This window comes from Coniosporium apollinis (assembly GCF_000281105.1).
Source record: "Coniosporium apollinis CBS 100218 chromosome Unknown supercont1.53, whole genome shotgun sequence".
In the NCBI taxonomy this organism is placed as follows: Eukaryota; Fungi; Ascomycota; class Dothideomycetes; genus Coniosporium; species Coniosporium apollinis.
Genome location: NW_006913315.1, coordinates 44,471 through 167,002, shown reverse-complemented (window position 1 = coordinate 167,002; position 122,532 = coordinate 44,471). Strand labels below are relative to the sequence as shown.

Below are 122,532 nucleotides of genomic sequence, written 5' to 3'. Positions count from 1 at the left end.
GAGCTATTAAGCTACTAAGCTACTTAAACTACTAAGCTATATAGAACTTTAAGTCTAAGCTTTATCTATCTAACTCTATCTATCTAGCTCTATCTATCTAGCTCTATCTATCTAGTTTTAACTACTACTATATATAGAAATAATTTAGCTATATACCTATAGAACTTATAAAAAAATAAGTTTAAATCGCTTAATTTTTAAAAACGTGAATATTCTATCTCTACTAGCTAGGGGGTGAAAATTAAGCGAGAAACTAAACTCTAAGACTTTTTAGAATTAAACTACTTATTAAGCAACTTAGTAGCTCTAAGTATCCTGTAAATTCTAAGAATTCTAAGAAGCTTAAGAACACTAAGTATATAAGGTATCTAGAGCTATCTCTAAGCTAGATATAGCTAAATCTAATCTAGCTTAGAGATAGCTCTAAAGACCTACTAGTAAAGTCTAATAGCTTAGAGCTAACTCTAAGTAATTAGAGTTACCCAAACTATATGCTAGTAGCTTAAAGCTTATTAAGCTATAGAATGAAACACTAATAAAGTATAATAGCTATGATATAGTCTAAAGTATCTATTTCTACTATTACTAGCTTATTCTAGTTGAAGTACTATAGAATTAGTATAGTAGTAAAAGCGTGGTTTAACTTATAGAGAATATACTTATAATTAGAACCCTAAAAGAATAACCGGTTCTTTTATATAAAGCTAGTAAAAGAGACAATAATCTTAGTGAAATTATAAATAAAGTAATAGTAGAAGTTTATAAAACCTAGAAAGCTTTAGATATATTTTAGGTTTTAAGACTAGAGCTAGTCTTATATAATAGAGACCCTTATTCAGTCTATCTTAGTACTCTTAGTGAAAATAATCAGTTCTAAGTATTTAATCTTCTAGATATAAAACATATATTTCTTAATATTAACTTATAGACCGGCTTCTCTTAAACGGAGTAGTATCTTCTAGATATACTCTTTATACTTACTTAGAATATTACTATAGACTAGTATATTATTAATATAGGCGGTATAAAACTAGTCTAGATACTTTTAGAGAATAGTATTATTAAAGAGAAGAGATTAGATAGACTAAGAATACTAGTAGATATAACTTTGTTTCTTAGAATAGCACAAGCTATTACTCTCTAAGACAAGCTAGAGTAGAGTGCTTTGTTCTATATTCGCTAAGCTCTCTCTAGACTATTCTAATCTAATTAACTGCGGCCTATTCTATATAACTTATATAGAAGATTTAACTACTATATTCTAATTACATTATATTATAGTCTAATCGCTTATAAGCTAATTGGTAGAGGTTTATAATAGTTATTTATATAGTATTAAAAGTATAAAAGTATATTAAATAGACTAAAGAGTATTATAAGATATTTATAGAGGCTATATGTCATGACTCGGCTAGAGGAGAGCCTTAGCATAGTATTAAGCCATATTGCATCTAGCTTGTTACTAAGCTGAATGTTATAACCCCGCCTTCTTAGCATTCTTCCTATATCTATAGATACCCACCGTCTAATAGACGGTAGGCTTTAGTCTTTGCACATACTACAAGATACTATTTCTTAACTACCGTAGAATATATCTTACTACTAGTAATTGCCTAGCTTGATGCCATCGAGCTACTAGCTACTTACGTGAATATATTAACCTACTAGCCTGTAGATCCTGCTAAGAGAATTCAGGTTATTGACACTATAGTAGGTGTAAAAAACTATTAGCTATATACTATTCTTTATAATATAGAGCTTATTAAAAGAAATAATAAAATTAAGCTTAGTAAAATGCTTTACTACTGATAATTGCGAGTAGAGATCTTCTAGATAAAAGAAATTAGGTACTTATTTTTAGCTATAATTATATTAAGTCTATAATAGTCTATATAGAACTAGAAGCTTATATCTAGTTTTTAGATAAAGAGAATAGAAAAAGTAGCTAGATTATAACTAAATTAGATAAAGCTCTTAGTAAGATAATTCTCTAGATGCTTCTTTAAGATAAGAAGCTTCTTCTAGAATATTCTATAGAAAGACCTAGTAGGAGGCTCTATTGCTAGTTATAGTTGAATATAGTATTTATAGAAATAATAGAATAATAGTTAGTTTAAAGAATATTTTAAAAAATATCTAGGAATTTATAAAACTATAGAGATAGAATAGTAGTAGAGTCTAAAATTTTTCTAGAGGCAAAAGCCTTTTTAATATCTTTTATTATAATAGTAGAGAGTTAATAGCTAGTTTTTTTAGTACTTACTAGATAAGCAAAGAGTATAGTACTAATTATATAGATATCTAGAGCCTTTTATAGAGGTAAATTAAGATTAAGTAGCTCTATAGCTCTCTTCTAAGGGATAATAATAGAATCTAGATAGATATAGAGAATAGTGTTTCTATTAGAGAGTACTAATAGTTATTAGTTAGTATTGAGTATAGTATAGTAAGCTAGTAGCTAGAATTATTTATGAATTACTAAAAAGTAACTAAAATAAATAATAAAGAGAGTAGAAATCTATTCAAATAACTCTACTAAGAACTTAACTTAGATAAAATAGGTAATATTACTAGTAATAGAGCATCTATTAATAACTTTAAGAGCAATACGGAAACTAATAGAAAGGAAATAAATGCTGAGGTTTTTTATATAAGTTTAGTTAATAAAAGTAGTACTAGATACTCTAGTATTAATAAGAGCGATAGACTTATATTTATTAAAACTAGTAACTAAGATATAGTTAATTATAAAATATTTATCTTTATTAAAGTCTTACTAAAGTCTTACTAAAGTAACTAGGAGATTATAAGAAAGAGAATCTCAATTCTATAAATAACTTATAGTAGAAACTAAATTCTCTAAATAAACTAGATTATTAGATAGAGTAGTAGAAGATAGGATACTAGAGATAGAACTAAAGTTAATAGTATATATAGATATATAAGATTTCTTTAGATAGTTATAAACTATATAGTTACTACTATAATAGAGGCACTTATTATTATTAAAACGCTATTGTTTTATTCTAGATACAAAGAAGTTTTACTAGATGCAATTTACTATAAGATCTATAGAATTGCTATAAGTATAAGATATAGAAGTAGATTATAGTATAATTAGTATAGTATAAGAAGTAAGTAAAGTAGTAGAGAGAGTAGCAGCTAAATAAAAGATACTAATTATAGAGAGTAGAGCTAGAGAGATACGCTTTTAGAAGAATAAAGTACTAGTAAAAGCTCTAGCTATAGCGTATAGGCCTCTATTAATATACTAGTAGATTTAAAAGAGGTAAAGTACCTTATACTCTTAGTTTCTTAGCTTATAAGGGCGTTCTAAATCTTAATTAACACGCTTAAGTAAAGCATAGACTTCTTTCTATTATTATTATACCTAGTATTATTAATATAATATTAGAACTTAGTAGCAAAGAAGATAAAGTCGCAGTTCTTTTAGTAAAGTTTAGTAATTTTAGCTTAAGCTATTACTTTTAGGTTTAGATTGCTAAAGAATAGTTTAAGTTACTTAATTAACTATGTAATAAATCTAAACTTAAGTATACTATCTAAATAGAAATATAGAAGAAAAAGTACTTATATAGTATCTTTAAGATAATAAGATAGATATAAGATTTAGGTAGTTTTAGTAAAGTATTAATTAGTATTAGTATAGAGTTTTATATAGATATTTATACTAAATAAACAGAGAGTAGTATAGTTAGAATTAAAAAATAGCTTAGAGTTAGAAAGCATCTCTAACTTCTTAGATATAGTAATATTTAGATAAATAGCTTAGATAGTAAATTAAGAGATATACTAGATTACTTTAGAGTATATAATAATTGTAGTATTAAGCTATTATGTAAAGTCTTTAACTTGTTCTTTAAAGGTACTACTATATATATATATTCTATTAAATAAGTTTAAGAGATAATAGATGAAGTTATACTAGAAATTAGAGTGCTTTAAGATTACTTTAGTAAGTATAATAGATATTTAGATATTTAAAAGAAGTTATAGAGAGTTAGAAACACTATCTATAGGCGTAGATATATTAGTAGAAGTAGAGAAAATTATAGTAGACTATAGTAAAGGTGATAATAAGAGATAATTAGTAGATATAACGTAATATTATAATATAGAAAGACTTAATATAGAGACTTAATTAATTAAATTAACATATAAGATATTATATAAGATTTAGAAGATACGGTAAGCTTAATGAAAAGAAAATCCTTTATATAGAGTATATAAATCTAGAATAATAGATAGTTGAGTAGAAAACTAAATTCTACTAAACTTCTATTATATAGATGTAATAGCTATATACTCTCGCTTAGCTAGTATATTACTAGTAGAAAGCCAGAATAAGCCTAGAACTCTCTTTGTATCTTATAGTTAAAGTATATAAATTATATATAGTTTATGTATAGATTATATTACGTAGATATATTATTAATTTAACTTTATAGATAGACTTAGCTCTAGTAAGCTTAGGTATAAGTAGTGCTAAGTACTTACTTGTGGGTAGCCGGAGCTTTTTTCTAGGTGCTTCGAGCTGTACCCTGAATTGCGCTTACGCGTTATTAATCGAGCCGCGTACACCGAGACATGCCGGGTAAACTTCGTATCTCTTATCGTCATACGGATCTTTCTGTTGTCGCAATACGACGATCCTAAAATAGCAATTCAATACCTTCATCAACACCACATCACCGCTATCTACCTGCTTATTCATCTCAGCTCTTACTGTTTGGGCGCACCGATCTCACGGCGCAGCACATTCTAAGCGGGCCCCAGCCTCCAGAGCTGTTAATATTCCAACATTCGTCTCTTCATAGCCACTGCGCCTGCCGACCGCAACCATGACCTAGTAGAGATTCGCGACCGCATGCCCTATCTTATATTAAATCACATCTGCTCCTTAATCGGCCACCGTGTTAGCTTTTACTATCTAGCTTACGATTCCACACGTCTAATCGAGCTCTCCGCATTTAACAGACCCAGCGGCGGCCTTTATAGTAGAACGGCGCTTCTGGTTTGCGGAATCATCGCTGGGAATATTTGGAATGGATAGCTCATAGAAGGGAGGCGGGGGAACAAAGTGTATTTAGATAAGGAGGCCCTGCTAAGGGGTAGAGACTACTTCTTCTATATGCCATAGCCGATACATATCCTAGAGGAGGAACGCTCACGCGGAGCCTACAGATATCCTATTGTCCCCTCCTTCTAGCACTGGTCTTTCCCGCATGACAGCCCTCCGCTAGGATGGAGCTTCAATCCCAACCTCACTGCGAATATCGCCTCCCTTTTTCCAGTCCCTTCGATCTCTAGCGTCTCCTAAGCCGTCCGCGATCGCGACAGAAGCTACCGCCTTAGTAGCTATCAGGACGGGATCGAGCGCGCTTACCTCTGTCCACGTTCTAAGGTATAATGGTTTACATAGCAGGAGATGGACAGGTATAATATCAGCGGATCTCTTATTGGCTTAGGCTTGGTAGATGACACGGTAAATGCCTTAGCGCTTAGGTCGGATATTTACCCTTCGTTCGATGCCGGTAAATTCGTCTTCACGCGTAAGCGGGATTAGTGGGTGTCGCATTTCCTTACACCGACCTCTAATCTAGGCCCCGAGTATCATAACACGGCCGTCGAGATACCGTCTTCCGTTAATCCCGCTTTCCTCCTTGCGCGACTCGCCTGGGCCATCTTTCTAGGCATCCGGAACTTTCTTATTAGAGGGGAGAAGAGACTTGTCACATTAAGGCAGGAGACGGGAAGAGCTTGGGATGTGAAGGAACTCGACCGTGAACATCTATGTTGCGTTCTTGGAATACAGCCGCGCGGACGGAGCAACAGCCCAACAAAGAGACAAAGGGAGGCGGACACTACTAGAGGCGCTACCGATGTCTCAGCGACGGCTTCGAGGAGAGCACGTTTACACCTTGCCGAGTCTCCTCAACCCGCCGAACCGCTTGCACGCACGCAGAGCCCGCCAGCGACCACTCCGGAACTTTGCAATGCAGACGCCGGTCCAACGCCATCGCCCTCCCTACCTTCTGAGCCACCGGCACTCCACGCCAACGGCGAAACCGACGAACGCAGGCGCATCGACGCTCTCCGCCAGAGCGCTCTTAAGGCCCAGCGACCCATTAATCTAGGCCTCCTCTGCTGCGACTACAACGCGGTAGAGGTTGCGAATGCGGCTGGTCTTGAGGGCCCAAGGACATTTGGTGGAGCACATCTTTGTATGGAGTGCTTAGGTGTGGAATACAGAGACGAGGGGGGCTGCGCTCCAACGCCAATTCCTACCATGCGAGACGGTGGATTTGACTTCCCAGCCCCGGATTAAGGCTGCATCGACAGTACGGCAACTCAAGCCCCCTCCGCCGCCGACAGCATGGTCTTTTCCATGGCCACGGACAGCACCCACGTCATCTGGCACGTCCACTTCCGCCGCACCGACGAGGAAGGCTACAACCCCTACAAGATGCGCCAATTCTGGAGCGTCATTCTCTCGACTCTAGACACCTCACGATCTGCACCGCGTCATCTACAACATCCTCAAATGGGGTCGAGAGGTCCGCCTCCCGGCTGTCAAGCACTGCATTGATGAAATCCCACCGTTTGCGTACAGACACCAACAATCCAGACGCTACGGAGGGGCGATGCTTCATTTGGAAATCATTATAGTAAGTGTTAAGGCGAGACTTGTTCATATCTGGCTATGCATGCTAAGCTTGGGTTAGCGTGGCAAGCTGGGTCATATGCAAGCTAAGTACTTTAGCATGTTCAAGAGTTTAGCGGGTTGGTTGGAGTGGAGTGGGATATCGCTGGAACTCCACGAACTATATTCTGGAGTCCCTAGCATCTTTTGATGACCGGGGCGTGAAGTGGGATAGAGTCTTGACATGTGCAATTTGATGTATAAATCTTTAGTCTCAAAATATTACCCGCATCATTTTTTCGACTATCGAATTGATTGATGCTTTTTGAAGCTATAGCTAATACTTCTCTAGATGAAGGAGGCTTTATCGATGAAACAACCTTTAAACGCATATTTCATAAAATCTATCATCTTGTTCTATATATCGATTATCAACCCCAGCATATCTCATCTCGCCACGGAAATGCTCTCCTACTTAATGAATCCCACCAAAGCGTCTACCTAATGCAATGTGTAGCGTTTAGCAGTTCACCACACCAGCCTCAGTCAGCAATTTAGAGCCTGATCACAACCTTGCTCTCCTCGCGTCGGTTGAAGCGAGCATAGTATTCAGGAGCCTCCTCGATGTCTATGATGCTGCTGATAATGAAGCTTGGGTGCGCCCGACCAGAGGTAATCAAAGGCACCAATTCCGACACAACCTGTAGAGGAAGAACGATGCCGCCGTTGGCCGATATTGTCTTCTCGTATGCCTGGCCAATGTTGAAATCCGTCAAAGTAGAGTTGAAGAGACCGACAATGCCCATTCCGCCGCCAGGAGCCGTAACGTTGACCATCTCGCGCAAAGTGAGGGATGAATCGATGGTACCATTGACGGCTTCCGCCTCGAAGCCGACGGCCTCAACGCTTCGCCTCACGCCATTCGGCTCCCTTTCCAAGATCTGCTGGACAGGGTTCCTTTCGTGGTAGTTGATGGGAATGGCACCGATGGAGGCAGCGAGGTCTAGACGATTCTGCACATGATCGACGGAGTAGACACGAGAAGCGCCACGAAGAACAGCAGAGTAAGCAGCAAGTAGACCAACTGGGCCAGCACCGAAGCTAGCAACAGTGTCTCCTGGTTTGAACCCAGAGAAGGTTACACCAGACCAAGCAGTGGAGAAAATGCCGGAAACGAAGAGGTAGTCGAGCAGCGTTTCGAAAGTGGTAGTTTCGTTGACGGGCACGGGAATCAAAGAGTTATCGGCAAAAGGAATCCTAGCGTATTCGGCTAGAAGAAAGGGCATAGTTAGTAACCAAGATCTAGTTTCATATCAGATGCGTAAGCATCACTTACTCTGCAGACCGGGGAGCGGGCCTCCTCCCTGAAGACCACCGAAGCCCAAGGGCACGACATAGGTGTCCGGCTCAAAAGTATAGCGACCGTTGTCGAGGTTGTCCGGAATGACAACATAGTCGCCGACATTCAAGAACTGTACCGCATCGCCAACCTCAGTCACATAGCCAATGGCTTCGTGACCGTACAGGAATGGCTGATCCTGTGATCCAGACTGAACGTGGTAACTGTGGAGGTCGCTGCCGCAAATCGCTGTGGCGTTCAGGCGGACGATGACGTCCGTTGCATTCTGGATGGTCGGAATAGGTAGGTCGATGACCGAAACATTCAATGCCTGACCCAACTGGGCGACAGCACGCATTATACCAGCCATACTTGAGATGATTGTTGTTCTGAACAGAGAGCGCTTGAAGGAAGTGTGGCTGCTGTTCAAAACCGGACTGGTCTCTCTCTTAAATTATTGTTACTCTTGGCATTGAGTAGAGATTGGTAAGTTGCGTCGTCATATCGCAAAGGTGTCGACACGCAAGTTGATGACATCGTGAATTTGGCGGACCAAGGATAGAGTCTATGTGGAGTCAAGATAACTGTGAAGAGAAGGGTAGGTCGCTGAGGAAGGTTCACCGTTGAATAGGCATGTTTCCGCATTCGGTGATAGCTCCAAACTGCACGCCTTCCGGTTCCGATGCAAATCTTCGGGAATATCCCGGTATCCTCACTTACAGTTCCTGTATGGTCCTCTTCTACATTGGGTGGCCACTTTTTGCTACAAGTTCTTTTGCTACGGATAGCGTCCGACGTGAATACCACCGAGGCTAACAGTGTGGCAGCAAATCACCCGCGACTATCGGAAGATTTTGGCTTACATGAATGAGCGTGATTGGGTCTAGAATGGACACAGCCAAGCCCTCGTCGCAGTGATAGCGATCAGCTAAGTGGATAGGATGCTGTCATTGTATGCAAGCTGCTGACACTCACGTGACACTCTACGTCGCCCCGTTGAAGTAGGGTTGCTCAGTGGCGCGGGATGTGCTTGTTAGCGCCCGCAGTGGACTCGAGTAACCAGCGTTACGGAACGAATGTCGCAAGCAGAGCCAAAAACGCTCTACGCAAACACTGTGCCACGCTTCATGACCTATATAAACCCTGCGTTAGCGCGTTTCAGGCTGTCAGCAGCTTGCATGAACCGCAATGGACGCACAATCACATTGTTTCCTTCTATGGAATACAAAGAGCACGGTTGCTCCGCCCTTGCTATGGCACGATCGGGATCAAGTTTTGCCATTATCGAAATCTAAACATCCTTTTTGCTCTGCAACTTCCATAAAATGCCAGGATCTACGCCAGAGACTCCCATTAACTGTGACGTGGACTTCGACTCTAGCAACGTCGCGGGAAAGACTGCTGTTGTTACAGGAGGTAAGCTACTGCCCACTGGTGCAATCTATGAAGACTTCGCGAGATGGAGTAACCTTCTGCGACCGGGCTCTGACTTGGCGACAGGTGCCAATGGACTTGGAGAAGCTTATGTTCGGGCACTTCATGCCGCAAAGTAAGCACGACCGCAAACCTAGATTAATGATAGGTACACTATAACAGGATGGACAGGGCCAATGTCTTCATTGGCGACATGAACCAGGAAGATGGAGGGAAGCTCGCATCAGAACTGACAGGGTAAGCCACTGTAGTTACACACCATTTGAAGCCTCGCTAACATCGACAAAGCACTCAATTCATCAAATGCGACGTTACCAAATGGGAAGATCAATTGCGCCTCTTCCAGGAAGCAGAAGCAAAAGCAGGCAAGATCCACTACGTCGTCGCAAATGCTGGAATCGCCAGCAACGACGATGTTTTCTCGTTCGACGGTAAGCCTCTCTTTCGTTCATAACGTGTGGCATGAGCTGACTCAGCACCAGGTCCAGACTCAACGCCGACAGAACCCAGGTTAAACATAATCGACGTTAACATGCGCGGTGTTCTTTATACGGTCAAGCTCGCCATGCACTATTTCATTAAGCTCAACGGCAAGACCCCGTCACCGAGCCAGGTAGATACATGTCTCATCTTGATCGGCTCCGGAGCCGCATTTCTTGATGTTCCCCGCGGACCTCAATACTCGGGTACGAAATGGGGTATACGCGGAGTCATGCATTCCTTGCGAAGGACAGCACATTTCTACGGCAGCCGTGTAAACATGCTATCACCATGGTACGGTACCCTCACCCCCTCTCTCACGCCGCATGATCCTAACTGGTCGAGGTATGTCCGCACCAAAATCCTCACCGAAGCGAGCTTCGATCACGTCGAGAACTGCGGCGTACAAATGGCTACAACACAAGATGCAGGACAGGCTCTTCTACGCTTGCTCAGCGACACTAGCATCAATGGTCGGTCGCTGTTTATTTCTCCACGGAAGTGGGCACCGAGAGGGTATCTTGACCTGAATGTTGATGAGTACCCTGGAAACGATTTGGTGGAAGAGATTCAGGCGGATCAACTTCGATCTGCGCCTGTTGATCTGAGACTGTTTATCGAGAAAGGATCGAAGTATACTATGCAAAGGTAGAGGAGCACGCGGGTGACAAGAATGCGCGGACTCCATAAACAGGAAACCTAGAAGCTGCTGCAAAATGAAATCGATAACTAGGTTAAATCAATCCTATGTAGCGTGCGCACGTTCTTAGATATAAAATACTAAGACAAGAAGCTATAATAGCCCCTAGTTAATATATTGAAAGCTATGTAACTAATTATCTTTATTATAGTTTACTACTTTCTAGTTATAGAGTCCGCGGATTCTTGTTACTCGCGTAAGAAGGTAAAGATAATTCGAACTATAAATACTATAGCGAGGGAACTTTGATTATCTAAAGGAATCTAAATAATTAAGAGAGTCCAACTAGTTAATATAAGAAAGAAACTACTTAGAAAAAGAATGTAAGTAATATAAGAGATAATATAGTTTATTACTTAAGCTAGCTCTATATCTAGCAACTAAATCCTCTCTATTAATACTCTTATAAAAGATATTAATATTACGAACTCAAGTTGCAGAATAGATTAAGAAAAATAATTAATACTAAGTATTAAGTAACTATTAATTGTAAAACACTACTAAGAATAGAGTAATTAGTAGAATTAGAGTAATTAGCTTAATTATACTAATCTAAGAGACTATAGTAGAAAGTTACTAGTATAAAAGTAGTACTATACTTATTAATTAGAATAGTATACTTAATATAAATAAGAGTTTAGTATTCTTTATAATAGAGACTAATTCTACTTATAATCTTGATTTTTTATCTTATTATCTATATTTAAGTACTATTTGCTTTCTTTTTAATTGAAATTCTAACTTAAACTAGTTGAAATTAAAGTAGTAGATAGATATAGTAGAGAAAAAAATAAACATAATTTGTATTTACTTTAATAGAATAGTATAAGCTTATTTAAAGAAAAGATATAATAAGTATTAGTTTAATATATACTATCGCAATGCAAGAGGACTTTATACTAGAACTTAATTAATTAGATAGTATATAAAATATTATATATAGTTTAGAGGGTTAGTAAGCTTAATAGAATAAAAACTCTTTAGAAAGAGTATATTATCTTAGAATAATAAAAGATCTAAACTATTTTTACTCTTTAGATAGTATATTTAGCTTAAATAAAATCCTAGTATTCTTTATAGCCGATCTAATCTCACTTATAATATTATTTCTTACCTTTATTAACTATATCTTAGCATTATTCTCTTTCTTCTTAATTAGAATTCTATCTTTATAATAGCTACATTACATTTTATATCTTTATTATACAAATTTTAAAAAAAGTTATAGTTTTTACACAGACTCACTTCGATGTATAGAGTATAGAAATTATACTTTATATAAATATAACTAATTTGCGGTAAAACTATATCCACTAATTTCTATAATTATTCTTATATAGAATATAGAAAGCATTTATACTAATTAATATACTTAATAATCTTAGAAATAAGTATAAGTATATATGATAATAAGCTACTAATCACTTCTAATACTTACTTTTATAGGTATTATCCTAAGCTTCACTTATTCTTAATAAATGTTATACTACTCTCTTTAAGATATTATAGATATAAATAGCTCTAGGTCTGTTTCTAGATAGTATTGTTAGCTAATATCTATACAAGATGAATGATATAAAATAACTTACCCCCGTCCCGGGCTCAGAAGAACGTGCTGCAGGTTTGATTATTACAGTTACGGCGGAAAGCGACCGGATTTAGTTGACCTAATATCTGCGCCTAACAGCAGCGTCAAGAGCGATAAGTGCGGAGCTTTAAGGTATCTTGTCGGTCAATAGGAGAGTCCTTGTAGTAAAGACCCTATTCGCACGTGAGTAGCTTAGACGCCAGGCAGTACGACATAAAAGCGCCTCCAGTAAAGCACTGCAGTGATCGGTACAGGTACTAAGCCCAGGAAGCTGTACGACGCGCGCAATCGGCTACCGTCGTTGAAAAGATGCGCTGAAATGCGGGGTTGGCGATAATGCACTGGCTGAGAACAAAGGGCTTATGCTTTTGTCATTATGCGTGGTGCGCGAATAACTTGTAATCCAAGAAGATTTTCCTTGACCGTAAGAACAAAGACTCCAAGGTCGTTAGGGTGTTAACCTGCATTTAGCCGAGGCCTATCAACCGCGCGCGATTAAATACAGTTATCCTGCGGTTCCAAACCCCTAATAACACCGAAAAGTATCATCATCAGCTCGTCAGACTGTAGACGGTACGCTAAACCGTCCCGTGTCTGATCTTACAGTGCTTTGACTATTCCGGCAATCAAAGTTCAGCTCTGATACCAGGCCCGAGCAAAGACGCGCCATTCCCACCAACAGCAACCGTCAGCAACCTTGGACTCCCATGGTTCACCGCACCAGACTGATCCCTGCCGCCCGTCGGAGTGACATCATCGTACGGGAACGCGTATCCCCTGCCGTCCAGATTCGCGTCGTGCACAATTCGCGCGTAGTGGTTCGTGATTGGATGCTGGAAGTAAGTCGGAGGTGTATCAGGTATCGTGTCGTCAACCAAGATGGTAGAGCGGTTCAAAGCCGCGCTGAGTCTAGCGATCAGATTCCCTCGCTCAGCAGACCCCCTCTCCTCGAACGGACCCGTGCTGCAGCTGAAGATATCTCGGGTAGAGGGTTTGCTAAATGCGTGGGCGCCTAGGATAAGCTCGGGTTGAATGACCTGGCCGTTTATCACGCCGCTTGATGTCTGCGTGTTGACTGAGAGAGGTTTAGTGACATATTTATGCCAGACTTGGTCAACGTAAGGCTCAAAATAGCCTTTGAATAGGAGCGGGTCTACCACGATGCCGATGTTTGGGCTCAGGGCGCGCAGGTTCCTCCCGTGCCGCCGCACGACCAGCGAGCTCCACCCGGCATTATCCCGAGCATCTTGGTCTCTGAGCCCAGCGCAGACGATGTCGAGGCCGTTGGCTGGCATGCCCGTAACATGTTGGGTGGCGCCGGTGGTGCTCGTGAGGGTGAGCGAGATCGGCACTGACACAAAGTCCACGTAGGTGATGTTGGCGTACAGCTGGAGATTATTATAGGTGAACTCAGCAAACCCCCAATTAGTATCGATGTTCGGGTCAGAGCGGTTAGAAACTGAGGGTTCGACAAGAGCGGGGCCGCGGTTCAATTTGAATGTCAGCTTTCCGTCCACCGAAAACCATATTCGTGCACTATCGAGGTGGGGAGTAGTGACTGTGGTGGTCGTGTCTGGAGCACCGAGGCGAATTGCACAGTCCTGCTCTAGAGAAGTGCCATCCTCCGGCGGCGAGGTTGGGTAGTACGGCGTTATACCGTCCCGCTGAAGAATGAATAAAGCATTGTTGTGATCAGGCGCCCGGCCTGTGATGTAGGCGTAGACTGTATTTGAGTTCGTCCTATTTTGAAGCGCGATGTTTAGTGTCGACGGTGTCGGCATGATGAGACCCTGAACATGAAGATGTCTGTTAGCTCCACCTTAGTCTGAGTAAGATATATTCGGTATAATAAGTGATGTGCAAAGCGTTACTCTTGTAGACGAAAGAGGGTCTAGGATACTACGCGAATTCCAGTATATAGAAGACGCTAAACGCACTTTGGCACAACACAGTAGCTTAATACAGTGGCTTCGTTCACCTGGACGACCTAGTTCCGGCTAGAACTTGTCGAATCAACAGTGACAATTTAGGGAAGTGCTTGACCTACTAAATCTAAGAGATGCGAAGTGAGTGCACTTCAAAGAGCGGAATGAGGTCGGAGCGATACGTCAATGTAGCACTAGAATTCTGAAATTTGAGGACACGAACGTAAAGGGATTAAGGCGAATATATAAGTACATTCTTATGAGACAATATCCACGAAGGCAATCGGAACAGATCTTGTGACGTAATAGAAAAGGAAAGAGCTGGATCTGACATGGAGTCGAGGAGAGGCGCGATTAGGGGAGGCCTGAGCTGAACCTCGACTGCAATCATCGGTTGCTTTGGCTGGCTCACACACGCTGGATGCGGCAAATGCACCGTTTCTCTACCCTGGTAGGGCTGGTCCCCTAGATGTGAATCGAGACTTTGGCGACATCACGCGGCTGCACGAGGGTGTGCGCCATCTCGCGGCTGATGATCATTTTGGTTGCATCGGCGTCCCAACAGACTTAAAGCTATACGGGGACCATAACCCCACAGCCTGACGCCAAGGCGCTAGGTCCCCTCATTTACCCACTCAGGCTATCCAGTGAGACCTACGATTGATCGTCCACGGCGTAAGTTTTAAAAGGTCACCACCCTCTCGGATTATTTGGACCCTTTGCTGACCATCAGCTGCATCAGCTTGAGGACCGGAAGCTATTCATAGCCGCTCCCGCTTGCCATTACACTTCGACTGCCTACTCGGCGCCGTTTAGAGACGGATGCAACCAATCATGTTGTGTTGAGACATTCTTTGGAGAGGTAGGCTTTGAAATTATAGAATTATCGCGGCTGTAGGGCCCCTATCGTGTTGCCTTTTTGCAGCTTGTTACCTGACAAAATCTGCCTCCATTCGCCTGGGCCACTCTGGATGTTTGAACTCCGGGGGAAGTTCAAACCAATTGCATTATCCCTGCACAGCTGTATTGGTCGAGCACATCGGGATCGGATGAGCCTATAGAACACGTGAACAATTGCCTGCTTTATGCATTGTGTGCATATGAGTTGGCTTTTGCAGGACGGGATGATGCATTTGGTCGCAACTATGGCGCCAGAATTCAGCTGCGCCGGTCACGCCATTCAGGATGTATAGTTGAAACCGAGCTGCTGAAGCTGTACGCCGCGTCTACAACTCAAAAAGCCCAGCCTCATCGGTAGCGTTGCCCTTCGATCTTCAACGTTATTGAGGAGGTGCACGCTCTATATCTTCATCTACTCTGTGAGGCCTTGTTATTCCCTGCTCCTCTTGGGACGTCAGCGATGTCCTGAGCGGACTTCAGAGCCAATAATGTGCGGAACGAACGCGCCCCGCTGGAACTAGCAAGGTGACGGTCCCATCACGAGAGCGCTCTCAACCACCGCCTATCCATTGGCGTGAAGAGGTTATCTATTTTTCGCTCCCTGACCGCTTCAGTAATGGGCAAGAGAGCAGTCATACACCTCTTGATGGGGATGATGTTCTGTTTCCCGCCGGCGAGCCGAGCCTTGTACCCGGGATCGCTGGGCCGAGTCTGGAGGAGCTCGCTGGCAAGGCGGTACCCTCGAAGGACTGAGATCAAGAAATCCACGCTGAGTTCCGGCGGACAGACTTTTGACGGCTTAATAAGGAACTTTAGCTTCGACCGAGAAGCTACGCTAATGGACCTCGCCGCGTGTTATAAATACTAGATCACGCTTACCGAGTGCCACAGCTTCCGCCTGAATACGCTAAAGCATGTTGATACTGATGTGGTGCTAAGAGTTGATGTCTCACGAAGGTTCGGAAACGGCTATCAATCTGTGGAACCGCAAATACGAACCGCCAAGCACTCGGTGAGAACCGCGCGCTGACATCTACTTTCCCCCTAGCTCCGTCTTAGAGTGGTGTGCGCGATTTGCTGAGCGCGTTGTCCCCTGTATCATCCGGCATGAAGTCGCGCCGGCGCGGCAGCGCCTGACGTCAGCGGAGGGTAGGCGGAGCTGCCTACTCTTGTGACGCGAGATGCGATGCTCGCTCGGCTTTGCTAACTGGCCGACGAAGTTCAGCTTCGGCTTGCTCGATGGAAACCGCGGCGCCTCCGTTAGCGTTATCAATAGCGTTTAGTTGGTGTGCTCCCTTAGTTATGATGTAACTATTCAGAATGTCGGCAGTCACGAGGGGTTGGCGGACGGGAGGTCACTGTTGCTGGCGGCGGAGATATGCTGAGGCAATTTCCATAGGTGGCACAGACTCCGAAGGGAGAATCTTTGACGAATTCACCGCCGCTTAATGTCTGACGCCTTGCGCGGCCAGTTGACAGAATGCAAACTTTTCGCTTTGGTGGACGGTGCCTCAGGCAGAAGGGAGGCTTGAGGGGGCAGACTGATGCTCGAAGATTGAGATTGGAGTGGGTAGAGAGTGAGGGTGTCCGAAGGTCAAGATTGAAGCTCGAGGACAAGAACCAGAAGCTGGAGACCAAATTCAGGGGTCGAAGCTGATGGCAGCGCGCGGTGCTTGATAGCTATGAGGCTTGTCGGGCCAGTTGTTACCCGAAAAGTGAATGTGAAGGTCACGTATAGATGATGCAAGCCGAAAGACGGCAGTGACGGCCGGTGACCAAATCGCGCAGTATCGTGCTCGAGATGAAGTGGCTTCCGTTGTGCGGAGAAGGACGGCGGACGCGGAAGGCGGACTAGCACGAAGGCTGAACTCGGAGGCTGAGCACGCAGGCTGAGCCGGACGCTTGAGAGCTCGGATGACGGGAGGCTCTAGGAAGGTCGTTACTGCTCTGGACGAAGACTGGGCGTTGAGACTAAGCGCGGAGGGTGATACTGAGCATGCATGAAGGTTGAAATCAGGTCTCCGCTACTGCTGGGATACTGAGACTGAGGGCGGCTGCTTGGATCAAGGGCAGATATTGCTAGGAAGGAGGCCTGCGGCCGTCGGGAACAAGTGCTGCTGTCGTTGGGAACGAGGATTACTAAGGACCGACGCTGCTGAAGCCTGATGTAGGGTAGGCGCGACGCTTGGAGGTAACCAGCGCTGATATCCGAATCACTCCTCACTATGGCCGTCGCATGGCAGAATAAAGATGAATTCGACATGCTCGTCCTAATTTGGCAAGGAGATTTGAATCATTACATTTGACTGAGCAACCGAGTTGTGGGTCCTTTGGACGAGTTCTCAAAAGTTCCCCTCTTCGACCACTGTGCTCCTCTGGCGCAGTCTTTTCGACGGGTTTCCCTTCAGACATACCCTCTCGACTATTGTACCGTCTGTTGAGGTGTCTTGAAGCATGGTGATCCCCACCCTTTCGGCGATTTCCCATCACTTCAACTGCCGTGTCTTTCTCGTCCTAGCGTCCTCTGGTGTGATGACAACGCCGAACGGCAGAACACATTGGACATCAGCGAGGCCGCCGAGTCGTTGTTCCTTTCGACCCTCTCCCTTCCAGAACCATCACTCACCCGTCGTCGACTCGGCGAGCCGGCTTAGCTAATCTTCCGACTTAGAGTCGGCGTTTTGCGACTCTACAGTCGTCCGCTCTGTTCCGCCGAGGCATCCTGCCCTAGTTTCTCCTCTTCCTCAAGCTCCTTTCAAAGGCTCGCAACCAATACGGACTCCTGCTTTAGCTTGGTTCTAACCAGCCTTCCCTTAACGAGCTCGGACTTCCTCATTAGCGACACGCATTCCCTCTTCCGTATCCTCGGCTCGTCTTAACGACTCTCAAATGTCGGCTCTGGTCTTAAGCTACTCCTTTCGCTCACTGGAGCTCGTCTGAGATCCGTTTTAGGCCTTTCCTTGATACTTCTCCCTCGGTCTCAAGGATCCGAGCTGCTTCCCGACATGCTTCTTGTGCGTCGTCTCATCCACGAGTCAGAGTCAGGACTTCCGGTTGATCTGTGTATGCGCTTCTCCCTCAAGCTGAACCCGGAGGCTCTATGGAGCGCCTTAATGGCGTGATCGCTACCGCTGCTCGGAGAGACGGAGGGTGGTAGCGGCCTAGAGTGAGGGCGGGTCGGGGCGCATTTAGATCTGTTGCATTCGCTCGTCCAGGCCGTCTTCACCACCTAACGCAGCATTCACTGTCTATCGACGGTACATAAACAGGCTCGTCCAGCGGTCGGTCCCCTTCGAGAGGCGGAGTGATTGGCGGCGTGAAGACTGCATCGTGCCTCTTTTAGAGGGTACTCTCAAGCGCGAGCCGTAGCGGGTCATCATTGTAGGGTGTCGTCTTGCTTGTAGTCTTCTGTTGTGGGTGTTAGCGGGTGATCGTCCCACTTCGAGGGGATGTAGCGGTGCCTTACAGAGGCGCAACACAACTCCTTCAGCGAGACGTCAGTGTGACTGCGAAGAGCGGAAAGGAAGACGATGGGCAGACTACCGTGTATATACCTGGTTGTCGTTGTGGAGGAGCTGGAAATGTATGGCGCGGGAAGTATATGGCGCAGGGGTTAGGGGAAGCGCAAGAAGAGCTTTAGTTATGTTGTGATAAGTTGTGCCATTAGAAGTTGTGTTATAATAAGTTGTATTATAATAGGTTATGCTACCGTAGGTTGTGTTGTGATTAGTTGTGCTATAATAGGCTGTGTTATAAAAGGTTGTGTTATTAGAAGCTGTGTTATAAGGAGTTATGTTGAGATTAGTTGTGTTGAGATAAGCTGTAATGAGGTAAGTTGTGTTGTGATAAGCTATGCTATAATAAGAAGCTGTGTCGTGGTAAGAAGCCGCGCCGCGGACCTGTATTTCAGGTTCCAACTCGTCACGTGCGTGATTGCAAAAGTCCATACAACCTTGCGCCATACAACCCCGCGCCTCATAAATTCCCGCGCTATAGAAATTCTACTTTATACAACGCCGACACCGTATGTTCTGGCAGTCGCCGCACATACACCACTGCCATGCAAATCTAGTCATTGTTTACTCACTCCACTCGCCTTGCAAACTCTAACCGATCAGTACCATCCAACGGTATCATGTTACGACTAAGGCTCCACCTAAGATGCTGCTCTACAGTTCCAGAGTGACAGGCGTAACGCGCTAACGTAGTGGTCGGGCACGCAACACTTAATAGACGCTGACCGAGAAGAGGTTGATTTGGCCGTCGCGATAGCGAAAACACGGGGGCGGAAGCGCCAATGCGAAGGTCAGAGTGGTTGACATGCCCGAAGCGCAACAGACTGAATGTGCTACCGAATATGGCGACTGAGGACGCGGAGCATCTCTTTCACGCGAATTATCAATCTTTTAGCTAGTGTTTATACGTAAAAGCCGTTCATCAGGTGTATAAAGTTTCCCGTCGTCTCATATGCCTTAGTCACAAACTCCGCGGATTGTCGACACAAGAGACCACAAGGGAAAACTGAAAGCAACGATGACAGACTATAGGCACCGTCTCTTTGTACGCCTGATTCTGACTCCATTGTAGCCTGACGCGCTTGAGGACCTCTTTGGTACCGAGTTCGAAGTTCTTAACCGCGAGATCGCGGTCGATTCCGCTTTGCTGCGTGGAAGACTCGAGATGCTACACACGCAGGCCAGAACAAGCACGATGAGCTGGAAGCGGCAACAGCGCCGCTCAAAGGTCGATACCAAAATTCGCAGGAAAGACTGTAGCAGCTCCGATCGCAGTGGCAAGGTAGCGGCCAGTCTCAGCGGAGGCAATCGACGATAGAAACGCAGGTGAGCCAAATCCACGATCAAACGCGACTCATGCTAGCAAAGGGTCGCCTTCAAGTAGACGAACAGAGAGCCGAACACAGACTCGCATACCGATGCCCCCCCGAGCCGATGCAGTTCACCGCGCAAAGAGAGCCCAGACCTGTGGAGACGCACGATATGGCGGCTGTGGGGGGCAAGTGAGCCGGCGACGTTCGGTCACTCTAGCCCGCTGCCCAAGCAAGAAGCGGCTTCACCGAGAGAGATCAACCACTCAGCTGTGTTTCCGCATGAGAGGCTCGAAACGTTGTGGGCGCAGGCCCGAGACGAGCATGATCAGACACCGCTTGATTCAAGAAGTCTAGGGAAGATTCGCGGAAGCAACTGATGAAGATGCGATGGCAGAGGATCCAACCTGGAACCAGGCACAAGTGACGCGGACTCAGGTGAGCCTCTCGCGATATAACGCTCGCGGGCGGAGCAACTCTCTGAAATTGGATCGATGCTGACGAAGGGGTACCCGCCAAACAGGTCATCAGAGAGCCAGAAAAGGCCTTGCGCCCCGACGACGCGCCAAACCCACGGCGTTCCGCCACGCACAGACTCGAGCTCGATGTAGCAGCAGAACACTATGGATTCGTAAGCCACCTACAGACTAGCAGGGTATCTATCGGACACGAGAAGATGGCGTATATTGAGCGCAGCGGGACCCTCCGGCAGCTGTGCGGGTCGCCATCTGGCGTAATGGAATGTAGCCACCCTCACATCCAACGTCTGTCCACGGTGGCGGCGACGGGGAGACCGAAAGTGGTTCACGAGCTTCTCACGCGATTGCGGCGTCGCACCGTGGTTCTTGCCGAACGTGTTCGTGGCGTTGTGACGATCCGTGGCGCATGCATTACAGCAGGTGATGTTGAACAGCTCGTGATCGCTATCTCTGGGGAGAGCCTTGATTATTTCTTCAGCTGTGTGGATGAGGGGAGCGGCTCATTAAAGAGTGCTGTGTTGCCTTCAGCAGCTGAGAAGCTGCCATCGAGCCAGATGAGTCTTGGGCCGAAAGATAGAGTACCTACGAAAGGCGTGGGCCACCCACTAGCTGCTGGAGGACCCTTATACTTATCGGGCATGCCGAATTCCTCATCCCAAGGCGGCTGCATTATCCGATCGGTTGCGAGATCGTGTGGAGGCTCTCGGGCTCTAGTCATCTCCCCTTTTGCTGGCAAAGCGCTGCTCAAGAATATTAGTGGCGCGCAATTAGCTGAGGCAAGGCAACGTCGCGATGGGGTAGGGGCACGTGTATCGTAGAGATGAGCATAAGGATATTTAGCAATCACGCGGGACGATCACGCATAGATGTACATTCCGAACAGGAGCGCGTTGAGTGATTTGCACTTTATGTACAGCCCTATCATTTCTGTTGATAGCTTGAACATTCATACACGAAAACCCTGTTCCGTCAAGCCCGCGCCTCCATCTGCCCTCCACCGACAGCGCGTAGCACCCGGGTCGCTGGCTTCTTGGGCGATCTCCCCTTTAGGACCAACTCGTCAACCATGTGCTGCTCGTTGTTGAAGACAACGGTTGAGCCAGAAGCAGAAAACCACCGGACACCAGTAAGACCCCCGAGCCAATAGCTCTTTCGATGATTTCCCTTTAAGAATCTCCTCTTTAATGTTCGTGCCGTTGTGTCATCTGTCGAAGTATTTTCAAGCATAACTATCCCAGATTTGTCCATGAGAACCGAAACTGCATTCCATGTTACTCACCCTCTTGACTAATTCAAGCCCAGTCACAACATCGTATTCCGCGTCCTTTCGTCCGAAAGAAAATCCCAAAAACAGGTTGACAGTCTGAATGGATAATCAAACCACGAAATCCTGCCCTCTTTCTCCTCTGGATTCCGGTCACGATGTTGCGTTGTGCCGGGTTTTGTCTAAGGGGAGTCTCAAGGGCGGAAATCTGAAGCGCGAGATCTTGCGCTTTTGCGTAACCTGCTCCAGTCCCCAAAGGAGACGTCGCATTGTGCTGGGTTTCGTCCGGAGGAGGGTCCCGTTTCTAGAGGAGTAGTCTGAGGGCAGGTCCGAAGCGTGAGATCCTGCGCCTTCTACGCCTCTTTCTCCGGACTCCGGTCACAATGTCGCACTGCGCTGGGTTTTGTCTGAAGAAGAATCTCGCCGGACAAGCTGGGGGAAAATTTGAAGTGCGAGAGCTTGCGTCTTTTAGACCTTGCCCGGATCAGTAATAAAGGTCTCTTCATCCTCTGCGCGATCGAAGCTCACCATCTCATTGTTTTAAAGGTCTCTTCATCATCTGGACCCTCCTCTGCGTAATTAAAGCTCACTGGCCCATTGTTTTGAAGTACGTGTTGAGGAGAGAGTCCTGCAGATGGCAGCCAAGGAGTATGGATGAAGTATGCAGAGATACTGTACTCGCTTGAGTTAGAACCGTTCCTTCCTAAGCGTCGAGTCAAGGATCTGCTGTGTTAGCGGCCACGCAACTATCCAGCTTGACGGCCAGGGATAGAATTGGAGCGCGAGATCTTGCGCTTTCTGCACCCTGCCAGCATCAACGGCGGAGCTGTTTTGCCGTCCCGATCCTCCTATCGGGTGCGGCTAGGTTTTTTGCAAGCGCGGAAGTCGGGAATCCAAGAAGTCGCTACATCAATACAAACAATCTCTCAGCTCCCGGCGGCACCGGATCTTTCACCGTAATTCGGATGCGGCATCCCAAAATAATGACACAAATACTCTTCCGAGACTCAGGCACGGCTTTTTTCGGCGCATCCCGTCACACCGAAAAGACCGTGAGCGCCTAGACGCAAGGAACACTGAGCGCGGCGCCGAATCAAAGCGGAACGCCTCCGGGTGAGAATTCGAGAGGGTAGCGGTTGCCGACGGTGACAACCGAAAACAGTACTGTAAACTGTCCGGTAAGAGGCGGGTTGGTCGAGGAGGCAGGCGATGTCGATGCTCTGACAAGAGGTAGGTTAGGCCAAAGTGTGGATTGATCAAGGTATGGGTGTTGTCGCAGTGGCGAGGGCTGCTGAACTATGCGGAGGGGAGGCTGTAAAGTTGATGTCCAGTTTTGGAGGACAGGTGGGAGGGGGCGCGGGGCAAGCGTGGGCGATTCGGTCGTGTTGGACGGGATGGCGGATGCGGCGGGACAGGGTTAGGGGGTGCGTAGCGGATGGGACTGTTGCACGCCTTCAGAATTGCGCATAAGAGGTGGATTGGTTAAAGTCAATGTCCTAGTGAGTGGTCGATGATCGAAGACGCAGGCGACTCCGCAGCGACAGGGATCGCAGGAGCGGGCGGAGGACGCTAGGAGGGGGCAAGGGAAGGCTGCAATATCGATTTCCTGATAAGAGGTGGATTGGTTAGAAGAAGGGCGATGGCGCAGCTTACACCGGCGAGGATTACTGGAGTCGGCGAGGCCGCAAATTTGATTTCCTGATAGAGGTGGATTGGTAGGAGGCCATAGTGGATAAAGATTGGGATAGAGGGAGCAAAGAGAAGCTCAACCAGCAGAGAGGGTTGAGAGAGGACCCCGAGAAGACTCCAAAACTCGACGCTGCTACCAAAGGGTCAAACGCGCCGATGAGCGTAGCGGCAGCCGAGAAAGGCGTGGCTATCGACCTAAAACAACACCGGAGGGTGGAGTATCTCGAGCCGACGCGAACACAGCCTGTGAACTGGTGATTGCAGCTTGAGCTAGATTCCCATGGACAGGTACGGCGGGTTGTAAGCGCGTCAGCAAGACTGAATGCAAGCGGCCATCTTGTTGTAAGAAGGGGGTGACCGATCGCCTCACAGGAGAGGGATAGACGGCAGCTGCGTAGTCTTGCTGCCAATAGATCAGGACCAGTCCCGAAATGTAATCAAGCATCAACATGCTAGATTGGCGGTCAGCGAAGATGATCACTCAGCATACCCGGTTGCACACGCATCTCTTGTCTCCATGGGCTTCTTCTTGAAGCAGGGATCGCGCCGGCGACGCAAAAAGGGCCATTATGTCTTCTAGATACCCGGACGCTGTCTGGCCGCGGGACACGCACTCTCTATCTGTCAAGATGACACTTTTACAGGCCGGTAGCGCGTGGTGGCACGTCCTCGTAATAATTATTGGGGCGGCATTTCTTCCAGATGCCTAGACGCCCTTCTGAACATAAGACATGCAGTCTTTCTGTCCGTCGAGAGGATCCAGGTACTGAGACTCTTTCAACCCCCGGCAGGAGGCGGCAAGACATCCCCGCCGCAATCGCTGAGGCGGCACTTCTTTCGAATGCCTTCATACTCGAGAAGTTTGCGAAAGCCTCGGTCGACACTCTTTGAGGCGGAGAGAACTCACAGGTCGCAATAGGTGATTTGACACCGTGCAGAGGCCTATCAAAAGCCCCTAAACGCCGTCGGCAAGGACTCCGCCATACTCCGGCCATGTGATGAGCCCGTAGGCCGTGGAAGTTGGGCATGTGATTAGGGAGGCGGGCATATGGGCGCTGATGGCGGTGGTGGGAAAGGCGAAGGCGAAGGCGGCACACGACTCGCAGTAAACGGGAACCCGATGAAGACTGCGAACGAGAAGCAGATAGAGACTCGCCGACGGGAACTAGACAAAGACCACGATCGCGCCAGTCGAGGTATGGGAGAAGAACCCGAAATGTCTCAAGCAGGACCTCACGGCGCAGAATGGAGACGGGCAAGTCCGGCGGAGCTGAACTGGTGTGTTTATGAACCACGGTTGGATTGGCAGAGACGCAGTCCGCCGTCTTCTTGCGGGAGTCATTCCAAGGTCGTTGCTCGCGGCTCTAAGCAGATCATGGGCGGGCTCGTGTGCTTGGGTAGGCTGACCAGATCCGGCCCTGTTTGCAAAGGGATTAGGCTAGGTCTTCTGTGGAGCTGGTTGGAAGCTGAAGCGAGTTCTGGAACGAGCTCATCGCAAGCTCCTCCTCTTCCACCGGATTCCGGCCTCGGATACAAGCGGATCAGGCCGGGCCCTCTATGGATCGGTAGCTCGGCGTCAGATGGGACACCGGGTTCGAGGATCTTGCCGCTTGTCTCTTCCACGCATCTGGCGTGGTGAGAGCTCATCACCGAGGATCAGTGACCCGGTGCCAGACGAGCCGCCCGGGTCGGGAAGCTCGACAGAGTCGATCGATGGCTCGGCGGATCGGACTTTGTGTTCGAGGAACCCGTCATCTGCTCTTCTACGCATCTGGTGCGGCGAGAGGCCGTCCCAGAGCATCAGTGGCTCGGCTTCAGGTGGGACGCCTGGTTCGAGGAGCCTGTCCTCTGTCTCTGGCGCGGCGAGAGCTCGGCTGGCAAGGGCTCGGATCGGTCGCTCGTCGACAGATGGAACGCCTGGCTCGAGAAGCCCGTCATCTGTCTCTTCTGCGCACCTGTTGTGGTGAGAGCTCGGCCGGTATAGGCTTCGATCGGCGGCCAGGCGTCCCATGTGGCGCCTGGCTCGAGGGGCTAGTCACAGAGGGGCGGTGGCTCTAAAACGCGTGGTTCGAAGAGCTCGCCATCAGTCTCTTCACACATCGGGTGCAGTGAGAGTTCGGCTCGGTTGGGTGGCCGGCACGCGCAATTTTGTACTGCCATACTGAAACGATCGGAAGAAGTAGGAGTTTCGGCGCGGACACCCGGGTCGTCTTGTCAGCACGGTCAGTGCGTGGACTAAGATCTGACACGCAAACCTTCTATCAAGCCGAAAGGAGTGGACGGAGCGAACAGAACATGAAGCGTGGAGGCGGCGGAGAAATAGGCCCGCAGAAGACTCCGAAGCGCAGCGATAGAAGGGCATGTAAAGTTAATAATTTAATGTCTGTTCTCCTCGTAGCACGACGCGAAGGGGGAGGATCTTGCTTTCTTTTAGAAAGTCCTCCAGTGCTTCTGTATACTCTAGCTCGCCTGGCAGGGAGATGGGGAGGCGCAGCCAGGTGGCGGACTCTTCTCGGTGAAGGCGGCGGATTGATGCCATTGCTCCAGAACACCCTGATGAGATGCGAGGCTTGTGCACCAAAAGGCAGTATCATTCATCGAAATACATAAATTCCAGTGCTCGTAACGTTGTAGACGAGCCCAGACGGTGCCTGACACTAATCGATGCGCCATAATATTTGAGTTTGGAGACGCAACTAGTAGAATGTCTTCCGGAGCGCTAAGTCGATATCGGGAGGTCCAAGGCTTAAACTCCTTCCCAACGCTGTCCAAAGGGCGTCTTAAAGCTGGGAATCTCTCGGGGTGATTGTCTGGCGGATATGTTCAATCTATAACTCTGGACTGGTTGCGTCTTGGGTAGGGTTGGGTATACCAGGACTGTGATGTCAAAACAGCTACCCAACACTGTCAAGCTGCGATTTAGTGTCGAAAGGCTGCATTAAAGTCTGCAGCAGCTGTCAGAGCCACTGCGTGTGGGACAACCAGACAGTCTCTTGCAAACAGTTACCTAGGTACACATTCGGGAAACGAGCTCCTGAGAGGATTCAATGTTCTACAGACTTCGCGTTTACTATGTATTCTCTATACCACCTTCATTTCGCGAGCCTGCGCTGCAGAATTCGCCTCACTGGCCGGTGGCGAAAGTCCGACTAAACATGGAAAGCTACCGTGGTGTCGTAGACCGAATCTTTAACCGATTGCGAATATGGAGTTCTGACGGCATCGTGAAATCTCTACCAGTCAGGTTGGGTAAGTCATACCAAAAGAGATGTTTTGAGAACATGCGGAGACAACTCGACAGTCTGAGATGCTGACTTTGATCTAAAGGAACTTCTAGCAGTGACCAGCAATGAGATACAGGCTTGACCACGGCAGCTAAGAAAGCGATGGAAGTTGCACCCCTCAGTAGACGCCTATATGCAAGTGGAATGCTTGCCACGGATTTCCGCCGCACGCGCACTTCCAGACGAGCATGGAAATAGTTCTGCCGGCCTATCTGTCCGGTCCATATTTTGACGCAAAGATCCCCCTATGCAACCAACCCTCACGATGCTCAACGGCATCCAAGTATGAGCTGCAGGCCAACGCCATCTATAGCGCGCTTCCTGTTGTCCCCAATCCGCAGCGAGGGCGGCGCCACAACCTCCTCCGACAGCGTTTATAAAGTTGCCGTCTGGCAGTCTCGGGTCTCGCGCGGTGGAGTCATCAACAGGGCGGAGGAGAGCGTTCCTGTCTGCCAGCGAGGAGGTGTGCGGTGTCTCTATTACGATCAGCGCTCTACGCTGCTGCCAATAACTCCCACAATCATGTTAAACTCGGTGGGTATGCGCAGTGAAATAGGGGCGGAGCCACTGCTGCTTGCTACTCTTCGGCTGTATGACGGCAGCGCAACGAGATAGTGCCGGCGGATCCTCTAGAGACGGTTCGCTAGGTGCTTGTGGGCGGAAAGCCGGCAGAGTATATGCCCGTAGTCGGAGAGAAACGGCATCGAGCGTGGCAACGTAGCAGACACTGAGCTCAGAAAGGATTGCTCTAGAACCGATTCGAAGATGATCTGGGACGAGGAATGATTGAAAGGTGGGCGGGGGAATTCTCTATAAACAAGTCTCTAGCCAAAAGAAAACCGAGTTATGAAAGACCCTGCCACTCTAAGGAGGCTTCAATTTGCGAATCACGTAGGCACCTACCGTCCGTTACTCCTGTTGAGTTTGCGAGAAGTCGCAAAGTGGTATGGCGGTTGTTTATAGATGCTTCGTGTCACGTGACATCGACGTCACCGAAAACCGTATTCCACATCAACTAGCCTTCAAGGTAGCTACCCGGTATACGTTGGTTCGAGTTTAATTCTTCCCGCATATACCCGCCGCAAGACTGCATTTGGACCCGCTACAGTCTCAAATTACGCTCAAGTCCTTGCAATGACAAGCATGCGCGTCAGCACGAGTCTCTTCGTGTCATTCAAGTGGATACCGTCCACTCGCGGGGCCTTCTGACATTCCTTATTCTTCTGGCTTCCTTCCTTTTCGCTAGCAGCTTTGGTCACATGCTTATTCTGGCCTCGGATTCGAGGAGATTGCATCCTCAATCGCAACTCTATTGGGTATTATAAGTAAGCGAGTTTCTTCCGTCTAATTGTAACAGACTTTATGTTAACTGCGAAAAGTGTACGCCTTCTACAGCATCCTCTCTAGGTCCAGTTCCCTACCACGCTTCTGGGTTTTCATATATAGAGTCAATCCGTTCACCGTGTCCAGCCTTTCCACCACTCTTAGGGGTGCCCCTATTCACTGTGCCGAGAACGAGTTTCAGAGCTTTTCCGCACCAGAGAATGAAACCTACGGCGAGTATCTACAGGAGTATATTTCACTCGCCAGCGGGTACGTGAGCAATTCAGGAGCCTCAGGCGACGAACCTTACCACTATTGCCGCATGCCGAGTACAGATTAATTCTTAACTAGCGTCAGTATAAGCTGCGAGAATCGCTGGAGAGACTAGGCGCTCCTATGCGTGTACGTCGCTTTCAATATCACTACTACGGTGATTTTGTACTGGTTCATAAGAGTGCCAAAGGGCAAGAAGAAGGCGAAAAAGGAGTAGAAAGCGGTTCACGGTAGCTGTTATGTCTACGAAGATGTTACGCAAAGAACAATACTCTTGCTTTCAACCCTTCACAATTTTATATCGAGAAGTTGTATCTAACTTTGCTTTAGACTATTTAGACCGTTCAAGATACAGTTACTAAAAAGAAGAGCGCAATTGTTCTCGTTCCCTTCTCATGTTTCACTTTAGCGCACAGTTGCGATCAGTCGTCATAGCTGCAATGCCGATAACCCAATATAGCTGAGTACCTTGTTCTCTTGCATCTTCGCCGCATGGACCTTTCGCGCACCTAATCTCAATACCCGCTTGCCTTCGCTTGTAATTATAGGGGTGTTAAGTATCAAAGGCTTCTGTTTCTACATCGACTACACACTTCACCTGCTGTCAGAGAGATAAGCAATGCATTCAATGCAATATCCTACACTATTAAATTCGAGGATACAGGTTCACAGTCCGTTTCTCTACCGAGTTACCAACTTGCGCTGCTGCTTCGCAGACCCCTTCTTAACCGTACTCGAGAATAACTCAAAAGCTACTTGTGCCGCTGCAAGGAATGTCACCTCGCCAGCATCGTCACGACTTGGGCTCACTTCGACGATGTCAGCCCCAACGAGGTTCAAGCCCTCAATGCTATGCAGTATCTAGGTGAGTTTCCGTTTAGTCCGGCCGTCAGGGTCCGGCATACCAGTATCCACAGATACATAGCCATGACGTTCAGTACCGGCCCGATTTATTATGCCCTTGATTATCTCCTTGCTTCGGGTGATTTCAGTTTCAAGCTACTAGTACCGAAAGTACAGCCAAACCTATTGTAGAGGAACTGCAGGTTTGCACCTCACAGCACCGTTTAGACTGCTGTTCTGCTGGAGGGGCTTCTACGCAGGCTCAAACGAGATATTGTGGTTGCAGTCAACACGATGGACAGCCACAGCCAGGCTCTGTTGTTCCTCGTGGCCAAACAAGGGTATGATGAGATAATGAAGCTGCTGCTTGGTAAGAGCGCCGACGTTAATGCGTAGGATGGAGATTACGGTAACGCACTCTAGGCAGCTTTAGCTAGAGGCCGTGAGGAGACAATAAGGTGTCTAGTCGATCCTCGATCTCGGAAATCTTTCACCTTATGCTCAATAACATCGTCACTCAATTCCTATCAAAACATCAACCAATCTCCTTCAAAGCTTGCCCATCGCTAAGTTTTCCAGCATCTCGCGACCAGTGACCCAAGTCGTCCTCCAAAGCGTGGGGAAATCCAATGTACTCGAAAACGCTGTATTTTGTCAGCACTCTCCCACAAGCACATACTCCCGGAACCACAGATGACTTACTATCAGCGTATCCAAAGATCAGCATAGGCGGAATCCAACCCCTCGCGTACTCTAATGCAAAACACCCGCTCTCCATCTTATACTGCTTAACATCACCCCTCTTTAGATGATGCACAGTGCCCTGCGGATACCTCTCCGGCTCGTAGACGCCCTTTCCCGGTGCATACGCCAGTTGCTCGCCGCGCAGGATATGGAAATAGTCGTCCGCCGTGTGCCTTCCCGTATGGCCCTCAGTCCCGATCGCGGTGCCGAAAATGATTAAATATTCGGTCACGGAAGCGTGGATGATGTACATAGCACCCATAGCACCGCCCGCGTTGTTAAAAATCCATTCTTCCTCCAAGTTCACGTGATGCAGGTACTTGGCGGAGAGGTTGGAGACGATGTATTGGACGACGGAGGTAGTGTCGTTGCCATGAGCTTCGACGGCAGCTTGAGCCAAAGACTGAAGCTCGGAGGGCGTGAAGATGTAGAACTTATCTAGATGTGAGTCCAGGAGGTACATTATGGAGGAAAGTGCACCTATCAAGGCACCGAGAAGGGTTAGGAAGCGCATCTTTAGTAAATTGGTGCCGCTTCGTCCGCGGCTAGTAAATGAAGAGTTTAAAAAAGGGAAACGCCAAGGGAGGAACTGGAAAACAACTGAATGCAAGCTCCAGAAGTAGAGAGATAGCGGCGTTGTTATAAGATGAAGGTTTTTGAAGTTTGATAAGGACGAAGAGATGAAGCCGCACATGCCAGTCGGGGTAAGGAGGCTCCCGGGACCCGGACTCTCAGCCCATATGCTTAGCAACACCTTTCCAAGGGAACTTGCCTAGACGTGCGCTCGCATTCCGTAGTATCCGGTATACCAACAACGCCGCTCCGTCTTTGTCACTCAAGAATGCCTTCGTTAATACCGGCTTCTCATCCCAGCTTTCTTATTTATATATAGATTTTAGGGAATTAGGTGTCAACTCGGTTATAAAGCTTTTTTATAAGGATTAAAACCTATAGCTCTTAGTAGTATAATTTAGCTTTACTTAGAGTCTAGACGATTAAGTTTTCTACTAAGATGAGTTAGATAATACTATTAATTTAACCTCTTAAAGTAATCTCTAGGGTTATTTCTTTAACTTAATTTAATTCCGGCTATATAAGCTAGGATACTCCTCTAGTACTACTATATAAGTAGTTTTATAAATACTAAAACCTTAATTTATTAAGCTATTCTCTAGAATCTATCTTTTTTTAGCTATAAGTTCTAGCTTTAAGACTACTTATTATAGTTCTCTATATTTCTAAGCTATATATAGCTACCAAGTTAGTTAGTACTACTAGTGTTAGGAGAAGTAGTAGGATAGCCTATATATTAGGCCTTATTACTTCTTCTAGCGCGTTTTTTATTCTAAGTTTAATTCTAACTAAGACCGTTTTCTTTTTTTCTTTTTTTAGATTAACTACTATAGTAAAATATACTTATTTTAGTATACTTATTTTAGTATACTTGTCCGCTTTCAGCCGCTTAGAATCTTAATATTAACCCTATTAACTTAGTTATCTACCCCATCTCTTTTTAGTCTTTCTTACCCTAAGTTACTCTAATATATTACTATATTCGGCCTAGCTTAGATCTAATATAATTAACTATACCTATTCTACTATATCTAACTGCTTATAGCCGCTTGGATTCTTAGTATAGTACCTACAACCCTAGATATCTACCCTAGTTCTATTAACTCTAAGTTCACTCTAACTTATATCTATATTGAGTCTAGCGTGAAACTAGTGTGGTAAACTATATTTCTTTTAGTGTATTTATCCGCTTACAGCCGCTTAGATTTCTAATATAAGACTTACTACCTTAGTTATCTACTCTATCTCTCTCGGAGTTAAGTTACCCTAAACTACTCTGAACCACCGCTATATTGGGCCTAGCGTGAGGCTAATGTAGTAAACTACACTTATTTTAGCGTGTTTCTCCGCTTGGAGCCGCTTGGATTTCTTATAGCACCCCTATTTAGTCCCTAAACCCCGCTCGGTACAACCGGCCCGAAAAGCATTGGTACAACCGCGGTTTTCCGAGTCCGGTGCTATTAGAGTTTATTTAGAGCTAGTAAAACTACTAAAACTATTACTATTATCTATATTATCCCTAATAATAGAGAATTATAGAAATAATAGAGATTACTAGTACTACTATCTATATTATTCCTAATAGAAGTAGATAATAGGGATAATAGAAATTATAGGTATAGTCTAAGTATATAGATAGCTAATTCTATACTATACTATAGCTTAGAAATATACTTAACTTAATATAAGAATCTTATATTCTTATAATATATTTAATTATTACCTAGTAATATGAATTTATTATTGTATCTTATCTTATCCTCTAATTTCTTAATTGAAATTATACTACTTTATAGTAGTAGCTATTATTATCTAGAGATAGTATCTATGATATAAAGTTATTCTTAGCTAGTTAGCTATTATAAGTTTTACTCTTAGAATACAAATTTCTATAGCTACAATAATATCTATATATTATAGACTAGCTTTACTAGAAACTATACTAGTTTATACTTACTTTATTCTACTATTAGCTTTTAAGAATATAACTACTTTATATATATTATAATTATATAATAGAATCTAACTCTTCTCTTTAGTTATTTAAATACTATAGTAAGTTTAATATCTAATAAATTTACTCTAGAATTATAATATTAAAGTCTACACAGACTATTAAACAATTATACTATCTAAGTATAAGAAAATATAACTTAAAAAGAAAGAGTAGCTCTCTATATTCGAACTCGTTAATATTAGGCTAGATAAAGACTTAAATAGAAATAAGAATATATATATCTAGACGTTGTAGTGGTGTAGGAGATTTATTATATAGGAGCTAGTATAGGGTGCGCGTACTAGGGTTTAAGGTTCTTTATTAATTAATTAGATAAGTTAGCTAACTAAAATAGTCAAGCATTAGTTGTATTATAGTATTAAGTAATACTATACTCGTTCTATATATTATTCAGCCTTATCTAACTTATCACCGTGATTCTATCACTACCTTAATAGTTCTACCTTAATATCTCACCTCTATAGATACGTATAACCTACTCACCTAAGTTCTATACTCAAATCCCTTATTGTCACGAACCGCGATAGATGATACGGAATAAAAAGTGATTAGTACTAAGCGTCACGTGAGGGACTAATTACCTAAGATACTAAGATAGGCCTAATTTGTGTAATTAGTATAATTAGGAATAGATTACACTAATTAAGGGGATTACTATATAAGGCATTATAGTATATAGGTAGCACTATTCTCGTTTATTAGAATAGTGTGCTTAACTTAAATAAGAATCTAGTATTCTTTATAACTTAATCTAATCTCACTACGTGACATTAATCCTTACTTTATTAACTATATCTTAGCACTATTCCCTATCTCCTTAATTAGGACCCTAACTATTATAGTAAACTTTGTTATCGTGTAATAGCACCTTATTACACTTATCTATAATAGTACGAGTATACTAGAATACCGAATATCTTTACTCTTCTAGGGTATTTAATAGCTAGGAGTAAGTGCGCTTTATATAGAGTATATATTCTAATTTAGTAAGAGTCTAGTAGAAATTAGTAGTCTTAATAGATAATTTAATTATTCTCTTTATAGACTTTAGATAGTAGGAAGCTCTTAAGTGTATAGATACCTTATTATAGGTAGATTAGAATCTCTTAAGCTTATTTATTTAAAGTATAGATAGAGCTAATATTTTAGTTTAGTATAGTTTTAGGAATTTTATCTAGTACTTTAATTATATCTAGCTAGATTACTAGTAGGTCTTCCTTATTTTTAGTGCCTCGCAGAGGGTTAGTAGAAGTAGTAGAGACTTTAGTAGAAGCTAAATAAATCTTATTAGTAGCTAGAGGAGCGCGCTTTAGTTAAGAATTAAGATTATACTACTTTAATACTATTTAAAACTAGTTTTTTTAAGAATTACTCCCCCTTTTAGTAGGGAAATCTCTAGACTAATATGTTAGAGCATCTACAGTTATATTTAGGCTACCCTTATAGTAAGTAATCTTAAAGTTAAAATATAAGAGAAACTCGCTCTAGTAGACCTAATAATAGTTAACTGACTTTATAGATATAAAGTATTTAATATTCTTATAATTTAAGATAATATTAACTAGTTCTTTTATTTTTTTTTATCTTAGAGTACTAGGCTTTAAAAGCCTTAATAATAGCTAGTAGTTCCTTATTATAAATCTTATAGTTATATTCTATAATAGATATTTTAGTTAAGAAGTAAGCTATAGGCTAGAGTTAGCCCTTTATATTTAGCTAGTATAGTATACTAGCTATAATATAGTCTAAGGCGTCTATTTCTACTATAATTAACTTATTCTAGTTAAAGTACTAAAGAATTAGTGTAGTAGTAAAGGTGTACTTTAGCTTCTTAAAAGTATACTTATAATCTAGAGTCTATAGGAAGAGCTAGTCCTTACGTGTAAGGCTAGTAAGAGGGGTAATAATCTTAAAGAAATTATAAATAAAATAATAGTAGAAGCTTATAAAACTAAGAAAGCCTTAAATGTCTTTTAGGTTCTATAGTTATAACTTTCTAGATATAAAATTTACACTTCTTAATATTAACTTACAGGCCTGCTTCTTATAGTTAGAGAAGCATCTTATAGACGTGCTCTTAGTATTCACTTAAGATATTACTATAGATTAAAATATCATTAATATAGGCGGTATAGAACTAGTCTAAATACTTCTAAAGAATATTATTAATATAGTATTAGAAGGATAAGGGTATATTAAATAGGCTAAAAGGTATTACTAGATACTTATAGAGGCTATAATAAGTGTAAAAAGCTATTAGCTATTTATTACCCTTAGTAACACGGAGCTTATTAAAAGCTGTAATAATATTAAGCTTAGTAAAGTATTTCGCTAATAATAGTTAAGTAAGAATCTTCTAGATAAAAGGGATTAGGTACTTATTCTTAACTATAATTACGTTAAGGCCCTAATAGTCTATATAGAACTAGAGGCCTCCTTCTAGTTTCTAGATAAAAAGAATAGAGAAGGCTATAGAACTACTACTAGAACGAATAAAACCCTCTATAAGATAGTCCTCTAGGTACTTTTTTAGAATAAGTAGCTTCTTTTTAGATATTCTATAAAGGGGGCTAGCAGGTGGCTTAGTCCCTAGCTATAGTTAAATATAGTAGTTATAGGTATAATATAGTAGTAGCTAGTCTAAAAGGTACTTTAAGAAAATATCTAGGAATTTATAGTACTTTAGAGGTAGAATAGTAGTAGAATCTATAATTTTCTTAGAGGTAAGGGCCTTTTTAATATCTCTTATTATAATAGTAAAGAGCTAGTAGCCTATTTTCTTAGTATTTACTAGGTAGATAAAGAGCGCGGCGCTAATTATATAGATACTTAGAACCTTTTATAGAAGTAAAGTGTAATTAAGCGGCTCTTTAGCCCTCTTCTAGAGAATAAATATAGAATCTAGATAGATATAGGGGATAGTATTTCTACTAGAGAGTACTAATAGTTATTAGTTAGTATTAAGTGTAGTGTAGTAGGCTAGTAGCTAAGAGTATTTAAGAATTACTAGAAAGTAACTAAAGTAAGTAATAAAGAGTGTAAGAATCTATTTAAATAAGTCTACTAGAAACTTAACTTAAATAAAGTAGGTAATATTACTAGTAGTAGTAGAGCGTCTATTAATAACTTTAAGAGTAATAGGAGAACTCTAACGAGGTGCTATCACAAGATAATAAAGGTTACTGTGATGGTTGGGGTCCTAATTAAGGAGATAGGGAATAGTGCCAAGATATGGTTAATAAGGTGAGGATTGATATCACGTAGTGAGATTAGATTAATGTTATAAAGAATGCTGGATTCTTATTTGAGTTAAGCACACCGTTTTAATAAATGAGAACGGTGTCTTCTATATACTACCTAGTGCCCTCGGTGGCTAGTAGTGGCTAGTAGTGCTAGCACTACTATTCTCTGCTAGTATTACTACCTATCCCTAATCACGTGGTCCTTTCTACTAGCACTAGCTAGCAGTCACGTGGTGGCTAGCTGGTGCTAGCTACTATTCGGCCTTATACCGGTGACGCCGGTCTTATTCTATAAGGTCGTAACACTAGCCCCTCCCTTTAAGGCACTTTGTCCTTAAAGGCCTCGGGCCGGATAATATAAGCTGCGGCGCGCTAGTGTTGAGATGTTATCTCTTCGCCATACCCCCCGTTTGTAAAACTCCTTCTACGAATCGTAAGACTACCTCCACGGAGCGAGCCAACACTCTTGCTACTATTCTTCGCATTACCGGTCCCACTATACCTACTTCATGTTCTCGTTGTCGAACTAACAAGGTGGCCTGTAAGGTCAACCTTACCACGGGCCGTTATACTAAGTGCATTGCGAAAGGTCGAAAATGCGACCTAGTAGTGACCTAAGCCGAGTGTCTGTTGTTTCCTTCGTGATTACTTGCTTACTTACTTACTTGCTTATTAGGGGCGCAGCTGCTTAATGAGCGAGAACGCCTTTGTAAAGAGCGTGAGGAGGCTGAAAGTGCTTTATCGGCCGCTATTTCCCGGAAACTTTAGGCTGAAGCCGAATAGAGGCGTTATAAAGAGAAAGAGTCTGAAATGGTCCATCGGGAGCTCGCCTCCCTTGATAAGGTTCGTGAGCTAGAGAGTAGGTAGTAACAACTTGAATAAGAGTCTAGTGCCTTCGATCTTTCCTTAATCCCTAGCGACCTCTCTTTATCGCCCGCTACTTGAGTGGAGTTGGACCTCGGCTTTCCGTCTACCGACTTTAGTTATACCTCTTAATTTCCTCTTCGCTCCCGTCGAGATTAGTACATGGTTTCTATGTATTCTTTGAGTCTAGGTAGCCTTTCTATTTTACGAGGTATTATTGTATACTATCGTCGAAATTGGTGCTATCGTCTAGGATCCTTTGTACTTCGTATTGTCCTTCTTATTCCATTAGGTAGTTGTTGGGTACCCTTACTAACACTAGTACTTCTGAAGGTGCCGGTTCTAATAATGATATATAGAACACTAGGTGTATTCTCATTCCTTTTAGTAATTCTAGCTTGTAGCTTATGTTCTTAATGTTTCTGACAATTCTAAAAGGTCCTATCCTGACGTGGTCCAATTTTTTGCTTGGCCTTGTTGTTTTAATATTTTTCCGGAGGAGGTAGACTTTATCCCCCTCTTTAAGTATAGGTCCCCTAGATCTATGTTTGTTATAGTGAAATACTAATCTTTACGATAGAAACTCGATGTCTTTTCGTAATTCTTAGTATATTTATTGTATTTCTTCCATCGTTAATCTAGTTGCTTCTACTAGGGTCCGGAATCCTTAGGGTTCGTGGAACATCTAGGCGTGATATCTATAATTCGCGTAGAATAGCGTTTATCCCGTTATCTCGTTTACGCTTATATTATATACTAGCTATGTAAGTGGTAATAGTAATACCTAGTTCGTTTGTCTATAGTCTATATAACCTCTTAAGTACTGTTCCAGCACTTAGTTCATTCGCTTGGTTTATCCGTCTGTTTGCGGATGGTAAGCTATCAAAAGCTTATAGGTTAATTCTAACTATACCGTGAGCGATGTCTAGAAGTTCGATATAAATAGCTTATCTCTATCTAAGATAATTTCTTTAGGTAGGCCCTATGTTGCTGTCACATTTCGGAGGAAGGTGTATGCTAGTTCTTTAGCGTTGGACGATTCTTTATACGGTATAAAGCGTACTTCTTTTGTTAATTAATCTATAATAGTAAGCACGGAGTCGTATTTTACCTTTATTAAAGGTTCTTCGGAAAGAGGTAGTTTGACGATAAAATCTATAGCTATTAAAGCCTATAGCTATATTGGTATTGCTGCTAATTTTATTAACCTATATAGTTTATGCCGGGTTGGCTTCATCTTATAGTATAGATCGTATGCGGCGATATATTCCTCCACCTTCTTTCTAAGTCTTAGGAAGAAGTAGGTGCGGCTAATTGCTTTAACTATTTTATAGATCCCGCGATGTCCTTTAGTTGGACCGTTATAGTATTATCGAATAACCTCCATCCGCTATCCTAGTGGTACATACATTAGGCCTTTAAATAATAGTAGACCTTTATCTATTTATTTAAATCCTTCGAGGTTTTCGGAAAGAGCTCTTTAAGCGTGTGCGTCCTGCGTATATGCTTTCTATAGGCGGTCTTCGAGGTTGTTATTCGCAATCGCTATAGTGGCCGCTAGTATTTCTTAATTATAAGTGATTTTCCTATCTAGATACTATTCTAGAATCGAGCTGACTATCTAGGGTTTTTTCCCTATGTAATCTAGTCTTTTACTAAAAGCGTCAGCTTTCGCATTCTCGGAGCCTTTCTAGTAGTGAATTTCGAAATTAAATATCGATAATTTCTCGGACCATTATACTTATCTGCGATTTAACACCTTAGTGGTGGTAAAGTATACTAAATTCTTATAATCCGTGAACACTTAAATTAAATACTTTACTCCTTCTAAATATACTCTCTATTACTTAAAAGCTTTAATAATAGCTAGTAGCTCTTTATCGTGGATTTTATAGTTTAGTTCTAGTCCACTAAACTTTCGGGAGTGAAATGCCACTAGATACTAATGTCCCTTATTATCTTATTAATTCAGACATGCTTCTATAGCTAGGTCTAAAGCATCCGTCTTAATGATGATAGCTCTTAATAGGTCGAACATTATTAGAACTAGTTCTATACTAAACCGTTCCTTTAGTGTGTAAAAGGCGCTATCGGCCTCCTTACTCTACTAGAACCCTTAATCCTTTTTCGTAAGATCTATTAGGGGCGCTATAATCTGGGAGTAGCCTTATATGAATTTCCTATAGAAATTCGCTAGTTCTAGGAACGACTACACGTCTTTTACTAACTTTAGTGTAGGCTATTTAAGTACTACCTACACCTTAGTTTTGTCTATCCGGATACCTTTATCTATGATAATATACCCTAAGAACTCAATCTCTTGTTAATGGAATTGGCTCTTTTTTAGTACTATTTATAAGCTCGCTTGCTGGAGCGCTTTTAAGACTTACCTAATATGTCGTATATACTCTTCCTTAGTCCTTAAATATACTAGTATATTGTTGAGGTAGACGACTATAAACACGTCTAAGTGTTCTCTTAAGACATTATTAATATATGCCTAGAACGTGGCGGGGGTATTAGTGAGCCCGAATGGTATAACTAAATACTTATAGAGTCCGAATCGCGTTCGCATCGCAGTCTTCCACTCTTCGCCTTTTTTAATTTGAATCCGGTTATATACTCCTAGGATGTCGAATTTTGTGAACCACTTAGCTCCTTAGAGTCGATCCTATAACTCCGAAATTAAAGGTAACGGGTAACTATTCTTAATAGTTATATTATTTAGTCTTTAGTAGTTAACGTATAGTCGTAGCTTACTATCCTTTTTAGGTATAAATAGGATGGGATATCCCGCGGGCGACTGGGATTCTTATATGAATCCTTTCTTTAGATTCTTATCTAGGTACGCTTATAGCGCCTCTAGCTTCTCTAGTGATAGTGGGTAAATCGCTGACTTCCCTAGTGTCTTGCCTTCTTTAATGGGTATTATGTGATCCTATAGCTAATATGCTGGTAGGGCTTTATTTGGAGCCTTATCTATAAATAACCTCGCGTAGTCCTTATATTTGTCTGGAATGGATAACGGAGCTATAGTAGATGCGAGCTCTTATCGCTTACTCTATAGGATCTATACTTACTTAGGGTTTTTCTAAACTTCCTTTATAAGTTCTTCCACCGAGATTGCGCATATCTCGAGGCCGTCTTCTAGCGTGTCTTCGCTCATTCGGACTAGTTTCCTCTAGGAAAAGTCTAATATCTAGCGGATCTAATTGATCTTTAGATTCGCGTTCTTAAGCTATAGTAACCCTAGCACTACGTCGTAGGTTCCTGTTACCGTAATATCGAACTACATGTTCTTAACATGGGGTCTAATCTTTAACCTAACCGTCTTGGTTTTTTAGTCTACTAATCCCTAATTATAGCCTAAAGGTTAGCCGTCTACTATAGTTACTAGGTAGGCGTCGAGCTTGTGTTATAGCTGCAACCTAGCTTTCTAGGTAAACTGTAGTGACATGAAGTTTACTATAGCGCCTAAATCGATTAGTGCCTTAGCCTATAATTAGCTAATCTTAACCCACACTCGTAGGTTCCCGGTATATTTTATTACCGCGAGGGTATACTTGCGGTATCCTACTCTAGGTACCCAGGTGCTCTTACACTTATTCGAAAGTCTTTTAGTAGGCGCTTCTATCGACCCTCTAGCCGGAAGGCCTCCTAGTTTTTTAAATTAGAGTCTTCCGAGTCGGGGCTCCCGGAGCTCTCGTCCTTAGCTAGAGTCTCTATTCCATTATACCGGAATTTACTTTAATCAACCTAGCGTTCCGGATTCACTCTTAGATCCCTAGCTACAAATTCCTAGTGGAGTGCCGTGACTTTCTATCGCAGTTCCCTAGGAATATAGCCTCCCTTAGGGGTAATGTATCCTCCATCCCTAGTGAATCTTACTTCTATAGGTGGGTGTTCTCGCACTATATCGTAGTATTCGTGTCCTGGGTGGGGCATACTATTTAGTATCTGCCCTAGCTAGCGTATACGTTCCGTGACTGCAACTAGTTATCCTAAGATAAGGTTGTAGACTTCTCTATATAGCTCGCTGAAACTAACAGCGGATCTCTACTATACTTTATATGCGGTTAGGCGGACTTTAATCTTCTAGAGTTTCTCTTTAAACTCTAATTATCCCACTTATTCTTCTATAAGATCGTATACGTCGTAGTAGGCCTAATGCTATATCTTAGGTGGGTATCCTCCCGTGATAGGGTTCTATTCTAGTACCCTTTCTTCTAGTTCCTTATCTAGGACTAGGTTCAAGATATCGGAGCTAAATTCCTCCTCTAACAACTCTTCTTCTAATAATACAGCCTCTTCCTTAGAGAGTATACTTAGTACTATAGTGGGCGCGACTAGGCCTTCTATCCGTGAACCTTAGTGACTAGACTCCGCTTGGACCCTTTCCCTAATCGAGAGAGGTCGTGGTTCCTCCTTGCGTGTAGGGGTCCTCTAGCTAGGTTTCTTCTTAGTGACCTGTAATGCTTGTCCGGTCCTAGGGGGTTTCGGAAACCAACCCGATCCGTTTTTGTTACTTAGGTGTATCTGACACCTATCGTTATAGTATGTAGTCTAGGACATAGCGTTATGGTGAGTTATAGTGGCAGCCAACTTGTCTTACCTCCTTAGGCCGTTAGTTTTAGCTAATGCCTAGGCCTTTTTTAGTTGCCTATAATCCCGAGCGATGTGTCCTATGCGATCGCAGTTGAAGCACTTTCCTATAAAAGGCTTCCTTTATCCTAAGGACAATTCTTATCCCTATAAGGGCGTCCCGCGTCCTCCCTACGACCTTCTCCTTAGGAGACGTCCCGGACGTCTTTCCGTTACGTTAAGTTCTATAGGCCTAAGCCTATACGGGTCTTAGTTATACTAAGTAGGGTGGCTCTATTTCCGTCCTACCACTACTAGCGCGTTATAGTCTTTCTTTTCTAATCTTCGTTCGTATAGTCGATTGTCAATCCTAATTAACGTGGAAATTATTTTTTGTAAATAATCTAGTCGGTCGCCTCTAACTAAGTCGTTCTTGACGTTCTCTTTTAATCCTTAGTAGTACTACGCGGTTAAAGCTGTCTTATTCTATAAGGTGTTTAACGCTACTAATTAGAACTAGGTAGCATAATTAGCTGCTAATCCCTTCTAGATTAAGTTTATTAGTTCTCTTTCTATAGTACGTGCCGCGTTGATGTCTCTAAATACTCGTTGTATCTTTACTTTAAATAAGAGTATATTGGTAAATAGTTCTGTTGTTTCCTGGGACTAGTTACGTTTATTATTCTTAAGGAAATCCTTGAGATGAGGCTAGATCCATTTAAATGCTCGTCCCCTTAGATAGGTGATAATAAATATAACTTCGTTTTCTTCTTAAAAACGTTCCTGGTTGTGCTAAATATATAGGTTATATTAGAGTAGCTATGAATCGAGTTTATTACGCTCTCCACTATACTCGTCCGGTACCTTGACCTTAATTAGTTTTAGTGCTAGAGGTGGCGGTGGTGCCTGTCCCCTTAATAGCCTGGTGGTTGATTCTATAGTAGATATATCGGCGTGTTAATCTTAGGTGTTCCACGAAAGTGGTGCTTAAAGTGTAACGAGGTGCTATTATAAGATAATAAAGATTACTATGATGGTTGGGGTCCTAATTAAGGAGATAGGGAATAGTGCTAAGATATAGTTAATAAGGTGAGGATTGATATCACGTAGTGAGATCAGATTAATATTATAAAGAATGCTAGATTCTTATTTAAGTTAAGTACACCGTTCTAATAAACGAGAACGGTGTCTCCTATATACTGCCTGGTGCCCTTAGTGGCTAGTAGTGGCTAGTAGTGCTAGCACTACTATCCTCTACTAGTATTACTATCTATTTCTAATCACGTGGTCCTTTTTGCTAGCACTAGCTAGTAGTCACGTGGTGGCTAGCTGGTGCTAGCCACTATTCGGCCTTATACCGGTGACGCCGGTCTTGTCCTATAAGGTCGTAACAAGAACTAAGAGAAAGAAAATAAAGGCTAAGGTTTTATATATAAGCTTAGTTAATAAAGATAGTACTAGAGGCTCTAGTATTAAGAAGAGCAGTAGACTTATATTTATATAAACTAGTAACTAAAGTATAGTTAATTATAAGGTATTTATTTTTATTAAAGTCTTACTAAGGTGACTAGGAGATTATAGAAAAGAAAATCTTAACTATTCTAGATATAGGTTCCTATAAGTAACTTTTAGTAGAAACTACTTATTTTCTAAATAAGTTAAGTCTCTAGATAGAGTAGTAGGGTTTAGAGTATTAGGAGTAGAGCTAAAGTTAATTACGTGTATAGTAGTATAAGACTTCTTTAGGTAGTTATAGACTATATAGTTACTACTATAGTATAGGCACTTATTATTGTTAAAGCGCTATTACTTTATCTTAAGTATAATTAGGTCCTACTAGACGCGACTAACTATAAAGTCTATAGGGTTACTATAGTTATAAGCTATAAGTATAGACTAGGGTGTAATTAGTATAGGATGAGAAGCTAGTAAGAAGGTAGTTATAGTAGTTATTATATAGAAAGTGCTAGTAGTAGGAAGTAGAGCTAGAAAGAAGTACTTTTAGAAGAATAACATGCTAGTAGCTATACTAGTAGTAGTATATAGGCGCCTATTAATACGCTAGTAGAGGTAGAAGTACTTAAGATAGCTTATTTTCTTAGTATTCTAGCTTACTAGAGCGCTTTAAATCTTATTTAATAGACTTATAAAGAGTATAGACTTCTTTTTATTATTATTATACCTAGTATTATGAATATAGTGTTAGAGATTAGTAGTAAAGATAATAAAGTTATAATTCTTTTAATAGATTTCTATAATTTTAGCTTAAGTAGTTACTTTAGGGTTTAAGTTATTAAAGAATAGCTTAAGGTGCTTAATTATTTCCTTAATTAATCTAAACTTAAGTATACTATCTATATAAATATACGGAAGAAAGAGCGCTTAAGTAGTACTCTTAAGGTAACTATATAAGTATAAGGTTTAAGCGGCTTTAGTAGGGTATTAGTTAGCATTAATATAGAGCTTTATATAGATATTTATAATAAAGGAGTGGAGGGTGGTATAATTAGAACTAAAGAATAGTTTTAGGTTAGAAAGCTTTTTTAACTTTTTAGTTAAATTAGCGTTTAATTAGGTGGCTTAGGCTATAAGTTAAGTAATACGCTTAGTCGCTTTAGTGTATATAATAACTATAGTATTATACTATCGTGTAAGATTCTTAAGTTACTTTTTAAAGGTGCCGCTATAAGTATATATCTTATTAAACTAGTTTAAAAGATTAATAAAGAACTAGTACTAGGTATTAAGATTCTTTAGAACTTTTATAGTAAGTATTATAGAAGAGTTAATAGCTATAGGAGCTTATAGCGCGTTAGAGGTATTATCTATAGATATAGGCGCTTTAGCGGAAGTAGGAGAATATATAATAGGCTATAGCTAAGCTATAATAAGAGATAATTAGTAGATATAATATAATATTATAATATAGAGAGGCTTAATACTAAAACTTAATTTATTAGAGTAATATATAAGATATTATATGCGGTTAGAAGGTATAGTAAGGAAAATAGGAAGATAATTCTATAAGTAGAGTATATAACCTAATTACGTGACTCTAGAATAACTAAAGATTCGAACACTAAGGAATACTAAGTCTAAACCGTAATACTTTTAATAATTCTAGTTACTTAAAGCTAGCTCTAAGCTATTAGATTTTACTACTAGATTCTTAAGGCTATCTCTAAAACCTTAGAGCTTTAAAGCTACTAAGCTACTTGAGCTACCTAAGCTATTTAAGCTACTTTTTAGAGTTCTATTCTTACTTAATTTTTCATCCCCTAGCTAGTAGAAACAAAATAACTACTATTTAAAAATTAAGTAGTTTTAACTTTTTTTTTCAAAAGTTTTATAAGTATATACTATAGCTAGTTCTATATACTATAGTATAAATAGCTAGATAGAGCTAGATAGATAAAACTAGAGAGATAGAGCTTTATATAGTAGCTTAGTAGCTTAGTAGCTTAGTAGCTTAGTAGCTTAGTAGCTTAGTAGCTTAGGTAGCTTAGATAGTTTAAGTAGCTCTAAGTATTCTAAGTATTCTAATAAACTTAATAAACTCGAGAAGCTTAAGAAGCTTAAGAAGCCTAAAAAGCCTAAAAAGCCTAAAAAGCTTAATTTAGCTAAGTATATAGACTTTCTTATAAGTAACTCTTAAGATAGATATAAGCTTAGTAGCTTTAAGATCTTAGAGATAGCTCTAAGATCTTAGAAGTAATAAATATTTTTATTAATATAGTATTAATAGTATAGTTAGTAGTTAAATTAATACAAATAGACGCGTTTAGATAATTAAAATAATAAGGTTTAATACCTACTAAGACTCGTGATATTTTTAGAAACCTTACTACAAGTAGCTAGTAGGGTGGCACGTGATAAGTGTAGAGTAATCTAGCGTCGAGCTAAATAGATTAATCTAGAGTCAGATCGAGTCTAATCGAACTTTCAATATCACTACGTCAGATTCGAAAAGAGACTATCGGAATCTTCTACCATAAGAACAGGTTCACATGCGATGTAACAAACAACGACCCCACCGCTCAACGTCTATAGCTGGCCAAAATCGGCGACGAGAAGAGGAGAATGCTAACTCTAGGCCCGGACGGCTTTGGATGGCTTTTCTCTTGGAGCAAAGATCCTAAGGAAACAAAACTCTGCTGGAAGAACCTCCCAATATGGCTCGAGTACCAATATCATGGAAAACTGATGGTGCCGGGAAAGAGCGACCCCACTTGGCCGCGCACATAGCCGATCAAGATCGTTCACGAGTTTTTCAATACAGCCTATCGTCTCCAACACGCCGACGTCCCCTGGGCGCTAGCTAAACAAGTGCTATGCTCAATGGCCGAGGTCGTAGAGTGCGCACCACATGGTTGGAAGGCCCTGGAGGATGAGTGATTGGTGAAGAGGACCTCTCGCCGCAGCTGCTTCCGACTTCTTCTCGTGCTACTACTTCAGTGTACGCTGCTGTCGTACGGAATCGATACCTTCACTCGGCATGCACATTTTGCATACTATAAACATGACACTCAGTCCATTTAGGAGGAGAGGTATCAGAATAGTCTTCCTGTATCTTCTTCTCTGGCTTAGGGTTAATAATGTTTCCGTAGTTTGGGAGCATCATTATATGCGTCGCTAGAGACTAGGTACGATTGAAGAGAAATCCGAGCATTCAGAACTCCACGCTCTCTGATTATTTCTATAACCCTTGTGATGTACATGATCCGTGGCCGCCAACATTCTTAAGCTACCAGCCACAGCCACAGCCGCGCGAGTACTTGGGTAGGTTCAAGGAGTAACTGGCCATCTTCTAAGCATGAGCGCTGCTACATTACAGCAAGGGGTAGATGGAGCACGAAGGTGCCGCCGGGCTGCTATTCTGGTCACCGGCACCCTTACCTAAGTACCTAGACAGCACCTCTCGATTAACAAAAGCAATTAATGCCAACCAGAACGACAGGATGGCTTGAACTCTCGCGAGGCCAGCCTTTATGCAGAGAGCCCGTCACCTTATATCCGAAGGAGGATGTAGCAGACTCGCCCGTAAAACAGCGCAGTGCGCGGACCAGCCTACTTGACGCTAGCGAAAAGGGCGCGATGGCTGACTCGAACATTCGTCGTCCGCCTCGCGAAGGACGGAGTTTCGTGGGGAAATCTGGCTTGACGGCATCGTGGGTGCTGGCGATCGCTTTTACCACTTCGTGATGAGAAGACCAAGGCGTTGGTGGTTGCCTGCGGCGGCCTCTGAGCTCAACCAGAAAGCACTTACCCACTGCTCCTCGCACATTGCGTCTGTTCAGACCAATTATGCATTCCAAGGTGGCCATGATGTTGCATCTTGCTCGTGGATCATGGCGATCAAGTCGGTCTACCAATAATGCACACAACTAGGCTCCAATGACAACCACCTGAGCCGTGAGGCTATTATCTGCATTTCACAGAAGCATTGACCTGTACGTACAGCGTAGGGCACGCCTGAACGCCTTCGCTGAACCTCACGAAGCCGCCTGCCATAGATGGCGTCCTTCTCGTCCGCGAGCGTGTCCGTTACAAGCGTTACACCTGACACCATGAACGCAGCCTACTGGGGATGCGATATTTGCCGCATCGCTCGCATATACATCTGCTCCGAGTCCGCATCTTCGGACTCGAGACTCGCTCTCGGCCGGGTTGTGCTTAGCTCTTTTGACGTCTCCGTGCTGGTGCTCACATCGAGAATCCCGTCCTCTTCGAGCTCATTTGGGCCTGCTGGCGTCCGTATCGGCGAAAATGTTGGCCCGAGGATGAAAGGCGGATCTTGCGTGGAGGGTGACTCTGGCGGAGAGGTGACCTTCTCTGATTGCGTGGCGCCCTGTTTGCTGTACCAGAATGACCTGTGATGCTTCTCCGGCTTGGGTTCGGCGTGTAGATCGCTTCGACTTCTCGACAGATCCGCAAACTCTGGTCCCTCAGCTGTGCTTTGTGATCCCATGCCACCACCCGGCCGCACAACCTCGACCAGCTGGTTGAGCACCGCGAACTCCAGCTTGAGCTTGACGCTATATACGACCCCCTTAAAGCTTTGTTGATACACCGTCACGTTCCTGTATTCCAGAGCCAGCAGTGCGATATCCATCAATATAATCAACACATTGATGCCAAAAAGTTGCTTCATAATATTGCGCGCATTCTGCGTGAGTGTGGTCCTTAGGATATCGACCGTCTTCCACACGTACAGCCCCGAAATCCCAAGCTCCTGCATGCAGAAAATCGTCATCTGTATCTTCTCAATAACCTTATACGCGTCCGCAAAGCCCCTCCCCGTATCCGTGAGATTACTAACATGCGACACAACCGTAGTCGTCGTATGCAAGATCACGGCGTCGAGGATGATGATCCACAGCACCACCCGCAGGATCCGCGGGCTATGTAGCACCAGGTGTAGCCGGCTGTATAGCACGAAGGACTGCCCGGACACCATAAGCATCCAGCCGATGTTGTCGATGAGGACGGCGGCGACTTCATTGGAGAGACCGAAGTAGACCATCAGCCGCCCGACGGAGTAGGGAATTAGCCCAAAGGTGGCGATCAGCATGCTCCAGTAGTAGAGGCCATGCTTGCGCTTGAAGATTAGGTAGATGAGGAGGAGGAGCTCGAGCGCGTTGTAGAGGCCGAGAGCGGTGCAGACCTGCGGTAGTTAGTCTCGGATGGTAAGAAGCAGGCTACGTGTAAGATATACAATCACAATGATGCTTTCCGCATTGAACTTGTCCAGCTCGTCGACGGCGGTGTTCACGCCCGGCTCACCAGCCATTGTGGGGCGATCGCGGTGAAGCGCAGAGACTAGAGAGTCGAGTTACTAACTCGCTGGCAGACGCTCGTATGATGGGGTCATTGTAGACAACAGCGCAGTCATAGTAATACGATGAGTGAAGTGAGAAGTCGGCATTTTTGGCCATGCGATAGCTTTGAGCCGTTGAGGCGCATGGGTGAGCATCCCGCAAACCTGGAGCGCGGGATGAAATCCGGGGAAATCTCTAGAACTGCGGGGAGTGAGCTGCTTGCTGTCGATTGGTGGATATGGCGATCGGCTAGGCTCAGCGACGGGACGGACGAAGCGAATTTCTCCTTTAAGCAGTGAGCGTCATTACTGCAAATGATATTTAAGGCGCCGAAGTGTGGGTTCCTGGACACTTGCAGTCTGGCGAAGATACAGTATGTAGGTTGGAGGTATACTCTCGGTTTTGCAATGTACCTACATTCAAAGCTCGGATCAGCAACACCATTGTTCACATTTCAATCCACATGTCCGTGGAATCAAATATTGACATCACCACTCGAATCTATTGCAACGTGGCTGAAACTCACGCGCTGTCATGGTTGTATAGCTCTGAGAACATCGATGTGGCACATCAGCCTACCATCTGGCCAGATCCGGAGCTCCCTTCTTCAGTCCTTTATAATACCGACTGCCTCGGAAACCGAATCCCCCTATCGTTGCTCCGTACCGGAAGTCGGAGAAGTCTTCAGATGGCCAGACTACTCTACTCCCATAAGTCCGCTTCCACCGTGTCGACGATAAATGCAGCTGCACGTCGCCAGCGGTATATATTACTCTACGGGACACGCATGCTGCAACCCGCAGGTGGCTTGGTTGCTTTTCGGCATGGTGAGTGCACGTGTGAGATGAGGCTGCGGCACCACGACGTACGAGGCGGCCTCAGCCTCATAAAGCTGGATCAGAGAACACCTTGCCCGTCGCTGTTGAGCCAGCTAAAGCAATCGACTTGCGCTTAATCGCGAACGGCAGTCAGCTTCTTCCTTTAGTATTGTCGACGAACCGTGAAGGTTGACATTCACGACCGCAGCCATCCAAGATCCTCAGTATGGGTATAGCAGACTTTGTTTGGTTTAGTATAATATGGAAAGAAGGCGAAGCTTGTAGTGACACTTCAGATCCAGACGTCGCTGGTATAGGGATAAGTCATATCACCTCATCCGTCCGGACGGCTTGGCGAAGATAGCTCCTAAAGATCACATATGCAATTCAGGTAGTCCTTTCATTCGTGATCGCAGCGTTCGTCACCACATTTGCATCTATCATAGCAGCTATCCTAGATATCCAAACCAGGGACGAGAAGGGACTTCTACCTCAAAGCTTCCGGACGCGATCGTCTCGTTACATGAGCCATAATACGATGAATACTCACAAATTCTGGCGAGCCGTACTCAACAGATTAATCCTAGCTCTTGCGGACCAACAGCTTATCGTGGGAGTTGCCATTCTCATCAGTGTGTATATCAGCAAACCTGGTCATTTCCTTCAGAGAGGAAATATTTCAGGGCCGGTCTGGGCGTCTACGGAATACACTGCTCTGGTTATATACCTTAGCTACCTATCAAGCAGCTCGCACCTTGCTTGCGTCATTACGCCAAGGAAATCCTTCTACCGTCACCAGGCTGTAGCTCGAGTTCGCATTGGCCTAATAATGGTTTTCGCTGTACTTCTAATAGTTTCAATCGGTCTCAGTCACTCCGCGTTCTTCTTCATATACAGGGCTTTAAGGAGACTTTTGAATCCGAAGGGCGGAGTCTCAGATCGTTTTGTGCTAGCATTGACGTATGTGTTGCCTATTTCATCGGTGATCTATCTGTACTAGGTTTCAATACTCCAATCTGCTACGGCTCTAAGGGCGAAGATAAAGGAGTTCATACGTCTCCGAGTCTAGCCCCCAATCAAAGACAAGCTCAGGCTTAGGCGAGTTATGTATGTGTGTCAAAAGACTTTCGGGGATGCTATATGTCAAAACATTGCGAGAATCAGAAAATCATTGTTTTAGTTTTGTTTATTTTCTCATCCATTTGTAGTCTTCCTTTCGCAGGTGGTTATGGCTCTCATATTCTTCGTGTTAGTGCTTCTTCGAAAGTTTGCGATGCCGCCGAAGACGATTATCCCGGGTGATAAAGGACCTAACGGCGAGGCAGTTCTAGACTACTGTGGACTAAATAATTCCGGGGATAATAGATAGAACTTTGGACAAAGCCGTTCCGTGCTTCTTTTACTTCTCCCCGTTTGGTCCGCTTTCGAAACTTATATAGGTACGGATTCCTTCCCTCAAGGTCTAACCACAGGCTCACGCATTTGCAGAGGAGAAGCACAAATCCCAGCATAGCCGAGAACATAACGACCATGAACTTGAGATATGGAGAAGAAGCGGTTCTCAAAGACAAATTAATCCGAACGACACCCGCTCGTCATTAGGAGATAGTCCTATAGCCACACCTGCACCCCAAGAGCGCCCAGCCGACGATACGTCAGATGGAGCTATTCAGGAAGACCATGGGAATTTGACTATCCACCTCCAAGGAGAATGGACACGGAGTCAAGGGTTAAAACCACCTCAACAAGCCGTGAGAAGCCAGTAGCAATGACAACGGCAGTTTAGGGCGGGGACGAACATGTCCAGCCTCCCTCCCGACGAGGTACCAGCAGCTTGCGTACGTAGCCTGTAAGCAGGGAACCGTTTAGGCAGGAAATTGACGATCTTGAACCTGACTGAGTTTTGTGGGTTTGGCGCTATGCGTGCTGTGTCATGATCTCATTTCGCTAAGCAATTGACCGTTATTCGATTTGGTTTTTGATTAGATGGCCGTACGTAGCCACGTTAGCGGAGGGAGGTCGAAGCTTGGTAGTTTTGGAGAACGCCGGAAGATCGGTCGGCCCGAGGACCAATCATCGTTGTTAAAAGATGCGCTCCCGACGCTTTGACTAAAATCTTCCCCACTAAACTCTATAGCGCCCTTATACTAAAAACTAGAGAACACTTTAACTATAGTACTAGTAAATAACACGCGTTTTTATAACTCTAGGTATTTACTCTAAACTATTAATTATATAGAACTTATAGTGTTTTGGTAGTTCCTTATGCTACTATCTATAGTACTATATTTAAGATCCTATTGCAGCGCGCCGACTATATTAAATATACCATCTCTTATATTAACTACAAGCTCTGCGTATTTAAGTGCCACTAGTACTTAAATTATTATAAGCTTCTCTGTTAATTAATGAGAGTCAGGACTGTATACCGGATATTAATAGTACTAGAGAATTGGATTGCTGGCGCTTCAAGAGTCTGATAAAGGATTCTAGTACACTAATTCGTGCTACTAGATCTAGTGCCTAGTTGAAGTGGAGGATTAGTTTCTAGAATATAAATAACCATCACAACAATGATATCTATTAGGCTGGATATAGTATTAATATGGCTTGCTATAGCCTCACGTCGGGCGCTATTTGAGAGAGTAACAGACACAAGCCGCCAATCAAGCGGGCACTATAATTCGTACTGCTGAAGCTATCTATATCGAGCTAACTAGTTCTAACGTTCTGCGGGCGCCGAGCTTCAGCCGGTTCTGAGGCTGCCACCTGAATGAGTGCCACCAGTTCATGATCACGGGCTTACAGACTGCTTGCACCCGGAGACGCCAGGCTGAAGGAGAGGATGCTACAACCACCTGCAGCCCAGCAGTGAGCCAGGAGCATAGCATGTCCCGCAATAAAGGCGAAGGCGCGCCTCTAGGAAGGCTACGTCGTCGTCCGCCAGGCCTCTTTGTTTACAGGTTATTCAACGTTTGCCCGCGGTGCAGATCCCCTTTGAAGTTCAATATTTACCAAAATGTTCTACCAGCAGCTTGAATCATCCTAGCAGGCGTTGCTGCCTCACAGGCTTCTTTCACCCGCTTGCAATGGAGCTTTTCTTGCGACGTCCCTCCTCCTGTTAATAAACACGCCCCTTCTCCTCTTCTGCCAATGATTATCCACACACATCCGCGATGCTCCTCCTAAACATGCTTTGGTATCTACCGGAAGTGCTTCGGTGGCTACCGTTCGGCATCTTTGTATTCTTCCTCAGCATTGCCGTACTCCTCCTCACCAAGTGTTACGCGTTCGTCGCCGGAGTATTGACTTTTGCCGGAAAGGGGGTTATTCTTCTCTACAAGATTGGTGTAATGGTCTACTATGTGCTACAATGGCTCTATACTATCATCGGGCCCCTAGTGTGTCGCGTCATTGCCGCCTCCCCGGGCATAACCCGTTCGGCGATCGCATTCGTACAGCCCTGCTTCCGGAGGGCCTGGCATTGGGGTTATCAGTTCCTGGACCTGCCGAACATTACCATGGTCTGGACGTTGGACGCTATCAAGACCTGGCTGTTCCCAGTACCTAGTCTCACGGGCAACGGCGGTAGTGACAGCAAGTATTGCGCTGCCATCACGGCCAAAGGTAACCGCTGTCGGCGTCCCGGGCTGGCGAGCGAAGCGGGCAATCTTTGGTACTGCTACCAGCATAAACAACAGGGCGTGTACGCCGCTGCTGCGGGAAAGTTGAAAGTCTGCTGATGCTACAGCTAGGTAAGGCAAGCGTTCTTGGAAGCACTCCATTCGCTAATGATGCATACAGCGCCTATAAGGTCACCATCCGTGCAGGGCACGCCGCGTTTAATCTTCTTTTCGATAACAGTTACGCTTGAGACGCTGCGAGGGGAGGATGTTGTGTATTTCTCGGAGTTCACTTTCCCGGTTTTCTCAGGTGTACTTTGAGGCGTTTCATTTGGCTTATTGTGACGAGATGGGAAATGTTGCTTGCCTGATAGTTATGCCACACACATCCCAGAGACAAGACGCGCCTTCCTGCGGCGAACAGATGACTAGTGTGATAATGTATTCTGCATTCCGTGGGCGATCGCACTTGCCAGCCGCTGTCCTAGTGCTTCTAATGTATCCGCTTTCAACTGTGGGATCGACATACATCGCCCTGCATCGTCGTTGCTGGTCTTGTCGCTGTTATTGAAGAAGAAGAAGAAGAGAAACGATAGGCATGGAGAGAGAGACTGGACGACCCGTGATTCCGCTATGTAGACAGGCTTGCCTGCGGAAAACGGATACTGCCCGATGTGGAAATGCACGCTCAATCGTGGGACAGCTAAGAAAATGCTGTGCAGCTACGGGTAAGCATTAATATCTTCAACAATGTGGACGAGATAGCAAGTCTTAACATTCGCGGCGACTGGTTATTATTAGTAGAGTAGAATGTTACACTACCCTCTTCCCTTCACTCATCCAAACAATGCTTAGCAGCTGACGGACTTTCGCGAGTGGATGTTCTTGTACAGTAACATGACTAGCAGCAAGTGTACGGGCAGATTACTAGTTATACCACTCTTGGTTTCCCCGTCCCCACCTTAGCGCCCTCGGTCATCCACGCGGGCAGCTACCTCTAAAAGCCCACACCATGCTTCTTGCGAGCCCGGCCCCGTACCATAGCTCCTACATGTGCCGCCGCCACGATGAGCAACCGCCTTAGCACACATCAAGCTCTAAGGTGAGGATACTAACGCCTCCGGAACCCCCTTCCGTGGATCCGGCAATAGCCATGACGACGCAGCACGCCCCAACACCGCCTTGGACGCAGATCAGCAGACGCCAGCGGATCTAGGATTGCTGGGCGAAGTACGGGCTTGGTGATAGCTTGGCCGGCAGGCAGGTAGACGGATGGTGGATTCCGAGTCGTCGGACGAAGTCCCACCCGGGTGGGAGTTCAGCTGGTAGGCAGCTCGGGAGATGGCCCTTGATACGACAAGTTGCCAGGTGAAGTCCGACCCGAGGGGCACTTCGTGGCAGCACCTAGGTAGCTGGGTGAAGTTCCGCCGTGGTAGTTCAGTTAGAAGGCAGATCATGATGCTGAGTTGCTGGGTCACTGGACGAAGTGCCACCTGTGTGGCAGCTCAGGTTGCGCGCGCGAGTAGACGGTAACTGTAGTACGGCTACTAAGGAAATCTTTGTCGCTAGTTGCGATAATCTGTTTACTACTTCTTAGGAGGTTGCTGAGGCTTCTGCTTGCTCGTTTTTCGGGTCTCCGGGTTACGTATCTACTGTAAGTATTAGTACTATCATTAGAAATAGACTTTCGGGAGAGTAGTGTAACATGGGGCGCAGCACTCTCTTTGTACTTACATCCTTTGCGTTATCCAGAGTTATCATGGTTGAAACCGCATCCTTTTGAAAAGGACTCACGTGCGGAAGGAGCAAGACTCTTGCCTTAGAAGAGAGACAGTCTTGTAGAAGCAGCACTAACTGGAGGAATATCAGCGGAAGCTATATATAGACGGGTCGAAATCTCATTTACATTACAGTCTTTTCCGCTTGTGCATTCGCGGGGAATAGGCTTTCCATAGTTCCTGAGAGCTTTGAGAAAGTTCACTCGGGTGCCGTTGATGGCCGTGAGTTCTGTATAGTGCGCCGTGTCTCGAGCAACTTGTAGGTGGCCTGGAGCATCGTTTTTCATGTTTTCGTTGCCTGCAAGGTCAACGAGGAATAGCTTTGACTCGAATACCCCATCGCGGGCATTAGGAGGAGACACAGTAAGGATGAGGGTGCAAATGAGGTGGCCTCGTGAGGATGCCGCATTCTTGTCCGTTGCCCTTGTTTTACGGATACTCAAGGCCTCTCGAAGTAATTCGGAAAATGCCGCTGGCGACTGGATAGATGTTATGGTGTGTCCAGATACTACCTTCTCGTCCTCGTGATTTCGCTGGAGGCCCACTCCACTCTTAGGGCCTCCGTCACCCAGTAGATCCCGTATCTCCTCCAGGTAGGACTCAAGAACAGAGCACCGAAGCTTGTACTGCCACCCGTTGGCTCTTTGCTCGCCAAACACGGAGAAGATTAACTCGACAGCGGAAGGAGCAAGGGCGTCACGGCTGTTAAACATAGTCCAAGACTTGCCGGCGCCCGTTTGACCGTCTGCGATAATGGCAAAATACATATGGGGTTTCCGTAGCGCGGCTCGTACTAATGGCTCGACCTTTGCAAACACGTCCCCGTTGGTGGAGAAGCTAGGGAATACGTGATCGAACTCGAAGTCCGTATAGACAGTGCCGCGGCCGGCCGCCGTGCAACGGTTGAGTCTTAGCGTATTGCACTGGCCGGCGGGAATCTCTATTTGAACAGGGTCCTGTCCATGGTCTGCTTGTGCAGTGCCACGGACACGCGGCATGACGCACACCTGGGGCCGTGCCATGAAAAGCTCTTGTAGGCAGCGGTCTTCGACCTTGTCGCGGTCTTTGAGCTTGTTTTTGAGATCCTCTAGCTCTTTCTTTAGGTGGCCGTTGTCCTCAGCTGTCCTGCTGCAGGTTTCCTCAAGATCTTTGAGCTTGGCTTTGAGCTCGGTTTGGAGCTTGGCGGCGTCTTCGAGCTTGGCGGCGTCTTCGGAATTACGCGTGAGATTGTGGCGCTGGTTGGATTCGTCGGCTAGTAAATTCCGGTTTTTCTGGGCCACTTTACTGGCCTCTCGGGGAGGTGCGTCCTTGGGTGCTGCGGAGCTATGGGCCGTGCTAATGCGGCTAAGCGACGGCTTTTTCAGCCGCCGGGCCGTCTGTTCTAACTCGCGCGTGCATGCTTCTCGAGTCTCCATGCCACGATCCGGCATCTTCTGGACGTCTACCGCGGCGGTTTGGCCATACTCTTGTGCTTGTGCTATTAAGCATGGTGCTTTCTGCAGGCCTCTAATACTTCTACGGCGGACTCGACTCTCCCTCGGCAGAAGAGTGCCGTTTGATAAAGGAGTATACCATGGCCGGATCGGGTTCTCAATCGCTGTGAACGAGGTGACGGAGGTAATAGGGCTGATGTGGTGGAAGAACAGAATTAGAATACGAAGGTTCCGTACGCAGGCGTTGAGGATCGCTTCAAGCGGGTTTCTCTGGGGGTATTTGAAGCTTAGCATAGTCAGCGTTTTGCTTGTAGTAGAACAACCAGTATAAGTAGGAGGAATCCACAAAACACAACCTAGACATATTGAATGCGATAATAGTAGAGGAAGCTTAGTAGCTGGATAGGCTAACGCGCTGCGCCTACCTAGTAAGAAACCAGCCCCTCTGGTTGTAGGCAGCCGAGAGCAACAACAACAGGCAGAATACTACCAGGTAGAGCCGGCATTGCCATACGTTCCACGCCAACAAGGTCTCGGTCTCCTCCCCATACCACCCCAGATAAAGAGCTTTCCCGACGGATACCAGCAGCGCGACGGCGGCCCAACATCCGGCTATTATTGATAAAAGAAAAGCCCACATCTTCACGAGCTCTTGACGTCCTGCGTCTTGCGGTAGGTATTCGAGTCTGAGGGGCGATGTGTTCGAGTCTGAGGGCAATGGGGTCAAAAGGAGTCACAGCTACGGTCAAGGACAGAGCGAAAAGAGGCGGCCCTTCGAGAGCAGCGGGAGCTGAACTAGGAGATTTTGGAGTCCAAGCAACCGGCGTACCATGGACGCACCGCTCCGAACGAGAGCGATGTCTCGAGTCTAAGGGGTGATATAATACGTAAGTCCGCTAGCAGCTACGGTGGAGGGGTAAGATTCGAGACACCCAAACGTACCTTAGCTGAAGAGGGAAGCTAGGGTAGCTTCTTAACAGCGGGCTTAGCGGCTCTGTTTCCTGAGCAAGTCGGGCCACACTCTTGCGTGGTAGGTCTTCAGGCTTGAAGCTGGGTAGGTGCGAGACGAGCTGGCGCTGATGGGATTGCAGGAAGTTGTGTAGGAGTTCGCCTTGTGATCGCGGGTTTCTAGGGAAGGAGAGGCGCAGTGAACAGTAACATTAAGTAAAGGGACTCGCAAAGGCGGTAGTAGAATGTTTTCCTATGAAGGGCCCCAGGGAAAGTGGTCCAGAGTAAGCTAGACCCATTCCCTAATAAATAATAAGACAGTTCTGCATCAAACGAAGTCTCGTAGCTTGATCCAGGTGTGCAGCTTTGTGGGCCGCGAGCGACGTGCTCCAGAACAGAAGAGCACGGATCTCCATGCTGCAGAGGCGGCTCCGAGGATGTGAAAGAAAGAAAGGGGAGGGATTTCTGCCTAGAGACAAGACATTCGAGATGGGCTGAATAGTGTCCCGAGTGTCAAGACTCAAGTGCGACTGACTTGAGGGATAAAGGTGAACCGTGAGGCGATGAAGATCTCAGATCCATTGCAACAATTGCGACAGATGGAAGCTATAGATATTGCCGTCCCTTCGAAGAACGAGTAACTTACGGGCCACGGACAGTCTAGGGAACGGCGTGAGCACCTACCACCCCCCGCCGCCTGCGAGGAGCGCAGCCGACGCAGCGGCGGCATCCTTCCTTTCGCGAAGCGACAGCATCCTTTCGCCGCAGGCGACCTAACCACCCTACTCTTTTATAAGAGGACTCCCGCTACCGCCTACGAGGAGTGTAGCGATACAACAGCGGCATTCTTCCTTTCGCGAAGTAATAGCATCCTATTACCGTAGGCGACCCAACCACTAATCTTCTATTAGGGGGGGTGCCTCTCTCTAAATCCCCCTAGCCTCACTATGCTTAAAAAGTACTTTTGGTTACCGGGCCGATAAAGATGTATAATATAGATAGTCTTACCGGTCCGGCGGCTATATCTAGTAAAGTATAGGTATAGATAGGGCAGATAGAGACTATTTAAAGTATTTATAACTCTATCTTAAATAAGTTATTAAGAGAGAGAAAAGGACCTTTCTGATTATTATCGCTCGCCTATTAGTAGGCAAGTCTACTATATAGCCACCTACAGTATAAAAGCAAATGCCTAAATCATCTACAGCCGCTCCACGCACTTAGAGCCCTATTCTATACCCTTAACCTTCGCGAAGAGATAGCGCCGCTATACTTTATATATTATTTACCTCTAAGACCCGAGCCGTGTTAAGAGTAGAGAGCGGTAGCTAGAGGACCGGCTACTCTAATTACACTCTCTAGCTAATAGTATACTAGTACATATAGGCGAGGTGAAAGAAGGCCGGTAATAGGTCGCCCTAGTAGAAGGGTTTAATATTACTAAATATACTAGGCGGGAAAGCGTCGCTACTACTTTAGTATATAAGTAGGCCGGCCTCTCTAATTTCGCAAAACCCTAAGAGCCTACTCTCGCTAATTAACCTACTAATTCCCGTAGTATTCGCGGTAGTATTAGTAAGTAGGTTAAAGGCGAGCTAAAGAGAGAGAGCATGCGGGTCGAAGCGCGTAATAATAATATAGAGAAATTATCTAACTAGCTCCTCTATACGCGTTAAAGTTAGAGGTATACGGTAGACATCGAGGTTGCGGTAGCTATAAGGCCTTATAGTGTCAGCAGCGTTAGTAGTATTAGTGGTATTAATAACTACCCACCTCTAGCGGGCCGATCCTCTTATTTAGTATAGCTCTCTTAAAAAGTACTCTCTATTCTAAGTCACGCTCGTGGAGGTACTACTATAGAGGATAAGGAACTAAAGTACAACATCCTATAGGTTAAGTAGTAGAACGGGTATAGTAATAAGTACGCGTATAAAGGCTAGATCCGAGAAGTATATAAGTATACCCTTAATATTATAGAATCCTTTAAGCTTAGCTTAGTTCTACTACTTAAACGCTAATAGTACGTTCTTTAATGTTAAACCGCCACCTTCTATCTAGAGTAAGAGGCTTTATATATTAAATCTAGCTAAGACGTTTTTAATCGACTACTATAGATAATTCTTATAGACTTATAGCGCGTCGCCGCTCTAGATAAGATTCGTTATAGTTATAGCGCTAAAGCTACTTACGGACTAGAGTAAATAGATAGAGTAGATAGATATATAGCTTTAGCGACGCGCTTAGCTAGATAAGAGAGCTTAATCGCTCGAGGCGGCGTTAATTGCGGTATTTAGAGGTTGAGTGAGGGAGGTTATTAGATGCATCGAGTGAGGAAGTTTATTATTGTAAAAGTAAGGGAGGTAAGAGAGATGAAGTGGATTAAGGTGAAGTAGAAGGAGGTGAAGTAGGTAGAAAGAATAATAAATCCCTTTATAGTCTCTTAAAGTTTCTTTCTCTACGTAACTATCGTATAATAGATCCGCCTTTACATTTTATATAAGACCCCCGCCTTTATATAAAGCTTTCTTCTCCGCGCAACTATCACGCAATAGGTTTCCCTTCGTATTTTATATAAGACTTCCGCCTTTATATAAAGCTTCTCTCTTTACTTATCATTTAACCCTTTACTTTTAACTTAACATTCTTTTATTATATAATAACCCCTAGTTCATCCTCCTACACCACCTCTACTACTCTACGCCTATATCCTTTATTAATAGCACAGCGATAATAGTAATAACTTCCTATTTGAGCGTAGTAAGGCCGGGGGGGTTTAGAGGGGTTTCTCTCCTAAATAGAAGAAACAGGTGAGTCGAGCGCAGCGAGGCTTAGGGGCTTTTTAAGTAAAGAACTTTATAGGCTAGATATAACGACTTAAGCGCGAAATAATAAAGACGCAGCTATTATTAGTAGAGCGCTCGCAATAAAGCGAGATAGTAAGGGTACTACTACTACTACTTAACTATATAAAACAGCCTCTAGATAGACCGTCTTTAGTAAAAGCGGTCTATCTACTATTTCCTCTATATTTCTTTAGCTCTTATTCTCTTCTCTATAAACTATACTTAATACTATTCTATCTTATTAAACCTCACTTTACTCAGTCTTATCTCGCTAGATCTTATCTTACCGGATTTAGGTGTTAATATATAGTAATAGGTAGTAAAGGGCTCCCGAAACTCTCCTAAAGTATTAACACTAATATTTATACTATAACCCCTTTACTTCCACTTTACGCTATTTCGCTTCACTTTATTCCACTTTACTACCCTTATTATTCTCTAAATATAGCTGCCTAAAACTTTCTTCCCTCTCTATTTAAGCTAATTCTATATCCTTTAACCTCCCTTACCTCTTTATTCTAGTTATTCTCTCCTCTCTTTAGCTCTACTACTTTTTTTCTTCGTCTCTATCTTAGCCTTATGCTTACGCGGTATTGCTATAATTACACGACTAGTATCTCCCTCTTTAGCTCCACTAATTCACTTAAATAGTTAACGCAATTAAGACCCGCTCTTTACTTACATGTATACGCTCTATCTATATTTCACACTACTATAAACTACTTACATTATCTTTATATATTACTACATTAATATCACTTTATTATAATCGGTTATTGCACCTATAATAGCTCTATATAAAGTCCTTTATAACTATATTACAAATATTATAAAGCGCGAAAGCGCGAAGGCGTTACGGCCCTCTAAAGCTAGTAGTCTTAATAGCGTCGCAACTAAAGAAAGTACGTATCTAATTATCTAATCTTAAAAAGTGCTTTTTATCTAATACATTTAAGAGAAAGAGGATAATAGGCGTGGTCACCTACTATAAGAAAACTATAGCAATTAAGCGGCTAAGGTAGCTATTAAATATAAAAAGCTTTCTAGACTATTTAGAGTACGAGGCGAAGAACGCAGCTTATAATAGTTTACTAACGTGGCTCTATTTAAGTAGTATATAGTTTACTTCCAAGTTGTTAATATCTAGCTCTAGTATAGGAAGATAGGCCCCTATATTAACTATTCAAATGCCCTTATCCTTATAAGAGACGTTTCAAGCCGGTTTAATAACCTTAATTTTAAATAGGCGGCGGCGCAATAGCCGATCCAGATAGTAAAACTATTAAAGAACGAGAAGCAGGTGAATAATTCTTATAAGAGCTATAGAACTTACGCACTTACTTCTATATACTCTTAAGTCCCTATATAGAGGCAAGAATCTTAATATAAAGGAGATCTAATAGAGATAGCTCGCTTTAGTAAAGAATTTTACTAATACGAGCACGAAAGAGATATAATAAAAACAGCCTACCCTAAGTATAAGCTCTATAAGCACAACTACACTAGGCCTTAAGCTACTAGAATTTAATTTCGCTACGCTCCTATAGCCTATACTTAGTCCGCGCGCTAGTAAAGACAAGCTTAAGGCTATAAACTAGACATATATAATAATTAGGTATTTAAATTACCTAGTAAGCAATCTAAACTTATTCTACATACGTCTTAATAAGGAGAAGCTACACGAGAGCACCCTTATCTAGATAGTCCACCTACTAGACTTTATACGGCCGCCTCCGAAATCCATTTAAGTACCGCTATAGTCCTAGGCTATAGCGCGCGCCGAGAGTTTACCTAAAGCTAAGTAGTTTATTATCTAAAAATATATAAAGAAGTTTAATAGTCTTAAAGAGTTAAATAAGTATCTAGAAGAATTAGGTGTCATACTACTAAGTACTTACTAGCGCTTCGCCGCCGATCCTAGGCTATATAATAATAGAACTATAGTAAGAAACATAATATAAAGGTAATTTAACTATTAGTAGCTAAGGATAACTATCCGGTCCTAGTAGCTAACCTATAAAGATGCTCTAGATTTAAGTTAACTGATAAATTTAGATAATATTATATAACTAGACGTCTAAAGAACTTTTCTTAACACTACACTATTAAAGCTAATAGTATATATTATCTTTAAGATCCTAAAGGAAGGCGAGGATCTATAGGAGTCTAAAAACCTACCCCTTACTCTATAGAAGCTCCTCACTATTTAAGATAATAACATCTACCTTACTAGCCCCCTTAAAGGCGCACTCGGAATCGACAATAATACTACTAATTAGTTAGAAGAGGAGAATTAAGAGTAGGAGAAGGAGAAGGAGAAGGAGAAAAAAAAGAAGGAGGAGAAGAAGAGGCTTTAAAAAGAGGGGGCATTATCTACCTATTTAGAGCTAACGCTTAGCGCAAATAGGTGTAGCACTAAAGAATACGCTAAACTGAATCTCTTAGCTAAGTTTCTATAACTAGAAGACTAAGCGGCGCTCTTAATATTCTATAAGAGGCACGACGTAACTACTCTTAAAGGCCTTTAAGCCTTTTATAATAAAGTTCTTTTTATAATTAGCGGCAACTACATAATGTCGCTTAAGCTAAAAAAGCCCCCTAAAACCGCACTTAAACTTATAGTAGAGTAGTAGTAAGTAATAAATAAGGCTAGAGAGATTAGTAAGCATATAGCCGATATTTATCTAAAAGTAAAGTGCTCTAATCCGGTTCTCTACCGCTTCTAGATATAAAGTTCTTTATAACTAATAGCTTACTTAGGACGAAGAAATTATAGACGATAGTTAGGCTGACACTAACCACTATTATTATATAATACAAGACGCTATAACTAGCACGCCGGTAATAGTTAGGCCAATAGTAGACCTCTACTTCATTCTCTTTAGTATAAAGCCGACTAATATACCTAGTATATACTACTCTACACTTCTTAATTAATATACCAACCACGACTTCTAGTTTTAGTAAGTAATTGCGGCATGCAGGCTAGCTATTAAGGCTTTTAGTGAAGTACTAGTTAATAGCCTATTACCGCCCGAGCATCTTATATAAGAGGAAGTGATAGTAGCTAGGGCCGCGCTAAGAGGTTTAAGATTATATAGTAGAATCCTATTAGATACCACTAGATTCGGTAAGACTATTAGCCTATTTCTTTTTATATTAATATAGTCGGTTGTATATAAAGACCTAAACGAGTAAAGCTAGCGTATATACTAGCTAATATTACTCACTATACCTCCGGGCTTAGTAATATAAACACTTAAGGAAATTAAGCGCTTATAAGCTAAGCACTTTAAGGTTGTTATCTCCTATAGTAATATAAGCTTAGGCGCGGAGTATACGCTCTAGTAGATTAACTCTACTACGCTTAAGAAGTACCCTAAACTCGATAAATATCCTTTAAGTATAAAGTACATCTTTAACTATAGTGATCCGCATGCTAGTAAGATAATCTTTTTTATAAACTATAACTTACTAGAGGAGCGAGTGCTATATAAGAAAACTATCTACTATTCGCTAGTCTCTTACACGCCGCTAAAGATTATAAAGGGTAAGGAGAAATATAAAAAGGAGGCCTAGAGTAAGAAGCTATAGAAGACGCACTTTAGAGGTGTTTTCGGCCTATTAGTTACAGACGAGTTATAGAAGATCTAAAATAAGTTAATAAGAAACTAGGCTGCTTTAAAGCTAATCCAAGCACCCTATATAATATTATTAATAGTAATAATTATGCAAAATAGGAAGGAGGTATATATAACTAAATCTCTATTCTATACTACTACTACTTCTTATCTATCCGTCTTCTATAAAGTTCTTTACTTAAAATACTTTAGCCTTTACTAATCACCTTTCGCAGAATATTATAGCCCCTATAAAGCTCCTCTAGGATCCTATTTATAAGGCACTTAATATAGCGATTAATAATAATACAGCTATTAAAAGTTAGTTTAAAAAAGCTGCTTCTAATTAGGCGGACATCTATAAGCTTATTAACTCACTCTCTCTTAATAATGTTAGGAGGTTAGTGGCTATAGATCTAGGCCGTATATATAGCCTACTCGCGAAGAAGAAAGTTACTATAGTAAGGAAATTGTACCACGTATTTAGTAAGTTAGCTATAATTAATAGAGTGCCTACTTCTAACCTCTCTAACTCTAATAGGTTATAGATTTAATTAAGGCAGTTTTTTAAGAGAGTAATTTATAAGATAGTTACTTTACCGCGCCGCCCGCTTAAAGAGCTTAAGTACTAATTTATCCACTACGTTAAGGTGAAGTATAATTTTATAAGTAAACCCTAAGGCTTTATACAAGGAACTTTAGACTAATAGGCGTGTAACGCAAATAGAGCCTACGTTAATAAATATCGCGAAATAGTATAAAAATAGGCTAATACCACTAGCGCTCCCTTAGGCGGCGCGCCTATACCTAAAAAGGCGGAACCTATCCGGTACCTAGTCGTCCTTTTACGTAATCTTACCCTTATAAACCTCTTGCTAATTCTATAGCATCTTAATAATAACGTTACACTAGCTAAAAACAACACGTATATTAAGTAGATTAAAGAATAGTAGAAGCTAAATAAGGAAGCGGAGTTTATTATTATATATACTTAAGAGCCGGCTAATTCTACTATAGGTATAGTAAAAGAGTAACTAGAATTTCTAACTTAGGGCTCGGCGATACTATACTTTCTACTATAATTCATCTATAATTAGGGGCTGACTAAGCCGTTAGACCTAGTAAAATATAAGGGGTATTAAAAGTTAATTATAGGCGAGGTATTGCCTATAAACGCGTGGTATATCGCCGAAATTATTTATAGGGTTACGCTTATTAACACGACTATTCTACACTCTAGCCTCACGCAAAAGTAGCGGTATAAATTATATAAAGAGTTTAATAATCCTTATAGTAGTCTTAAGGTCTTAGTGTTAATAGTAGACGTATTAGCGGTAGGGCTAAAGTGTCTATGTCTATGGATAGCTGGCCGATATGGTCCAGAACCACCTCCACCCGCGCGGGCACGTAGCTGTGCACCTGTCTGATGCTCTAGAACAGGACCAGGAGGATCGACGTCTTCTGCAGGCACCAGGACCCGGTCTTGTCCGAGTACGGGATTGTAGAGGCGGAGGAGGTTGGGTAGCTCTCCAGGCACGTGATTAGAGTTCGCTACAAGGACGGGTCGAGCTCGATCAAAACTATGGAGCCGTACGCCCACCACTCGTTGGGAAGGCACTTAATCTGCACTGTGTGCGGCTACACGAACCCGATGTGCCCCTATGTGAGTGTAGGTTCAGGACGCGCATCACGAGGTGCAATAGGACCGGCAACGCGCTCAGGTGTTTGACGAAGCTCTCGGAGATGTACACATTCATGCTGCGCAGCGGGTGCAGGACCGTGTACTCGAACGGGCATAGGCAGATGTCTAGTATGTAAGGTCTTCTCGATGTTCGTGGATAGCAGCGTGCTAATAACCTTGCACCAGGTCGAAATCCTGTTCGCCGCCGGGACTACATCCATGGATCGCACCGAGACCAGGCACGCGAGGCGGATCGCGACAAGTCCAGCACCATGCAGCTAACGGGGAGAGGCCCATGAACGCGATCGAGGATAACGACAGCTCTAGGATGTGCTCGAGGTACACGGTCACGAACGCGTGCGGGCACTAGGAGACGATCTCGTACAAGTACTGCGGCAGACACCCGGACACGCTCTTGGACAATAGGGAGTGCTTCACCACGACCCCGACCACAGAGAGGAACAGGCCCACGCGCGTGTGCATGGGCACGGGGCTCTGCAATAGGGGGTGCAAGGCCCTCACCATCGGCTGGATGTGCTGCACGTGTGGGTCCAAGGAGGTGGACGGGTTCTACCACCCGGTCCTAAAGATGGCCATACACAGGTCCGCGTCCGGCCACCACCACGCCTTCTGCATCACGCGTGGGGACATGGGGGTGGACCTAATCTACGACCCGGCCGGCACCAAGTACCAGACGAGGGATACGTACGCGCGTAGGGACCTGGGCAGGGGCGAGCACACGAGCACAGTGGTGGACATGCAGCTGGACGCGGATAGGGACGAGGATCCGTTTTTCGACGCGCTCAGGGACCCGATCCCGCACGAGAGCCGGGATACGTACGAGGAGACGGACTGTACTCGGTTAGGGGGAGGGATCTGGACATGATCGCGAAGATCCTTAAGGACACGAACATAAGCGTGTTCCCGAACGAGGATAGGGCCATCGACACGAACTTGGACGAGGGCTGGTTCACGGACACATCCACAACCGGCGCAGGATCGTGAGTAAGCAGGCGAACACGAGCAGCTACGCGACGATGGTTCTGGACAGTATTACGATCAAAATCGGAATCACGCTACGCCCCTCTTCCTGTTCTACTTCACGGCCATGTTATAGGAGAAGATTAGGCCCCTGACGTCGTTCATGTCCGCCGCCTCGAGGATAGTGGCGACCGCACCCGTAATCCTGTCTAGGACCCACCTCTTGTCCACGTCCATAGACTCCAGCCCGATGTCGACCAGGACGCTGACCCTCTGCCCGTTCGTGGCCTTGTACTTGTAGTGGGGCTGGCATTTAATGAAGTCCCTTCACCATTATCTTCCTGTCCATGTGGCTGCGGTTGGAGTTGATTATATCCAACACCTTGGTCGCGGCGTATTTCGCGATAGGCAACGTGTCCTTCTTCACCGGTGTCATCCCCTTCGTCTCCGTGTTCCCGTCCCAGCCCACCACCGCGTAGTTCTTCCCGGCCGTGATGAGAATCGTCTTGTAGTTCCCCTTGATGTCCGCGCGGATCTCCACGAACGGGGTCCCCTGCATGCTCCCGTCGATGGTCTCCCTCAGCTTCATGCCCAGCTCCATGCACTCGTCCGGGGTCATTCCCTTGACCTAGGCGAAGATTGAGTCCGTGTCCCCGTAGACGACCTTGTACCTCTCCCTCTCCGTGACTACGATCATGTTATTAAGGAAGCACCTGGCCGCGCACGTGGTAGCCTCCGCGCACATCTTCGAGGATATAGTCCCGTGCTTGCTCACCATCGCGCTGTAGATACTGACCAGGAGGATCTTGATGGTCCAGCTCGTGATGTCGTCCCTGTTCGCCTTCGCCCTCTTTCCTCAGGGAGATGAGCTCGTTGATGATCTGCCCCAGCATCGTGGGTCCATCCTGCACCACAGCCACAACCTTGAACACAACCTCTCTCTAACACAACCTCCAACACAACCTTCACAACCACGTACCTGCCCCTCGTCCTCATCACGATTACCTCCCCGGTTGTCACGTTGTGCGCCTCCTCGGGCAAGGCCACGGACGGCCTCGACTGCAGGGACAGGGAGTTCATCGCGGATATGCACCTATCTACGAAGATCTGCAACTTCGACATTAGGGACTCGTATAAGGAGTTGCCGTCGATCACGATCACGCCCTTGTAGCAGCGCAGTACCAGGGGCACAACGTAGCCACCCTCGAACCTCGCGTCGTCGGCCAGAGATGTGTTCCTACCCAGATCCAGCATCTCGTTGTTGGATAGAGCCACCGACTGCAGGACGTGCAAAGCTCTGGTCCAGTCCGAGGGTATATCGGCGCATCTATCCCAGACCATCATCGGTGTTCGTAACAAGCTCGGCTTCGCGGTCAAGGTAGCGATCAATAACAGCATCGGGAAGCGCATCGTATCTATAGAATGGACAAGAAGCTGAGCAGGTTGAGGCCCATCCCCGTTGGAGCTGTGAACAGCTACGTGAAGATGCAGTTCAGCGCGGCCTACCTCTCGATCTTCAACCTGCACGGGAGGGTGCCCACGTCCCTAAAGATCGCGCTGCATACCATCCTTAGGAATCAAATTCCATAGATCGATTGACAGACGTTTGGAGATGGAGTGCGGGCCACGAGGACCCGATACTCGGTAATGATCCCTCCGCAGGTTCACCTACGGAACAGTTTTTCAATTGGGAACAGAGAGAGCCACAGAAGCTTGGAGCTATGAGCAGCCGCCCAGAGCACTCCCGCACAGCCAGCACATCAGCACCTGAAGCACGGCAGCCGGAGCCAGCCCAGCGCTGGACCCTAAGGCTCAAGAGCTGGACCCTGAGGCTCAAACGCCGGCTCCGCAATGGACCCTGAGGCCTACGCGTCACCCCACGATCGACCCTGAGCGCATACACCACCCCTCGATGGTTGCCTAGCTCTAAGATCGTACCTACACCTCGACCGTCACCACCGCGAGCTTCGACCGTCACCGCGAGCTTCAATTGTCGCCCCCACGGGGTTTAATCGTCGCCCCAGGCTCCAGCCGTCACACCGCAAGCTTTAATCGTCATCTCTAGATGGCTGCCTGACTTCAGACATCACCTCGGGCTCCGATCTCCACCGCGCGGGCTTCGATCGTCACTACGTAAGCTCCTGCATCACCACGACAAACTCTAGCGTTACTGCAGTAATGCTTCAGCTATATTAGGCGCCTAGCTCCACCGTGTTTCAGTACCAGCAACCTCACAAGCTTCGATTCATCACAAACTTCAAGCACTCTCATAAGCATTTCAACCATCATGTCCATTGAAGACCTCTCTCAAGCACAGCTCACCACCGCCCGCCTCTAGGTTACCAGCTCACCGGGCTTCCGCACTGCCAACCCGCACCTGTCTCCCGGCGAAATCGAGGGCATCAGGCGCAACCAGTGGCTAGTAGTCCCCGTCTTCACGCCGTACGCGGATACGCACCACGGATACTCGCAGAGTGAGCTTGCACGTCTCTCCCGTCACCACGGCTTCAGCTCACGCCCCTAAGTACGTTGCTGGCACCGGCATCAAGTACCTCACGCACCGGGTGATGTACCAGGGCTACCGAGGCGGTTTAAGCACCGGCACCGACGCATCCCATAGCCTGTACCTGGGCAGGAACACGGCGAGGTACGTTTGACTGTGCGCTGCTGCCCGTCAAGAGAAATGGCGCGTTTATCGTTTGGCTTGTGCTATCTTAAATGGCTACGGAGAGCCTAGCTTGGGAGTACGCCAGATCTCGCTGATAAGACCATGAGCTACTTAAGCCGCCGTACCCATCTCCTTTGGTCATCAGGCATCGTCTCAGACTGCTCAATATCAGTATCAGATGGGAAAGACGCGAGCAAGCCTTATCACCTATCGACCGTCGAAGCAAACACTGCAAATATCTTAGGCGTTTGACTAAGCCCGTGACAATCGTCCTCTGTTGCAGGACTTCTATCATATTCATTCACCGCAGAGATCTTGAATCGTCCACCTCGCAGCTGTTTTACTCATGGCAATCGCCTTCTGCTGCAGCGATTATTCGCTGTGAGGTGCCTGCACACTGATGAGCAGCAAGAGGTTGCCAGCTATAGGAAGAAACCAGACGCAGCGTGGATGGAGTGCGCCTGCGCTGCCTCGCCTAGGACAGAAGGCCAGACCGCTTTCATCTTCCCTTAACTTTCCGTCCCACGCCGCTCAAGGACCCGTTGCTCTGACTACCTGCAATCGTCCTACATAGCTGATTCTAAAGAGCAGTTCGGCCATGGCCCTCCGATTAACCTTGCCACGACGAGCTAGTGATAGAGACAGTAGCTTATCATTAGCACTCCGAGTTCCATAGCGAGACACCGCATCAGGCGTCAAGACAATATGCGCCACTAGGAAAGCCGAGCTTACATCTCCATTTCCCCGTCTACGCATGTGAGCGATAGTATCTACAGCCTTGCTCCGCGCGGAATCAATGATGCCCGCCTCAATCTGGCCGTCGGAAAGGTTAGAGAAATTGTGCCGTCAGCCTCATCCGCATCCGCAACACATTCAGCGCGCGTTGACCCCACCGCGCCCATCATCTCAAGAAGATAATGCCTCCCTCTAGGAAGAAGGCACGGCTATTTGCAGCCTCACAGCCAGACCCACCTACGCCCACAGCCGGAAGCACGCCTACAGCCGGAAGCACGCCCCGCTCGAGCAGCTTCTTCTCCGCGCCCATAAACGCTGTGACTCCCACTCACAATTACGAGGATCACGACAACTGTATGCCGGACCCGGAGACGGTCGTTCCTCAGAGAAGCGAGTCAGAGGTGGCAGGCATGGAGCAAAGCAGGCGACGACCACAGACGCGACCACCATTTATCCGGAGAAGCCAGACTATAGCATCAGGGTATTCCACTAAGCAGAAGACGCGGAGCAGAAGACGCGTATAGGGACTACAGACAACTAGCATCGGCGCTAAGTCACTATCCTAACAACCTGCCTACCGTGAAGGATATGCGCACCATATTATGGATGTGACTTCGAGCATGACCAGGTATCCGGCTAGGTTAAGCAGTTTCCGTACGTTGCTTAGTGTGAACTGCAATCCTTGGTCGCATGTAGGATAAGCGACACAATCACCTAATCATATGATTGTTCCTGGAATTCCTGGCCGATAATACTTTTCTCAGCATCGAGGACCTGGAAAACTATGCTCCCTACATACTCCGACTACACTTCCCGCGCTGACTCGGAGAAGCCCAAGGAGATATCGGTTACATACTACCCTTCAGCATGTGCTGCAGGATGACCGACTCGCCCCTTACGACTGTAGCCAGGTTCTCGCCCACGCTACGCATAAGGCGAACCTCAATCTCGTCGGCATGTACATCTATCAACCGATGCAGGTCCTTAGCTGCGTCATTGTTCCACTTCTTCTTGCCGTATAGTTGCTTGCCGCTGTTCACCTATCCCACAATGTGCCGCGCGTAGGCAAGTAGCTTCTAGTGGTGCCATTCCGTCTTCCCTTCTTCTTCTGGTGTGATCTCGAGCGTGAGCTACCGGAGGTAAAAGTACGAGATGCGCTCCAGCACCCAGCCTAGTTCAATCTCAGCGGCAGGGGCTCTATCCCCGCCGACTGCGAGCTCGCCGTCTGGCGAAGCGATGCTAAAGACATTGTCGGAGAATGTCTGCGTATCTTACGTTGCCGAGGCCGCTGCAAAAGGAATGACGCTGATGCCTTTAACCTGGATTATCCCCTGACTCCCGTCTGCGCTGTAGATGTCGACGTTACCACAGATGCCAATTTGTCCAAAGACGCTGTCGTTACTAGCTACAACCGAGTCAAAAGCTAGTTCAGAATCCGAGTTGATACGGCATACGGCTGGATTTACCCTAAGGCGGCTGATGGAGGTGGGCACATGTAATAACCACAAACGCCATCACCTCGCCAGGAATATGCCAAGGAGATTGCTTGGAATGCCGCATTGAGGAACCCTGGATGAACGAGTAGCTACTATTCAGACAGATGCATATCGCCCATGAACGGCTTGGATACTAGACCGCGGCCATGCCAGAATTTTCTTTTATGGACCGAAGTGCCTGGAACGATCCTAGATATTGATACCTAAGCTTCCTTAGTTCGGAGTAGAACTCGTCTTCGTCCATATCCACTATGTCCGGAAGAGCCGCCTTTCGAGAAGGCAGGAGAGATGGTAAGAAATACGCAGAGATATCTCCAAGCCGCAACTAAGTTCTCGTGCCCTGAACCGGCACGACTCGTGCTAGAAGGTGCGGTCGTGGTCCCACTGGTTAGTGGGCAGATTCTTGACGAGCGTTGGTTTGGACTACTGCTGCGCGTGGACGGCTTTGTGGAAATGCTCGGAGGCAACCACGCCCTCAGGAGTGTTCTTCCACACTAGCCCAAGCGCTTCAGCGAAGCTTTCGATGCCGTTCTGGTTCCGGACTAGGCAACATCCGTATAAAAGATCGACCCGCAGCGCTCGTGCAAACTTGCGCTTATTATTAAAGATCACCTTAGCCTCCTCAATAGCGTCCGCATCCCCCGAGAGAGTGACACTGGTTGGCGAGTTGCAAGCTACGACGCATATCCGCCCCTTAAAGTCCGGCAGCGCGCACAGTTCCTCGGCATCCTCGGGGCTTGTACCTACTGCTATCATCGCTCCCGCTTATCCGGGCGCCCCGCCGGCAAGGCCTGAATACAATCCCCAGTAGTACGCAATTACGGCAGCTTCCTGGGCGGAAACGACGCCGCAGCAATCTCGCTAGAGCTGTGGCCAAAGACAGCGGCAAAGTTGATGTCGGCTGCGCACAGGAGGTCCACCAGGATAATCTGCACCATGGTGTAAACGGGCTGGGAGAGTGCGGCGGTGTTCAGCCTCGACATGGAACCACTAGCCAAGATCTTAGCTTTCAGGGACCAAGACAGCCGGTCCGCTTAGGGAAGCGCCGCTAGTGCGGCCTCGAGTTGCTCAAGACAGGGTTGAACGAAAGGTGAATGCTGTATTAGCTCCTTGCCCATACCGGTCCATTACGCGCCTTGTCCTTAATGAGGAACCTGAAAGACGTTATCGAGGTCTTGGATAAATCACTATCGGTCAACCTCAATGACCTCGTATACATCCTTGGTACCCGCCGCATCCAGCGGCCCGGCGTAAATATTCGAGATCTTTACAGGTCGACCTCATGAGCGCGGAGAACGTGAAGGGGAGAAGACACGGTTGGTGCTCCGTATTCTCGTCAGCGGGATGGTTGAGATGGAGAGCCGATTCGTAGCTCTCCATAACGGCATGTACGTTTGTCCCTCCGAAACCGAGGCTGTTCAAGCTAGCCCGCCGCGGCTCTCCCGGCGCAACCTTAGGCCACCCCACGGCCCTAGTTAGCACCTTGAGGTCTCGAGAGAACGGCTTAATAGCCGGGTTCAGCTTCTCGAACAGTAAGTTGGGTAAGATTACCCCGTGCTACAATGCCGGGGATACTTTCATCAGCCCTGCGATCCCTGCAGTACCTTCCGTATAGCCGATTATGGATTTGATGGACCCAATAAACAGCCTCTCCTCCTCGCCACCATCCCCTATACGACTTCCAATCGCACGATGGATGGGCCCCGCCTTAATGGGTTCCCCCACCAGCGTCCCTGTGCTATGCCCCTCGAAGAAGTAAGGTCACCCTTAAGCCGTACTCAGATCGAGTCCCGCGCGCTGATACGTATTCCTCACCAGCGCTATCTACGCATCGGCACTCGGTGCCGCGATTCCCTTAGTGCGCCCATCCTGGTTCACCCCCGTCTTACAGATGACGCACTCGATAGCATCCCTATCAGCGATAGCATCGCTTAACAGCTTTTAGACGACCGCCGCGATACCGCCTTCTATCCGTCTGCTCGTGCCGAGGATCAGGTTCGTGCCGGCTGCAATAGCGAGGCGGGACGTGCCGGAGCGGACGGCTTGAACAGCTTAGCGCACAGCAACTAGGAAGGAGAAGCATGCAGTGTCGATCGTTCCCGCTGAGGCCGCGCCAGTCGAAGAAGTATAAGATCCGGTTCAAGACCACGGAGCGGGCTACGCCCGTGGGGAAGTACTGCGATTATATCAGTCCTCTTAAGCTCAAAGCACTCAATCGCTCTCTTATCGGTGTGAAAGTTCATTAAGGGTAATCCTCGTTCATAGTCAGACACTTCCCTGAATTAGATGTTCCAAAAGGTTGTTGCGAGAAGTGTGTCCACAAAGGGCTACCTAGATCGATTTGCGGCGCAAACAATAATGAACCTAGGCAAAAAACCTCTGATTTCTTTTATACTACTATAGTCTTTAAGTCGCTTAGTCTACATCTACCTTAATACAGAATCATATCCTTTGCCAGCCGTTATTCTTACGTTTGCTCCCACTTAACCACCGGCCCCCCCCCGTCGTTACCAGGACTGGAGCTCACGCCACTCCGCTCCACCAAAGCTCCAAACTCCTTCCGCCCGCTCGCGTACATCTTCCCGTCCTCTAAGCTCGTGAACTCACTGTTTATGACGCTCCAAGGCCCTACCCGCGCACGGAGTCAAACCAGCTCCCCGCCGCCTAGATGTGCACATGGCTTCTGATACCCTTAAAGCGGAGCGGGCGACCCTGCACCACCGGGTCTGCTTCGGAGACAGCGGTGGTGATAATTTCCATTTAGTGGACCTTGGGGCAGATTGGTTTATCACAAAATTCCCGCTCTGCGCCCGCTTGTGCGCCTCCTGCCTTGCGGGTTGCTCCTTCTGCTGCGGCCTACCTTGTTGTGCGCTCGGCGGTAGCTGTCCCGCATCCCCCTGCGTTGGCGAGAAGTCGGAGTCGATGGACACCGTGTCTTCTTCTTCTGTCTGGCCGCTGCTATTCGCTGCTCGTCCTCCCTGCTGCAGACGCCCGGCCGCCCTCCGGGCTTAGTGGTCCGCCCTACTGCCCGCTTAATGATAAACACTGCTCAATCCTCCGGCCTCCATCTCGCTCCTCCCTAGAGACTCTAGTAAGTTCTTCTTCTTCTCAAGTTCCTCGCTTGTCACTCTCCGCTATTACCAGCCCTGCTATTGACTACAACCTTCTCGCTAATAGCATCACAACTCAAATCCTTAAGCACCGCCTCGCTTATCCAATCCGCGTGGTTGGAGTGCCTCACATCGGAAACATAATAACGAACTCCATGCGCAGGTTTTCGTGCCCTAGTAGCACGTAGCTGGCGTCGAGGGTGAAGATTATTACGATACTAGACTTATTGTCATCTGCAGCACTATTGAGGTACTGCTACTCAAACACGGGACGCCGGATTCCGGAGATGTGCCATGTAGCCAGCAGGCCTGTGGAAGATGTTAAGAAGTAGATGGGCTCCTTTTCGCGCTGGTAGACGGTTGCGCGGTTGGTGCGCGGCATGGTGTGCGTACTGCGTGCCAGAGGCCCGGCCCGCCAGCCGCGGACAGGAGGTACAGCTCCTCCTACGTCGAGTCGGCGCCGCCGACGCAGAGCGACACTAGGGTCCTGCGGTCCGGGAGACGCGGTGATGGTGCGGGTAGGTATAGCTATCCCGGCAGCGCGCTCTACACGCCTTTCTCCGTCCTATACGAGATCTTAACCCGCTGGACATCGTACGGGAACAGCCGGGTCGGTGCGTGAAAGCATTCAATGCTGCGCTTGTAGGCGGCGAGCAGGCATGGGCACCCCGACTTAGGCGTGGCGGGATGCAGGTACTGGGCTGTGCGGAGGTAGTTGCTTGCGCGAAGGAAGGCGTTACGCGCCGAAGAGGCATGGCCACGCGCCTGCGCGTCGAGCGCAAGCTGCTCGGCCTTTTCGGCTAGGTGGAGAAATGCGCGCTGCTAGGAGAGGGCGTTGTTGGGTCTGTAATTGCCTTGAAGGAACTCGAATAACAGCGGCATTGCGACATTTACAAAATACAACCTCTCCCCCTCCTCCCGCCCGTAACGCCCTACAAAACACAACCCCTCTGCACAACACAACCCCCCGCGTGCAACACGCTCCGCGCACAAGTCAACAATCTCCACCCAACTCCCCAGCGCCCGCACAACCGCCGCCAACACATAAACGCAGTCAGGCAAAGCCATCAGCACTAGCCGCCGCCCATTAACCCTCCTTATGACGCCCAGGCCCGCCACTGTCGCCGCATCACCACTGCCCTCCCAGCACGCCTTTACCGCGCGGTACTTAAGCCGCAGCATAGAGATGCTAAGCAGCTTAAGTGCCACCGCGACGCCGTACGGCTGGCGAGCGCGTGGGTCCAGCCTAGCGTTAATGGCGAGGTTGGATGCGCGGGATGATAACGGCTAAAGCGGCCATTTCGGGCAGGTATTTTGTTGCGTAGACGCGGCGCGAAAGCTGAGAATATTGTTTAGGTCTGAGAAAGCCTTTCGCGGACTGAGTTGGAAGCTAGAAACAGGCTCGCAGATATGCTCAGCCTACTGGCACACCTCATCGAAGACCTTGAGACTCGGAGCAGCGCTGGAGCTGTTTATAGGTAGAGTGCTGGATTGTTGGCCATCAAGCTGCTCTTTTCCGGCTCTAGGGATAGGAGAGCCTGCTACGACTGCGGAGACATGTTGGCACCGCCGCTTTAGGTATCAAGACTGCTGAAGGGCTGGCTGTCAGGCTGAGGGGGCTTAAGGCTAGATTGCGTGAGAACGACGAGAGGTGCGGACGACGGTCCCTGGATCTGTTAGGATATTAATATAGGAGTCGAAATGCGCTTAAGAGGCTCACGAGTGCTTGTCCCGGCGAAGAGAGGCTCGCGAAAGCAGCGAGTACCTTCCCAACTATCAGTCATTTAATGAATTGCCTGTCCGTGTCCATATCCGAGCTGCGCCTTATATCGCCGAATACCTCCGCATGTTCGCTGACGTCTCTGCCGATTGTTTAGAACTTGGATCCTTCGCCGATCGAGCCGATTGCCCGTCTCCACATGCTGTGGGCGTCTGGCATGCCAAGCTGTCCGTGATTCGACTTTACGATGGCGCTGAACTGCTGGAGTTGTAGTCGACTACTCGCATTCGAAGAAGATAAGCTAGGCGGAAGCTACAATAGTCTGCGTAAGGCCTAACCACCCTGGCTTAGCAAGTATGTGGACTAGCCGAGGAGACAGGTCGAGCGATGGATGGTGGAAGTGAAATGGCTGACGGCCGACGAGTGATAGGCGAGGGGAGGGAAGAAGGCGGAGAGCGGTCTGGCAACTGAGAGAGCTGTGCTAGTAAAGTTCGGGCGCCCTTCAGGCAAAGCTGCAGAAGTATTGTCGATCTACTTACTTAGCAAAAACAGCCTCACACTCCTCACACTCCACCACCTTCATGCATATACTCAAAACTTGATACATATGTAGAAGCCATTACTCTCTATCATAGGTGACTTGAATCTCTGGAATTAGTGTTGTGGTGGCTGAGAATGTTTAGTTTGATCGCTGCCGCTCGGTGACAACACTTCTGTAACGTTGCCTGCCTCCAAGGGACGAGAGACGCGGCTCTGCGGGAGCGGCTCTGCGGAAGCGGTACGGCCCCTGTGCCCGTAGCCCCAAATATTCCAGAGGTGCGTCGAAATGGCTGTGAAGGCCCCAGATGGAGAGTAACCTTAGAGGGACTCGCAAAATCTGTCCAAAACGGGAGGGCGATCGTGGCGGCTTGCCTTTTGGCTTTGTTTGACAGCTTGCTTTGATGCTGTAGAGACGGCGCTCTATGGTCTATAGAATCAACAAGGCCTGTGAAATCTCCACAAAGAGATCCGTGGTCAGAGAGATGACACGAATACCGAAGCCAACTAGGGGGAATTCGTGCCTCTTCACGTGATTCCGCTCTGCATTCAATACATCAAGTTATTTAGATGGATATTTCAAGTATCAGGCGTACTTATAAATCCTATTTACTTTCTATATATCCAAATCCGTCCTGCTGCCACGATGAAGACGAAAGCCTATTCCTATAGAGCACCACCAAGCCGAAAGACAGCCCAACATATCAAGCAGTGGCGCGACGTTTGAGGCGGGCAGATTTCGGCGCAGAACGTTTCGCGTCAGGCGCGTGCGTAGGTGGCTAAGTCGAGACGTTGTCCGGCTTTGCTGGCCAAAGCATTATCTGAAGCTAGGTGCTTGGCCTTGCTTTTCATTGACTTCTGATACGCCTCGCCTTCCCCGTCTGCATGATACAATATGCCGAGAGAGTTGAGATGTAGTAATTTAGGTGCGGCGAAAGGTAACTGTGGGCTGGCTAGGAAAAGAAAGGCGCGGTGCGCTGGAGAGCTCGGTGATCTGTGCTACGCGTTGATTAGCCGCTGCTTAGTTGCTCTATGCTTTGTCGCCTACTCTGCTTTGTCTAGCAATAACGACATCCGGCGCCGGCTACACTATTCTGCTCGTCCGAGCCTAGGTATGAGAGAACGGCGACTGTGGGAACCCAAAGGGGTCTTGGTGATAGTATTCGTTTTGCAGGGCCAGAGAGCTCGGGGTATCCGCAGTAGGAGTAGGAGGACGAACAAGCGGTCGGTCGGAAGTAATGCCCAAAATGAATAACAACGCTGTAGCTACTGCATTTAAATAAGCAAGCGGACATGAATGTATCCCGGTGTTCGTACCTAGGTAGACCGCCGTGGCAGCTACAGCCTCCTCATTGCAAACCACGAAGTAGAGAAGCTCGTTGACGGTTGTAACATAGGTTGATAAGCATCACTGACTTTCGACTTTCGACTTTCTACTTTCGACCTTTGACTTTCGGAGCTCTCATCGGTGTGCGGGGCAGTCGCGTACTTATAAGGCTCGTTCGTAGTTAGGCGTTCGTTCGCGGCTACAGGCTATGCTGGGCGTCTTGAGGACCGGAGCCCTTGTTGCCTACGGCTACTCGTATGGCCCTCATTGAGGCTCGCACGCATCACGAGTGGCGGCTGCGAGCCTTGTCGACGACTACTACCGTTCACCTTGCTATGGACTCGCCACCTAAGCATCAAGCGACGCTTTCCTTATCCTCCATAGAGGCACCCTTCAGAAAGAATGTCAGCACAACTGTTAAGAATGTTGAGAGATGGTAGGCTTGACGCTTACCTTTTTGACTACTTCCTTGAACTTCTCAATCCATTCTACTAGGCATGACTGAGCACTAGCTTGAGATTGTAGAGCTTGCTTTGCCGCGTGCAGAAACGAATCTGTAGTAAGTAACATATCCATTAGGCGTTGCTCAAGCTGTTTCCTTTGCCATTCAACGTCCCTGTTCTTTGCTGCTGCCTCTTCGTTCTTCGCCCTAAGCGTTCGGACTTCCCTCTCTAGTGCTGCGTCGTCGTCGTCGTCGTCCCAGCCTTTATCCAACGGCGTCAGTTTGAAAGGTGGCTTTGACGAGCTCATTTGGTGATACTGGTTTGTCTTGAGCCGTAGCGGTGATAGACGCTAGGGTGGAAACGTTATAAGAAGACGTCGTGTAGGTACGTTAAGGTCTGCAGCGTTGTGCAAGTGTAAAAGGTCAAGGAGTTCTTTTTGACTGCTCTCCCCGCCGGAAACAAATAGAATCACGTGCCGCAGCCCGTGTACCATGACCAAACTCAGCCAGCTCGTTTCTAGATGACTTTTTAGTTAACCACTACCAATATAGCTCCAAGCTGAGGCCTAGAAATTATTGTTGCGATACGCGCTTGTATTATTACCTTGGGCCTGATAATCAATGAATGCGGCGATTATAGAACTACCCTCACCACGTGGTTTGATGATGGACGGGCTACGGCACGTGATTCTATTTATTTCCGGCGGGGAGAGTAGCTCCAGCCGCCTTGAAAAGCTCACGTGGTAATCACGTGCAGTTGTATCTATTACCACAGGTTTAGCCGTTTGGTAGCATCAGGGTTTTCTTGCCCAGTGAGAAGGTTTGGAGAATGTTAATAATAGCCCACCGTCTATCCGTCTATCCGTCTATATTACCCTACAGTCACCCAACCAAGCCGCACCAAAAACCATATCCGCTTCGTACACATAAACCTTAGCGTAGCGCCCGTCGCATCTCCTGGCTATACGGCGTAGGAATACTGCCGTAGTTCTTAAGTCTAGCCCCGGTCTCATCATCAAAGACCCACGCGCAGACTGCCTTTGCCAACCTAGCTATAACCCTCTTCAGCTTTTTGCGCTCGCAACGCACCGCCTGCCTCGCAGGAAGATGCGCTAGCAAGCACCTGCCGAACCAGTTGCACAAGTATCCTGCCAGGTGATATGCCTCCTTCTTGCTGAGTGGAGTGCAACCCGCGGGAGGTGTATCGACCTCGTGGAACCTCTGTCAGGTATTCAGGTTAGCAAACCACGCTATCAGACAGTATCGTCGAAAGTCAAACTCACCGAGCCGAGGTTTTTGGCCGCCATGTCGAAACTTCTGGGCTTGTCGAGTGGCTGGGCCCTACCACGGCGCTCCTCAAGCCGAGATAGTTCATGGTACCATGCCTCAGCGAGCATTGGCCACGTGGTGGTAAAAGCTATGAAGCTGTCTACGACCCGTCTGCTGCTTGTGTCCGCCGAAAGATTGGGTGTGAGGTAAACAGCCGCGGGGAGTTGTTGGAACTTGAGAGGAAACTCTGCTTGAATCGATTGGAGGGCCGTACCAGTTCCGGAGGAAGCTGGTGAGGTCGTCATAGTGGCTGTTGTTGCGCGGATTGGTTGAAGTGGGTTTGCTGGTATGGTGTTGGTCTGATGATATGCTGTTGGTCTGATGGTATGCTGTTGGTCTGAAAGTCTAGCAGAAGAGGGGAAACGGGGAGACTAACAAGAAGAGAGTGTGGGTAGCTACGAAACAGTGAAACTACGGTGGAAGTCATAATAAGGGATAAGACAGGGGGAAGAATCAATGTTTTAGACAGAGTGGTCTTTGAAAATGTTTCACTATGATCTAGAAGGGTGGAAAAACACCTTTGGGATAAGAGGATGTTGTAAAACGTCGCCTGAAGAGCGTACCGAACGATATTCTGAAAGAAGCATAACTCAGAAATAGAGCATGTCCTAGAAACAGAGCGTGTCGAGAAACAGAGCGCGTCTAGAAACAGAGCATGTCTAGATACAGAATATGTCCCGGGTGAATTGCATATTCCAGAAAGGAAAGACAGGAGAAGCATTTCCAGAAGAAGCCGGCTATTAAGTAGGTGAGGGACGCGTCAATACAGTGTTCGCTCTAAACAGCTATATTGCAAGAGCTCTGCTGCGTAAACGACACAAAATCGCGTTGCCGGAGCAAGACATAACCACGATGCCTCGTAGAGATTACAGCAAGATCGGTCGCAAGCCTAGTCCAGCAACATCCCAGCGTAAGCAACCACCATCACCACCATCACCACCATCACCATCGTCACCGCTGCAGCCCGCACAGCCAGCGTCCTCCGCTCCTCGTTTAAGGCGTAGCGGTCGGATCCTCGAGCGAAACGAAGAGCAGAGGCGCCGCCTTGCTAAGCCACCCAGCGTGCCGCTCCGACAACCTATGTCCTCTTCCTCTCCCTCGCCCTTGAGGCGTAGCCTTCGGATCCGTAACCGAGACGAAGAGCAGCGCCGCCGCCGCGTAGAACCGTCCGGCGCACCATTCCTGCCACTGCACTCCTCCTCAGTCCTACAGCCTATGCCCCGACGCCGCCGTGTTATGTTGCCTCGTCATATCCAAAAGAGACTGGTCGAAGCGGCGCTGCAAAGCGGCTTGCTTGGTTGCATTCGTTCGAACGAAGGGACTTCTCGAGGTGAGGCGTCAGCTCTACGTCGAGCGAGGTGAATAGTGAGTCGGAGAACAAGCGACAGCTTTAAGGTGAGTGAGATTGCCTGTTACATAATCCGCGCCTGCGCTGTTTAGGTGAAGAATAGACTGACCGTTTGATTAGCATCCATACCGGATACCGTCGGAACACCTACTGGCCGATTTTCTCACATCTGTAGCCTATTTAGGCTGAAGGTGTCTACCACCGAGATTGTGCTCTACTTCGAAGCTCGGGTGGGAGTGTTGTGTGTTGTGACATAAGGAAGCAGCTTGGGAGACTTGTGCCGAAGGAAAGTAAATTCAGTAACCAAGAAGGCCTCAGGCAGAAAGCTAGGCCATTTGACCAATTAGAGCAAGGCGGTCAAGCGGTTTGAAGCTGGTATCGGCGGCGCGATTCAGACAGAAATCACAGCGTTATCGCGAAGATTATAGCGGCAATCACTAGCAGGGCTGAATAGATACTCAAATTGAATAGTTCTATGTCCTCAAAACTACTATACAATGCGTTGTTGATGAATGCAGCACGCTGAATAGCCTTACCGTCGCAGTTGATGACAGATCACGTGTCAGATTAACTTTCTGGCGGCACGAGCACCAACGACAAGGCCAATGCTTGAAAGACTTTGAGAGTATCGGCAGAAGTTTTTGTCACCTTTGAGGTCTCAGAGCCACCTCTGAGATCTCAGAACTGCCGAGCCCATGTCCTTCTCGAGAGCGGCTCGCGAGATCTCGAAGATGCCAAGCTGCCAAGCTGCTGCAAGGAGCTCCAGCTCCGTCCAGCTCCATCCATCCAGCCTCAACCATTACCACCACCACGACGTGTGGAGGAAGTTCTGCTTGCATTATGCACTCCTGAAACTTTTGTAAAAAAAAGAATGAGTTTGAACCGCTTAATTTTCAAAAATGTGGTTGTCCTGCCTCTGCTAGCTAGGGGGTGAAAATCAAGCGAGAATGGAACTCCAAAGGGCAGCTCGGCAGCTCGGTAGCTCTGAGGTGGGTCTGAGAATCTGCTGGTGAAATCTGACGGCTCGGAGCCGGCTCTGAGCAACCGGAGTTATCGGAGCCACACGCAAACATCTCAGAGATGGTCGAGCTGCGAAACAAAACGCCAATGAGTGATTGCGTGATTTCGTCCGATTGACTAGAAATGCATATGCAACGCTGAGCGGTGTTCACCGCCCTTTAGAGAGGTGTCTTGAGCAGTTGTTCAAGATAGTCACGAACAAGCAGCATCCAATTGATCGCGGAGAGACGTACATGGTAAGCGGTTGCGAGATCTCGGCAGCGGCAACCGCTTGGACATCCGCGCCACCTAGGTAGATTCAGGTTCATGGCTTGTCCGATACGTCCGGTTGCGCATCCGCGGCCCCTTAGATGCACTTCCGCCAGCTGCATCTCTTGATCCTCCTTCCAACTCTATCCATGGTTGAACCGCAGCTACACGACGCACGTAGATGCAGAGAGATGCCCTGATGCTCCGGTACAATTGGTTGGCTGTCCATCTGGGTAGTCACCACGGCTCGCGCGTACGGCGTCGTCTAGCAAGCCCTCACCGCTGATAGCCTGATACCTCCTTACATTGAAGTGTATGCGGTATCTGCAGAGCTGCAGTTACAATCATTCTTCACGCATACAGAGCGCCAAAGCTTGCCTGTCCGAAATCAGGCCGAGAAACTCCGCCGTAACGCGCTGCATCTCCATCCTGGATCGTATCTATGAGCATCTCGCTTCTACTAAGGCGACATCCGGGCCCGCTTTTCCAAACATGGCCGCAGCATACGAAGGACGGGATATTTACTGAGGAAGCGGTTGCCGCTTGTTTTGGTGGTTGCGCCTTCGTACGTCGGAGAACATGCCCAGTATGCCCAGGTATCACAGGCGGAAATACAAACTACAGGGTCCGAGGGTCCCAGGGTCCCGTAAGCGTCGCTACAGTCAGGGCAGCACTTATCACAGGCACGCAGGTACCTGCTGTCCACAACCACGTTTGAGCCTTACGACCAAGTTACACCAACATCGACTGAAGGATACCTAGCAGTTGCCTGCATGTGGTGGCTTAAGCACAACAAAGCAAGGGCTGACGAGGCAGCCAGGCGCTGTCTCCATCGATCTCACCTGCCACAACACCGATCTGCACGATGCAACTGTTGTGGAACAGCGCTCACTGAGTTCGAAAGCTATGTAGTAAAACAGCGCTAACTGAGTTCCATCTCTGCATCAGTTTCAAAAGCATGCAGTAAAATAGTGGAGTGTGAGGTGGGTCTAGCCTGGTAAGCTGTCGATCAAGACTTGCAGTATGTTGCACTGCAGTGCCAAATCGACCTTTTCTACAACATCTTCCTTATTAAATTGTGATAGAATCCTCGTTGGATTATGATAGAATCCTCGTCAGATATGATAGAACATGTAGTAACGTCATGCAGCAGCAATATACAATATGATGATCTCAAAGTGTTCTTCATATAATCCTGTTGCTTCTCGTCTTAACCTTCTCGTCTTAACGCTTTCCCACATCAACGCCTTACAAGCTCCAGCTCATTATTCAGATTATTACCTTTGCTCACAGTCTTCGAGTTTTCCAGCAGTGGAGCCTTACTATGCCAAAGAGTTTCGTGTCAGTACATCCTTTCCCCTTGGACGCTCCCCGCCTACAGCCTTCTCAAGTTGACGGTTTTGGCAGCTCCCACGTCAAGCAGTCCCACCAACACCCGTATCTCAACAGCCAACGCCACCCACGCTCTGTTCCTCCTTCGCTCTTCGCTTCCAGGTCTCTTCCTCTCCCGCCTCTCGAGCCTTTCCCGCCCTCATCTTTCGAGCCTTGTCCGCCCTCACCTCCGGTTCAAATGGATTCCGCATACCTTTTATCTTGGCTCAATACTCAACAGAGCCAGGTGATTCTACCAGAACCTGGTTATCCTACTCAGCCGTATGCCACTACAGCCACGAGTCAATTTCTCGATATGGGACCGCCCCTTTCCTCCCTGCTTCACGAAGACACGACAAATAATCTTACGGTACCGAACTCAGGCGGGCAACCTCCAGACACGCCCGCCCCACGTATACGTAAACGCAAACGCATACCCTTGTCTTGCACACGATGCCGACAGAGGAAGAGAAAATGCAGCGGTGATTCTAAGGACGGCACCGGCTGTACTACATGCATTACGGCCGGCTCTCGTGCTTGGCCTTGCTCGTTTACCTACGACATGGTTGAGGGGACTACGCATGGTACAAACCATGAAACTTCGGCCTCTCGGACCCCGCTCCCGCTCGCGCACAGGCGTCACAGCGATCCCGGGGTCTGGCATCCAAAAGCGAGCAGTAACTGGGGAGATTGACGCACCGGTCGCTGTGGATCACGGCGGTCAAGGGGCTTGGTATTAGGGTAGTTGGTTCGTCGATGGGCAAGATTTTGTTGATAGGCAAGATTTTGTCTATAAAGGTTGAGCGCAGCTTTGCTCTTTTCTTCTCCAGCACTCCTCTTCTCTCTTTAACACTATCCATGTAGTCTTTTTTTCGGTTAAAGGGCTATCATTCTCGGTAGTTGGTTCTTTAATAGGCAAGGTTTCGTCTATAGAGGTTAAGCGCAGCTTTAGTCTTTTCTTCTCCAGCACTCCTCTCTTCTCTCTTTTACACTATCTATGTAATCATCCTTTGACATAGACCTCGTCCTAATACCTAAAGAAGTATATTGGTAGAAACGAAGTATATTAGTACAAAAAGTAGGAGACTTCCTACACCATCCGCAATTGTGACTGCAACTCTAAAGTCCGAAACCCAGTATCTGAATGCTCCCGCTCATGCCTGATGAGTCTATGCCTATTGATTGCCCGATCCCATCTGGCTCGTTAAGAATCTACCCGTTGACCAAGCTGCATCAAACCTGCGCTCGCCAATACAGTACCTAATAGCCCTCTTGCCAGTTCCAACAATCGTAGAGCTATACTGCGGCTAAACAATAAAACCTATCGGCTTCTTTACAGAGCCTGGTAAGGGTTTCGGCAAGCGAGCAAGCAGGACCGCGCCACCAGCGACAACAAGCTCGCCGACCGCTCAGACCGTCGGCAAGGAGAACCTTACTACCGACAATACACTTCAACCTCACTAGATACCGCTTGTCAGTTTCGCGACACCTATTCAGCTTTAAGGCACCCGGTCCTTACAAAATGCTTTACAAGACACGAAGATCCTAGTACAAGGCGTTCGTAGCAAGGTCGACAGCATCCGCATGCCTACTGCATCCGATACACGAGAGCATGTCCTATCTAGCTAACAAGCTCCGGTAGAACTGGACTACGCTCGATGAACTAACGCGCTGTGCCTCTGAAGCCGTACAGCCTGGCCTGGAAGCAACAACGTAGGTGCGGGGTGCGAGACTGTTGAAGCCCGATATCGCTAGTACGAATATCTAGCACGAATATCTAGCTAGACCGTTGCTAGTGTTCCTTCAGGTCCATAGGTTCAGCGTTGTCCGAAGCAGGAAGGTAGGCGCTTCGGGGCGTTTAGGGAAAGCCATCGCGGAGGTAATAGAGAGCTTCTTTTTTCTGTAAAAACATATCTGACTGCTATCGCTATGTACATAAACGCTCATCCAACTGTATCCCTCCACGCGCATTCTCCACCATCAGCGGGCCAAAGCACCTTCGAAACCAGAATCCACCTCCTCCGCGCCGTCTTGTCCGAGTCGATGCGGGGCGGTAGAGGCGCAATACGTGTGTTTAGGAGTCCTGCATACGTAGACGGAATCGATGTGGTGTCGGTAGGGGTAGGGAGGGGAGAGGAGGGGGAAACGAGGTCTTTCCAAGCCGATCTCCTCAGCTTGCTAGGCTACGGATGAGGTTGAGCCCTAATTTGGAGGCTGTGTGGTGGAGGGCGAGAAGGAGGACGTAGGTCGAGCCACTGGCTGGGCTACAGCTACAAGGTACATCGGAGGACAGGGGCTGCCAAAAGGAAAGGCGCTGTAGGCGAAGTGTTAGCTAAAGCCTTTGCGGATGCTTTTCTGAATGAAATCACCTTAGTAAGACAATCAAGGTGCCGAAGGAGGCCGTGGTCTACTTGGCTTCTGGGCTAGAGAATCTGTTAGCGATATCTTGGATCGAGAAGCCAGTCTTCGCTTCCTTTGGCTTCGAGGGAATGCTGACTTTCCCCGCCCACGGCGAGTGTAACTTGCAGAACCAGAAACCGGGATTGTATCGGTCACTTTCCTCGCTTCTGGGCTAGAAGAGCGATTATCGACGTCCTGGATGGAAATCCGGTCTTTATTCTCTTAGCCATTTAGAGAGAACACAGTGTCTGCGATGCATTTCCATTGCGGCTAGAGAGAATCGCGGGCTCGCAGTAGTAGCGTAAGTCGTGGCATTAAAGTCGGCGGCTGATAAGTGCTCCGAGATGCGTTTAGTTGAACATCTTCGAATGGAGTCTGCTGTAAACGCCTTAGTGCATGGCGAAGGTGCTGGAGGAGGCCGTAGTGACTTCTCGGAGGGTGGGATGGAGGTTAGGAGAGGTAAGTGCCTAGGTAGTCTAGCGCGGAGTCTCGGAGTACCGATGGCCTCCCCAGAAGACGAGCAGGGAAAAGGCTGTACGGAGGTATCTTCGATGCAGACGAAGATGAGGCGTTCCCGCAAGCCGAGCGTGATAAGTTACTTATGTAGCGCTGGAAAGTGGTTCTCAGGCCCACAGTCTCCGGGGTCGGAGCCCATGGGCTACACTGAAGAGGACGGGAGGCTACACCTCAGCGCATTTCAGCGCATTTCAGCGCACCCAAGGCTGAGCAATACCGTTCAACATCCACGAAATCCAACCCGCCTGCCAGAATCGATGCGACAGCCACCTCATCTTTAGTAGGACCCGTCCCAGCTACTTCACACCGCACAGCAAGCCAAGGCACGCTCCATCGGTCCTTTAGAAGGCCGCCTGTGGACCTTACGCTACCGCTGCCACTACTATAGGCCCTTAATTCTCTCCGGCGCTGAACGCGGCCCTTAGATCCTTCGTCAAAATCGACTCTCCCAGCTCCCCCTTTCCTCCTAGCCACGACGTGTCCCGCGCCTGTCTCCATAGACTATATATTCCCAGCATCGTACCGTTATCGCTCTTGTCTCGTACCTCTACCGCACTTCCAAATCCACCCTACCTTTAGCCTAGAACCTTCTACTAATTTGTGAGATACTATCTACCACGATAGGCTATCCGAACATATAATATATAATCTAAGACTCCTTATCTTAGGCTATCCGATCATGGAATTTCTTCGTTTATCTAATGTCAAGCCAGCTCGCGAAGTGCCCAAGCCGTCTAAGTCTAAACACGCCTAACCTAAGCCAGCAATATAGTAACTAAAGCACCTTATACCAGACAAGGCTTTAAAGCGAGACTCTCTATAAGACAACCTATAGAAGGTCTATATTATTGCGGGTGAGGCTCTTCGCAGCCCCTTAATAAAGGACTTTGGCAGCCTAACTATATAGATAATACCTTGAACAACGCGTTCAAGGCTAGGTAAGGAGATAATTCATTAGTTAATAATACTTATCTACTATAGGACATCAACCTCACCTGCAGCCTCTAGTATATTCTATAAGAGTTAGTAACTGCTAAAATCTACGTCCGAGGACCTCCGAAGCCCTATCCTATAGGCATCTCTATACTGCTCCGCTCTTCAAGCTCGGTAAGGCTCTACGCGTTTTATTTGCTGATTTGCGTCACCTAAGGTCCTGTATTGCCTTGCACGTCCTAATAGGTCATCCGCATGTCTCATTTATCTTTAAATAGTCAAAACGTCGTTTTTCGGAAGTCCTCAATTTGAGTCTACCTCAGCCATGTTGGAGCGCGTCCGGGTGAACCATATGGCTCGCGCGCCCACAGACTGATGCAGTCATGTTCCAGCGGCTGTCCGTCTCTAAGACATTCCCAATCTCGCAAGCGCGGTCGGATGGCATAAAGCGCCCCTCCTGCACATTCTTCTCCCGTCACCATCATCCCTCGTCAGCATCGAACCCATTCAGCATCATTCCTAGTCATCCGTGGACGAGCTTTCGCGTTCTTCCTAACTTCACATCGCAACCGCTTGATCGAAGAGCATCCTTCTACGCATCCATCCAACATCAGAACCAATCCTAGTCATCTGTAGACCATATTCCCATTCGCCGACCACTCAATCGAAGAGCACCGTCCCGTCTCTTAGTTCCTCACCTCGAAGCCCTATTCAAATCCTCAAGATATGCTCGCCTCCATCACTCAGTTTGCGCTCCTTCTCCAGGATTTGGCTGTCGCGGCGCTGGATACCATAAGAGACCTGCTCACCGCGACTTCCAGCGTTGCGGGAAATATGTGGAACACAGCCTTAAATCGCGCAGCCGTAGAGTTCCCCACCACAGCCTTCATCCCTGGTATGTTCCTAGGGTATGCCGACGCTATCGTGGCGTTTACTATTAAACTCGAGCTCGTGCTGCGCCTGGTCCTAGATGAGCCAACCGCCAAGTTCGCCATGTTCTTAATATATACGGCACTGATGTTCAACCTGTACCTGCTTGCTCGCGGTACGTATAATATCGAGACTACGACGCTGAAGACGATTTGCACCATCATCCACGGACTTTTTCTCGCGGTCTGCTTAGTCTACACCATGATTCGACGCGGCCTTTGGCTGATCTTCTGAGACGTGGGACATCTGGGACATCTGGGACTTGCACGGGTTCGGCGCTGATAGGCCACTGTCCTTATCGGTTATGGGTGTTATTGGGAGGTGTTCCTAGGAAGTGTTTATTTGGACGGACAACACCACGGTTCGTTGAGGGTATCTACTTCTGACGCTGGAGAGGCTGGGACTAGTTTGGGACAACATGGGTAGTGGATGGGTTTGGTTCAATTCCTTCTTTGTTACGAATAGAAGGCCAACGTGACTAATCAGTAATCTTACCCAACTCTGCTATGCCGTCCGTAAGGCGGCTGCACGTTAAATGTGACTACCTATCGAAGCTTAGCCTGGCAAGATTGGCGCGCTACTTCTTGCGCCCAGGGTGCCGAAGCTGTTGAGTATACCCATGACTTTAACTTTAAAGGTTGCTAATCACACCCCTTCCGGCTGTGGTCCGCTGAAGGGCAAGAACAGCACTACCTCTTGCCCTAAGACTGTTGACTGTTGCTGGTTAAACAGTGCAAACACATTGGATCTTGGCACGGATATGTGTACCTCTGCTGGTAGATAGCTCTTAGATTATCAAGCCACCGCACTGCCTGACTGCCTGCTTTGAGGTTGCACCAACCACGCCTTTACACCGCTTCAGCCTCTCAAAATGGTTAGATTCCGGGATCGGTCATGTCAAACCCCTAGCCGCGGAAATGGTAGCGGCTTCAGCCAACTGGCCTCGTCCGCACCGTTGGCAGACAGCATCGCCGGGCCCATAGGCGGCAGACCCTGCGGTGGGAGGGACTTATGACGCACAGGCAAGGTTCAGAACGCTCTGACTGGCTATCTTCGTACCCTCCTCTTCACGTCCGATTGGTAGTGCGCCTCTTTGGTAAGGGATGCACAGTGCTGGTAAGAGGATTGATTGGCTCACTGCACAGGTGTGCGTTTCAAGATTGATCAAACATGTAGCATGAAAATCGGTTTCAGCTACGATGCAGGCTTTCTTGCGCTAATATAGACTACTACCCGTCGGACGTGGAAAGACGGCAAACGAGCATATTATCCGCCAACGTCCGTCATACTGGGCCTCTCAACCCGTCGGGCTCTCACAGTGTCTTTTGCGCACCAGCTGCACCACACACATGTTGAGAGGTTGTCTATCGGAAGCTTCAAGCACTGCATCCCAAGCGGTCAGGGCTGAACCATCAGTACAGCCTCCTTTGCTGGATGGCGGGTAAGCAAACGCCGCTTCTGTCATGCAAACCACAGTTCTCGCGGGAACCTGAAGCCATGTCTCGGCATTCAAGCTCTATGCAAGCAAGCTCGCAGCAGTAGCTGTGAAAGAATGACTCAACTGCCGCTCCGTGAGCTGCAGTGATGAGACGCTCCTGCGATGTGCAAGGTAGCGCTAGATCTCTTGTTTCTAGCGATGCATCAGCCCTTTGGGCCCAGCTCAGCTCATGGCTTCGTACGTACTTGGGGGAGCATACTGGGAGCATACTCCAACCTCCTAACGCACATCCATCTTCCCCCAGCTCACACAACACACTTCCGCTGGTATCTTTCTACAATCCATCACTTCTATCAAAACGTCAAGCGTCCTTCTACTCCTCAAAATCTTCCTCTTCTTCATCAGGTTCACCAATATGGCAAGCAAGACAAGCAAGGTTCTGCTCTTCGCAGTCCTGCTCCTAGGTCTCGCACTTTTGCTCTCCACGCAAGGCACACGCCCCGCCTTGTTCAATGGCACCAACCTCAACGGCGTGATACCTGAATACATCACGGCGATCACCAACACGTGCGCGTCCTTCGTCCGGCAAGCCTTTAGGGAGAGTCCGATTCTGCAAGTTGCAACGAGTGCGTACCAAGAAGCTTACGAATACGCCAAGGTAGGACTCACTAACCACTCCTCTTAGCCGCTAGCAGGCAGCTAACAACTATACCTAGGTACCACTGGCGGTGTCCTACGTCACCCTTGAGGCGCTTCCATCCGCCTACTTCCTTAAGGCGCTCACGCGGAACGAAATCACCAACACTCTCACCAAACTCATCGCGGAGCTATCCTTCCTAAAGTCGCTCCCCTACGACAACTACGCTGAGGTGATCGCGTCGGTGCTGCGAGTAGCTCTACACACAATCAGCAACGGCATTGAACACTTTATTGTGGGGCTTTCCTCCCTTGAGGAAGTGATTAATACCTCGATGAATCCATACACCGCAAAATTCGCCGTTCTGGCCATCTATATCGCCGCCTTCTCTATAGGGTATCTTATCCTTGACGTCGTTATTCGTCTTTTGGACCTCTTCTGGGCAAGGGTTATCGGTGCTGTGCGCTGGCTGTTCGTCGAGTAGATGGTCGCGACCGTGAGGCTGATGTGTTAAGGAATCTATGCGGGAAAAATGGAGGACAGGAGATCATCGTGTAGTAGGGGTATCTTAGCCTTTCGTGCCTGGGTGAGATGCAGTTATCATTAGTTGTTTGTATCCATTGTTTGTATGGTTCTTAATGACAAATACGTGGATACTTACCCTTTAACGTTCTTGCTCGAGTGTTTTGACATGCTGTGATTGCCTCTGCACAACTAAGGGGGCCGCGGTGGTTGCGGCTGGTGCGAGAAACGTCGACCAACGACTGAATCGCATCACAAGTGCGCGCATCCATCTTGCGAGTAACAGCTTTCGCACTATTGCCCCTATGTACACTCTCAGGTGACCGCTCCTAAAGCTTCACTCTCCGTAGTCAAGCCGCCCCACGCATACGCTTGCTTATGGCTAAGGATCTACAGCCTCTTTCATCTTCTTCCTGTGCGTCGGACCAACTGCGCCGCCGCGCGTGTTCTTAAACACCCGCCCTCACCTACATGTGCCTGTTGTAGTGTGGTCTATTGCTCCCACCTCCGCTCCTAAACGCTTACTAGTCTGTGAGTTCAATCGGTTGGAGCATCCCACTGCCGCCGGAGTCGCGCACAGGCTTGAGTAGGCACCGGGAGCTGAACTCACGCTTGGGGCCTTAGAGCAGCGGTTTCGTCTTGGGGGCGCTGCTAGAGCGCTCTAGCCTAGGCTCGCCTTCCGACACACTCGCATCCATTAAATCCGAAGTGCTACCCAGATGGCGTTTTGGTATGTGCGACTGCCAGGGGTCTGGCCTGGGGAAAGAGCCCTCGGAAGTGACCTCAAATTGAGCGCGATGCTGAACGCGCAACTATGACTGCCGTTGGTTCTACCGATAAGAAGGGGTAGAGATATAACTCGCCTGTTTTGCGGCGTATGGGTGGAGTTTTGGTATAACTAGGCTGGATGTTGATCCGCGCGGCGGGCTTCCTTTCGCCTTCGTCCGCAATAAGTAGATCTATAACCTCTTCTTTGTAGACTTCGACAAAGGGGCACTCAACGTAATAGTTCCACTTATCGCTATTGACACTCTTCTCTAGCTAACCAGTGATGTGTTCTGTGACAAACAAGGCAACCGAATTACAGTCTGTGAATAAAGTGTGAGACTTGCCGGAGCCTGTTACCCTATCTGCAAAGATACAGACGTTACGGCTGTTTAAGAAATCTTGTATCATCTGCTGTAGATATTCACACACACTTTGGTTGGTGGCCGACTGCGAAAACACCGCGTCAAATTCGTAATGAGCGCTTGGGTCTCGAAGTACATCCCGTACATCCCTTGGGCAACCGACCGTTGCAGTCTGAAGAATGAGCTCTCCCGCCCCGGAACGACTACACAGGTCGACGGCAATGCGGCTCCAGCCTGCGTCGCTCAGCACGTAGCCACGTACGCGTGCTGCGACATGGAAGCTTGATGCGGACGGGAAGAGCTTCACCCTTGTCTTATGGTCAATCACTTGGAGCGCCCGATACTGGCCTTGGAGCGAATTGAAAGCCTGATCTAGCTCCTCGGCCTGCATGGCGGCTCGCGTACGTAGACTGGCGTGCTCCTCCTAAGGTGCGGCGATGGACCCTAACGGCTCGACAGCTTGTTCTACGACTTTCGGGGATAAGGTGCCGTGCTTGCTCCCAAGGTGAGCGCTAGTCCTATGGAGATTCGCCGTCCGTTCCATGAAGCGTGCTTAAAGCGCGGGCAGTTTCTCGATCTGCTCCACGACCTCCGACTATAAGGAGGAGTTGTTGCTCTTAAGGGAACTGTGCTCTTTTTAAAGGGTCGCTATCTGTTTAGTCAAGCGTGCTTGTAGATCCTCGTGCTTTTCCTTAAGCCAGGCGTGGGTCCTGATTGGCCACTCATCTCTATGCATAACATTTGGTTCAAGAGCTTCGAACTCGGTCTTGAGCCTTGTATAGTTCTCCATTAACTCTGTGTTCCACTTTCTTACTTGTAAACAGAGGTCGCTAAAGAAAAGCTCAGACGATCATATTCTTTGACTAGGTGTCCATTCTCTAGTTCCGTGCCCGGCCCTTCGGAAAGCAGGCTGCTTTGAAAGTGCGGCGACTTAAATACCGGGGTTGCATCATGCTGCTCCTCGTGGCGGACAAGGCCTTTTGGCTAGACTGGCTGTTCATCTATCTGTGGGATACGCTGCGGCTGCTTCTCGACCTGTGACCCATGCTCTGGCCGCTCCTCTGTCTTTAACCGATGCTTAACCTGCTCGTGTAGTCCGTTGACTAGCAAGGGCCGTTCGTCCTGCAGCGCTTTGTGCCTGTTGTGGGCGTGCCGGCCTTGGAGACGCTCTTTCCGGCTGCCGCACTGGATCGACTTGTATGGACGTAATTGCGGCGGACGTTGACGTGGTAGACATAACTGTGCTGGACGTGATCGTGTCGGACGTGACTGTGCCCGACGTGACCATGGCTTGCGCCTTCTTGCTAAAGGACCGCTATGCCTTAAGAGGGCCTGAAACAGCTTGCGTATATTCCTCTAACTCGCTGTCTGGCAGCCCCAATAACTCGCTGTCTGTATTGTAAGACTCGCCACTCGGGGCGCTTTGAAGTAGAAGAGTTCCGGAAGCGACGCGCGGGCTGTAAAGACGGCGCAGGGCCCCTTCGACGACTATAAGGGCCGCTTGAACAACTATATAGGACCCTCCAAGGAACGTTTCGAGCTTACACGGGAGGACGGCACTAAATATACCTATAGTCAGCAAGTAGTATGCACTTTGCACGACCAGCATCGGTGAAAAGTAATAGGGGAAGCCCTTGTATGTCACGCGTGCGATTGGGATAGTTAGTCAGTTAACCTCTAGACGGCTAGCTGCAGTACCGCCGCTATTAAAGATCCAGTACCGGTCCAAACAACTCAAATATTCAATGAGTCGGCATCTATCTATTGAAAACACTATGCGTCCCGAAGCCGTTCCAGATCAGCACCCGCTGTTTCCTACCTGCGCGTGACTTGGTGAGGGGATCGAACAGGCGCTGTATCCAGTACAGACTGATCTGAGAGTCGGTGTATCCGGTGCTGGAGCAGGCAAAATGCCAGCTAGGAGTGGGATGGGTGGTCTGGAATGAGAATCTGAGAATTGTATTAGATAAGAGCGCACTAGCGCATGATAGGCTGAGGCTCCGTGCGGGGATGCCACGTCAGTCGTCCAGCTTACAGTAAGCTGAGTCCGCGTGATATGTGCAGCCCATTGTTATTAGTATATAGAGAGCTTCTCCCACTTTCCTTCGCTCGACTTCTTTAGCGCCTCTCTGTGTTCCCTCCGCCAGCGAACTAAGTACCTCACTGTATTCTGGGAGTCGATATAGCTCACGCGTTCCATGCAACTTTAATGCGACCGTACGCGCACCTCAATAACGAAAGCCGACGACGTCTCTTCTTGAATGCTCAGATAGCATCGATCATGGCGCAATCAAATGGCTCAGAGCCGTATCAATACACCAAAATCGACAAGCTAGACTCAATTAGACTCCTTGAGCTGCTCCCTGGGACAGATGACCCTCTAAGATGCATGTTGGTGGAAGTCAGGTTGTCCCAAAAACCAACATTCGAGGCACTATCTTACACTTGGGGCGGGAACGAATTTCCTAACAGAATTGACGAAATATCATCTCAATCAGCACTCTACATAACAGATAATCTCAGAGATGCTCTCCGAGCATTACGTCCTAAGAGCGCGAGCCGTATACTCTGGGTCGATGCTCTCTGCATAAACCAGTCAGATAATGTGGAGAAAGGCTGGCAAGTTGGTATGATGAAAGACATCTACCAAAGTGCTAGTAAGGTTGTCGTATGGTTAGGCAAGCAGCATGACCATCCCGACGTTGCCGAAATCGAGAAGAAGGGGTTCGAAGAGCTCGAGCGTATTGGCCGCAATTGTTCGCTTTACGGGTTCGATACGATCTTTCCGCCGTTCCCTCGAGCCATAGTGGACCAGAGTGCACTTGGGCACTTCAAAGAGCTTGCTAAGGACTGCAACGGGCTTAGTTTGCTTGCGATCTACCACCGGGAATGGTACGAGCGCGTGTGGGTTGTCCAGGAATTCATCCTTGCCAAGGACCTTATCTTGCAGTCTGGAAGCCGTTCGGTCAGTTACGAGCTTTTCAGCAAGGCAACAGCAGTCCTTCAGCTGATGGCTCGTCGTCGGAGTCTGAGAAACGAGTGGATCAGCAATAGAAAGGGTCTTCCTCAGTTATTTTTCAGGCAAGAATTCGACCGCTCGTGGCGATTGATACAACAGCGCGAGCGATACTGGGGCATGCGTGAGACGCAATACTCCGGCAGCACAGCGGGCACGCAATCATCTACCTACACATCTGTCTATGCTTACGAGGACCCGGTCATTCGTCCTTCCTCCATAATCGAATACTGTGCGTTTGGAAAGAATCTTAAATGTAGCAATGAGGTTGATCGAGTGTACGGAATGCTGGGGATCGCCTACGACTCTTTGTCCATTGAACCTGATTACAGCTCAGCTCCAGAAAAAGTATGGGAAACGTTGGCCGTTAAGACACTTTTACTCGGTGACCTCACAGTACTTCATTATGCCGGTGTGTCCGCTACGAGAATGTCACGGGTTCGTTCTTTTGCTGCGGATTTCGGTCGTTGGTCCAACAATACTAGGCGGCTTGGTGGTCACGGTTATCCGAAATTTCACGCGGCAACGCAGATACCTGCCAAAGTCGAACTTGAAGAGGATGGATGTATGCGTGTCCATGCCATCAAGGTTGATACCGTGAATCGGGTGAACTTTGCTTACCTCAAGGATGAAGATGCTCCGTCTCCGTCGACAACAGAAGTACCGGGAAATGTAAATCTCTCTGGGCAGCCGGATTTCATCAGGATCGATCAAGATGCATTACAACAGCTCTACAAGTGGTGGATGTATTGGTTGGCAGCGAAAGGCCCAAGGTACTACAGTGATAGGATTGGAAAATGGGCTTTTCCGCGGACGATTATAGCCGATAACGCTCTGCCAATTACCAGAGAAGAATTTGCTCAATACTCCCTGGAAGCAATGGATCTATTGTTCGTTATCTTCATGCTGGTAGAGGAGTCGTCAGATGACACAGGCAATACTAAGACGTTCGTCGACACGTGGAAGGTGTATGAGTGGATGGGTAAGCCGATGAAGATCTCGTTGTCGACATTCACCAATGACGAGAACTTCACCACATATCATTTCCCATCGAGAGGTGCCGGTCAGGAGCAAGATGATGTGTTGCATACCATGCTATCGCTCTATGAGTCTGGAGGGATCGCAGAGGCCGGTTTAGAGTATGGTCGTGCCCGAATACAAGACATCCTTGGCTTCACTACATTGTCACAAGCAAAGGCCATGGAGATAACGAGTCCATTAAAGGAACAATTGGAGCTCTACGTCACGGTAGTATCTATGATACTATCTCAACGCCACCTTTTCTTCACGAATGTCAGATTCCTGGGTATAGGGCCAAAAGGTATGCGACCAGGAGACGTAATAATGGTCCCCGAAGGCTCACAGACACCGTTTGTCTACCGGAGGATGGAAGGAGGAGAAGACAACAAGGAAGGAAACTGCGTGAGACGAGGTGAATTGATCGGTGAATGCTACATCCATGGTCTGATGGAAGGCAAGCCCGCTCAACAGCTTGAGGCAGATTATACTGAAAGTCATATCGAGGTGATTTTGAACTAATAGCTTGTCGTGTAACATTGTATAAATCCCTAGCGCTATTATTATTCTATTATACTCGCAATATTCGAATAAAGTAATTGCTTGAACTCGATATACTCTTATTAACAATCGAATACTATGCTAATTTACCATCTATACTAGTATTATTATGTCTTTTATAGTATATCTAAGTTATAAGATATATTAAGGGTAGCGGTATATAGTTGCAACTATAACTATAACTAGTTTTTTTATCCCCTTTATTCTCTATTAGCAAATCGTTTAAAATTAATTCTAGTTTAAAAGATTTAAGATATCTAGAACGCTCTAAGCGCTAGCTAGTAATATTTACTAGTAGTAGATATAGATAGTTTATCTCGCTTACTATAATAGAAAACTATATAATGCAGCTAACTATAAAGCCTTTATAGTAAAAAGCCTACTACTTATAATCTTTACTCTATATATAGTATGTAGAAAAGTCTTAATAGTACTATTTAGTACAATCCCTTATATTCACTATAAAGAGGTTAGTAGATATAGTTTTACGGGTTATCTATAGATAATATAGGTCTTAATATTCTAGTTAGTCTAGTAGTAAATAGGCTACTTACTCTTAAGATAGAGTATAAACTACTATACTAGAATAAAGTAGCTATATATATAGAACTCATATATATACTAAAGAGTTTTATACGCGGTAATATATTAAGTAGTAATATACTTCTAAATATTATTTACTACTATAGAGAGTACTATACTAAGCTATTACTACTACTATACTTATAGCGCTATTATAGTAGAATTAGAGCCTTTAAAGATACATTTAAATATATACTTAATAGTATTATAGTCTATAAAGCACTCTATATTAATATACATTAAAGAAATTGGAGAAATAAAAATTATAGGCTGTAATATTATGATTTCTATATATATAGATTTATTTATTCACTTAAAAAGTTTACTTATTTTTAAAACGCTTATAAAGATGCTAGTAGTCATTATTAACTATAGTTTTAGCCTAGAATTAGTATAAAAAGATGAATCTATACCTATTATTATATATATAACTTATAGCTAGGTATTACTTTCTATAAAGACTATATAGTATATTATAAGTAACTATATTATAGAGTAGAAGCTCTACTACTATATTAAAAAGATTTATATAGATAGCTTTTTTAATATTCTCTATAGTACTATAGTAGAATATAGGATCTAGGATTAGTAGTATATAAGTATATAGAATCTAGGATTAGTAGTACATAAGTATATAGAATCTTATACTTTAAGAACTTAATAATCTAGTAGATAACTGCTATATAGCTAAGTATCTTATACTTTAGAATCTCGCGCTATAGCTATTTTAGCTTTAAATAGAAAATATAGTTTACTAGATCTAGATCATCTATAGTAGTCTAGTAAACTATAAGCTTATACTAGATTTTCTATCACTATAGATTATAAATAAAGGTAATAAAGAATTTAGAGAAGCTAAAGTAGTATATAAGAGCTATAGTATTAAGATAGAGATTATATATATACTATAGGAATCTAGTACATAATATAGAAAGAATAATATTATAGCTAATATTTTAGCTAGTAACTTAGTTATTCAAATGTAGCGTATTAAGTATACTACTATACTATACTCTATATAAGGTCTTCTAGTTATACTTATACTACTATAAGTAGGAGCTAGTAATTAAAGTATATATATCCATAACTATCTTATAAAATAGTCTTTCTATAAGTAGTTAAGTAGATAGTAGATAGAATAGCTATAGATAGTATTTCTACTACTACTACTATAAGATCTATATAGAACTATAATAACTAAACTATATATTTATATTATTATTGCTTTTTTTCTTCTATTTACTTTTCTCTTTACTACTTAAAGTAAAACTCTCTCTATAATCTCTATAGTAACCTCTTTATCTTCTATAGTATTATAAGTTAAACTGCGGCGAGTATAATTAAGAGTAATTAGTGCTAATTATTAAATAATAACTAATTACTCCTAGTCTACTAAGGCTATAATTAGTGTAATTAGTATAATTAGAACTAATTACACTAAGTAGACTAAGTAAAGTATAAAGATACTTACTCTTAGCTATAGTATATAGATAGCGCTATTCTTATTTATTATAATAGTATACTTAACTTAGAATAAAAAGCTTATACTCTTATAATATACTTAGTCTTTACTTTATAGTAGTAATGTAGCTTTATAATATCTTATAGTATTCTCTAATCCCTTAGTTAGAATTATACTATACCCTAGTAACGGTATTACTATCTAGAGATAGTATTTATCGTATTTTAAGTACTATCTTTAAAGGAATACTTAAGAAAATAATACATTAATATATCTACTATAGAATCTATTTCTAGATAGTAGAGAAACTAGACTATAAGAGTCTCTCTAGACTATAAACTTATTAAGATTAGAGTTTCGAATAAATACTATAGAGAAAGAGAAAGGCTTAAATTCTTTCTTTTTTAATATAATCTATATATCTAGTATAGCTAAACTTATTTTTAGATAGAAAATAAAGTTATATTCATAATTATCTACCTTTAAGAAAGAGTAATTATTAGATTTAACTATACTTTAAGGACTCTCTTAAGAACTTAGATAATAACTAGAAATCTAAGATAAAAGCTATATTTATAAATATAGAATCTTCTATAGAGAAGATTTACTAGATGTTTAGAGATATTAATATAGAATATACTATAGAAAAGAAACTTATAAGCCTAGTATAAAGAGGCTTTATAGCGGCCTATATTTCTTCATTCTAGATTATTATAACTAATACTAATTAGAGTAATATCGTCTTAATAGTATAGTATTACTAAAAATCAAAGAAGAGTATTAAAAATAACTTAGTATAAAAAGAATAGTCTAATAAATTATAATCTATAATTAATACCTAAAATAGAATTAATAACTATCTATTTAAATAGTATATAGAAAAGGTTAGAAGAAATATATTAGATATAGTAGTTAAAAAAGTTTAATTAACTCTATAGAGTTTAATACTAATACTATAAGATACTTAGTATATTTTATAAGAGAATTATAGAGAGAATCTAAAGCGTCTTTAGAAAGAGAATAAGAACTCTTCTTAGAAAATGAGAAACTCTTTACTAGAAAATATTTTAATTATAATTAAGTAGAATACTTTACTAGAGACTATCATTAGTCTAAGAAGTAAGTATTAGTATAAACTAATAAAAACCCTACTTCTAAGTTAAGAAACCTTATAGCTATAGAGTTAATATACTATAATAGTATAACTTAGACTATATACTATAGTAATAGATATTAGGTATATCTTAGTAGAAAATAAGATTTAGAAGAGTATCTATTCTCTCTATAAATATAATAAGTATTATAGGTTACTAAGTATTAACTCTAAGTAGTTTAATCTCTTACTATCTAAAGAGTAGAGCTAAGAATAGCTAGTAGATAAAAATAGCAACTAGTAGAATTCTAAGGTATAAAGGCTAAAATTGTAATAATTTTAGTAAAGAATAAAGAACTAGAGTCTAAAGAAAAGAAATCTCTATTTAAAGAAATCTCAGAAATAGAGTTAAAGAACTCTAGTATCTTTAAACTAGCTCTAGACAAAGAATTATAGATAAAACTACTAATAAAGAACTTGTAACGAGGTGCTATTACGAGATAATAAAGGTTACTATAATAGGTGGGATCCTAATTAAGGAGATAGGGAATAGTGCCAAGATATAGTTAATAAGGTAAGAATTAATATTATATAGTAAGATTAGATTAAGTTATAAAGAATGCTAGATTCTTATTTAAGTTGAGTATACTATTCTAATAAACGAGAATAGTATCTTCTATATACTATTTAGTGCCTTTTATAGCTAGCTATAGCTAGTAGTGCTAGCACTACTATTCTCTACTAGCTCTACTATCTATCTCTAATCACGTGGCCCTTTCTGCTAGTAGTAGCTAGTAGTTACGTAGTAGCTAGCTTATACTAGCTATTATTTAGCCTTATACTAGCGGCGCTAGTCCTATCCTATAAGGTTGTAACACTAGCCCCTCCTTCTAAGGCACTTTATTCTTAAAGGCTCAGGCTGGATAATATAAGCTATAGAGCGCTAATATTAAGATATTATCTCTTTACTATACCCTTAATTTATAAAACTCCTTCTACGAATTATAAGACTACTTCTACGGAGCGAGCTAATACTCTTACCGCTACTCTTTATATTACCGGTCCTACTATATCTACTCCGTGTTTTTATTATTAAACTAATAAGATGGCCTATAAAGTTAACCTTACTATAGGCTATTATACTAAGTGTATTATAAAAGGTTAAAAATACGACCTAGTAGTAACCTAAACTAAGTATCTATTGTTTCTTTCTTAATTACCTACTTACTTACTACTTATTAGAGGGATAGCTACTCGATAAGCGCGAACGCCTTTATAAAGAGTATAAGGAGGCTAAAAGTACTTTATCGGCCACTATTTCTTAGAAACTTTAGGCTAAAGCTAAATAGAGATATTATAAAGAGAAAGAGTCTAAGATAGTCTATTAAGAGCTCGCTTCTCTTAATAAGATCTGTAAACTAGAGAGTAGATAGTATTAACTTAAATAAGAGTCTAATACCTTTAACCTCTTCTTAATTCCTAGCAACCTCTCTTTATTACCTGCTACTTAGATAGAGTTAGACCTTAGCTTTCTATCTACTAACTTTAGTTATACTTCTTAATTTCCTCTTCGCTCCTATCGAGATTAGTATATAGTTCCTATATATTCTTTAAGTCTAGGTAGCCTTTCTATTTTATAAGGTATTATTATATACTATTATCGAAATTAGTACTATTATCTAGGATTCTTTATACTTTATATCGTCCTTCTTATTCTATTAGGTAGTTATTTGGTACTCTAGCTAATACTAGTACTTCTAGAGAGGCTAGTTCTAATAGTAAAATATAGAATACTAGGTATATCTTTATTCCCTCTAGTAGTCTTAACTTATAGCTTATATCCTTAATATTCCTGATAATTTTAAAAGATTCTATCCTAATATAGTCTAATTTTTTGCTTAGCCTTATTATCTTAATATTTTTCTAGAGGAGGTAAACTTTATCCCTTTTTTTAAGTATAAGTCCCCTAGATCTATATTTATTATAGTGAAATGCTAATTAGTATAATAGAAATTCGATATCTTTTCATAATTCTTAGTATATATATTTATTATATTTCTTCTATTATTAACCTAGCTACTTCTACTAGAGTCTAGAACTCTTAGGGTTCGTAGAATATCTAGGCGTAATATCTATAGTTTATATAGAACGGCGTTTATCCTATTATCTTATTTACGCTTATATTATATACTAGCTATATAAGCGGTAATAGTAATACCTAGTTTATTTACCTATAATCTACGTAACCTCTTAAGTACTATTCTAGCACTTAGTTTATACACTCGATTTATCTATCTATCTAGGGATAGTAAGCTATTAAAAGCTTATAAGCTAGTCCTAACTATACTATAAGCGAGGTCCAGAAATTCGATATAAATAGCTTATCTCTATCTAAAATAATTTCCTTAGGTAGACCCTATATTACTATTATATTCCGAAGGAAGGTATATACTAGTTCTTTAGCGTTAGATGATTCTTTATATAGTATAAAGCGTACTTCCTTTATTAATTAGTCTATAATAGTAAGTATAGTATTATATTTTACTTTTATTAAGAGTTTTTTAGAAAGAGGTAGCTTAATAATAAAATATATAGCTACTAAAGCCTATAGCCGTATTAGTATTACTACTAATTTCATTAACCCATATAGTTTATACTAGGTTGCTTTTATCTTATAGTATAGATTGTAAGCTGTATTATATTCCTCCACTTTCTTTCTAAGTCTAGAGAAGAAGTAGATACGGGTAATTGCTTTAACTATCTTATAAATCCTATAGTGCCTCTTAGTAGATCTATTATAGTACTATCGAATAATCTCTATCCGCTAGGCTAGTAGTATATTTACTAGTTCTTTAAATAATAACAGACCTTTATCTATTTATTTAAATCCCTTAAGGGTTTTAAAAAGTGCTCTCTAAGTATAAGCATCCTACACGTATACTTTCCGGATCCAGTTCTTAAGGTCATTATTTATAATTATTATAGTAGCGGCTAGTATACCTTAATTATAAGTAATCTTTCTATCTAGATATTATTCTAGAATTAAGCTAACTATTTAGGGCTTCTCTCCTATATAATCTAGTCTTCTACTAAAAGCATCTACTTTTGCGTTCTCGGAGCCTTTTTAGTAGTAAATTTTAAAATTAAATATTAATAATTTCTCGGACTATTGCACCTATCTATAGTTTAACACCTTAGTGGTGGTAAAGTACACTAAATTCTTATAATCCGTAAATACTTAAATTAGATACTTTATTCCTTCTAGATATACCCTCTATTACTTAAATACTTTAATAATAGCTAGTAGCTCTTTATTATAGATTTTATAGTTTAGTTCTAGTCCACTAAACTTTTGTGAGTGAAATACTATAAGATGCTAATACTCTTTATTATTCTATTAATTTAGATATACTCCTATAGCTAGGTCTAAAGCATCCGTTTTAATAATAATTACTTTTATTAAATTAAATATTATTAGCACTAGTTTTATACTAAACTATTTCTTTAGTGTATAAAAAGTATTATCGGCTTTCTTACTCTACTAGAATTCTTAATCTTTCCTTATAAAATCTATTAGTGGTGCTGTAATTTGGAAGTAGCCTTATATAAACTTCCTATAGAAATTCGCTAGTCCTAGAAATAATTACATGTTCTTTACTAACTTTAGTATAGGCTATTTAAGTACTATCTATACCTTAGTTTTATCTATCTAGATGCCCTAATCCATAATAATATATTCTAAGAACTCAATCTTCTATTAATAGAATTAGCACTTCTCTAGTATAATTCGTACATTCGCTTATTAGAGCGCTTCTAAGACTTATCTAATATATTGCATATATTCTTTCTTAGTCTTTAAATATACTAGTATATCGTCGAGATAGACGACTATAAATATATTTAAGTATTCCCTTAGAATATTATTAATATATACCTAGAATGTAGCGGGAGTATTAGTAAGCCTAAATAGTATAACTAAATACTTATAGAGTCTGAAACGGGTTCTTATTACCATCTTTTACTCTTCACCCTTCTTAATTTAAATCCGGTTATATACTCCTAGGATGTTAAATTTCGTAAACTATTTAGCTCCTTAGAGTCAATTCTATAACTCCGAAATTAATAGTAATAGATAACTATTCTTAATAGTTATATTATTTAGCCCCTAGTAGTCTATATATAATTATAGTTTACTATCCTTCTTAGGTATAAATAGGATAGAATATTCTACGAGCGACTGGAATTTATATATAAATTCTTTCTTTAGATTCTTATTTAGGTATACTCTTAGCGCCTCTAGCTTCTCTAGTAATAGTAGGTAAATTACTAATTTCCCTAGTATCTTGCCTTCTTTAATAGGTATTATATAATTCTATAGCTAGTGTGCTAGTAGAGTTTCTTCTAGAGTCTTATCTATAAATAACCTTATATAGTTCTCGTATTTATCTAGAATAGATAATAGAGCTATAGTAGTCGCGAGTTCTTATCGCTTACTCTATAAAATCTATACTTACTTAGAGTTCTTCCGAACTTTCTCTATTAGTTCTTTAGCTAAAATTATATATATCTTAAGGCTGTCTTCTAGCGCATCTTCGCTTATTTAGACTAATTTCCTCTAGGAAAAGTCTAGTATTTAGCGGATTTAATTAATTTTTAGATTCGGGCCGTTAAGCTATAGTAACTCTAATACTACATTATAAGTTCCTATTACTATAATATCGAACTATATATCCTAAATATAGAGTCTAATCTTTAACCTAACTATTATAGTTTCTTAGTCTACTAATCCCTCATTATATTCTAAAGGTTAGCTATTTACTACTATAACTAGGTAGGCGTCGAGCTTCTATTATAACTATAGTCTAGCTCCCTATACGAACTATAGTGATATAAAGTTTATAGTAGCGCCTAAATTAATTAGTGCTTTAGCCTATAATTAGCTAATCTTAACCTATACTTATAGGTTTCCGGCGTATCTTATTATTATAAGAGTGTACTTATAGTATCCTATTCTAGGTACCTAGGTGCTTCTATACCTATTTAAAAGTCTTTTAGTAGGCGCTTCTATTAACCCTCTAGCTAGAAGGCCTCCTAGTTTTTTAAGTTAGAGTTCTTTAAGTTAGAGCTTCCTAAGCTCTTATTCTTAGCGGGAGTCTCTATTCTATTATAATAGAATTTACTTAGATCTACTTAGCGTCCTAGATTTACTTATAGATCCCTAGCCGCGAATTTCTATTATAATACTATAACTTTCTATTAGAGTTCCCTAGGAATATAGTCTCCTTTAGAGGTGATATATTCTCTATCTCTAGTAAACTATACTTCTATAGGTAGGTATTCTTGCACTATATTATAATACTTATATTCTAGACGGAGTATACTATCTAGTATCTACCCTAACTAGCGTATACGTTCTATAGCTACAACTAGTTATTCTAGAATAAGACTATAAACTTCTTTATATAGTTTGCTAAAACTAATAGCGGACCTCTACTATACTTTATATATAATTAACCTTATCTTAATTTTCTTAAGGTTTTTTTTAAACTCTAATTATCCTATTTAGGCCTCTATAAGTTTGCATATATTATAGTACGCCTAATACTATACTTTAGGCGGGTATCCACCCATAATAGGGTTCTATAATAGTACCCTTCCTTCTAGTTCTTCGTCTAAGACTAGGTTTAAGATATTAGAGCCTACTTTACTTTCTAATAACTCTTCTTTTAATAATACCGCCTCTTCTTTTAAGAGGGTATATAGTACTATAGAGAGTGTAACTAGGACTTCTACCTATAAACACTAGTAGCTAGACTCCGCTTAAACCCTTTCTCTAATTAAGAGAGGTTGTAGTATCTTATTATATATAGGAGTCCTCTAGCTAGGTTCTTTTTTAGTAACCTATAATACTTATTTTAATTGCGGTGGTTTCGGAAACTATCCTAATCTATTCTTATTACTTAAGTGTATCTAACGCCCGTTATTATAGTATATAGTCTAGGATATAGCCCTATAGTAAGTTATAGTAGTAGCTAACTTGCCTTACTTCTTTAGGTTACTTATCTTTACTAGTAATTAGGTTTTCTTTAGCTGCCTATAATCTTAGGCGATATATCCTATATAATTATAGTTAAAGTATTTTCCTATAAAAGGCTTCCTCTATCTAAAGGATAGTTCTTATTCTTTTAAGAGCGTCCCGCGTTCTCCCTATAATCTTCTCTTAGAGAAATATTCTAGACGTTTCTTTATTACATTAAGTTCTATAAGTCGAAGTCTATATAGGTTCTAGTTATACTAGGTAGTATAATTCTACTTATATTCTACTACTATTAGTGCGTTATAGCCTTTCTTTTCTAACCTTTATTTATATAGTTAATTATTAATCCTAATTAATATTAAGATTATTTTCTATAAACAATCTAGTCGGTCGCCTCTAACTAAGTTATTCTTAATATTCTCTTTTAATTCTTAGTAGTACTACGCCGTTAAAGCTATCTTATCCTATAAGGTATTTAATACTACTAATTAGAACTAGGCCGTGTAGTTAGCAGCTAACTCTTTTTAGATTAGGTTTATTAGTTCTCTTTCTATAGTATATACCGCGTCGATATCTCTAAATATCTATTATATCTTTACTTTAAATAAGAGTATATTAGTAAATAGTTCTATTGTTTCCTAGGACTAGTTTTATTTATTATTCTTAAGAAAATCTCTAAAATAGGGCTAGATCTATTTAAATACTCGTCCCCTTAGATAGATAATAATAAATATTACTTCGTTTTTTTCCTAGAAACGGTTCTAATTATACTAGATATATAGGTTGTATTAGAGTAGCTATAAGTTAAGCTTATTACGCTCTCTATTATATTTATCTAGTACCTTAACCTTAACTAGTTTAGGTGCTAGGGGGAGTAGTAGTGCCTACCCCCTTAATAGTCTAGCGGTCGATCCTATAGTAGATATATCGACATATTAGTCTTGAATACTCTATAAAGGTAGTGCTTAAAGTATAATGAGATGCTATTACGAGATAATAAAGGTTACTATAATAGGTAGGGTTCTAATTAAGGAGATAGGGAATAGTGCCAAGATATAGTTAATAAGGTAAGAATTAATATTATATAGTAAGATTAGATTAAGTTATAAAGAATACTAGATTCTTATTTAAGTTAAGTACATCGTTCTAATAAACGAGAATAGTGTCTTCTATATACTATTTAGTGCCTTTTATAGCTAGCTATAGCTAGTAGTGCTAGTACTACTATTCTCTACTAGCTCTACTATCTATCTCTAATCACGTGGCTCTTTCTACTAGTAGTGGCTAGCAGTCACGTAGTGGCTAGCTTATGCTAGCTATTATTCGGCCTTATACCGGCGGTGCCGGTCCTATCCTATGAGGTTGTAACAGAACTCTATTACTAGTAAATACCTACTTAAGATTTAGAATTAGATATACTTAGATATATATAAACTCTTAAACCTTAATATAAATTAACTAGAGCTTAAGGAGAATCTCTAGAGAGCTAAGATATAATTTACTATATATAAAATATAGTAAGAGTCTACTATAAGCTTAGTAAACTATATAAAGAAATCTATAACTTAGTTTTAAGGAGACTAGCTATAGTAACTAAATATATTAGATAGCTTAGATAGATACTAGATAGTATACTCTAACTAGAATACTAAGTTAACTCTAGTAAATTTAAGTATAATAAAATAAAGATTTAAGCTAAAAATAAGAGTATTATAAGCTTTAGTTTAAAAAACTAAAAGATCTTCTAACTTAAAGATTAATAGAAGTATCTACTAAAAGACTTTTAAATAGATATAAAGCTATTTTGATAATATAGTTAAGCTATTAAAAGTATACTTATATAGTAATATAATACACTAAAACTCTTAAAGCAATAGTCTGAGTTAGCTAGAAATATACTAAGATACTAATAGATTTAGAAGCTATAGTGAAATTTATAGTACTAGAGTTTATCTACTATATATAAATAGAACTATAAAAAAAGTGTAATATCTATTAATTTATAGCAAATAAATACTTAACTTTTAGGCTATAATTAGTAATTAGTAGACTAAGAGATAAATAGAATTAGGTTAAAGATTAAATCGTATATCTAGGATATATAGTTTAATATTATAGTAATAGATATATATAATACTATACTAGAATTACTACAGCTTAAAGATAGAAGCCTAAAGATTACCTAGATATATAAGATATTAAATGTTTCTATAGGGAAATTAGCCTAGATAAGCTAAGAAATACTAAAAGATAGTATTAGAATATATATAATCTCTACTAAAGAACTTAAGTAAAAGATCTAGCGAAATTCTAAGTAACTTAAGATTTAATAGAGTAAGCAATAACTTATATCTACTATAGTCCTATTATCTATATCTATCAAGTATAGAGACTATATATAGCTATTTATAGCTAAAGCTTTAAATATAGCGCTACTAGTACACTAGCTATAGAATTATATAATATCTATTAAAGAAAGTAAGATACTAGAGAAATCGGCGATTTACTTACTATTACTAAAAAAGCTAGAGACGCTATAGATGTATCTAAATAATAATTTAAAGAAAAGATTTATATAAGAATTCTAGTCGCCTATAGAATATTCTATTCTATTTTTACTTAGAAAGAATAATACTCTAGAACTATATATAGATTATTAGAAACTAAATAATATAACTATTAGAATAGTTATCTATTATCTTTAATTCTAGAGCTTAGATTATTTTATTATTTAACTACTATACTATACTACTATATATATAATACTATAAAACCAAGGAATTTATATAGCTACTTCTTTTTAAACTTCTATAGGCTAAAATTACGAGACTATCTAAATTAAGTATAGAGGTATATAATAAGAATATACTCTATACTAGTTTTTTAAAATACTATAGTGCTTCTAGTTTAGCTACTCTAGATATAGACTTAGCTATAGTAATAACCTAGCTATATATACTACTAGCTGCTAAGATCTTAAATTATATCTCTATTAATAAACTACTTAGTATTATCTTTATTCTTATTCTTAGCTAAAGTCTTTTACTTAATTTATAGCGATAATAGTATATATCTTTCTTAGCAATAGAGAACAGCTTTCTATTAGCCTAGCTATAACTAAATTTATTTATATTAAAGCTAGTTAGATAAATCTTAAATATTCCTAACTTATATATTTTATCTATATAATAAATAAAGCTACTATATTAAAGATATCTAGTTATTAGTGTATAGTTTCTAGTAGAGGTTAATATCCGGCTTTTTTAGTAGTATTTATAGAACTATAAGTGGTAGTAATATATTAGAATATCTTTTTTTCTCTTAGAGTCTCTTAGAGTACTCTAAGAGCTCTCTAAGGGCTCTAAGGCTCTAAGCGACTCTTATCTCTTATAAGAGCCTTATAAGCTCCTCTAAGTTCTTACTAAGCCCTTAGAGTACTAAGTTATACTAAGTTTTACTTACTAAGTATTAATAAAATTATAAAAAAAACTCTAAGTTTGTTTAACTAGTAGAATAGACAGAATATAATAGAACTAGTTTAGAGAGTAACTTTTAAATAAAAATAAGTACTATTTACTTAATTTTTAAAAATAGAGGTATATTACTAATTTTTATAGAAGAATAAAAGTTAAATAAGAAAATATACTCTAAGACTTCTTATAATTTATATTTTTTCTTGCTTACTAATAATTTAGAATAAATCTAAGATTTTCTAATATAGTTTTATAAGCTTTAGTAGTAGTATTCTATAATAGATATATAATATAAGCGACTATTAGAATAGTAACTAGTTAATAGTTAGATATAAACTAGTAATAAATAGCTAATATACTAGCTTAATTAATTCTATAATACTCTATTTTTAAATAATTAAATAGATTAATAAATATTATATAACGGCTAGTTATTTTATATAGCTTAGTATAATATCTCTATAAGCTTTTACTAAGCGATTATAATAACTATAGTCTAGCTCTAAGAGCCTTCTAATTACTTTAAGAGCCTTCTAAGTACTTTAAGTACTTAGAATATAATCTATCTTTCTAAGTAACTAAAAGACTTACTAATATAACTAATATTGACTCTAAAAGCTTATAAATAGTAATTCTTATAGAGCTAGTCCTACTTTTGTAATTAAAAATCCTTATTAATATTATTATACTACTACTACTACTAGATGCTTAGCTTATAGTCTAAGATTATAAGAGAAAAGAAGTAGCTAACTAGATATCTTTAGCTAAATTTTATTTTAAGTGACTTAATATTAGTAGCGTCTAGCTATAGATTACTAGCTTATATATCTAAGCTAAAAGCTAAAGCTTATTAGAGCTTAGTTAGTGCTAAGAGATTAATAGAAATAGTAGTAAGTTTTATAAAGTAACCTTAGCTTCTTATAAAGTTAATAGTTAGATTTCTTATAAGTCTAGATCTATATATTATATCTACTAACTATCTTAGAGGCTAGATATTCTTATTAGATTGAGAATTAGTAAGTAAAGAAGTAAATAAGCTTTAATTAAAATATTTACTAGTTACTAATATTATATAAGAGAGTAGTATTTAATCTTAGAGAATCTTTCTAGCTCTTCTAACTAATTATTACGCGTATAACCCTCTATTAACTAAGTACTATATTCTAATTTAATATCTTTACTCTTAGATAGAGCTCTACTATATTAAGAGTCTTATAACTAGAACTCTATAGCCTTAAATAGCCTAGCGGCTTATTTAAAGCATTATAGTAACTAATAAATAATTATTGGATAACTCTAACACGAACATTGTTTACACGATCTTAGTTAGGCGATTGAGAATACTAATCGGCGGAGGGTCTAGGTACACGAGCTACAGCCTATTTGGCCGGATGTAAGATTACAGATCCACGCCTCGGACCTGGACGAGCCCTTGCTTGGAATAGGTCCGCTAATACCCCTCAATACACGATCCAAGCACAGCACAGCAAGCTCAGCCCCTTTGAGACTAACAAGTTAGGCCTTGTAGAGACGAGGCATGATCGGGTGCTCTAGCTGAATTGGACTATGTGTGAGGCCTACCTAGGAAAAGCCCAACACCACACCCTGACAATGATGGCAAGCGCAACGCATCCGAAAGGCAAGTACTCCAGGACGAAGGTCCGGTACTCCGCGAACCTAACCGTAGCGCTGTAGGATACGGCATTGGACCGTATATAAAGCCACCACACGGATCCAATTAAGAGGAGAACAGCGACAGCACTTGCGGTAAAGGTCAACCAAGCCCAAAGCGGCCATGCCAGCCAGCTGATAGCGTTAATAGCCTGCCAGGCTCGATAACGGAGGCCCTTAAAGGTGTTAGCGTCCTACCTATCACGAGCGGGAAAGGTCGTACTTACAGCCGCCGGTGCATGCTCTCTAGTATTAACACTAACGAGAAATGAATCGTGTTCTTTTAGCAGCCGGATTTGATCATCTCTCTTCCTCCGGTGGGCTAGGCCGCGCTCTTGGCACAGTTCACCGAGTTGTGCGGCATTGAGCTGAGAATAATCTTGCGGCGGTCGCTGGTTCGCCATGGATTGTCGGATATGGTGCTTCGTTCGGCGCTTTCGTGGCAGTAAGGGTCGGAAGAAGGCTCGAGCGGTGCTGCGGTGATAGCAAAGGCGAAGAAGATGAGTAGTAGAACCGGAAATGAAGACGTCTAACATTTGGAAGAGAGGGGGCTGGCTGGAGATCTTAGACTCTGTATTGTTTGTGTAGATGAGACAAGGGCGCGGAACAGCCCCTGATGCACACGCATCTCGTGAAAGACGCATCACAACGGGCGATCCAGATATAGATGTCTTAATACGTCTTGTGGAAGACGCATCACAACGGGCGGTTTAGACGTGGGTGTCTTGATGGTGGTGTCGCGAATGCTGTTGTATAAAGAGGGTATTCGTAGAGAAGCCGGCGTTACTTAAGAGGCCTCCGCTCCAGCTATCATCCTCTACAAGCGTGGGTGTGTCCATTCCCTTCTTGCCCTTCTTACCCTTCTTCTTGCTTGGAACTGTCTAGGCAGATATGTCGATAATAGATATACCGGATAGCCCCTCTTCCGGGACGAGCGAGGCTGTTGCTGATGAGAGAGATGAACAGCCGTGGGAATCGTGGGAACTCGATGAATTTAGCATGCTGCTAGACAGCGAAAGGGTAAATGGACGTAAGCATACTGTTCTATTCTAGGGCTAACGGCTGTCGTAGAGTGTGGACAAGCTTCTAAAAGCTCCAAAGGACGCTATAAGCTCAAAACAAAAAGCAGCCCTGCGGTCGATCGCCGGCCACTTTTGCGCCGATGAGCACGGCCCCGACGAGCTCGGCCCCGAGAGCCAGGTTGGCAGCGGCACCCGGAAACGACGGCAAACCCAGGCCCCATCGGATGGCGCACGGAAGCGAGCCCGCCGGGCGCCAGCAACGGCCCGCCCCGCACCACCAGCACGCAATCCGATGAACCCGATCATAAGGCTGGACACGCTCTCGCTTGATCCCGTCGTCAATCGCTTCCTGCAAAGCCACGGGCCGGACGCCCCAGTATTTCTTGCCCGGGCTGGTGGTCAAATACGGGCCACAGTTAAAGATACTGAGGCCGGTTCTGATGCCGACGCCTTTCTAGAGCGGTACAAGCTTACCCTTAACCTGAACGCCCAACTTGACACAAACAACCAGCTTTGGTGCTACTCCATGCTGTTTTATTATGACCTTGTAAAGCAATACAACCCTAACGGCTCTGGACGCGTTGGAGACCTAATGTGGGAGGATATTGTCGCGTGGTTTGGTCGGGTGCTTAATAATGCCCCAATCTGTGCCGCCGACCTCGTGAAGAACCTTAACAAGTGGTCCGTCTTGGGAAAGAGGCTACACAACCTCTCTGTTGAGTTTGGTTCCGGATTCGTGTTTTTCCTCGGGCATGTTCTTTCGAGAAACTTGTAAGTCCGCGCCCTACTCTATCCTCTTGCTGGCCTCTTCTGCTAACACTATCTAAAGCGTGGCTAATAGACTTACTGGTAGTGGCCGCTACTTTGACGATGCGGTCTTGAAACTTCGTGAGCTCAAACTCGCGGATATAGCAGCCGAGTCGCGCGCCAACGAACTAGGTCAGGCGATCCGTGATCATCTAATCAAGCCGTTCAAGGCGCTGGGGCCAGCGTAGGCTAGAGCCTCACGTAGGGTTGCAACAACGGCATTGTTATAGGCTGCAAGGGTGAGGTTGTGTGGCTGGGTGGGTGGCGACGGAATCGTATTGTTGAGGAAGAAGTATATGTACTCAGCGCATGTATATCAATGTACAAGTTTGATTGTCCTATGGGGCCACTGGCGAAGGGATGAGGGTGGACAAGGATTCTCCTTTGCATTATAACTCTTCAAGGCCCTCTCGTGTTCTCTCTGGGCCCCCTCAACCTTCTCCTGTAAAGATTGTGCCGACTCAGCGGCGCTTTTCCTTTCTACCCGTTCTCGTCCAACCGCGGCTTGTATTTCGAGGACCTGCTGTTGGAGCGGAGAAGCATCTGTAGAGTTGGGAGCTAGCGGTTCCTAATCCTCGGGCACGTACAAGTTTGACTGGTCTTTTATTGGCGTGGAAAGTGGTGCTCTCATATCTTTTGGGGAGCAGTTCGCACGGCAAAGTAGATAGGGCAAGTGGAGGGAGCAGCTGGTGATATTAAGCGTTGTACTAGTAGCAACAGATTGTGTAGAGACGTAGGAGTGGACCGGTAACGTGCTCTCTACTTTAGTTAATATGAGGCCGACAGCAACGGAGTGGTACAATGCTTTCCATAGAGTACTGTACATTACTCAAAAGCTCGGGCGAGCGACTCTGTTCAATTAGGGGTTGAATCATGGGCTTCAATATGTTTGAGCGCTTAAATAACCACCAGCACCTGCTTTAGACTGGCTGACACCTACGCGCTATACGGCTGTGTATGGCGCTCAAGTTCTGTGGTGTCTTATTATAGAAAAACTAATATGAAACCCTTTTGCAGATCCCTGCGCAGCGTGTGGAGGTAGACGGTTACTGGAAATCACCATTTTCACCGTAGTCACAACAAATCGAAAACACGTGGGAATAAAGCGAATAAGAGTTTCGCATCTTCTATATTGTCAAAAATTGTGTGTAAGTGATATCATATTAATTCTGAATTCAGATAATCGACTGTTGTGTGATGTGGCGCCAGATGAGGCCCCACGGTAGTATCTTGGTTGGTAGCACTTGTACGCTAGCGGGAATGCAATTAACGCTTCTCATAACTATGTAATTGTATTAAAGACTAGGAACAGAAAGACTGCACGCGCACAATAAGAAAAAACAAGACCCGCCACCAGGCAGCTACAAAACGCTGCGTTTGACCGTCGAAAATGCCCTGCGGATCCAAGACAACCAGGGGCTCTGCTGATACCCCACGGGCGTCTGCCCCACCATGTCCCCCACAAAGGAGGCTTCCCTCATGTCCGCAACGTCAGCCACCGTCCTAAGTCGCTTTGCCAGGCGCGTTTCGCCCTCATGCGAGCCCCCTAAGCAGCCGGCACCGCAAGTAGCGGTCGTGCGGCGCCGCTTCCGAACGCGATCTTGGTCCGTTACCGCCGGCGGCTTCTGGATCGCAGGCCCTGCCCTGCCAATAGACGTAGCGTAGGTTTGGAGGAGCTCCTGGAACTCTTCTTGGAAATCTACGTTTTCAGTCAGGATGATCCGAAAGTGGTAGCGCTGCCCTAGCCCAAATAGGATATGCGTTGATGATAAAAGCTGATAGGTGTCGTTGTGGAGCAGCATCGAGGTTCCTGTGGAGCAGTTCCTTACTAGCGTGCCGTGAGGGGAGGTGTCTGTAAGAAGCAAAACACCGTCCTCTATCTCGAAGCGCAAGAGGAACTGCTGGTGACCGATATCGTCCGCCTCCGGAAAGGTCAGCTCGTTGGAGCGAGAAGAGCCAAACGAAAGGTAGTCGCGGCCGGATAGCAAGGCGAAGTCCAGCTTCATCACGCAAGACGGCGATGGCCCGCCTAGCGTGAGGCTAGTACACGCATTTGCATTTTCAAGCAGCGTGTTGTCAAGTATCTTAAGCGCCTGCAACGCATCCGGGGAGATGGGAACGAGAAATGCGAACGCGGCGGACTGTAAGGGGCCGGGCGGCGCGAGACAGGAAGACCAGCCATTCTCCACACGCCAGGTCTCGAACTCCGCGTGGATCCTCGCTCGCTCGGCCTCTGGAGGTAAGGCCGTGCTATCTGCGTTGCTGGAAGGAGCTGGCAAACTGACTCTATTTCTGGAAGTGTCCAACGGGCAGATGTGGTCGGATGGTGCTCGGTATATGCGTCGGATCCGCTCTAGCTCCACCGGATCAATTTTGAGAGTGTCTCTACTAGGAGTTGCCTCTTCCGCTGGGTGCTCAGTCTGATCCTGGTTACACACCCTTTGCCAGGATCCCTCGTCCGGTGCCAGGTTGGTGAAATCCATAGCTACAGGCTAATTCGTAGAGAGAGGAGCGATGAAAGTCGGCACGTCCTAGGGCCGAATAAGCAGCGGGCGGTCGCTGCGTGATGTGGTGATGGAGGGATGTAGATCTTGGTGGTGATGTAGCTTAGTTCTATAGCCGTAGCATTGCGCGGTATATGTGGACCGAGCTCGGAGTCTTTGAGACAACAATGGCGGCTTGTTGGAGACTTCAGAGCTGCCTTGAGACTGTAGACAAAGAGGCAACAAAGATTCTATATCTACCACCGTTAGTCTAAGAACTCGGACTCTACACAAGGACAAAGGAACGGCGCCGAATCTGTCGCAGACAGTATAGGGTCAGACGTCCGAAAGGTTAGACGTCCGAAAGATCAGACGTCCGAAACACTTACGTTGCGAGTAGGCAGTCAACACGTACATTCAAAGACCTTGGTAAACACTACACAACCTCACAACGCCGACAGCGGTGCCAAATGCCACCACTTCACCTTGACTCCCAGAATCGCCTAGCAGCACCACAGCCTAGTCTAATTTGCAGCAGAACCTTGGCGCTAGCCTTCTTTGTGGTGTTCCCCATCCCACTCTTACCGCTGTGCTTGGACGTAATATGCCCTTTCGTGGCCGTTAAGTTTGTGGTGTTGTACGTATCGCGCTGGCCGCAGTACTACAATTTCTGGCCGCCCGCGTTCTCTACCTCGTGGCTAATAGGGTCCCGGGCACTACGCCAGATCGCTTCTTGGTCCGCGGCCTTCCGCTTTTTAGTGTCGACGGCAGGCATATTGGAATATACGACTGGCGAGCGCCTTACTATAACTAATCTTCCATTTGCTAGGTCGGGCCAACCATCCGAGGCTTGGTTGCGAAAGTAATATGCGGTCGCTGCACCAAAAATCCTGCCGAGACCGGTTATCACTTTTGTAACTCAGCCTCGATCCGCGCCATCCTGTTCTGCCGAGGCCACTGGTGCGAACGCTGGTCTTGCAGGGCCTCGGTTCGGTTGGCGGTCGCCCAGTGTTGTGCTGATTGTGGTCGAGCGTGCGGAAGCGTGCCGTCGCAATGCTTGGAAGGCGTAGGGTTAGAACGGTCGAGAATGGAGCGATGGATAGGTAAAGCTGTAACTGAGAGGCTGTTAGCCGTATGCGTCGGGATTCAGGAGTGGGCGACGGCATTCATACTTATAGGATGGCCTGCTCTTCTGGCGGCGAAGCAGCTCGAAGTGTGCGTTTCAAAGAAAGGTTGCAGGGGACAGCAGAGTCATGGACAAGCGCGGAGTGAGTGGATGTATTCTCTTAGAAGAAAAGCTGCACCTTGGAGGATGCTGGTGAATCATCGTTGGCAGGTGTGTCGCTGCCGTGCAGTAACACAGACTAGACCACGTTACTACTGAGAAGACGGTCGGGTACGTGATCTCGTAGAGAGGGATCTCGTTCGTTACGATAATCGCGCTCTGGCAGAGGTAGCCGACCAATTCCTTCATTGCGATTAGGGCCTCGGACGTCCACCTCTTAATGTTGTTGTACGAGAAGCGGTCCTTGGGCTTACACTCGTCGCACACTAGGATCCGCTTCTCGCATAGGGCCATGTCCGCCTCCGGCCGCGCGCCCTTGAACCCGAACAAGTCCTTGCTGAGCCACCTCACCGCGTCGCCGAGTATCCTCGTGATGTTGGTGGCGAGCATGCTCTTGCCCTCGTGTCCGGTCGCGCCGTAGAACACCATAACGGGCGGCGACTTAACCGGGTCCGTGAGCGCCTTCCCTATCCTCCACATAAAGTCGAGTTTCTGGTCATCCCTCAGCGGCAGCAAGATAGTGTTCAAGACCCTGTCGTCGAAGTCGACGGGGACCACGTGGCCGGGATCGACATCACGATCGGGCTCCTGACGAATGTGTAGAACCTGCTGTAGATTGGGTCGTTGTCCCTGCTCTCGATGCAGATGCTGGCCTAAATTCTGGTGCCGGACGAACTCGGCGAGCGTGGTTTGTTGACGATGAGCATTGCTTGCGACAAGACTTATGGGAGGCCTTCCAATGAAAGTGATGCATAGTGTAGCATGAGATGTGGAGCGGGAGTATTCGGTGACGGGGATATACTAGATTGGTTAGAGCTGAGGAATGCAACATGGATTGATAACAGGAGGTACTTACCGAGAGCGTTGATCAAGATATCTATCGTGAGTAAGCAAGCTATCTCGGCACTTTTGAGGGGAATATAAGCACACGGAACGAGAATGCGACAGGCGGGATGCCGAGATAGGGCCGCGCACGTGCTATGCACGCTCGCGAGCTGAAGCCAGCCTGTGAGAGAGTAAAAGAGACACAAGCAGCTGCTCAAGCGGGCACTATTATTCGTATTGCTAAAGCTGGTTCAATCCTCCCTTGGCGACCACCTGCTTCGCTGCCTTCTCGCTATCCTACTAATTGGAGCCCTTTGCAAATATTCCCATGCAAGTCTTTTGTTGCTTGGTAACCCGTGGGGCACGTTCATTGTAGAGCCCTGTCGCCGCAAAGGCAGTGTTGTTTTTCTGTGCGTAAACTGGAGTTGACTTCTTCTTAATAAGGTAGTTGAACACTTCCTCTAACAAGTCCAAAGCCTCCCTTGTCTCTGGCAGCAGTTGACGAATCTCTAAGGAGTCTGCGATGTTTCCTTGTACGATGAAGTGATGCGTGGAGATGGTGTACGGCTTACTATAACTGCACTTGAATAGAATCTATGTATCGATCCTTAAATTCCCCTTTCGTGAAGTGCTCCCTGTCCTTCCCTTACGTGTCTCTCGCGATCAGCTTGATTGCCCGTAGCGTATATCCTTTAACTTCTTCTTTTGGTCCGGCTCGTTCGTAGTAGTTGGGACGGTCCTTGATTACGTTGCCGTCTTCGTCCAGATCGAGCTCCACTGCACCTTTATCGCCGAAGTCGACTCGAGCCTTTCCCTTACCCTTACCCACCTTGAGCCACTCATGCTTCGGGGTTCCTTCTTCCCGCAGCTCTTCATCCTCTGGATCCCTATTCCCGCCCTTAACTTCCACGTCTTCTTCCTTAGACGAGGAATGTCGCTCGCCTACTGCAGCTCATGCCTCACTACTGTTCGGGGTGTAAGCGACTCCTATAAGTTACAGCTTGCTTAGATAGAACCGCACTGCTGCCTCGCAAATTCTCCAGAAACTTCTCTATTACAATTATTATAAGGACGTTAGCTGTTGTCGGACGCCTGCAATTCAATGCTTTAATTATAATAGAGCACCTTGACAAGCGCCGCTAAACCTCTTGCGCTCTTCCTTTACACTTAGCTTCTCCCTCTAGCTGTCCTTCTTCCGTGCTCTCATTACGCGAAGGCTTTGAGTATCGCCGTCCCAGTTTCGTTTTGTCGGTGATCGCTCGTGAACCTACAAGAGCGGGGGTAAATGGTTAAGCTGTATTCATACGTGGAGAGCCGCGGTCAGCGTAGTGTGCGGAGAAATCTATATAGAGTCTTCCAAGTAGACCTTTAACATCCAACGCTTAACCTGTGGTATCAGCGAGAGATACGGAACATTCTACAAGTACGTCGCGCTTGTTGGAGCAAATAACTACCATCTAGCTCTTTCACTTTCTTTTATTGTTCGAAGCCTAGTGACCTATTACACAAGTCGGAATCTTCACGCTATATCCGCTTCTTAGTAAAGGCCTTGAATTGTTCTACCACATAGCTCTGCCTAGTATACAGCTTATCGCAGCCTCTTTCACCTTCTGAAGTTCTAATAAAAGAATATAGGTCTCTTTCACCTTCTAATAAAGGAAAAAAGGTCTCTTTCACCTTCTAATAAAGGAATACAGGTTTCTTTCACCTTTTGATAAAGGAATACAGGTCTCTTTCAGTATAGTCGATCTTCGTAATATATCTACCCTCCTCCTTCTCCTCCTCCTCCTCCTCCTCCTCTGTCTATAACCCTAACTTTGACAAGTTTACGATGTCGTCTTCTTTTTTGAGTACACTCGAGCAGTCGCTGCGCCATGTCCTCCGACGATACGGGCTTCTGCCTGTGTTCCTCCTGTATAGAATTGCCGCGATGATATAGAGTCTCTATTTTCCCCCGCAACCATCATATCATGAAGGCCTAGGATGGCCGAAGAGCGACGAACGGACCTATCGGGAACACGATCATGCAGGCTGGCACAACAAGCGCACTTCTCTTCCCTATGGGATGCTTTTTCAACTCAACGCAGGCACGCCGCATAAGGACAAGGACGGTTCACTTATTGGCCGCGAGTATTGTGCCGGCATAACGGCGGCAGGAAAACCGTGTCGGAGGTGGTGTAACGTTCTAGTAGGTGGAGCAAGTCAGCGCTACTACTGCAGGCAGCATGAAGAATAGGGGAATAATGCTGCCGCTGGCGGTTTGCATGAACAAGAATCCTGTAAGTCACGCGTCGTTTGAGAACAGTTTACTAGCTAACAACTTGCGTAGCGTCTACTGGGGTGACCATCCCTAGTATTGATACCGCCCTCAACAGTCTATTCAGCACTAAGCACACCGGAGGTGCTACGGAATAGGTGCTACGGAATGGGTCTTAGGCTCTTAGCATGTGTACGTAGGCTGAAGTCTCTATCACGTGGTTCTCGGAGGTGTGCTTTGTATCTTCTAGAACTGCCATGTCAGGTCGAATAGTCTGGTTCGCTGTAGGCGAGGCAAAATTCCTAATCCCATATCACGCACGGCATAAGCTTAGTTTTTCTTGCCGCTGTTGAGTTATTCTCTTCGTGACCTTGCCGAAGTCTAAAGGCCGTATCCTATTCTCTCTCTTTGCCCTTACCTTTATGCGGTTCGCCGGTTCAATATTTGTTAAATGCGCACGTTCTGTCCCTTCGAGCGTCTTGCTGCTACGGAGTTTCGCGTGATTTCGAACTAATCCTATAATCTGAGCTAGAAGATGGGTGCAGCGGTCGTATCTTACTAGGCTTATATAAGTGCGGCAAAAAAGTTAGCGGTAGAATTGTGTTTATCTTAATAAGGCACGCGGCAACGAATTGGTCCGGCGTCTGTAGTCACCCATTGAACCGTTCCCGGCAGCGCGGGCTATATAAACGGGAACAGCTACGCGCTTGATGTTATGCTATGTCTTTCTTATGCAAGCTCTTAGTACTCAATAAAGAACGACCTCGGCTCCCAGCGTGCGCTGGTGGTGGGTAGAACAATATGCGTAGGTTTTCTGGGCGTGGCAACTTGTGAGCGCGAAGGGACCGTTCTATCTGTACTTCTCCGGGTTTTGTTGATTGTAGAACCTGTGATATATTTAGCCACTATTAAGCGCCTGTGTCCGGAGATCTCTCATGCCTTTATTCTTGGATGTTAGAACATCTTCATAGACTCTTGCAAGATCCTTATTATCGCTGGAGCAACTATGCGTGAATGGCTATCAGTAACCGCCAGTTGGGACCGGCAGGTAACAAAGAGGTGGTGGAAGATGTTTATGGGCGGAGTGGTGTCACAGGAGGAGCATGGTAGAGACGCGCTGGTGCACGACCAAGGTAGAGTTGGTCCTTAACATTTTGCTACTTGTCTAACGTGCTAGTCTTGGTTTCCATGCCACAAGCGAATACTGGCAAGTTTATACTTTCGGAAGCGGAGGAACATGAATGGGAGTCATATCTTCTAGATAAAGCAGACGAAGTGGATATGGACCCGGCCGCTAATAGAGAACTAATGGAAGATATAGCTTCGGACAAGGACGACAAGATTGAGAACGACACGGTGCAGAAAGCTAGAATAGTGCGATTTCGCGAAGAGACTGCAGAGGCTACTAGACAGGCCGACTAGGAACAGCGTCCTTAACTAGGACCCCACTTCTCTCGCGTTGGGGTGCTGTTAACGAGTCTTTGCATCTGAGAACACCCGCGGGCGGTTCTACCACGCACTTACAAAACATCCCTATCTTCTTTACCTATCCGAGCTCATCATCAACACCCACTAGCCCTCTCAGCGCAAGCAGCCACTTAATGCTACCCAGCAGCTTGTTTAACGGATTGGAGGAGGAGGGCCTTGGTGGGGGGAGCAGCGGCTGGGAAATGCGCGTGCAACAGGCGGCGGCTGGGTTGGTGGAGGCGAGAGCGCGGCGGCAGAGCCGGAGGAGTGGTGATCGAGAGGGGTCGGGCTGAGAGCGTAGGGAGAGGTCCTTGGGGGCGCTGAAGCCGGTAATAGGGAGTTCGAGGCTGTGACAATAGGATGTTAGCAGCAGTTCAGCGGGCACTAAATGGCAAACGCTATGTTAAAGTTCGCGGTACAAGGTCTCCAGCATGCCTAGGCAGCTGCAGCTGCCAGAGTGAGGTAAGAACCAAAGGACTATTAGCTCTACCACAGCTGCTAGTGGTTGCTAAACGCTGAGGTCACGTGATTTTGTGCTCGAAGGATCCTTCGCGCGTTTATCACCAACCGCCTATCTTCACGAGTATCTCCTGAATCCCCATTCCGCTCTCCTAAACTCTTACTCGGCTCTCTCCCGCAGTCGCGGCCTTCGTACTCCATTTAACGAACCCAAGCCCCCCAGCACCAAACCGGCACCTTTAAGGCTTCACACAGTCGATACTGAAGCCGGCTCCCGGCGGGCGAGCATTCGTCAGCGCCAGTCCATAAGGTAAGCACCGCCGCCCGGCGGCGCCGTTAGTGGCAAAGCTCACGTCCTACTACAGCGCTCAAGCCCCTCACTTCAACCGTAGCTTAGCCAGCTCATTCCGATGGGTGGTGGAGCTGCAAGTTCCTCGTCTCGCTTTGATACTCCAACCAGCTCCTGCATTTCAGCGCTGTTACCTGATGCTGCTGTGATTGATCCCGCAGTCCTCAGACCCCGTGGCCGAGATGGACCTCACCGGGACAAGCGACGGCACAACAGCAACCGGGGAGAGGTAGGGCGGCCAGGCGCGCGCGCGTTTAGCGCGTCAACGATGACCGGAAAGTCGTGCAGGGCATCCTTACTCAAGCAAGAGGGTGCGCTGGGCTAGGGAGGATGGACACAAGGATTGGTGCGGCGGCAGGACGCTGGGTGGGACGCCGCGGTTAGGGCTGAGCGCTACGTGTTGTGCGCTGGGAGCTCGAGTTGTCGCTGGGCGGTGTGAGGTAGGCTGGTAGTTGGTGGCGACGAAGAGAGTCGAGGCGCCGGAGGCGTGTGGGGTTGATTAACGCGGTGGAGGCTACGGAGGCGGACTGGACGCGGATAGAGGTGAGTTCGCGGACTTGGTGGTGAGTACTTGCTTCCTGCTCCTACTCGAGCTCCAACTATAGCTCCGCTGACGTTAGCGGTTATAGATGTCTTATAGGGATCTGCTGGTGCCTACGTGCGCTTGGTAGGGTCGAAGCAATGCGTTTCCGTCACGGTGAAAGTTGGGAGCGTTGGTCTTCGGAAGACTAGAGCTGAGCTCACGCCAATTGAGGCATCAATGGCTAAAGGGCTGAATAGCTCAAGATATCGTGTCGAATATAACGCGTGGATGGAGCTTGAACCATGTGACTGCGATGATCCAGTTAACTACTAGGTATCACGTTCAAAAAGCTATCCACGGCTTGCGTAAATGGCTCTTGACTTACTCTTAATACCGGCAATAAGCTCAGAGCCAGAGCGTATCTTCAGCTTAGCCGGTTTGAGGGTGACCGACCGCCGCAACCGGCTTCAGACTGATGTTATTCAAGCTACCTAGTGTATCCGATCGTGGGAGCTTCACGGCATTGCGCTACCGGTGCTAGTGGCGGCGGAGGAGCCGGTGGAGGAATGATAGGAGCGGTAAGGGTATGCGACAGTAGCAGCGAGGTTTACGGTGGGGTTCAGGGGGGTTTGGCGTTGATGGCGTGGTTGATGGCGATCAGGTCGTGAATTTTTGACTTTTGAGCGGTAAGGCTGATGAGGCTCAATTGAG

At 44.9% G+C, this 122,532-nt stretch overlaps 19 protein-coding genes across 19 annotated transcripts; 7 read left to right on the top strand and 12 right to left on the bottom strand.

The window, feature by feature from the left end:
- Positions 1 to 7,218: 7,218 nt before the first annotated feature.
- W97_08414 (uncharacterized protein) lies at positions 7,219 to 8,373 on the bottom strand (the record flags this gene model as incomplete). Its single annotated transcript, XM_007786228.1, has 2 exons — positions 7,219 to 7,934; positions 8,001 to 8,373. 2 exons carry the CDS (start codon positions 8,371 to 8,373, stop codon positions 7,219 to 7,221), a joined length of 1,089 nt encoding a protein of 362 aa, XP_007784418.1.
- Positions 8,374 to 9,328: 955 nt separating this feature from the next.
- On the top strand, positions 9,329 to 10,569 carry W97_08413 (uncharacterized protein; the record flags this gene model as incomplete). The annotated part of the gene is made up of 5 exons (XM_007786227.1): positions 9,329 to 9,419; positions 9,504 to 9,552; positions 9,609 to 9,674; positions 9,726 to 9,868; positions 9,920 to 10,569. The coding sequence occupies 5 exons, from the start codon at positions 9,329 to 9,331 to the stop codon at positions 10,567 to 10,569; spliced, it is 999 nt and encodes a 332-aa protein (XP_007784417.1).
- Positions 10,570 to 12,831: 2,262 nt separating this feature from the next.
- Positions 12,832 to 13,986, bottom strand: W97_08412 (uncharacterized protein; the record flags this gene model as incomplete). The annotated part of the gene is made up of 1 exon (XM_007786226.1): positions 12,832 to 13,986. The coding sequence occupies one exon, from the start codon at positions 13,984 to 13,986 to the stop codon at positions 12,832 to 12,834; it is 1,155 nt and encodes a 384-aa protein (XP_007784416.1).
- A 10,877-nt stretch (positions 13,987 to 24,863) lies between these two features.
- W97_08411 (uncharacterized protein) lies at positions 24,864 to 25,298 on the bottom strand (the record flags this gene model as incomplete). Its single annotated transcript, XM_007786225.1, has 1 exon — positions 24,864 to 25,298. One exon carries the CDS (start codon positions 25,296 to 25,298, stop codon positions 24,864 to 24,866), a length of 435 nt encoding a protein of 144 aa, XP_007784415.1.
- A 4,261-nt stretch (positions 25,299 to 29,559) lies between these two features.
- W97_08410 (C-8 sterol isomerase) lies at positions 29,560 to 30,268 on the bottom strand (the record flags this gene model as incomplete). The annotated part of the gene is made up of 2 exons (XM_007786224.1): positions 29,560 to 29,654; positions 29,713 to 30,268. The coding sequence occupies 2 exons, from the start codon at positions 30,266 to 30,268 to the stop codon at positions 29,560 to 29,562; spliced, it is 651 nt and encodes a 216-aa protein (XP_007784414.1).
- A 16,341-nt stretch (positions 30,269 to 46,609) lies between these two features.
- On the bottom strand, positions 46,610 to 47,821 carry W97_08409 (uncharacterized protein; the record flags this gene model as incomplete). Its single annotated transcript, XM_007786223.1, has 2 exons — positions 46,610 to 47,695; positions 47,747 to 47,821. The coding sequence occupies 2 exons, from the start codon at positions 47,819 to 47,821 to the stop codon at positions 46,610 to 46,612; spliced, it is 1,161 nt and encodes a 386-aa protein (XP_007784413.1).
- A 4,022-nt stretch (positions 47,822 to 51,843) lies between these two features.
- Positions 51,844 to 52,410, top strand: W97_08408 (uncharacterized protein; the record flags this gene model as incomplete). The annotated part of the gene is made up of 1 exon (XM_007786222.1): positions 51,844 to 52,410. One exon carries the CDS (start codon positions 51,844 to 51,846, stop codon positions 52,408 to 52,410), a length of 567 nt encoding a protein of 188 aa, XP_007784412.1.
- A 1,699-nt stretch (positions 52,411 to 54,109) lies between these two features.
- W97_08407 (uncharacterized protein) lies at positions 54,110 to 55,795 on the bottom strand (the record flags this gene model as incomplete). The annotated part of the gene is made up of 2 exons (XM_007786221.1): positions 54,110 to 54,144; positions 54,202 to 55,795. 2 exons carry the CDS (start codon positions 55,793 to 55,795, stop codon positions 54,110 to 54,112), a joined length of 1,629 nt encoding a protein of 542 aa, XP_007784411.1.
- A 9,387-nt stretch (positions 55,796 to 65,182) lies between these two features.
- W97_08406 (uncharacterized protein) lies at positions 65,183 to 65,598 on the top strand (the record flags this gene model as incomplete). The annotated part of the gene is made up of 2 exons (XM_007786220.1): positions 65,183 to 65,430; positions 65,460 to 65,598. The coding sequence occupies 2 exons, from the start codon at positions 65,183 to 65,185 to the stop codon at positions 65,596 to 65,598; spliced, it is 387 nt and encodes a 128-aa protein (XP_007784410.1).
- Positions 65,599 to 65,688: 90 nt separating this feature from the next.
- On the bottom strand, positions 65,689 to 66,918 carry W97_08405 (uncharacterized protein; the record flags this gene model as incomplete). The annotated part of the gene is made up of 4 exons (XM_007786219.1): positions 65,689 to 65,847; positions 65,906 to 66,202; positions 66,288 to 66,515; positions 66,580 to 66,918. 4 exons carry the CDS (start codon positions 66,916 to 66,918, stop codon positions 65,689 to 65,691), a joined length of 1,023 nt encoding a protein of 340 aa, XP_007784409.1.
- Positions 66,919 to 70,896: 3,978 nt separating this feature from the next.
- On the bottom strand, positions 70,897 to 71,456 carry W97_08404 (uncharacterized protein; the record flags this gene model as incomplete). The annotated part of the gene is made up of 2 exons (XM_007786218.1): positions 70,897 to 71,209; positions 71,296 to 71,456. 2 exons carry the CDS (start codon positions 71,454 to 71,456, stop codon positions 70,897 to 70,899), a joined length of 474 nt encoding a protein of 157 aa, XP_007784408.1.
- A 6,066-nt stretch (positions 71,457 to 77,522) lies between these two features.
- Positions 77,523 to 77,917, bottom strand: W97_08403 (uncharacterized protein; the record flags this gene model as incomplete). The annotated part of the gene is made up of 2 exons (XM_007786217.1): positions 77,523 to 77,558; positions 77,621 to 77,917. The coding sequence occupies 2 exons, from the start codon at positions 77,915 to 77,917 to the stop codon at positions 77,523 to 77,525; spliced, it is 333 nt and encodes a 110-aa protein (XP_007784407.1).
- A 625-nt stretch (positions 77,918 to 78,542) lies between these two features.
- W97_08402 (uncharacterized protein) lies at positions 78,543 to 79,183 on the bottom strand (the record flags this gene model as incomplete). Its single annotated transcript, XM_007786216.1, has 2 exons — positions 78,543 to 78,830; positions 78,893 to 79,183. The coding sequence occupies 2 exons, from the start codon at positions 79,181 to 79,183 to the stop codon at positions 78,543 to 78,545; spliced, it is 579 nt and encodes a 192-aa protein (XP_007784406.1).
- An 8,318-nt stretch (positions 79,184 to 87,501) lies between these two features.
- On the top strand, positions 87,502 to 87,939 carry W97_08401 (uncharacterized protein; the record flags this gene model as incomplete). Its single annotated transcript, XM_007786215.1, has 1 exon — positions 87,502 to 87,939. One exon carries the CDS (start codon positions 87,502 to 87,504, stop codon positions 87,937 to 87,939), a length of 438 nt encoding a protein of 145 aa, XP_007784405.1.
- A 1,619-nt stretch (positions 87,940 to 89,558) lies between these two features.
- Positions 89,559 to 90,264, top strand: W97_08400 (uncharacterized protein; the record flags this gene model as incomplete). The annotated part of the gene is made up of 2 exons (XM_007786214.1): positions 89,559 to 89,801; positions 89,860 to 90,264. The coding sequence occupies 2 exons, from the start codon at positions 89,559 to 89,561 to the stop codon at positions 90,262 to 90,264; spliced, it is 648 nt and encodes a 215-aa protein (XP_007784404.1).
- A 3,449-nt stretch (positions 90,265 to 93,713) lies between these two features.
- On the top strand, positions 93,714 to 95,987 carry W97_08399 (uncharacterized protein; the record flags this gene model as incomplete). Its single annotated transcript, XM_007786213.1, has 1 exon — positions 93,714 to 95,987. The coding sequence occupies one exon, from the start codon at positions 93,714 to 93,716 to the stop codon at positions 95,985 to 95,987; it is 2,274 nt and encodes a 757-aa protein (XP_007784403.1).
- Positions 95,988 to 111,235: 15,248 nt separating this feature from the next.
- W97_08398 (uncharacterized protein) lies at positions 111,236 to 112,361 on the top strand (the record flags this gene model as incomplete). The annotated part of the gene is made up of 3 exons (XM_007786212.1): positions 111,236 to 111,364; positions 111,416 to 112,137; positions 112,196 to 112,361. 3 exons carry the CDS (start codon positions 111,236 to 111,238, stop codon positions 112,359 to 112,361), a joined length of 1,017 nt encoding a protein of 338 aa, XP_007784402.1.
- Positions 112,362 to 113,534: 1,173 nt separating this feature from the next.
- W97_08397 (uncharacterized protein) lies at positions 113,535 to 114,656 on the bottom strand (the record flags this gene model as incomplete). Its single annotated transcript, XM_007786211.1, has 1 exon — positions 113,535 to 114,656. One exon carries the CDS (start codon positions 114,654 to 114,656, stop codon positions 113,535 to 113,537), a length of 1,122 nt encoding a protein of 373 aa, XP_007784401.1.
- Positions 114,657 to 115,942: 1,286 nt separating this feature from the next.
- W97_08396 (uncharacterized protein) lies at positions 115,943 to 116,421 on the bottom strand (the record flags this gene model as incomplete). Its single annotated transcript, XM_007786210.1, has 2 exons — positions 115,943 to 116,000; positions 116,057 to 116,421. The coding sequence occupies 2 exons, from the start codon at positions 116,419 to 116,421 to the stop codon at positions 115,943 to 115,945; spliced, it is 423 nt and encodes a 140-aa protein (XP_007784400.1).
- Between the last annotated feature and the right edge of the window lie 6,111 nt (positions 116,422 to 122,532).